The sequence below is a fragment of the Hippocampus guttulatus genome, chromosome 18 (assembly GCF_054856545.1).
Source record: "Hippocampus guttulatus isolate MCC_2025c chromosome 18, RoL_Hgut_1.0, whole genome shotgun sequence".
NCBI lineage: Eukaryota > Metazoa > Chordata > Actinopteri > Syngnathiformes > Syngnathidae > Hippocampus > Hippocampus guttulatus.
In genome coordinates this window covers 1,002,763-1,142,373 of record NC_141278.1, presented here as the reverse complement: position 1 = coordinate 1,142,373, position 139,611 = coordinate 1,002,763, and the positions used below count along the sequence as shown (strand labels likewise).

The window sequence follows — 139,611 nt, the reverse complement described above, 5'->3', positions numbered from 1 at the left end:
TCCTTGTTTTGTAAGGAAATGAGGGACTTGTTTATCACAACTGATGTCAGCTCATTTCCCTCAAAATAGAAGCTGTTTTTTTTCGATATCGACACCAGGTTAAAAGGGAATCTCCTCTCCGGGATTAATAATAGCCCAGCCATCCATTCCTCATCGATGCAGTTTATCCTCATTCGGGTTGCGGGTGAGCTCGAGACCAATCCCAGCTCTTTTTTGTACCTGTGCAGTTCTGAAGGTGCCCTTGCAGCATGTTCACAAATGAACATTATGGGCTCTCTCGATTTATTCGACTTTTACCTGACATACTTTAAAAACCCAACTTGTCCTCTGTCACTGGTTGAAAGGAAGCAACTTGCAATTTATCTACACTACTCAAAGCTCAAAGTTCAGACTCTGGGGAGCGTAAACTTGACCAGACATTTTCTGCTGCCTAACAGGGCACGCGTCAGCATGACGGGAGTCGGACTCGGCGCGTAAGATGTCCTTACGCGCCGCAGCGAATGCCCTCCAGACCCTCCTCTGGGACCAAGAACTGCTCCGAGACCAGATGGATGCTATCATCTGTGGGCTAGACTGGGGTCTTCAAAAGATAGAAGACAGAAAGGGAGGAAACAATGAGTCGGAGGGAGGTAGAGTCTTTCATCAGACGTGCAAACCGACCAGGTTTTACAAGATTGAAGAATGAACACAACTTTCGTGGGCCCACTGACCGAAGCCGATTATAAAATGCTCACGTGCATGCACAATTGACGTGGTTCTGTTGGCGAAGGGGAAATGCTCACGAACACAAATTTGCGAGAGGTCGGACTTTGTGGACGTTTGACTTCACCTCATGAAAAAAATAGGAGCTAAAATCAACACCGTAATTGCTGTGCTGAGTTGTGCGTGTGTGTGTGTGTGTGTGTGTGTGCGCGTGCGCATTCACAGGGGAGGCGGCTGACATGAAATACATCAGGACGTGTCGCTTTGGGTTAATCCTGATGTTGGGGATGTTCACACTATTCGTCAGACACGCACGCACAGTTCAGCTACACATTAACTCACATGGGCGCATACACATACACGCACGCATGCACACACACACACTCAACCAACCACCCTGTCGTATGCTTGATATGAGTTATTAATAAAAGGGAGGTTGTTGTCAATTAGTACCGCTTCACTATCTCCTTGAGTGCTGCTTCACTGTCACTGGTTCTAAGTAGAGTTCAAGTGTCATGCAATGTATTTTATTTGTTCCCCCTCTCCCATTTTGGAGCCGGCACTCTTAAACACGACTCTCTCTCTGTCTAAATGGCATTGCGTGTGTGGGGAAACAAAATAAAAACAAAACAAAAAGAAAACCTGGAATCACGCTAAAAGCACCGCAAGATAGAGAGTTCATGATTTTTCAATATCCGGGTCAAGGTGAAATGATATTCTGCCAAGCGATTTTCGGAATTAGCAAGGTACACTTAAATATGAATCCGTACCTGTCAACTTTTCGGAGAGCCAACCTGTATAAACTACCAAAAAAATCCTTATAAAGAGCAAAAAATCCTTATAACATACCAAAGCATTTTATATGTCAAAATAACGGCAGAAAAAAACCCACAAAATGTTCAATGATATTTATTGTAGATCTCCATAATACACGTGATTTACTGGAAAGTTACCGGAAATGAAAGCATTCGAGTAGATTAGCACCATTCTGGACAAAACCAAACGGAACTACCTGTTAGGGGGAAAAAAAAAACCTGGAAATTTTCAGAATCCGTTTGATTTGTGCGATACGGCCATATACGTAAGATTCACCACAAAATCCGTATGAACTATGGCTAAACCGTATGAGTTGACAGCTATGTGAATTATAAATTAGAACATCGCTGAAACTAAATGTAAGAGATTTTTTTTCTTCTGCAGAGGAAGTAAAGGTAAAGTGTGGGGGATACTTAGTTGACCAAGCAAACGTAGTGAGAACATGTCATCCTTCAAATGAATTCCTTCCACCAGCATCTTGTGTTTCTCATCAATTCCATGAAAACGCCTTTGAAAATGTGTCCGCTAACAATCCAACGATGGCCTTTCTCTCTCCGACTCTTCGGCCCGCGGCCCCTCCCCGCATGTTTCGACATTTCCCAGCTCCGCTTGATGTATATCTGGCCTTTTGAAGTTGTCACTGCTTGTCCCGAAGCCCGAGGACCAATTAAAACTAACGACCCCTGCGGTACTCCGCCACTACCCGATTACTTTGGCTTCTCTTTTGCCGCATGTTGCCTCAGCCTGGATTTTTCTCATCTTTCACACCTTCTTCCCCTTACCTATGCTGCCCCATTTTCCCTTCACTTATGCGTTATGAATATTGATTAGGGTTGTATTTTTAACCTGCACCCCGTTATGACACCTTGGAGGTAGACAAACTGACTCCTCATCCGCCTTTTCGTGGAACTCTTGTCCTTGGGGCGCCTGAACCACACCTCCTCATAGAGCACCACCCGAGAGTTCCCTTGGCTTTTTTGTTCTTTCAAGTCTGGATTACCAAAACTGAAAAAAAGAAGTAAAACCTAAATACGTTGCGAAATAGCATCTCCGGTTCTGTCCAGGGTAGGCTGACTGCAGGTTCCAAACTTATGTAAAAAGATCATCAGGTCTTATTCCATTGGGTTCGGACCTGTTCGCCGCATTTTTCCGTTCAATCATGCGTGGGAACCGGTGACCTCCGTGACTCATACTGACAGCCATACTGCTGTATCTGGAAAAATCACGTGTACCGTGTCTTGAAAGTGGAGAGAGAAGGTCAATGCGCATGCCAGCCGACATGCAAATGTGTAGATCTGTGCAGTCGATTATGTAAAGGTGTGTCAGAGATGGACGACACAGATACGTACTCAAGAGAGAATTTTGTACTTTGGGTAGCACTGATGTTTTTCGCCATGAAACATTTAGGAGAAAACCGCAAGTGATGGAATCGGAAGCGTTAGTGGAAGGAAAACAAGGAAAAGCAGAGTGTTAAAGAAGTTACTTCTCTGGAAGAAAGGTGACAGTTTGTACTTCCCAAATTGATGTTTGGACTTGAATTAGAAAAAAAAACAAAACTGCCACAAGCTTGTCGGTGTCAGAGAAGTGTAATTATATTGGGGCCTTCTCCGCCCAGGGGCCTGGATATTGCACCTGTACCAACCTCTGATATAGGAGGGTGTGTGATTTGTCTAATTTCCCAAGATGTCAAACTCAACGCTCCGCAGAGGTAGTCGAAAAGCCATGGGCAGTTCACATCGCAACCATCACTGCGCTTCTACAAAATGAGACTCTGCTACATTCAGGCAAACGCTGTAGATCACGGGTCCCCAACCGCCGCTCCGTTTGGCACCGGGCCGCACAGAGACAGACCTGCCAGCTGTGAGCAAATTTACTCCGTCAGACGTGGCGGAAATGTGCGTGACTCTCGCCAATCCGACTTCCCAAGATGAAGCTATTTTGACAAGTTCCTCTCCTAGCGGTATCTCCAGAGTGACATGGGGGAGGAGGCTGTTGTGCGTGTGATATCGTCAAAAACAAGGCCATACACCACACCTGTTGAACCTTTTCAACATCCACGTGATCAATTGGAAAGCATGAAAAAGCGAGCAGCTTGTCCACGAAAACATGAGCCGTTTAGTCGCTGATAACTAGCCGGCAGCCACCGGATGAAGGCAGCAAACAATCATGCCACCTTTTGATTCGTCACATTTGCAAGTAGCAATGATGCTAACGCTGTATGTAGGATTATTATTATTATTATTCCCGATCGGTCCATTTTTTTAGTAGTTCACCGTGATTATTTGATTCTACATTTGTTGTGCAGTAGAATAACACTGCAAGGAATAAACGTTCATAAAATGTTGACTGACTCGAAAGTTACCGTTGCCGTCGGTACCTGTGCTTCAAAACTGGCAATTTAAAAGCAATGAAAAATGTTTGCCTGCCCACAACGGCGTGCACTTGTCTCAACTTGTCCGTGACACAGAAAGGGTTGGGGACCACCGGTTATTGACCAATGCATGCCAGGGAGTGAAATAAGGCTTGTCGCAAGTTGCAAACTATGTCTGTCCAATTGATGATTAGAACGATACCAAAAATGTATTTTGGCACTGTAAGGTCGCTAACTTGACAGGGTGACGATATCAAGAAACATTTTGTATGTTAAGCATGACAGCCTTCCCATAAATGAATGCAGAATCTTCCGTGTCATCCCCCACAGTGTTGAAATCATGGAATCGCACACGCGGGCTCATTTGCACCACCTTCGTTTTTGTTCCATTACTCGTCCGTGTTGCGCAGCTTTGAAATCCTGAGGTGAGAGATGTGAAGGGGAGGGGAATCTTTTGATGCTGTTGCTAAACTTCAAAGCTTTGCATCTCATCGACCTTGAAGTAATTAGGTGGCGAAACGTTGATCCTGACATCGGTTGTTACACGACGAGGTCCTGCTGGCTAATGTGTAATTTGGAGGCATGCTTGCGCTCACGTGGATGCTAGAAGGAAAGCAAGTTGAATCAAAGGTATATATGTGTGGGCATAGACTGTTGTTGGGCACGTATAGAATCATCAAAGCGTGCCGAGAATGGTGTGGCCAAAGTGCATCTCCCATTGAAGTAACTTCAGTGTGACTAATGAACCTCGAGGCGCAACGACGGGAGCGAGCGCCAACTGCATTGTGTGGGAATCGATGCGGCTGCCGCGAGCGCGGACGAGAGGTCGTATCCCAGGCTGTGAGGATTCTGCACGTGCGGATTGGTGTGAGGTAGCGTCGCCTCGTGTGGCCGGTGGGAGCTAAAGGGGGCTGCGAGAAAGAGATAGCGCCGGCCTCTGTTGTGCTCCAGTTAATCAAGTGAACTGCGAGGCGCACGCCGAGGTCAAGGAGAGGTCTCGTCCTCTCGGGCAGCTCTGCACGACGATCGAAATCGCTCCTGAACTTGTGCCCTCCTCCTCTTCTAATTTTTCTCCCGCATAGGTTTACCAAATAGCAATTGATGAGGCAAAAGATACACGGGGGATGCCTTTCATGAGATATCGTGGATAGAAAAAGTCAACACCCCCCCCCCCCCCCCCACCCCGTTCAAATGCCATTTTTTTCCTGTGGTATTCAAAGATGAGACCGAGTCCCACTTGCAAAAGTCGCTTTCAACATGGGATTGGTCCCCTTGAGAAGTTAAAGAGTGCCGCAGCAGTAATCAGGAAGCAAACTATCGCTCAGCAAAAACTGATCCACTTTGGTCCGCAAGTGGTCCACGGTGACCCTACAAATATACCGTATGACTCACTGGTCCAAGTATAGACAAGTCCGGACAAAGGCTTCCAGCAAGACAAAATGGGCCAAAACATGACGTTCGGCCTGCACCAGACTACACGGAATGCTTTTCTTGTCTGCTAAGATAAAATGATCCCCAACAGCTGTGCGTACGTGCGGCACGCCAAGAAGCGCGGTTTTCTTAAACCGACGCGCTGAGTGTCACGACGACCGGTTATCGCTACGCTACATCGTCACCCTTGGCTCGCAGGGATTTATTTGAGTGGCATGGCGGCAGTATCTGCAATCCTTTTCCAATCTCGCCACGCAAACCCGTCATTTACATCACGTGCATATAACGCGCATCCACTTGGCACAACAGGTGTGTGCACCCTTAAGCGGCATGAGCGTGCAAACGCGCGAGCGTGGACTGACTTGCACATCAGCTTCCTAATCATGACTCACAAACAAAGATTCCTGCCGGCTCTTGTTCTATGTACTTGCGCTTTGTGCTGTTTGCTCTGTTAAGAGACGTGACACGACATACAGGAGGTGGTTGGTGATCACGATAAAGTCGGCAGTTATTAAAATAGCTCCCTCTGAATGCACCTGTGGCATTTTTTTTTTCCTTCAGAAGAATTCAAACGTTCTTCAGAAAGTTGACTTCTTCTATGAAGCACAACTTCCCTGAAACGCGTGGCACTATTTTGTTTCTTATGTTCACTTTTCTGGTTAATTCATCTGAAACCACCTCGATGGGGTTTGAGTCTGGAGAATGTTGATGGCCGCCGCTGGTTTTCAAAGATATCACCTTGTTGTTTTCTTTTTCTCGTTTTTTTTTTTTAATCTCTGTATATATGTCCCCAACAATGGCTTGCAATTGTGTCGAAATGGCTTGTGAGTCTCTGCAACATACTGGCTTGCATATCTCCTTGAGATTTATGATTCACAAGCAGAATCAAAAAAAATAAAATAAACCGCGGATATGAGAGGGGAATGAGATTGCGCTTGAGCTGTCTGAAATTTCGGGAACATTATTGACAAGAGGAAATGAACTGTTAAGTCCTATTGAGTTTTGCGAAGCCGATAAAACAAAATGTGCTGGGATGCGAATACAAACAGATAACGTTGACAATGCCTTGGAGCACTGAGCTGTTTGCATAATAATCAAAGTCAACGAATCCTGGAATAATAAAAATATGGCTGCAACTGGCCAATAATCAGAAGCCATTGGAATAAGATCCGGCAGAATGTATTGATATCATCCGTTTGTTGCCTGGAATAGCAAGTTAGCTTTCACGCACAATTCCAATTGACTTTTTATGTAACTTTCCATCCGTTTTCCTGTCAACACGATGCATCCAATAATGCTATTTTCTGCACATCCCAATCACTTCCACACACCACTGTGCATGTCTAAATTACATCGCAGCGCGGCGGTGCTCTTTTTGGTCTCATGATTAGCTATGAGTCGTTCAAGTGCTCTCAATAGCAAGGATGAAGAAAAGAGAGTTGTAGTCAAGGACACATATTGTATGAAACGTTGACACTATACAGAATACAATAGTGCAGAAAAGAGACCCGAATCCCCTCCCAGGCATATTCTGGAGGTGAAACGGAGATAAAGTCAGTCTAAAAGACCAATTTAAAAAAAAAAAGGTACATTACCGTTGTTGTTGTTATAGTTATAAGTCATAAGTTGTCGGTTACTTGGAAATTCCGGGTGCAATCTTAAGATCGATTTTTTTTCGTGTGTGTGACAAAATTTTGTTTTGTCAGTACCAAATATCTCTTAAGTTAAGAACTCACTCTGCCATTATACAAATGTCCTGTCTATTTCAATGTTTTTATTCACGCTAACGTTTTTAGCCGCACGCTTTGAAGGATATTGGCAACGTCGCTCTCTCCAGCATGTAAAGCTTCATTGTCACGGTCCTGACATTTTTTCTTTTCTCTCTCCGATTCGCCACCAACCTATACGACCCCCCTTTAATCTCCCCGATGCCGCGTGGCCTCGCTATTTTCCTCTCCTGATTTCATTGCCTCCGTCCCACGCCTTTTTTCCTTCCCCCTCATTAGTATAATGTCCGAGTTCTGTGCCACGGAGGAACATGGGGAACATTTAACCAGTGACCGGCAGCAATTATTGCTGCTGACCTGGAGCGACACACTCTGCCCTTGACCAAATTTCAGCATGCCGCGTGACACATTACAAACAAACACCAGATTGAATGTAGTGTACCGAGGTGAGTGTTTAACAGCATTTTTCTACGACTTGTTTGGAGGGCTTTAAGGACACACGCACACACACGCACACACACACACGTGCGCACGCATGTACACATTAGCAGACGTGCTCTCGATGGAAGTCGCCCAGCCACCAGCGTTGCATTAGTGAGCTGACAAAGCTCATTTAGGTCTGCTAGTGATGAAAGGACTGCAGAGCCCCATCCCACTGAGCTTCATGAAAACGTTGTGACAACGCAGAGTGATCCACTTAAGAGGTGCATAGTGCCCCTCGGGGGGTGCTCGCCCTCTTTGGTCACTCTCTCAACCATTGTGTGCGAGTGGCACACTCAACACTCGAGCCACGTCCCTCCGTGCTGCTCAAGGCTGATATGGAGGACTCCACGCAGTAAGCCAAGGTTGCAGCACGGAAAACCGAGTTCCGGAGGACGGGGGGGGGGGGGGGGCACTCTGAGAAATGTTTATTTCAGAATTCTTTTTGCTCCATCAATTGCACTTTGTGTACAGCGGTGGCTGTTTTCAAGTGTTCCGTAAATACAGTTGAGCTGAGTTGAGTCGACTTTTGACCCTTCATTAAAATGGAGTATTTTTTTCGTCAGGTGTTGACTGATGGAATTGGCAGCATCTACGAAACACCATCTTGGCTTGATTACCTTAAGGAGCGCTCTTCAGGCTGAATCACCACGGCAACTGGGTGATCCGGTCCATAATGAGGCTCGCTCGCAACGACAACCTCCTCGTGCCTCATCATGACGTCTTTGAGGAGGCAAATTATAGTTTTGCGTCTGCACTCAAACATGAGTCTCTGTTATCAATATCATACGAAGGTTGACAGACCACTGTGCCATTGCAACCGACAAAGATATTTTCAATCTTGCATTTGAAGGCAGATTACGCCATGTGAAAGCTGTCATAAATGAGTCATATACTGAATTTGGGCCATGTCATGTTTTTTTTTTTTTTTGTACGTGTGTGACCAACGGATGACATTGGAGGGCCTCTCCTCCAGCGTTGCACCTGTTGGTCATCATTTCAGTTAAAAGGACGGCCACGCCGACCGCTTGGTGTGCGATCGTTGTGTTACTGCCATGGGTTTTTGCTCGTTTGTTACTTTGGTTTCTCTGGGTTTTCAGGACCTTGTTTGTGTTTTGGATTGAGTTCTTCCGGTGTTGCCCTGTAAGTGTTTTTGTTCATGCATTTGGTTCTGTACACCCTCCTTCTCCTGCCTTCCTGCTTGTGGGTCCTCTATCATCACACCCCCATGACAGACGACAAGCTATAGGAATAAATACTTTCATCTAAATACTTGACTTGCTAGCGTGTACTGTTCCCCGCTCAAGCTACTTCACTGCTGAACAAACGGCAGCACTCCTCCCATCTTCATTAGCTGCAGCTCACGATATATTAATTGGCTTCCCAGATATAGTAGCTGAACATCTCCCGTAAAGATGATTGTTGCCTCTGCTTTTCGCTCAGCCTCCATCTACTTTGTACCACGGGCTTTCAACCCCCTCACTTTATTCTCTTCGATTCATCTCCTCGGTGCCCGTCTCTGCTCCATCTGCGTCTTTCTACATACACCCTATATGTTCAGTAGCGTACGGTTAGGCCTGCATGCATATTTCGCATTTGTGTGGGGGTGTCACACTGCAAAGCATTTGCTTTCTTGTGCTTTGAAGAGACAATAAATTATATTCCTGGAAGCCGTTGTTGGATCCCACAAAAGTCTAACGGACGTTCCCAGCCTTTTCATGCACTCCCGCCACAGCTCTGTTGCCCATGTCTTCCAAATGGGACCCTGCACAGCCAGGAACTGTCAGATGCTCAGGCAATTGTGAGAATGCCTTCTGTTATGGGGTCTCTGCACGAATTGCTCTTCGCCTCTTTTCGCTCATTCAACTAAGCAACCAGCAGGATCTCCTGAACTTTGCTCACTCCCAGTGGGAATGCCTAGTCTGTGCAAATGGAGATTTTTATATTTGATTGTTAGTTTCCTAAAGTGATAAAATGTCTGTTTGCGCATTTATAGTCTTCCCAGGGAGCCATTCACCGACTAATAGTCATCTTTTGTGCAATCTTCTCGGTATGACAGGTGAGCGGGTGCGATTTACTTTTCCTTTTCCAGTCCCATACCATACACTAATCTCGTAATCCAAAATGCAAATGTGACATCATTCATTAAAAAAAAACCCAGTGTTTTGCATGAGGCATTTTTACATTAAGAAGACAGCGATGATTTCGTGTGTTACTAATCAGGGCTTCAAGGATGCTTTCATCAAAAATCGATGATATTTTCTTTTTCTTGAAAGGGCAGCCGTGACGGATTTCAATGATTTGGCAAATTGGTTATTAGAGAGCCCATGTATGTGCCTTGTCCGAGCTATGAGCGTGTAAGCTGCCATTCAAACTCCAAACAGTCCACTTAACTTTCAGTGCATGCGGAAAATAAATTGTTTTGCAGGAGAGAAGTGCAGATTATGCAACGGTGGCAGTCCCCTTCTGCTTCAAAATGTCACCGATGAACACAATTAAATGCCAAGTTTTAAGAGGCCATTTCTAGCTGGACAGCCTGTCATACAGTACAAGGCACCTCTACAGCAACAACAAGAAATTAATCTTAAAAGGCGTGAATGGTATTCAAATTACAAATCTGTAATCTGTGGTAAAAAACAAAACAAAAAAAAAACTTATTTTAGGAAAGTTCCCGTATCTTTATGTATGATTCTGTGCCAACAGTTCCTTCAGGGGCGAACAAAAGTGAAGCCGACTGAAGTCATAACTGTAATATTCTTCATGACTACCGTATTTTCATGACCGTACGGTGCACCGTATTAAAAGGCGTAGTGTCAGTTACAGATACTATATCTGTGTTTAACGCATACGCAAGACACATTCTATTATTGAACGCAGGCATGGTGATAAGTATGCTAGATTCAAAAATCCACTAGCATGCGTACACGCTAGCGTATGATTTTAAAAGGGCAGCGGGAGCAAAACTAAGTTGGGTTGTACTTTATTGAAGTATTTAACAACGTACTCACGTTATCTTTTTTGGTCAGTCCTCATGACCAAATCCATCAAAGTCATCAAAAATGAAGCCGGGTTTTGCGAAAGCTCGAACAGAAGTGCAAGCGGACACCGTATCCAGTTTCACGTCCCTCATTTTGTCTCAATCACTTCAGTAATTAGACATTTGCTGCATGCGTCGTTAAGATAATTGACTGCTAAAACATGATTATTTGTCAACATGCACTCACAAAAATGGAGTGGAAAAATTGGCTGTGAGCTCGATGCATAAGAGTGCCTTTGCAAATCACACTAATTACAGGGCATTATGCCATTAAGCAACTCCGCTCTCAAAAGGCCTTTTTAGCCTGACTAAAATATGGCACTTTGGAGTCCCAGCTAGGATGGGGCGAGTTTGTGACAAGTATGCAGGCGTGACCCAGAATCAGCACAAAAGAAAAGAAAATCAGACGCCGACGCAATTATGTCCGCGTGTGTTAATTGAGCGTGAACTCGAGAGATCCCAGGTGATCATAAACATCATGGGCCTCAATGAAATAAAATTAGAGGTGCCGTAGCTCCGCTCCCTTTCACATTGCCGCAATGTTGCGAAGGCGCTGAGGGAGTTGATTTCATCGAAGCGCCGTCTTCTCACGAGACTTTCGTGGAAAGTCCTAGAAAAAAAAGTCAACTGTATTTTGAATGTGCAATGATGCAGCAACATGGGGTTTGGAGCATACTAAGTTAATACAATTTCATATTTTTTATGTAATGAAATGCTCTGGGCAATCGACGGACTCTTGGGAAAATCGACCTGTTGGACCCTGACATCGTGTCACATATCCTCTGTGTGCCTTTTTCACGTCTTGTCGACTTGTTAGGTGGCCTTTGCTCTTGAACTTGCTTCTAAGTGACAAACCGACTCTCTTTAACTTGAAGTTCCAATGTTTACTTTTGGTTTTGATCCCCTGTGATGCAAAAAGCAAGCGTCAAGAACTTGCAGCGACTGTCAACGGCAATGCCCTCGAGACCCAGCGATTGTGAGCTTTCTAATTTCAGTCAAATGAAGTTTAGTGCTCAACACAGCATGAGCCGAGGCCTCTTTTGGATCAATGACCTACGAGCCTTGATAATCTTTCGCGTTGATGGCCCACCTCATCGATCATTATGCCAGCATTAACTCATCAAACACAACTGCGGTAAACAAACCCAAAATAAAGACATCCCCAGACGTTTGGTCCCTCAGGAAAGAGCCAAAATGATGTGAAGAAAAATATATCCACTGAAATCCTCTTTGGAAGAGAATATCAAATCATAAGATTGCTTAATATTTCACTGGCTTGATGAAATATGCATTGTAGCCCAGAATGGAGAAGGGAGGAAAAATGCAATGATTTGAATGCATTATGTATGAGAGAGGTCCGCTGGCAAAAAAAAAATGACACTGCACTGTTGAATAATCACTATTTCACCGTCACTGCAGCACAGTGAGATGTCATTGTGGGTGCGCATCGCTCAAGGTTCAAACTGCTGTTATTTTTTTTCAATTATTGCTTTTTAAATGACCTCTGATGAATGTGGAGTGACTTCTGGTATCATTTGTGGTTTCCAAAAAAAAAAAGCGATTCACTCAACGATTGGGATTTTAAACGATTCGATTCAATAAATCGATGTCAAATTTCAGACTCGATTTTCATGATTTTTTTCAAAAAGCAAAGGTGAAGCTACCACTTTCCTCCCACAGATGGCAGCGTGGAGCCAATTTGTTGCGTCAACGGCCACATATATCAGCGCACGTTATTTAAAATTAGACGAACCCCACGGCCCGCAAAGCACAGGCGTTCTGGAACATTTATATCGTACATAAGGTTGAAACATGGACTAATACAAGAACCGCTATTAAATGCAGCCAAGCACTCAGTCCGCAAACAATGCAACGGTAAGGGTGAAAACCAACAGTTATTGAGACTATGAGCAGGGAGAAGGAATGTCACGCAATGTAGCAGGTCTTTCCTTGGGGCGAGGCCGTGTTCCAGGACGGCATTTCTTTCCAAGTACACCACTCGATGTTTTACCAGGGTGACTTTTCACCGTCTCATTTCAAGTCTGCCTCTACCGCAGACCTGGATGAATGCACTTGTCTTGTCGTTGCTTCCCGGAGGCAGGAGCCGCCCCGGCAAACCGCTCAAGGAGTGGCAAAGTGAGCTTCCCATTTCTCAGGGTGTCACCCCTCCCTGAAATCGACCTTGGGCTGAGTTTCGTTTTTTGTCGTTGAACGGCGGCATGCTAACCGTCGGACTCACGCTCACAACAGATAATGCGGCCGTTCGTTGTGTTGGATTGCAGTTCAGGATCAGTCACCGACGTCGACAACCAGGATCCATCAACACGGTGATGACTAGTAAGGGACCGCCCATTTTTAATGAGGTTTTCCGAAAAGTTGGCTCATCTGCATAATAAACGCGCAAACTTCTGCTTCTGAGCGGAATGATTTGTGGCTCGTGTTCCATGCCAGCTCTCTGACTGATATTTTTGGTGGCTACAGTGATATGTGTGACATTTGCGGGACCGACATGTGCCTCATTGACATTTATGTATGCATTTGATGTCACGCTGTCAGAAAATTTCAAGCACTTGAGGGCAAACGCAAGGAAAAATCTGTGAGAAATGAGAGGGTGTCGGATTATTGATTGATTATCCTCACCGATGCCAATTTGCTTTGTAGTGCGCTCCTGCAGCCACTCGGGCACATGTCCGTGGGAGCGATTGGCTCAATGTGTACAGTCTTGTGAGTCTATGCCTGGGGTCTGTGTTTGTGTGAGTGTGTGTGGCTACACGACACTGCTTGCTGCATCGCTGACGTTCAAATAAAAAAGAGATAACAATAATGTGAGGATTACATTTGGATGCCGTTTGGATGACGGGAAAATATTGGCCTGGCAGTGACGGGCCTTTTACGCTGTCACTTTTATAGATGGCAAAAAATAGGACTCTCTTCTTGCACTTTCTCACATCAAATTAAACACTTTTATTTTTTTTTTGTGGAACCAAAGCCCTTGAAATTTTAGAACTGTTTTTCTACATGTAAATACAACCAACCTCGGCCTTATCCTATTTGTGGCAATGATGTTCGAAATCCAGAGGCGTGTTTGACTCTACTTTTGGAAAAAGTGGACATCGTGCCAGTTTCTCCTCAGCGATCATCCAATACCACCCCCGCAAAAAAGCAAAACACCTTGAAATGAGGCCAACGTTACATTTAGCTAGCTACTGCCAACTCCGCATGTAGTTCACATCCTGCTCCGTTCAACTCGCATCCAAAATTACCCCCACCTTTCCTTTCCCTGCATTCATTTTTTTTTCTGTTTTTCAATGCATACGAACACTGTAGCCATGACAGCAACCTGTGAGGGAAAAAAAACAAAACAAAAGACCAGAAAGGGGATGGATGCGCACTGATGGTTGATCTTCCCTCTGTCAGAGCCAAGGTTCAATGCAAAATCCATCACAGTGTGAACATGCTGCGAATTGATGAGCCAGCCGTTCCGTGGCATAAAATGTGGCTCCTTTTTATCTGATGAAACTCCAGAAATGTACACAGGCTTGAGACAGTACACCAACTGAGACGGAATCAACCGTGTTTCTACTTGATGCGGGCGTCTGGAGGATTTCATTTTGTTTGTGTCAACAAAATTCATGCGTAGCCCTAGTTTAGCACCGCGCCATACTTAGAGGTGTGCTTTTTATTTTTCCTTTGTGAGGTGAGCACCGCGACCAGAAACCCAGTCGAACGACACTGCGTGTGAGAGATGTCAGCCGAAACGAGGGGCAGCAGGTCTCCGCATGAGGTGACGGAAAAGAGATTGAAAAGCGTCTAATGGTTGTCAAAAGCACCGTCCTCAAACATCTGCGGCTCTTTTTCCTTATTGTGTTCCCAAAGTGGCACCGCTGAAGCAGAATGCTCTTGTGAATGCTTGCAACACTGCCCTCGCACACGAAGCCAGATCCGGCCGGTGAAATTGGACTTTTCTGTTTGCGACGCCCAATAAATAAGAGCCTATTTGGGCTTAGAACTCCTTCTCGCTTACCATGTTGATGTTCTTCTCAGCACTCGGTTAATGAGGAAAAGTAAATATGCGTTCTGTGCTGGGATCCTGCACTTCTTTTAGTCTGCATGTCGGTTGGTCAGTTAGCCACGTTAGGCCGCTAGCGCTGGTCGACGACCATCCGCAGTCATTCACAACGCACCCGATAAGGGCGCGTTGTTGGTTATTTGCATACTGCAGAGTCACCCAGCATTGTAACGATTGTATATAACGGATTATTATTAGGAATATTATTATTACTATTATTTCTGGGCATGAATGTCCATCGCCATGAGAAATACAAGTTCAAATCAAGTCAGTGTGCAAGTCATAAAAAGCAAACACTTAGCGCTTGTTATTTTACCGGCCCCCAACAAATCGGGGGACCGTATTATCCACAAGTACAAAGAAAAGAAATGCTTTTATTGGTGGTGGTGGGTGGGGGGGGGGGGGCGTATAATATGCGGAGCATCTTATTATACTCTTTGTGCAAGTGCTTTTTTCCAAGAATTCATATTTTTATTGAAATGACATCAGGTTGCCCCGTTTACTTTTCTATCAGCAGCATGAGTCACAATTAGCACGTGAGTGTCTCGTCTGCACTTGGAGACATTATTTTCAGCAAAGAGTGGTCATGCATTTTCATTTTGGAGGACTTCTGCAAATTTCCCATCAAGAAGACATTAACATGGCCTTTTTCCTGCACCACTCTGAATCTCTTGCTCTTACTTTGCCACTTGACGTGAACCCTTAAAGTGATGCAGTTTTGACAGAACTTTGTAAAAGCCTTTTACTTTGGGGAGAAGATTAAATTCCACCGGCACAATGGAGGTGAAGATGCCTTTTTTTTTCTCATTTTGGGGAGGATGGAAAGGACTTTGGATAAGCATCAAGAGCAATGGGATTGCATATTAGGAAGCATCTTTTCTTCCGCTTCATACCTCGGATGGCAGAGAACACCCTTCGTCTTCAATCGGGGCAGAACTGAAGTTAGGAGTCAGCGGTCCCGAAACATTTGTGACTCGATTACAAGCACTGGCTTGAAATCCTGCAGCACAGGTTAAAAATAAATCAATGGGCTCGAAGCTCATTTTCATTCCGCACATTCAAATTAGAAGCATTTTTGAAATTGCTTTGAAGAACGGAGCCAGAGTCGACCTCATTCTCTTTGCAGCCAACACAGACACACTTTTATGCGCGCTATGATTGAGTATTTTCAAGTTTACAACAATCACAGAGTCAAGCAGCACGTGTTGGAGGGGGGCAGGGTTGAGGGGGGAGGGGGTTCTGGAATAAGGAAACTTTTTTTTTTCTCCACAAAAAAAACCTTTGTGATAACCGTATCATACAGCAAATAAAATAAAAATAACCTACCTGCTCCAGTGCTATGGAGCTTTGATCACACCTCCATCTTTCACTGGTTGGAAGAAGAATGTGGAAAAAAAAAAAACCAACAAGTGTGGTGCTCAGGGAATACAAAGTAGACCAAGCCTACCGAGTGGGAGGAGAAGTGAAGAATGATCGCTGATTGTGCTTGTTTTATGAGGGGAATCCATCAGGAGTGGCAGCGGGACAAATAACATTTGCGCGGCACATGTGAGACTTGCGTGGAGCATGAGGTTTTTGGATTACGCAAATCCTTGAATCCCACGCAATCATTTCGGTTCGACGCAGGCTGCACTTTGGGTGCATATTGCAAGGTAGTGGAATAAAAATCACATCCAGCGGAGGCTTGGGTCCCATCTGCACACTCACGAAAATGGAAAGTCACAGATTGGAATGGGCCGTAAAATTAATGCGGAGGTAAATGCGACTCTCGGTGAATTTATGGCCACGGGATTTGATGGAATGCCGGTTGGTCTCGCAAGTGGATAAGATCAATATCCCATCCTGGGGGCTATGTAGCGTGAGGGAGGGGGACGGGTCGCAACCCCGCCCCTGCACTTCGACCCCGTGGCCAGGGTCCACGGCAGCGCGGTGGCCGACGGTGGTGGTCCAGGGGGTCTGCAGCACCCGAGGTTGGACCGTGGGTGCGCCGGGCCCAATGTTTTATTTTGAAGGGTGGGCATTCCTAAGATCAATATACAAAGAGTCAAAAATAATAAGCAACCCAATCTGGATTATTTGATTGAAAATGAGGTGGAATGCACATTTTGGAAATAACCGCAAACTTCTCCCAAAAAAAAACAAAAAACAAAGCTTTGTGCAAGTTTGTTACTCTTTGAACAGGTAGCTTTTTGAACAGGGCTACACGACGTTAGATGCTAAATCTGGTAAGAAAACTCATTAGATGGGCTGCTTTCTAATTTCCAATGGAAGGGGAGGAAGAGATTAAATCACGGATGAGGAGGGTACAAGCGATTGAACGTTGGAGAGACCCCGAAGGTGGAGAAGAAAAGTACAAGTGAGTCATTTGCCCGAGGAACTAAAATGCGGGAATCAATGCTTCGCTTGTTTAAAAGACAAGCGGGTGTCGATGAGGTGGTCGTTTGAAGGTATTCCTTTGCAAATTGCACGGGAGGCAACCCCCGATGATTAAATCAAGAGATAAGCTCCCTCAACTGACTGCGGATTCAGATATAGAACGCTAGCAAGTGTGCAAAATCGCGGTCATATTCTCGGGAAAATCCATTTGCGAAAATTGCTTTTGCATAACACCGACGCTGCAGTATCACCCGCCGAAAAGGATCCCAACGCCAATTGTCAACCTGTCACGCCCATGGGGGGGGTTGTTGCGGTCGCGTCGTCCCTTGCTGCCATTTCAGCCAGGCCACGTCTATTACGGAGCCAAATTAGATTTGATCCAAAATGGGAGCCGCCTTGTGATAGCCAAAATCTTGAACAGTTGGCAAGTTGCTGTTGACTCAGTGGTCATTTACACATTTAAGTATGTAAACTAAAGTGTAATCACATTCGTAAATGAAGGGCTTCTGGTTTTTGAAATGTAAATTACATCATAACTTCTCAGCTGCCGGTTAACCTGGCCGATCTTTTCTATTATTTTCTTCTCTTTTCTTTCTTACTGCTATTTTTTTTTTCTTCTTCTTGCTACTGCTATTTTCATTTTTATTCTTCTTGACAGGGGTTCACTTTGGCCTGGGGAGTCAAGTTAGGCATTCGCTTCAATGATATCTGGCGTCATCCAGCGTCGTGAATGGGGATACTGTCTAGACCCCGAATATAAGACGACCCCCACTTTTTCAGTCTTATTCAATGCAAAAAACACCGTCTTATATTCGGGCCAATACGGTCATAGTTCTGCGTTTTATTTCATGAAATCGTGATAACTGAGTAGCATCCAGTATAACTGCATCCTCTAGTTAGAGTTTGACATCATTTCGGCATGTTGTTTTCATCACTCCTTAAAAAAAAAAAAAGCCGCCTCAGAATGTTAGGAAGTGTTAACGGGTGATGGCAGCATGAGTCATCGATGGAGTTCATCGCGTTTGGTCCGTGTTTGAGTGAGTAACATCAATCGCAAAGATCGACAAACACAAACATCAACATGGAGTCATTCGTCACCCGCTCGAGAGCAAACCAACTTATGTAGCCTAGCAACAGCTCGGAGGCCGGCGTTATTAGCACTGCGAAGAGAGACGAATGTCGCGAGGAAGATATTTGGCCCGTCTCTGCCACTTACTCATTTACACAAGCAGACGTCAGAAGGGAACGTCGGCTCACATGCGCAAGTCCAATTTCTGTAAACCGCCTCCGCTCACGTCCCCTTAAACGTGCTTCGCTTCTGAGAGCCTCGCATTTGTAACAGCCCATCGATCAGGCTGCTCCACCAAACAATTTGGCCACTGTCTTTTGCTTTCTGCCAAGACTGGAACTTTTTTTTTTGATTGTCAATTTGTTATTTGTCCTCTTTTTGTTTCACTCTGGGATGTTGTGGCACCAGCGCTGCCAAGTGATACGTGCCAACGGTGCAGTTTCCATGAAAGCAGCTTTGCTAAGCTCGTGCCAGCCTTTTATTTCACTCGCTTTTTCCCAAAACTTAAAGAGCAGAATATTTTGGTTATTGTCTAAAGGGGTGTCAGTGTTAAAATGCACCGTTTAGTGTAATTATATGGCAGACAAGTGTCTCCAATAGTGAGCAGAAAAAATACGGTGACAAATGATATCTTCTGCTTAATACTATCTATCGCTATCGGCATTATTTTTTTGTACAAAATGTCCCTTAATATTTTCCTGTCAACTGGTTCGTCATAAAGAAATACTTTACAATACAGGCACTCCACTATTCTCGCCCTAAAACTGTCTGCGTTGCACGCCGATATGTACCCCTTCAGTTGAATACCAATGACGGTTATAAACCACTTTAAAGTGTTGCTGGGTATGCGTTTTTGCTCTATAAGCCCGTTTCCCCAACCCCCCACCCCCTTACCCCCCTAACCCCTCCAAAAAACAACATCAACAGAAACTTGGTGTTCATTAAGCAGCGGGGCCAGTGCTGTGCTTAGTTCATATAGTTTTTTTGTTTTCGGACAGCTCGTACACAGAATAAGCAAAACATTCAATTCACTGGTTCTCCCTTCCCAAAGTTGCACATGAAACGAATAAAGGACCACTTAAATCAAAGCGATGGACTATTTCCATTCGAGGCACTCAGCTGTTCTTGAAAGAGACTCTGATTTGTGGCTTTTCAACGTCACACTCAAAGATCTAAACACGGGCTCTCGCGAATTCTGGCAATTCATCTTGCGTTTTTCTCGCAGGATGTGTGAGCGGTGCAAGAAAGTTGCAAAGTTGAATCCGGTCTTGTGGGACTGTTTATGACCACGGAGGTTGGAGGCCAGTGCACATTTCATTATCCCGCACGGCGCATTGCCGAAAACTAATCATCGCGTCCATATGCAAGGGGTGGAAATGACATTCTGTTTCACCAATGGACGTTCCAGACTATTAAACGCCAATTTCACGATTAGTGAACCAGACGTGAAGGCATCTATGCTCAACCGATTTCCATTCCCGCTGAACGGAAGATAGATCAGTCAGAAATATGACCGCGTTGATGACCAATTCTTGTTGTCGATGAAATAGAACTATTGCGGCACGAGAACATAAAAACGCTCCCCGGCGTCATGACGTGCGTGAGCTGTACCAGTTCAAATATAATGAGACGCATTTTATTTTCACTTTTACAGCCATTAATAATTTGAAACATTTTATCGCCTGCTTTGCATCGGACGAGTGATCTGTGCTCGCTTCCAAAGTCCCGATTGTGTCAAGCTATGGATGCCGTCTCTAATGACTCCATAGTTTGTTCCAGAGTGTTGGATTTTACCGCATGATCACTGATCAAACGGAGGCAGTGATGTGGTCATTATGTCACGACATTTTCGCATCCAGCCAGATTGTCGCCCAAATCCTCCTCCGAGAGGTTATATAGGCTGAGAGCTTTCGATTGCTAAGGTATGCTGCGATGTCCTCAAGTCAAGTTTCTTAATGTGTGTGTGTGTGCGTGTGTGCGTGTGTGTGTGTGTGTGTGTGTGTGTGTGTGTGTGTGTGTGTGTGTGTGTGTGTGTGTCTCCCACATTAATATTCAAAGAATGCACCATGGATTGGTTATTTAACGTTATTATACTGTCTCAGACTATTTAATGGTATTACAATGGGGAGCCCACGTGGATTGAAGGGCGGCAGAGAGAGAGAGAGAGAGAGACAGAGAGAGAGAGAGAGACAGAGAGAGAAGGTCTGCAGTGTGATTTTGGCCTCGCACATAGCCGAGGCGACGCTGTCAGACGCCACATTGACCATCCTTGGAATAATTACAAATTGCCGCTTTAGTATTTATTCCTATTTTCCCCCCTGCGCACATCGAGATCCCGTCATTTCTGCGCACAGATGCTGGGCCGAGAACTTTCCGCAAGGGCTTTGATTCTGCCGTTGCCGGATCCCGAGCCTCCATCGGTGTCCGCTCATTTGTATGTGAACCGAGTTGAAGGTGGATTATCACGCCTGCAAATGCCGACTGTCTGGACCGAGATTTAGGAGCTGCGCGACCAGCCGGAGAAGGAACGCTCTGCTTTTGACGCGTTTCGTGCCTGTACGAGGAGCGGACGAGATTCTTTTTTTTTTTTTTTTCGCGTGTGGAGTCGACCAGCTTCCACTTGAAGCGTATCGTTTGGTTTGGAGATCCCCCGCTTCCCCTTGCCCCCTCCCTCGCACTCTCTTTTCCCCAGGTGTGAAATATATATATATATATCTACCCCGTTGAAAGAGACTGAGCAAGACATGGTCCAATCCGGCTGCGAGATCCGAGCCTCCTCCATGCATTGGGATTTTTCTCAGCGCCGTCACCGAGTGAATCGCCCTTTTCTGACCATCTGAGAACTATCACGATTGTGTCGCGCCCGAGAGAAAGCTTTGTCATGGACACCGCTTCGAGCCAGGACGGGACCACGGGACCCGCCAAGGGACCGGACTGCGCCCGCCAAAGAGGCGACCGGATTGGGATTTTCGCTGTCATGAGAGGGGGAGCGCGTCGGTGGAGCCGGCTGATGCTTGTGCTCTACATGGGGCTTGTGAGCGCGTCGGTGAAGGGTGAGTTGCCGGAGAAGGGCTGAAGTCATGTCAAATGCGGCAGGCTACCCCCCCCCCCCCAGCGCGCCCCCCCCCCACCCCCACATCCCACCAATACCACCACCCCACAACCACAGAGTGAATGCAGATTAGCACCGCGCACACTCATTAAAACGCATCAGGCTGCGCCTCGTGTTGCTGCAACCAACACGAAGGTTGTCAGGTGGCTGCTGCACTCAGGGGGTCCAACTATTGGGGTGATTTGGGGAAATGCGAAGCAGCAAAGCTTGAAAAATGCGTCGCGTTCACGGAACGGGGGTGGCTGCTGCTGGGTATCGTTAACTGTTGAATTGCAACAAGAGGTTCCCGGTGGAGTTGAATGGCTGTTTTCAGATAAGTGCATTTAAAAAGGAGTTGTGTTCAAATGTAAAGGTTGTTTGGAAAAACACACACGCGGCGGGTAGCTGTATTTGAAGCAAAAAAAAAAAAAAAAGAGTGCAAGCAGGCGTTCAGCACCCGTGTGTGCAGAGAGAGAGAGAGCGAGCAGAGGGGGTCCTTCTTTTCAACCCCCCTTCGCCTTCAGACGTCAGAAGATCCCCCCACTTTTTCTTTTTTTTTTCCTTTTAGTGAATGCATTCGTTCAACGGCCCTTTTTTAAAATCTTCCCCCATTTCTTTTCTCATCGTCTTGGCTCTTTCCATCATGATCTGACATGGTATTTATACTCCGCAAAATCCATGCATTGATGAGGCCCCAGCGGAATCGGTAGCGATACGCCATTGCGCTCGCCCACTCGACCAAAACTTTTTGCACATCCTCCTCAAGTGAGTTGCGTATGAGGGAATGTGTATGAGCCTCGGCGATTTCCCCGATTGAAATTCTTCCACCCACCGGGTGACCAATCTTGAGCAACCCCTTCGTTATTTGCTTTCTTTATTTTTTATTTTTTATTAAGTCTCGCGTCCTCACCAGATTTCACTGGAGAAAAGCAGACTGCCTCGCCTCTATTAACACTTGGAGGTCAGCGGATGCTGCACACCGGCATCCCTGCATGGTCGCCACCGGCAGTTGCCCCATCCCCCCGTCGAGGGGCACCAGAGCCCCACACTATGCCGAGAGGCGGCGTGACGAAAAGAGCCCCCGAGCCTCTCGTGTGCTGTCCCGTCTTGGACTCAAGCGCACACTGATCCGAACAACCGCGTGTTCGTCTGCGGGCTGTTTGACAAGCAACAGTCGAGTCGCCTCGGGTGCATCAAAGGTATGCGTTCGTCAAACGGTGTCTGACTTGAAAACAACACCGCGGAGCCTCTCCGTGTGTCTCCCGAGAGGGTTCGAGACGTGTCAAAGGGAGCTCTGGGCGATCAAAAAACAACCTTCCCGGAAGACCTGTCGCTCAATAAGCGGTAATCGAGCTCAAACCCACGAGGGGGGGAGAAGGTGAGGGCGGTGCGGGACTGAGCGGGGTTGAGTGAGGATGACGTCTGCAGACCGGAGAGAGAGAGAGAGAGGCGTTTGCTTACGCTTCATCTTGCTCTCCGTGCTTTTTTTCCACGCTGATGTGCTATGATGATGATGATGATGATGATGATGACGATGCTGATGATGCAACCGGCAGTAATGTTGGCTGTATGATTTTTTTCTTTATTTTTCGACGTCATCGCGTCGGCTCGAGTTTGCAGACCCCCCCCCCGCCCCGCAATTACAACTTGTAGCGAAAGTTGATTTTTGGTCAGTTATTCGTTCAAGGTCGCAAATGTTCACCAGGGGCTTCGCTGATAGTTTTAATGGGCCCAAAAGTTATTTTCCTTGCATGTTCAATATGGCTAAGACAAGAGAAGACAAACCGTTTGCAACCATTAAATCTGTTGGTGAACGTCCGGGCAGCGTATTTGGGATTGTTGCTGCCTTGAACGAAAAATCCCCCAAAAATTGTTTTTTGTTCCGCTCTATCTGGGCTCAGTCATTGAGCAATATGGCAATTCGGTTTTTGACCATTTTTTTCCCTCACCAAATGTTGGTCCATTTTACTTTCATCCGCTCAGTTTTCATACAGTTCACAGTTGTCTGTATTTCTATATCGTAAACTGCAGTTATCATTCATACCTCTGGGTGTCTCTAACCGATTATTTGGGTTGACATGACTTCCCGTGCGATGTATTGCTTCGGTGTTTGTACACTCGCGCTTCAGTCAGACGTTTTGGAACGGATGAATCGGCAAAAGCCAGGTCGTCGGTGGAATTTTCAGGACCACGGACAGCGCTCACAGCCAACAGGCCCAGCAAGCAGCTGCCGCTCGCGGGATCACAAGCTGGCTCTTGAAATTGGGATTTCTCCAATGTTTTCGTGGCTCTGCACCCCCAATTAGACACAGTCACACTTTAGAAGCCTATCTGACAAGATCTGATCAGATTTCTGCGTCTAATTTCATACTAAATTAGGCAAATGCGAGTCATTTAAATGAGGAAAACGCGCGAGCGGAAGTGAGCCGAAGGCAATTCTCGGTCAGACTCGGTGACATGCCATCCTTTTTACTATTATTAGCGCCTACTGTTACTCTTACTTTCATTAATCTCGTTGCTGTATCGGATCCATCAGCGGAAATCACGTTAACGTGACACTGACTGATTATGTTATTGCCGTCGGCGCGCCGTTTAAAAGCGATAACATCAACCCCAAAATTAAAAAAAAAAGTGACTCTTACTCATCATGGGAGCACACCGTTGCTAAGTCGCTATTGGTGGCAGCCTTGTGACGACATGCGACCCGCCGACTGAGATGGCCCGGAGTCCGATCATTGTCTCTAAGGCGATATTACGTTGAAAACAGAAACTTGTTGACCAGTGTAATCAGTACGCCTGTACATTTTTTTTTCTCGAAATGAAATCAACCGGAGGCCATTCAAAATAAGTAAATAAATTAAGATGAGTTTGGGGCCTATCGGTTCAAGCTGCGACAATAAACCAATTTTGTTTCCTTTTTTAATCGTGGGAGCAGCTTCAATTCCTTGCAAATTTTTGCTCTTTGTGGGATTTAGGGACCAAGCCCCAATGCATTTTTTTTTCTATTTTACCAAACGACAGCTTTAGAGATGATCATATTTTCACATTTCAGCGGTAAAATCAGAATCCAAAGTCCTTCAAATAACCTAACATCATCATGCGCCTCAAAGGATGTACTTTGACCTCCCGGAAGACATCCTGTCCGAAACTTTCTTCAACACCTCCCATATGTCCGATGCGTTTAATGGCGCCATTGCTTCAGCTCACCTCTCTCCCACCTGTCCTCCTGCTCCATTCAATCTCCAATCTGCTGCATGCTCCCCATCGCCCATCTGCTCTCCACATTCACCGCTGAGCAATAAATGCGGGGAAGGGATCTGGGAATCGGTTAACCTATCGCATTTATTCCAAAGTACGGAGTGTCCGAAATAGAGAACATATGTGCGCATGTGAGAGAGGGAGTGGGAAAGTGATGGCCGAGGCTCACGATGAAGATTTTTTTTTCCGGGAAAACACAATGCAGCCATGGGGAAACAACGATCAAGAGGAACTTTGGCTTTGCCTGCCTTTGGAGTGTTGCGTGATGATCAATTTGAAGCGCTCCTTTTTCTCTTTAGTCATAAGCAGTGTCCAATTTGGACTAACAGCAGAGTGTGTGTGTGTGTGTGTGTGTGTGTGTGTGTGTGAGAGAGCTGTCACCTTACTTGACTCTCAGATGATTAAAATGTTGACAAGCATCAGTTAGTGGGAAAGAAAAAAAAAAAAAGAGCCCATGAGCGTTTCCTCGAGTCGTACCGTTTTGTCATTCGTAATCCCACCTGCCGATGGTCATCCCTCCCCCTCTCCCGTAGCTGTCGTCTCCCTCCGCTACCGCACCCCCCCCCCCCCCCCCCCCCCCCCCCCGCTCTCGCGCTGTCATCCCTTTCCAGATGGTCCAAGCTCTGTGGCCACGCTTTGTCGCACTAATCTCCGCCACAACGGTGACTCACACACTCACAGTCGCTTACTAATTCATGCACGCTGGCAGACTCTCCCCAAAATATTCATAAGTGCATTCGTGCAGCCATTTGCTAGTATGCACAGGCCCATTGACTTTTTTACACACACGCACAGTTCAAGATTGCGAATTTAAAAGTCTGATGCCCTTTTGCAATTGACAGATTAAAGTGACACGCAGTGCCTTTAACACCACAAATAGGAACAGCACAAACAAATGTTCCTTCAGCCGGCTCCCCCATTAAGCACTAAACAATGCTATTTGACTTTAATGGATTTGCCGTCAAATCTAGATATTTCATGGGGTGAAATGTTCCGCACAACGCACTCAAAGCGGACACTTTTGTTTGTTTTTGTCTCGGAGCAAGTAAGAAGTTTCAGTGATGGGAAAGAAATGGAATCAAAGCTTTTTCTAGAAACCTTGCTTGAAGTAAGGCATCAATTATTATACATCACCCATAAGGAAATGACACTTGACCAGCACCAAACCCGAATAATCGTACTGTGGAAAACATAAAGAATTGAAACCATTCTCTGCTGCATTGTTTTTTTTTCTTCTTTTATTCAATGGATATTGTGCTGCTCCTTTTGGTGTGTAAAATGTTACACAGAGACGCAAATATACAGTACATGGCGATGTCGCAAATAAGACCAGTAAGCCACAGTCGTGTCAGTAGTTCTTCACAGAGGATAAAGAATATAATCCCGGGAGAGCAGTATTTTTATGATCTCCGTCTATATTTATTGTTTGTTTTCAAATAATAATAATAATAATAATAATACATTTTATTTATAAGCGCCTTTCAAGACACCCAAGGACACTTTACAATAACAAAAAACACAAAACAATACGGGTTGAGCAGCGGCAGCCAAAACGCGCCAGCGTTCACTCAACCCGGAAGTCAGAAAAAAAAAATAAAAAATAACCAACGCTGAGAGCGTTATAACACTGGGAAAGTTTGTTTCAGTCGTTTGTTAGCATTGGTGTTTCTCATTTGTTGTTAGCATTACATATATACTGTATATATACAGTATATATATAGTGTATATATACAGTATATATATATATATATATATATATATCAGCCTCATGGCTGCTCATATTTAAACCCGGTCGCAATTTTTGTTCAATCCTGCTCTTTAGCAACCGGAGCAAAAGATTCCTCTACGCTATTGTATGACATGATTTATTTGACCTTTGTGTTCTGCTGTGCATTCGTACCGGAATACTCGTGTTCACCTTTCCCACCACAATCTTCTCCCAGCGGACATGTTTGGTTGCTGCAGGCAGCTGGCTGATGCCGACATGTGCGACCGTTGCAATCCTCCTGTCAGAATATTTAATCTTTAGCTTTTAGCTTAGGGTAAAAATGAATCAATATGTACCTTACACTCCCCGATACATGGAAGAAAGCACTCTCAAAGACGTTGAGGTTTGGGGGGCGGGGGGGGGGGGTTGCTCCTGTTTCTGTCAGACAAGGCAATTTTTGCTAAATCCTCCCATGGAGTGGGACCGATGTAGATGCCCTGCTTGTCTTGTAAAGATGCAGAGCTGAGGAAAATGGCTTTCGTTGGCTTCCTGACTTTGGCTGCTCTTATCTGACCGCAATGATCCGGGAGATAGCAGATTAGATCCAGGGCAGGTTACTTGTCCTTGTCTTTGTCTTGTTACTTTCCTGTGCTGTTTCTCTTGACATCCAAGCACGACGCAATCGCTCTGAGGTCTTTTTTGTTGTTGTTGTTGGAATGGTGCAGCGCATTTGCGTGGAGTTCATTTGCGGCATTTGTCGTCCAGTTGCGGTACCTTCAATGTGCTCTCAAGAGAGAGTGTGATCAAACAGCAGTAGCTTTAAAAAAAAAAAAGAGCTATATCTTTAAACCCCGTGCGCTATAAAGCACATCCAAATAAAGAAGTTCACTCTCGCTGGAAATAGATCTTGTCATGATAGCAAAATCTAACTCAAAAGAAGAGCTTGTGTGGGCTCATGCCGCTGAATTGGCTTTGTTTTGTACTGCTCCCTCCCACAGCCAGAGAGCCACACGCAAAAGCCTTCTCGGAGACACTTGGTTCTGAATCGAAAGGTTAACGCGATCCACGCTAAGTTGAATGCGCTGATTGATCATGTACTTCCCAGACATCTCTCGGTGATGGATGGAATCGTCCTGATGGGGCACTGGTGACCTGGCCTTTAGAACTCGTCTCCCTCTTGTGTTTAATATCTAACAGTTACGAGAATGACCCCACTTTCCTTCTCTTGGCGCTTTTCTATGCGGACACTAACATGCTCCAAGACCGTGTTGCTCTTAAGCACTCTGTGCCTTTATATTAGGAGGCGTTTTGCTGTATTCCTGACGGTTTGACATCTACTTTCTTTCCCCATCGAATGGAGGTGGCTCCCCTCATGGCCTTTAAGACAATTCAAGGACAGCTATTATTTGTACTGTACGTCGAGGTGAGCTTCAAAGCGGCATTCTTTCGGTGCGGTCTGATTGTGGGGAAGTCTATGGAGGACGTGACCACACAGCTCAATTGATTTGTTGGTGCAGTAAACATTTTCCTATCAGCGTTTATGGTCTCAGTCATGACTATCAAGTCTTCGTTTGGCACGTCATTAAATTTGGGTTTGAGAATTACGGCTCCATTTACAAGGGGATCGTTCGGCATGAAGCTGGAAATGCTTGAGGCGCTATCAAGCGATGGCCCTTTGTAGAGCCAATCGGGCGAGACTCGCACATATGCTACAAAAATTCAGACTTTCTATGTATTGCCTCTTCCTTTTTTTTAAAGGGGAATCACTGTGATTGCACGATAAAGGGGGTCACCAAGTTCCCACCCCGCGACGGCCAACTTTACATCCTGCGCAAGTGGAGATCTTGCATGGCTTTTTAACTGTACTTTGCGCGCGGCGATCTTTCGCCGTAGGCAACCGCCAGTGCCGTCGACATCCGGGAGACTCCCGTTCAAACGTGAGAGACGATTTCAGCCTTCACAGACGGACAGAGAGAGGGATTTGCTTCCGTTTACCGGGCGATGTGCTCAGGATCGCGCCGTGCCTCCGTGAGTTACGGCTGGAGGAACAACAATCGACCGAGTCGAACAGTAGCGTTGCTAAGCAACGGAGGGGAGTCCCACGTCGTACAGTGCGTTCGTAGGCAAGGTGGCGGCGGCAGTTCGCTTCCCACCCTTCGTCGTAACGGAGGCCTTTCGGCTATTTTGTGGGAAAAATCAGGTTGTTCTAATGACGTGTACGTTCTAAAGGTGTTCGTTGTAATCAAAATCGGCGAATAGATAATGAATGATGTGAAATCGGGACTTGAGGTAAAAATGTCAATGAGGTACGTCGAAACGAGGTTCGACTGTACCACGGAGGCCATGCGACTCTCTGCACTGAGTTTAAGTGCACGTAGCCTTCACTTTACGAATAGCATTTTTTTCCCCCTTTGCCATCATCACCACAGTGATGATGCTAAATGTGAGGAGAGGGAAAATCAGCTGCTAATTGACTTCCACTCTTGACTTCGGTGTCACACGAGTAGGGAGGGTTTATGCATTTGGTTGTGCAAAATGTGTCTGTGTGTGCGCACGTGCGAGTGAGTGAGTGAGTGTGCGCGCGCCACATGAAGTGTTAAGGCGGACTGCGGCACTAATAAATAATTGAAAGAAGGGATTTGTCTTCATATGTGTGTTCTGCGGAGGTTTTATTTTTTTTGGCTCGTCGCCATGGCAACAACATGCATCTTGAATGAAGGGAGCCATTAATGAGGCGTCTTGAACTGCTCCGTGCATTAAGCTTGTGCGCGTGTCTTTTCAAGAGGATTTACAATTTGTTATAGTGATAAAAAAAAAAAAAAACACTCCCACAGAAACAGGGGTCTTTGTGAAAGTGTGTGGGGGGGGGGGGATCATCAAGTCTAACATGCCTTTGACTCTGAAAGGCCTGTTTTTCTGTTCATCATCTTTAAGCTTTGTGCGTGGGCTGCCAAGGAGCGCTGGTTGTCATTGCAGCGCACACGAAAACAAAACAAAAAGAAAAAAAAAACAAACACGATGCTGCTCAAGTGGCATAATGAGGAGAAATAATACTACGACTGACTCTCTTTCTCTAGGACGCTTCCGTAAATTGGGAGGCGGGCTTCTTGGCTGGTACTGCTAGTTAAAGATGACCCAGCTGGAAGGGAAAAAAAAAAAAGAAAAAAAAAGAAAAAAAGCTTCCACACCAGATTTAGCCATGGCATTTAAATGTGAAATTCCCGCTACTGCTCGCTTGATATCCAAATGTACAGCTCTGCAATTTTCAAGAGTATTTTAGATACTGTGTTCTGGTGTGACACATGTTTGCATCTTGCGATATTTCTTCCGTCAAAATAAAGCCACAAGTCAGCTGTGTCTTGAAATGTGTTTTGAAAATGCAGCAGTTTGCTCCTTATCCGGCATAAACGGTGTGCAACCGGATCATAATTGCTTTGCAAACACGGTGCCAAGTATTGAATTCACGCCATGGCTGGACTCCGGAGCAGCGGAGAGGGCGTTCAACCGAGTGACAAATTACGCATCTTTATTTGGCAGTCGAAAGGACAAGTCTGGGCTTGGCCAGGAGAACGTTACCTGCCTGGCATTGTGCCTGTTAAAGTTTAGTGGTGAGAAAAATGGCCCTTTTTGTGGGCTTCTCCATTTGAGCCAGTGAATGGAACTCTTACTAAGGCATTTTGTCAAAGATGCTGCTTTTTTTTTTTTTTCTGGAAAACACGTCCTCTGGTGTGATACGGCTCCAGTTCACAAAGCAAGGCTCATAAAACGCATGATTGGATGAGTTTGGTGTGCGGAGAGAGCTCAACCTGTGTCAAAACCGGTTGCCTCAGACCTCACAAGAGTTTTTTTTTTTTCTGAATGAATGGACAAACAGTCCCAAAGACTCACCTCTCGACTCAAGTCATATCGCGCTTTCCCAACTGCCGCAGTTGTCCCAAAATACAAATTAATAATAAGACAATCCACAAATGGCAAACCACACACACACATCGGCGCTTTGTATTGAACTCAACTCTCCAGTCTTCACATTTAGCAGCGTAATGAAAACACCTTCCAAAAAAGAAACTCGATTGCCGCCGGCCGTCAAACTAAACATAAAACGGGGAGATTTACACTTTGCGGATTTCAAACAAAGGCATCATTTTGAATGTCCACGAGCTTGATGCTGACTCACATTGCAAAACACCATGGAAACGCTAATGAATAGCATCTTTTATGGTGATGTTGTCATGCGATCAGCGACATCCAGTATATTTGAATACAACAATCAACGTGATGTCATCAACGCGCATGTCCTGTAGGTGCGAATGCTGTCCGATGGTGTTGTCCACATCATATCATGACACAGTCGTCTGAGCCTCACATCACATCATCTGCCGGTACCTTGACTCGATCTGCTAAGATTCGATGACAAACTGCCGTCTCGCCGCAAATATCACCGCTGGTCACGTGTGCCCTCAGCTGTGAAGGACAACACGATGCTGAAAATACCTTTTGTTGACGTTCATCTTGCCGACATTGTTCTCCCCCCCACGTTGACCTTCACACCAAGCGCCGCCGTCGTTCATTTTCATTTCTTCCAATCTGCCACTTTTCAATTGCCTTCCCATTTGTCTCTTCATACAAGCTCCAGGATTCCCGTCCTGTAAATTCCACCGTTTGACAACTTCCTTCCGCCTTTAAACCCTCGTTCTCCTCCGCTCCTTCTCTCCTTCACCGCACCCTGACGTTGCGCAGCGCAGCGCGGCGGCTGTAAATTCGTCAAAAGTGTCGCAGCACACAGCGAACACCACGGCGCTCTCATGGCGCACACAATCAACATACAAGCAAAGGCCCGGAGTGCTTCTCAGGCAAGGTCACACCTTTCCCCGAGCATCCATTTGGCAGCGTGCACACGCCGGAGATGTTTTGGCGCCAGCCGCAGAGTAGCCCGCGGCGCAGAGACCAACCCCGTGAATGATGAAAGCGACTATCTGTTGAAAGTAGCCATTCACGGCGCAGCGCTAACACCCGAACGCAAACGCGGTGAGCGCATTTTTTTTTCCCTCTGTTTGTGCAACGTGAGAAGCTCTGGCATTCAACTTTGCAACACAGCCACACTTGACTTAAATGGCATCTTATGAGGGCTGACTGCTGGCCAGGCGCGTCCCTTTAAATCTGCATTGAGGGCCTTCGCTGTAGGTCAGCAGCCCCCAGCAGCTAATTTCATAATGCACCTCAGGTGAAGTTTCAATTATTCATCCCATGCCCTGAGTGCTGGTTGTTTTAATCAAAGGCTCTCGGCTTTCAAAGCAAGACAGAGTAGCATCGCAAGGCCTCGCTATATATTTGGACACACGGGAAAGGACATTTTGTAAAACATTAGAATATATATATATATATTTATGTTCTCTGTTATATAGCGACCAAACAAGAAAACTCGCACGAATGGCAACGTCGTTCCCCTTGGTGTTATTTATAAAGTATATGAATCCTGTTGAGAGTCAGAGGTGACTTTGGGCAAAGGGAACAAGACAAAGCAGTCCTACACGCAAGCATGAGGAGAGCACGCAAACCCTCCAGAGAAAAGATCCAAATCCAGAACTTCTGGACTTCAATCCAAGTCATCTGTGTTGCGTATCATTTCAAGACCAAAGGACCTTATTTTATTTTTATTTTTTTTTCACGGTTTGTGGCCGTTCATGAAGTGTTGGGTTTCCCGGCAGAGAATAAAGTTCCCGCCGTCAGATAAGCGAGTAAGCGAGCACTTTAAAACCATTTACTTACTCTTTAAGCCAACATTGTGTGTCAGTATTGATTCTAAAGCTGGCCACCCGGCGCATACGATTAAGCTTTGAAATATCGTATTTATTTAAGTTTTCCTGAGCCTGCAAGAACACGTGCTTCTTAATCCCATTTTGCGAGCGCAAATAATGTCCCTCTCTGGATTTCTGTTCCATTTCTTCTCTCTGGAATTTTGCGGTAGGGTAAAATTCATCACTCGTGATAATAAAAAGATGAAAAAATGCCTTGTCATTCGTGCCCAAATCTACTATTGACTATTTACAAGGGGTTCGCCGCCTAGTCTGACCTCATTCGACCCTCCGTCAGGCTGCTTGTTTGAGCAATTGATTGGTCTGATGGAGGCTCGTAATCAAGGGAGCTTACTGAACTAACTGGGTGAATGAAAATAAGTTAGAGGTGGATGTGGAGGTTTTATGTGGATATTAGTATTGACCTGATGTTAATGGGAGGGTAGCTACTGACTTGCTGGGACTATTTCAAGGCTTTCATGAAAATAAATAAATGAATAAAACACGGTGATTGATTGCTTTGGTCTTTTTTTTTTTTTTTTAGGTGGTTCAGTGAAGAGGAATCTGAGTTCCCTCAAGCAATAACCAAACCAAAATTGGGCATTGTTAATTGTGTTTTATAATGATAAATGGACAAAGATTTTGGGAAAATGCAAAGACTGTGGGCTATATTTTCGTCGCCACCGTACGTGTGCCCGGCATAAAAACAGGGCACCACTTGGCTTTCGTGACCAGGCAAGTCTAGCTTACCGTGTACGGTGGACTGTGGGCGCCCACCCCCCTCGCCCGGGTGCACCTGAGAATTTTATGACAGAATGTAGACGAGATATAACAGCGGACAAAAGCAGGTCTAAGTTGTGGTGCAGGTGTTCAAACGCGATTTTGCTGGATTTGATCAAGGCAATGGCGGGTTTGTGTGGCAGATGTCGTCGTATTCCGTTCATGAATATCGCAGCGTGTATCGTTAATCATCAATGAAATCGATTCAGAATTTGTATTTATTTATTTTTTAATGTGTGAGGACCATTTTCTTCACATAACCGGAATCATGGAATTTGACGCATATTGCAGCCATTTCATGTCCATCTCCGTTCTTGAATTGAAAGTAGTGACTTTGATGTGTTGTCTGCACTTGTCGATTCAGCATACCCAATTAAAAACCTGGTTTTCTTTTGTTTTCCCTTTCCAGCTCAGAACTGTAGCGACACGCTGCACAGCCCCAATGGGACGATCGAGAGCCCTGGCTACCCTCACGGCTATCCCAACTACGCCAACTGCACCTGGGTGATTGTGGCAGCCGAGCACAACCGGATACAGCTGGTCTTTCAAGGCTTTGCCCTGGAAGAAGACTTTGACATCTTGTCCATTTATGACGGGCCGTCCAGTCCCGGGAACCTGCGGACAAGGTAGCTTTGTTGAACTTTTTAATCTTTTTAAATTCCTTTTAAAGATGCACCCACGGTCCTGCTATTCACTGGCACGCTAATGCTGTTTGGGATGTTATTGCCTGCAGATGTGGCAGTAGTTTATGTGTCATGCATTATGTGTGTGAATGAGAGTCCGGTTCCTTTCTTGATTTGTAGAAGCTATATGACTGTTTTATTGAATGCCCCTCCATTTTTTTCTTTGTCCGTTTGGTACATGATAAGACTGAACATGGTAACCAATCCATTCTTTTCTTGTGCGCCACTTACGGATGACGTCATTTACAAGTTGCCGCGGATGCGTTCATGATCCGTCCTCTTTGTTTTGCATTCAACTTGCTACACACTGAATTTGGTCGGAAAAGAGGGAGAAATGCGAGAGGGTGCATGAAGACGCAAACAATCGATCTCGGATTGCTCAATCACAAACTGTGACGAGATCCCAGATGGACGCCGTCACTGCTGTGATAGGCACAGGAAAATTAGAATTACAAAATGATCATTTTAGCTTTCTTCACATTTCAAACGTTTGGTTTTTTTCCCATATTACTAAAGTATTGGTCTTTTTGTTTTCTCAGCAATACTGTCCTCGGTATTATTAAACTTTTAGTATTATCAGCTTTGCTTCTAGAATTGACCGACTTATTTTTGAACTTGTGAAACACTCATCTATGAGCCCTTGGTTCGTGGAAGTCGACGCTGGGCTTACTTATTTACCATGCGAATATTCGATGAGTATTTTTGAAATCCCAGCATTCGTGCGGTTGTGAATCCTTTCACCTCTCCTGCGTCATCTCTCCCACGCCGACCCGACGCGTTCCCTGTTCTTAAAGCCCTCAAGAAAACCCGCGTGGAAAAATTGATCTTCGCAGTTTGAACGATGTTTCTGATTCACAGCCAAGCTCATGGTTACCGTTTCCCCGCTCGCTTTCGTTTTCCTCCTCTCCCTCTGTGTCGCCGTTGCCCTTGTTGGCTGGAATTTGAGATGAAATACGTTTATGGATTTGTGTCGTGCTGTTGTCCTTCTCACCTCTTCAGTGTTAGAGCACTTCGGTTTGTTGTGAATGGATACTCCAGTGGGACAAAAGTGTCCAGCAGTCTCGTTCCAAATGGCTTTGAAAGGTCTGCAGATTGAGGCCACGGAGGCCTCGATTTTGTCTGGATTTATCGCCCTTTTTGTAGCCGTTGATAGTCAGTTGTCTGCCCGCCGCTTTTCCTCCTCCTGCAATCATGTTAAGAAGATAGCTGCTGGTTTGCTCTCCCGTGTTTGGTTTGCGATACATGGAGAGTCTCGCGTACGTAGCCTGGAAGTAAATGGTGGAAGGTTTTGCCGAGAGTCAATTTGCATGCTCAACTAGTGAGCCGGGAAGCGCACGACATGTTTAGGTCTGTGTGAATGGGGTCGTGAAATGAGTTTCAAAAGGAGAAGAAAAAACATGGCGATTGCTCAGTGGGCAGCGTGAGGGCGTTTTCTTTTCTCAAGTGTCACGGTGTGGTGAATAAATAGTGGCGGTTGTGTCAGGGGCTTTGCATTATCCCAGTGAAGTGGCGTTTCGGCCGCATGATTCATTTCTCCCTCGCACCTTGCCGTTCCGCTTCCAAGACGGGCCCAATGTTGAAGTTGGATCATTTCGCTGCTCTTTGTGCGCTCTCATTTGCTGTGGGTGCCACGTGTCATTTTCTTTCCATCTCTCTCGAGTCTTTTTCTGTGAATTGTCTGTCACACTCTCACTCCTCTCCCCGTCCAATCCTTTTAAAAGCTCTTTTAAAGCCTGTTCCGAGGCTGTTGATTTGGATTCAGCTTCCACACCGTGACGTTGTATTTACATCGCAAGGAGTTGTCCGAAAATAGTGTTAAAGTTATGGAAAGTTTCATTTCAATCGACGTCCCCCGTAAATGTCAAACGAGGACATTACCGACTTGACTGAATGTTGATTCAAAGCCAACAGAACCATTTGGGAATGCGTCTTAATTTTAAGCATCGCCCGCGTCCGACAGCTTCATGTCGACAAAGCCATCTGACTTGGAAAAACGCAATCCAGGAAAGTATTGGAGTGCACAGCAGAGTAGGCCAGTGATAAAGCTGGAGGGACACAAGCCGTCGCGACAAAGACAAGAAGGTCCCTGACACCTTTTATCCGTCACTCTGACTACAAACATCGGAGGTCTTGCCCCCCCCCGCCCCCCCGGCGACTTCCCACCCAGACGGACTTTGACGACTGCGACCCCGACGTCTCGACAGTGACTCACGTTTGACATTTGTCCCCAGAAGTGCTCATGACCCCCACCGCCCTGGTCACTGACTAAAGCGGTCAAACCGCCGCTGTTTTGCCTTGTTAAGGAACGGAGATATGATGGTCCCCGCTCCTGCTTGTGCTCACACACGCACTCTGACGAGTCTGTGCGCTGCAGAAAGACTTTATCCAACAGCTGCTTCCAACAGACAGCATGCTCGCAGAGCGTGGTTTCAAGTTGAACAATACGAAAACTGTGGAATGCAGAGTTAATTCTTAAGTCCGAGCTGGTGAACGATGTGTTGGCGTCCGTTTGATGCGGCAAGTGGCAAAGGGGAGGCGGAGGCGGCGGCATCGGGGCTGACATAGTTTTAGCCCGCAGACTGGATTGGATGTAAATAAGGATCACTGGCGCATGGTGCTGGGAGCGGCATTGACACTGCAGTCAGCCTTGGAGCTTTGTGAGTGCACCCTGTCAAAATACGAGCTCGCTGGACCACGTGGGAGAAATCGAGACTTGATGTGCGTGTCATGGGGACGCAAGCAGGGTTAGGGAAGGAGTGCGTGGAGCAACGTCTTGTGTGTGCCTGGTGCGCGCCGACGTCACCGCCGCTACCCCTTTTCCACACAAAACAAACTTGGTGCTTGTTCGGCGCTTGGGCGAACTCTGTGTTTCGTTGGTGCCTAACAGGTTATTACAAAGATATATTATGGCATCACTGCGAGGCGGCCCCTCGCGTTTCCCCGTAAGTACTCGGCTAACATGGCCACTCACCCAAAAGTATTTGTCATGCTGGTGAGGTAGAATCAGAGCATTTTCAAAGGATCACTCTCATCTCTCAACGTTTCCAGACGCCTAAGCGCAAATCAACACTCCCGCACAACAAACTGTTGGATTTATGGTTCCTTTGAGCCACCCGCTGAAAACAGAGGGGGGCGTGGAAAGACTGATCGTTTGTTTTGCGTCATCTCGGAGGAGTGACGAAAAGTCGAATGAAGCCGAGATTTGCGGCTGTTGGCTCAATCGTGAGGCAGAATTTTTGTTCTCAGATTGTAGAAATGATCAAACCGATGGCCGTGAATTTAGACGCCACATCGCACATGCTATTCAATTGCGCATATTTGCTATTGACGCGCCCCCCTGCCCCCCGGGGAACTATCAAGCGTTTTCATGGAATGCACTTCACCTGCAGAAAAAGAAATGAAATGTTTTCCAGCAGAGGTTCAAGAAAACAGCAAGCACGGATGCGCCGTGACCTGCGACTTTAGGGGTCGTTCTCATGAGTGGAAGGAACATGCTCCTTTATTCCCCTGAAACGCTCAACTCTGAAAATGTAAAGACGATGGTTTCCAAGTAATTTTAGTTGGCCTTCTAACCCTTTTAACCTTGTTTCAAAATGCATGAGGGATTCACGCAATTGTCGAAGCAAGACACAAACAAAAGTTTCAGCACATGTACTGTATATGATTTCACCGCTTGTGTGGTTTGGTGTTCAAGATGCATCTGGAAAAGAAATAGATGGATTTTAAATGGCATACATGCATGCTGTCTTGGCATGCAATCCAGACGGTCATCGGCCCATTGCTTTGCCTAGTGATTGCATTTCTTGGACGTCACGTGTTGACCAAGGAATCTGCGATGTATTCTTTTTTTTCCTGATCTGGCCTCTTTTGCCGCCAACATTGTCTTGAACAATATAGTACTACCCGGTGGAGTTGTCACATTAGCGGATTTTGCCCCGAGCCGATAGCACGGTGGTTCTGGTTGCGACCAAGTGGAGCGCTCCGTTTTGCCGAAGTTGCTTCAAAGCACAATTCATCAAAAGTCGGTTCCGCACAATTCAGCGCTCACTTGAAATAACGAGCACGGCCTGCCTAGATATTATACAGCGTAACTACATCGAAAAATAAAACACATTTTAACTTGTGCATCTCAAAAAGCTTTCGCCTGAGAAATGAATGGAAAGCCCTTCACATTTTTCAGCATCTCCCTCTTTCACACTGTAGCCATCATACCCCCCCCCCCCCACCCCCCACACTTTTGATTTCACCCTTTTGCCTTTCTGGGCTCTCTGAGTCATCAATCCACATCCCTCCAACTAGGGATCCAAACGGCTTGTGAAATGTGATCATCTTTCAAGTACAATAGCTCTGCAAATCCACCCAGCACCCTAACTGTGGCCAAAGGATACGACTGCCATGTAATGAGGACGCTTGCGGCGCCACCAAGGTCAAGATCAACACACCAGATTCTGTTGTCAACATCACTGGGATTTCAAAGAACTCGAGAACAAATCATTCCAAAAGCTCAAAAGACATTCCTAGCCTTGGCTCCTATAGCGATTGATGACGACAATAGATCCGATTATTTTGGCCCAGCCCCAAAAGTTGCATTCGAACGCCATTGGGAGGTTTAGAGCTCTGAAAGGAGAGACTTGTTAGGTGCACTGTGATTTACGTTTGCGACAGTCGTTGGTTTGAGCCTGCACCGAATTCAAGATCAGCACTGACCGTTTTCTAGCTTCATGCATGCAGAGCCATGTCTCCCCCCCACCCACCACATTTCATCCTTGTCATTATCTTCTCACATTTCCTTTGCCGTCTCCTTTTCTTTTCTTGCTGCTGTTTGATCAGCTATGCCCCATGGAAAGCAAAGAAGTGCGCTGCTCCGAAAGTAAATTACACCGCTAGGAACTCCATCGGTCACTGTGTCCCTGTTGTCCCTGCAGGATAATCGGATCTTATAGCCACCCTTGTTTGGAGTCTATTATTGGTGTCCCCCTATGAAAGGAAACTGAACATCACAGCGTGCGCGATAATAATGGTGGCATGCCAAATTCATAGCTCCGTGCTGAGTTAGAGACATTGAAGACCTTCACCAGCACGTTTGCAACCATGCTTCATTCAGCGGCAGTAAATTTGTTGGCTTGGAGAAAAAAAAAATACAGGTTTCTCACCAACAAGCGGAGAACACAAACCGTAATGCCAATGGACGAAGGCATGAATGCCTGCATGTCAACCTGCTCTTGAGAAAGGAGAGTGCTTGGCTTTAGCCAGCTGCCCAAAATGAAAGAATTTGGATTGAACAACGGCACCAATATGCCAGTCCAATTTAGAAAATACTGTCCAGTTGAACACCCAAGTTTGAGATTGTTGGCTCAAGATAAGGAGCCAGGAGCCAGGGGGCCCAAGTCTGCAGGACGGGATGTACAGGGGCCACATGGACCAAACACCATGATTTCTGTCTTCATTGAACTTCAAGAAATGTAGTGCCATCCAGGTCTTGATTTCCTCCAGAAAGGATGAAAGTGGCGTCTTTTTTGCTCAGTGGGAAATAGATCTGTCAGTCATCTGCATCGCAGTGGAAGGAAATACCAGGGAGCAGATACAGTTAGAACAGCAGAGGCCCCAGAATTGAGCCCCGTGGAGCACCACACGACAGTGGGGCAGCTCGTGACTCAGAGCGACCAAGGCTAACACAAAAGGTTCTGTCCACTAAATAGGACCTAAACCACTCAAGGGCGCGACCGCCAATGCCCACAATGTGCTGCAAATGAGCCAACACAATACTGTGACCCACTGTATCAAACGCTGCAGTTAAATCCAATAAAACCAGACACCCACAGGCTCCAGTAGCTTTTGGCATGACACGCTAGTTGCAGAACCAACACGTCTTCCCTGTTGCCTCGCTTTTAATCAGGTCTCTTTCGTCTCAATTTTCGCACCTTGTTCATTTGATGAATCATAATGCATCACTATTGCTCTCCACTGACGCACTGACAGACACCCGGTTAATGCTGAACAAACAGATGGCATGTCTCTCGGCAGATCACCATCAAAAGCTGTGCCGCTCACCTGCTCAGATGAGTCACGCGACTTTCAATCAATGTTATTCCCCCCCCGTAATTGTTTTCTCCCCAAGGATTATTGCAAGTTGATTGGGGTGGAACAAGAGACATGCAAACGCCATCTCATTTTATTTGCCAGCCTTTATTTGTTTACCGCATGATTAATTGATATGTCTGAACAAGGACGGACACAATCCAATGCGATTGTTTGTGCGTAGCCTCACTCGGAGAAAAAGAAACCGCATATTTATCGGTTCTGTCCGGATGTTTGATTAATGCATTGCTCGAGCGCTCCATCACGATAAATTGTTGGAATTTCTGCACTCAAATCTGTTGATGGTGACCACCCATCCGAGGTCGAACGCCTTCAATCCTGGCAAATAGTGGATATCCTGGAAGTATAAACGATTCATTCCAGGGATGGGGACCTGCACCATTCAGTATGTCTCATTTACTAGCCTCCTTCAACTGACTGCATATGCTCGGCGTATTGCCTTCAAGGCAAGTAGACTGCTGACCAAATGCATCTGGCACCACGGCATTGCGACATACTGTTGATGAAATGCAGACACCCAGAGAGGAAACCACACACGACTCACTCACTGACCAGCTGATGCTCCGCATTGGGCATGCGCGTGTGTGTGTGTTTGTGCCTGCGTTACTCCTTGATATAAATCTTTAACTCTGAGGATTAATACTTGCTCAAAAGGATCACTGGATTGATGGATGGATAGATTGACAGTATAATAAATGGATGTAGGAAAATGTAAGGATGGATGGATGGATTTGGAATGATGGATAGATAGAAAGATGGAAAAAGTGACGGGTGGATCGATACACCGAGAAATCAGTGGATGGAACAATGGATGGATGAAGGAATGGATCGAACAATAGATGAATATACGGACGGATGGGTGGATGGATACACTGATAAATCAATGGCTGGGTGGATTGGTTCTGAGAAAACATTGATGGATGGTTGGGATGGATGGATATTAGCATACACGAAAAGAGGAATCATGAAGTGCTGTATGGATGGATGGACGAATAGATGGTTTGAAGAAAAGTTGGATGGATGTGTTGAACAATGGATGGATGGTAGGGCAGTGCATGAATGATTGATGGATTGTTGGCTAGATTGATAGAGCAACGGATTGATGGTAGGACAGATGAAAATATGGATGTAAGGGTTGCATAATGGTTGCATGGATGGATGAAGAATTGGATGGATGGGTCAACAACCCGTCTATAAATGAAGGGGAGTGTCGCAATGACAAAAACAGTCCACAATTCCAATTTGGATGATGAGACAAAGGCAGACATCTCATTGTAAAGTCCATGGAGAACTTATCGCTTGTGAAGCTGTGCAATCCTCTGGAACCCCTCATTCACACTCTCTTCACATGCATGCGTGAGCCCATTAATTCAGCCGTTGATGACTTTTGCAATTTTGCTAAGCAAATGACAAAATACTCAGGAGTGCGTCGCCGCCAATGAGTCAGACTTTTCCCAAGCCGCGTACAATTCACCGGTTGGGGAACTGCACTTGCTCTAATTCCACACCGTGCTCTCCGTTACGTTTCCCTTCACTCTGCTTTTTTTTTTTTATCGCCGCGGCCCCCAACTCCGCCAAACACCCCCTTCCTCACCCCCCACCCGTCCCTGTGGAGAAACCGGTTCGTTAATGACTCGGCTGCAATTCGTCTCTCAGTGGGCGCCCACTGCGGTTGATTATCTCGCCATCGGCACTCCGCACCAGTGACGTCGGGGGAGACTCGCCCGCCGCTCAGCCGCCGCGCACAAACAACTAGCGATGTCACGCAATTATGAATATTGACGAGCCGCTGCATGCGACGGTCGGCCGCTCTTGATGGAGGAAGAAAGGAATCCTTTTTCTGAAAAGTTCTTTGAAACATTGATGAGTTGTGCAACGGGCAGGGAGCCGCGCCTGAGTTTTACAAATTCTTCTCGCCTGCAGCTACAATCAAATTCACCTTTTACTGCGTGAAGCCGCATGCCCTGCGGCCCTTCGGAGCGTGATGATGAGTGGTGCCAAATTAAAAAGAAATAAACATTTCAAATACAGAAACGGGGTTAAAAACCCCGCAGGACCACAAATGAGTAGTCTTAAAATATTTGCCTAACTTAAGGATTCACCAGAAAGAATTCTCGCTTGAACCTCATCAGTTACATCAAAGCTAAGATGCCGGCCTTGGGCAAAGTGACTTTTTACATTACAGTTGCCCTGACGTGGAAAGATAAGAGGGGCCTAAAGAAAGCCGGACTAATTGGTTGTGAATTTCATTTTATAAGCTGTAGGAATTAAGTAGCGTGAATTAAGTTGTACCTCCAACAGCTAAAGTCAAGTGTGGAGCTTGTGATGAGTCACACAAACGCACTCCAACTGAACTGCAGCTTCCTTTTTCTTTTGGTCATACCTTTAAAAATAACCAAGGATGCATGTAAATATGGATTATTTTTATCTTCTACGGCAGGAATGGTCTTGTGCATGTGAAGATCAGCCCTAAAAAAAATGATATCAGTTATCATTTTGCCAACCTGCTGTTCCCACGCATTCATCAGGCACCCAGGGAAGAAAGCTTCACACAGGTGCTTGGAGAAACCGCACGAGACTCCCTTGAAGCGAGGCGAGCAGGTTACCAAATACGCTACAACGGAACCTCGTACCTTGAGGGACAGAACGAATCTGTACGTTATAACGGTAGTTCGTTGTAACCGTTTCCAATAAAATGGCCGCCAACGACGATGTAAAACGCGGTATGAACATTTAGAGATGTAAAAACATGAACACGTAATACAGTGTAAACATGCCGTGTGGTATGGCGGGAAGTACAACAACGTACCGAGTCGATCAGTAGCATTGCCAAGCAACAGAAGGGAATCCCGCGCTGTCCATGTTGTTCATAAGCAAGGTCGCCTCAGCAGTTAGCTTCCCCCGGACCGGCGTCACCAAGGCCTTCTCGCTATTTTGTGAGAAAAATCTGGTCGTGATCATGAAGTTTATTTGTAAAGGTGGAAGCAAAAATCGGCAAATGGACTTTGAAATGTGTTAGCGGTGAAAACGTATAAACGGGGTACGTTGAAACGAGGTTGGGCTGAATTTCGTTTTCCCACGGGAAGAATCACGTTTCTATCTCGCTCTCGTTATTGGTCATATAAAGCTCAATGGCTTAGTGTTTTGTAAACAGAACAATGGACTATTCTTTCCCAGAGCACCAAAAATCCATCGCTGCACACAAGCCCACCCCCCCAGAAAATACACCCTCTATGTCCCTATGTCTCATCTCATTTCTTGGCTAATACCTCCCTTCCACTTGGCCATCAAAATCCTGCTGCTCGGTCTATTTTTCAATTGAGTTTTTTCTCCTCGCTCTCCTTGCCGGGAAATCAGCTGTTTCAGCACTCTGTTCCCCTTCCATCCTGAGAGCACGCGCTCGTGCTCTGGCGCGCACGCGCACGGACAGGGAGGCACACGCGCAGGCCGAGCGATGGGCGACGCCAAAGGATGAATGCCCTCCTACGGCCGTTGTCCGTTCCCAGCCGTTAACGTGCGGATATTTCCAAGGTAGATCGCAAACGTGCTCAAACGGAGACGAGCCGGCCGGTGCGTGCGCGCGAAGGTGTGCGAGCGTGAATCCAAATAGCGACGCCGCTTAATGAAGCAGATGATGATTCATCTCCTCGCGGCTGGAGCGTCTCCATTCCTGTCCTCCCAACTAGCGGCAAGCCCTCATTATTACCATCTCGCCGGTGTTTCTTCCTCCGCCGTTATCATCCGGTGTCTTCCCGGTCCGTCTGTCTTCCCTCCATCCCGTGGTTAGTGAAGGGATAATTGGAAGCAGAGGCTCCTCATTGAGATGATGCTGAAGCCAGTCAGGTGGAAAGTTTCCCTACATCGACTCTCCCCGCACGCACGCACGCACGCACGCACGCACGCACGAGTATATTTGAGTCACATGTTGCTGAATGCGCATACAATTGTATGAAGGCGTGCATACCAAGGAAGGATTAGTGGAGCCTCCAATTCAAGAGAATTGTAAAAGGCTTACAGTAAGCAGGCAAGTTATATTATTCTGTATACTAGAAAATACAATTTTTGGTGACAGGCAAAATAAAGAGAGGGGGAAAAAAAATTCTCCTGGTGTCAAGGGGTCTCTGGTTGTGCCTGGTCCACTTCAGTACTCCACAAAAGGAGTATTCAGAAAAAAGTAAAACGAATTCAATTTCAGTTCAGAGTCATAACGGTTCTTCGGAAAATGAGAAAATTTGGCGACCCAGTCCTTTAAACGCCTTGGCATGTCTCGTTGAGAAGTGACATCTGATTTCTTGAGCACATTGAAGACATGTCATGGTGTCCAACCCAAAAAACGTTCTCTCTCCTGATTTTCTAGAAAGTGGGGTCTGCTCGTGGCCAAATATTCTCCTATGGGAGGCTTTGAAAAAAGAAAAAAAAACACCCCACTGGGTCTGAGTGACAGGATAGCTTTTCTTTCCACTTGGTGTCACTTGTGAATTTCAGTTGACTGAAATCTGTCATGAGCCTCAACTACAGTAGCCTTTCAGCGAGTTTGATAAAAAGAGATTTTAAAGGGGACAGGCAAGGCGTGGCTAGAGAAAAAAAAATTGCTCATTTAAAGTGAAACCCCAGAAGCAGTGGAGATCTAAAACGAAGATCAAGCATCATTGGATTTTGCTACATATATATTTGTGTGTACAGTGGACGTAGGCGGGTACGTGTGTATACACGCGATGCTAAACAGTGCATGCGTCTCCGTGTGTGTGCCGACGACGGGTCGACCTGTCATACAAAGGTGAGAGGTTTATGGCGCAAGATCAACCCCTGCTGTTATTTATGACACCAGAGCTGGATGACTGTGTTAGAAAATGAGATCTGCCTTCCTGTGGAGAGCTTTGGGATGGATTGCCCACGATGGACCCCGGTTTGTTTCGGCAATGAGCTCCTGCCCCTCCCTCAAAAAAAAAAAAAAAAAAGGGTCCACGTTTGGACCCGGTGAATTATTTCCTGAATGCAGCTGGCATCACTCGCCCGGCGTAGTCACGATAACAATGCGAAGTATCATTCGATGTCAGTGTAGCGCTGCATGCGTATGAGCTTGTTCTTACCACTGTGCTTTGAAGTAGCGTCTCGCGTTAAACAATTAGAGCCATCTCATCATCATATGCAGTCTAACTTAAGCAGCGCAGGATCTGCTCTCTAAGTTGCTATAAAGGGAAGAGGCACAGTGAAAACACACCCGTTGCCTTGTCCGGGGCAGTGCACACTAATTAAAAGCAATTATTGAAATATAATATTCAATTTCTGCTTCCTTAAATGACACACAGTGGACCTTTAGCACAACAAAGCAAGGCGCAATTCAGTAAAAGCACAAGAAGTCATAAAGGACACATAAATGGTGTATATTTATTCTAGGCGCTCAAACAAAAGAAACATAGGACATATTACGCATCTACGTTTAGTTTGACTTTATCCACTTGAGATACCATAACACTTACAGTAATCTCCTTCTGCTTCTCTCGTTTTGCACTGGCTCCAAGTCAGCTGTTGGGTAGATATTAATATAAATCACGGAATACATTCAGGAAATGCTGATTGAATACAAGCCTAGTCGGGCTCCGAGGTCTGCAGACTTGGGCCGATTCGGTAAGTCCAAAGTTCGAAGCAAACACGGTGAAGCGGCAATGAGCTGCTATGCCGCACGCAAATGCAAAAGTGAAGTCAGCCCCGAGTAAAAAAAGAAAAAAATTGGTCAAAGAACAAATATGTGTCCTTTACCTATGTCGGAATTAGTGTCGTTTGTCAACGTTCCCCCTGCTCAGCTCGATATTCAAAGCGCGTGGCTGGTCTCGCACTGCAATCGAGCGGGAAGGCCCCCTTTGTCACATGCATATTTTATTTCCCAATCATGTTGCGGTTGGAGAAGTGCCAGAACTGGCCGACGGACTTACAGTTACAGTGCGTGTACTCCGCTTCTCTCCCGAAATAGCAAACCTATTTTCTGTTCCAGCTTACTCCCACATCGAAAGCCTTCCGCGTGGTTATTAGAGATGTTTGTTGACTCGGGGCCCGACAGTTTTATGTTTGCCTACTCAACTGTTTGCTCATTCTTACACGGTGTCTGATTCGCCGCATGATTGCAGTCCCTCAGTCTGCGCTGAGGGAGAAGAATCTATCGAGCTTCGCCGCCTTGAGGAGTTGTCATTTCAAATTGCCTCTGGATGATTCACGACCTCATTAAACACAGACACGCGGGGAAAAGAAAAAAAAGTTAGCCCCCAATGTGTCACGAAGCAGCTGGCTAAATTTGTGACCTTGCGGCCAAGTCTGTTGTGGATTCAAAGCGTCTGATTGTTATTGTCCCCCCTGTTTGTTTGTTTGTTTTCAGGTTAACCGGGTTCCAGCTGCCATCGCCCATCGTTAGCACAGGCTCCAGGCTCACATTGTGGCTGCTATCCGACTACGCGGTGAGCGGCCAGGGATTTAAAGCATCCTATGAAGGTAACATTCCTTCATTGTTTCCCATTAGAAGAGAAAACGACGCTATCTATCATCCCAGCGAGCGCTTTAAAGAGATGTTACTAAAAGGCAGAAAAGAACGCTCCCCAAGGGCGAGGAAAAGACTCGCGTTATCTGCAGATGGCTTGTTCGGGAAAACATCACGGTGAGATGTCCTTCATTCGAGCGTCTTTGGACGAAGCTTCAGCCATGATTGATTAGCACGAGCTCGCGTGGCTTCGTTGAAAACCGCCGCATCCGGCCAGGTTATTATCGCTTTCCTCTCGGCGCAGACATCGGATTCTTTAGGAGCCGTGCTTTAATGATATTAATGACCGCACTCCTCGGTCCTCCTGCGCGGGAGGTGCGGTCAACCCGGGCAGGGGAGGGAAAGATGAGTCGCTCGACTAATGAGGCTAATTACCTGACAGAGGGACTGTCAGTCGTTTCAAGCTCCCGCGACTATCAATGGAGTAGCGTCAAGTCCCGGGGGAGGCTTGAAGACCGCCGCGTGCGGCGAAGTGAAACGGAGGAGCGAAAGAAAATGTTGACCCCGTCCACAGGGGTGCAACGTATTTCTTGTTTTGCTGAAAGGCAAACGGAATAGCCATCACGATACTCGAACCTCCTGCATATCGTTGCTGTAGGAAGACTCAGCCCAGGCTAAGCTGACAGCGTTTGACTTCCACGTTGTTGTCGTCGTCGACGTCAAATTTGATTTGGTGCGCATGACGGGGATGCTTCATGAGACAGAGGCGTAACGTTGGACATTCCGCTTATTGCACCGGATTTGGTTTGCACGTAGCATGAGAGAATGGGAAGAGGTCGACTTTTTGGAAAAAGAAGAGGCAGCGAGCAAAAGTCAAGTCTTGATTGAGTCAGATGATCACATTATATTACAAATGAGTTTCGGTGTCATTTTTCTTTCGCGGATAATCAATCACTCATCCATCTATATCATAAAATCCTTTCATTTCGTAGATGACAAGCAAGAATATATCATGGATTTGGTTATATGAAACAGCCCGTCAGATTTCTTCTTTGATTGCGTGCATTTTTTTGGGGGGCATTTGTATTCACCGATGGATTTGGACACCGAAATAAAATATCCTCATGATAATATTTAGTCCCAACGCAATTTAAGAGAATGAATCGATTAAGCACAAAGCGGTGTGGCCCATTTAAGGTGATTGAAGTCAAACAAAATGAGTGGATGACTTTACATTTGTCGTCCATGCCCTGCACTTCTTAATGACTTGTGTACAAATGCAGATTTAAAATTAAAAAAAAATAAAAAAAAGAAGATCCCGCAGGTATTGTTGGCCACTTTGAATAAATCATTGTTTGCTAAATAGTCATCATGAACAACGTTTGGAATTGAACTCCAAAGTCTTCCTGCCGGTTCCTAATGGGGGTTGCACAGAGTCGGCACTCGGCAAAGTTCTTTTTTCCCTCCTACACTCCCGCTGGAGCTCGAGCCAACTGCTGCACATACGGCATGAATGTAACATTTACTTGAGGGAGATGTGATATTTGCATAATTATAAAGTATAGCATGGCTGATTAGTGTATCCATAATTCAGTTCAGTTACTTTTCTCCAAGCGAGTTTATCATCAGTACAGGCTGCACAACGGCAGTTTATTGACCTTATTTGAGCATTCGTGCCACCGGCTCATTATGTTTGCAAGCACTCTATTGGTCTGAGATCATCTCTTTGACGTTACTTTCAGCCCACACATCAAATAAGACAAACTGCTACCTGGTAAACTGCCCCCCACCCCCCCCCCCCCCACCCCACCCCACCCACCTTCAAAACAAAACGTTGATCATGGACCAGTGGAGATTCTCCCGTTACCATGACAACCTTCAGACTCCCCTTCCTTGTCGTCTCCCACCCATTTCCAATCTATTCACTCACGTTTACTCAGTAGCTCAAGAGAAACCGGAGAACGGACAGACTTTTTTTGCATTGCACTCTCTTAGTTCCCCTCTCACCGACCGTACCGGATTACTCTTTCCTGAACAGCTCTCCCCGAAGTAACGGGATGATGATCCAGTTGTGCGGCGCAGACTTTGTCTTTCGTCAGCTGCGCAGACAACCCGTCTCCCAACTGGGTCAGCCAAAGAGGAAATTGCATGAATAAACAAACCTCGCTGCCCGACGGAGGCACTCTACTGTATAATGAAGTCATTTCATGTTTTTACATGTTTTGTTTTGTTTTCTTCTGACTTATGGACCAGGAACATTGAAGCATCGCATGGTGCGAACGAGGCATGATTTGAAGAACGATGTTTCATAGTGATATTCAGAGTTTCATCGCAAAAGGTTCAGTCATGGCCCAGCGGCCGTTTGCCCTTTTATTCTCTGTAACAAATGCGCGCGCGTGTTTGTTCCGAACGGTTGTTGTCATTCCAAGCAATACTTCCTGTGGAGGAGAGATAGTCTCAATTTATCCTGGCGGCTATTAACGCTCACTCGAATTTGTCACTTGCAGGCATTTGTGCGAACGAACATTCTGGGTCCGCGTGGTGGTTGAAGCCAAAACTGAGTCCAAGAGACGCGTATGTTTTGAAGCCGACCGCTTCGTCCTCTGACACGCTTGTAATCAAGCGATGATGTGGCTTCAAACTAAAATGGCGTGGTGGAAAAAGATGCTTCAATATTTGAAGAGGATGTTTTCTTATTGTCTTGATTTTTATTTCATTTTTTTTTTAAACTCTTTTTACGCTTCCTTCTGGGCTTTTAGTTTGTTTTCTGGGTGCGCGGACAGGAAGCTGGAGACGAATTGCTGCGTTCAAATAAAGTGACTGCTTGGTGTCTTGGGTCGGAAACACAAAAGCGCGAGACTGCACTTTGAGAGCGCCGAGCCTGCGTGCAGGTCGCGGTAGTGGCTGGGCCTCAGCTGGTGCGCAGAAAGCGGAATGGGAAGGAAGGGCGAATCGTAGCTCAAATAACGGAGGTGTGAAAGGCTTACCCAAAGGTAGACGAGGGTGACTCACAGTTGCGAGCAAGAGCGAAGAGCAGGTTTGAAGCCCAGCGGCACAGTTCACGCATCATTATTCCTGCACAGTGCTCACCGTCCTCCGCAGCCAGCCGTGCATTTTTTTTTTTACCCACAATTGCTCAAAATGATCTCGTTACCTCACATAGCTGTTTCTTACCTCTGTTTTTGGGCGAGAATCCCAAAAAAACAGAATGAATATGTATGTATAGAGAGAGAGAGATTTTAACGTACTCGATCTTGACACTTCCAAAAGTTTGCGCGTGCATTTATTTATCAGTTGTTTTCTTTGGCACCACCGCACAGTCCAAAATCCGCAACTTTACCTGAGTGTGTAATTAGAAATCCCGCTTGACTTCTTGTAAATGTCAGCTTCCCAACCCTCAGGATTGTAGGCTTTGATGTAATTACAGCACCCCCCGCAGCCCTCCCCCCACCTCCATTCCCCCATCCATTCAACATCCTGCCATCGGCCACAACGATTTGAGAAACCGCTTCCTCTTTGGAATTGTTGTTTTGATGACTTATACAGTAGTTTGAAGGCTGACTTGGGTCTTTGCAGTACGATGAAAAATGAGCAATGGGCTGAGTGGGATAGCATGATGAAGTAGGCTCACTTTCCGATGGTTCAAACTTTTATGATGACCAAGGGTTACGTAAAATTCACGTTAAAAAAAAAAAAATATATATATATATATATATACTGTATATATTGGATACCGAAACTACAAAGAAAACAAACAAAAAAATCCTTCAAAGCGCAGTGCTCCAAATACAAAATGAATGAATTGCAACATGTTTTAAAAGTCACACTTTTCTTTTTCATCCAGTCTCTTGACATGCAGTTTTATAATCCTTATTGTCAGGCAATGTGGTGCTCATTTTCTTGTAAATAAATATCCTGTCCGTCCCGAAACCATTTCTTTGACTCTTTATGCTCATTCACGATGCCACTTTTTGTGTCCTCCTAAAAGTAATTTCATTCTTTCTCCTTCGCCCCCCCCAACCGATTTAGCTGCCTTTGCTCGTGAGTATACTGTCCCTTTTCTCCCACGTGTTTCTCTCTGCACAATCCCTGTTTTGTGTGGATTAGAGGCTGTATTGTCTCCAGATTAGATTGTCATTGTTTCAGGCTGGGATGAGGCGGGAATATCTCACCGAATAGACATTCACCCACCAGTTAGTTGGGTTTATATTAGAAATGCCTCGGAGTCAGGGAGGAATTATAAAGCACTGCAAACCAAAGCCATTGTTGAATGAATACCTCACTGACAGTGTCAATCAACTGTCATGGTGAACTGGCGGGTGTCTGCAAAACCCAGATTGACGATTTGGGTGATGAACCGGTGTGTCTTTGTCGTGCTCCAAAGCAATTATGCTCTCTTCGTTAAGAAAATGCGGATACGTCCTATTCTTCGGTTTCCATCAAGCAAACGTTGTTTTGTGTGCGTCCCAAATAGCACGGACTGAAACACGGCGGCAGAACGAATGATGACCTGCAACTGTATAGGTTTTTCTTCGACACGGTTTTATTTCTTGATTGAAATGTTGCTTTTTCATCCATGTGATCTCTTCCGACAACGAGCCAAGATCCATCTGACCGTCACGTTCGGTTTGGTCCCCGATAGTCGTCACTTCCTCACTTAGACCGATTGGAATGCAGACCCGGAAAGCATATCCAGAGACGGCAACGTCGGCGACTTTGGTAAACCCCTGTTTATAATTAAGCGGCTGCACAATAAATCCAATTAGGATTCCAGCCGTGTTATCTTTTGTGATTAAATACCCAGATGGTTATGAACAGGAACGGGTGCATTTTCACTCCAGCTATAATTGATATCAACCACCCCGAGCTCCTACTTGGCTGCGGTCTTTAATCATTTATCCCGCATACGAGCTCTTCTGTAATGTGTAGTCGTTCATCAGCAAAGAGTTATCGATCAAGCATCGCTCCGGTCCCTTCAAGACCTTATTGACTCCAGACTTGTTAGCCAGTTAAATATCAGAGGTCAGTCATAAGGTCAAGGGAATTTTCTTTGGGGCTTTTCACAACAGTTACAGGACACATATTCTGCCGATTGAAGTCAATATGCGTGGCGTGCACCTTAAAGAGATCTAAGTGAGCCCAAGTGCAGAACGTGGACGCTGTGTATTCAAGTAGATGTGCACCGATGACTCTCCAAGGCTGTGTCGTAGAGCTGGCGTCACATTTCCGAGGAAGAAAAAAAAAAATGTAATGCCAGCAAATTACCCCTCTCGACAGCCGCAGCTTTATTTTTGGGACAGATTAAAATCATTACATGGTGCGCATTAAGGAAAGCCAGAGCTGGTCAGATGCCATCGCTAAAAGGGAGGAAAGGCAATTGTACCCCGACGGTAATGCACTCGAAATGGAGAAAGCTCGAATACCACAAAGCACGAGCCATGTGTGGCTTGCTTCACTCTCTCCTTTTAACTCCAATATAATCATTGCGCATCATGCGTGACCGTTGAACATACTGCAAATGAATTAAAGGTGATTGGTAATAAGGTGGTTGCTATTGCCAGCTGCAGGACGGTCGAAACCGAACACCGTGGTCCTATTTCTAATACGTCGTCAGCCAATTGCTCGTCTTATGAGCAAGTTATGAAATATGACTCATTCAGAACCAGCGGGGCTGAAGAATTGTGGATGAAAGGACCGTGCTCATCAGGAATGAGGAAAAAAAATCTCGCAGTTTAAATGGTTTCCCCATGTCGTCACTCTTGTATCTGACACCACACCCTAAATATGTGAACTCGGTGCATACACGAGCCGACTCGGTATTCTTTCAGCAAACCCTCGCACATAATACAAATGTGAAATCTCTTGACGGCTCATAAAGGATAAGACATTGCAGTGGTTATTACCGATTCAAGATCCAATATAAATGTAGCACAGCCGCGGTTTCAAAACCTCCATCATTTGCCGTAACGCCCCCCCCCCCGCCCCCACTCCCCTCCCCATAAGAACAAATGCCAGCACAAATCAACAAGATTTAAGCACACGGACCCGACGCAGAATTTCACTCTCCTAAGCTCCACTGGGGAGGGAAGCAAGAAGGTGTAGATTTTAGTGGAGTGGGCAAGGTTGAGTGAAGGCATTGATGAGTCGTTCCGGCGTGCCTCTTCGACCTCGAGCCAGTGCTGCTTTTAACTTAATTAAGTAGACAGTTCATAAGATGTCCATTGACACTCCTGTTTTTGTCAATGTGACAAAGACAATCGGATTTTTCTGTATAACCGGAAGGGAGATGGCTTGCATTGCGTTGTTTCATTGTAGCCGAGAGAGCTGAAACTTAAGAACGCTTTGAATCACGATTGCATTGGCGGAGTGCATTCCAACGTGTCCCGTGTCCGAGAGGTTCCAGGTTGACGGCATCCCTCCCGAGCAAAGCGCTGCATCTATCTTCATTTGCCTCGGCACGTTCACGGTCTGGCACTTCCTGTTCGCATATTCCTCTCTGGTGTGCCGCGACTGTTTCCAAGGCAACCTGGCCAGCCGGGGAGAGAAGCCTGGCGGAGGGAGGGGCAAAGCGGGGCAAAATAAGGAAAACAAAGACAGACGTCATGCGGATTTCTTTTCAACACGTTCATTATCATCCGTCAGTGTTTGCCTGCCTGCTTTATTTGAGTGCAGGTATAATGAATCGGACTGTCTAAGAATGTGACGTGGTGTATTTCTAGGTCGCTACTTCTGAGTATTTTTGACGCTCTAATCTGCAAAATCTTTTTTTTTTTCTAATCTTTCTGCACAGCACAGATGAAGTCAATTTATATTGTTGAACAGCCGGCAAATGAGATGAGGTCTCCGTTTTTTTCCTAATACCTGAATCCATGCTACACAGATGGCGTGATGATTGTGGATTTCCTCGAGGCTCCCCTTGCTTCACTATTAGCCGTAGCATATTGCATTGGACATCATTTCCTTGTACAAATATCATCTCTGCATAATCTTTACATCTCACCCGACACTGCGGGCCGCCGTTTTATTGGGTTTGGTGTTAGTACACGCAACCAGGATTCATACATAAAGCACACTCGATCGCCTTTGCACAGCCGCTTGGTGCTCTGTGGACAGCGATGCGTTGATGGACGGCGGGCATCCTTTGCCGTCTCAGCAAGAGGAAGCGCGTCGAGCGTCTTGACCCCCCGCGACGAGCCGCGTAACGGCTCTCCCATCCTGGTGAATTATTGTGCCGCCGCGATAGCCCAACCCTAAAGGGGGGGGGGGAGTTTTGGGACGGGGCTTTTTACGAAAGTTGACAGTTTCAAACTGTACGATGCTGGATCTTTTTGGATATCTTCAAGCAAGATACTGCAAAGTGAGGCTGCTGATGTTGCTTGTAGTATGAAATAACGTACAAAGTCCATCATTGAACAGTGGCCTCGGGTGTCTCGGTCTATCTCCTGTCTTTTGTTGAATGCACAAGTGGCGCATTTCTTCATCGGGGCAATTCCAGTGCCTGTGTGAGTTCCGGGCAATATTTGTGCAATGTCTCTGACTGATTTCCCATTTTCTTTCAACTACACATCCGCTCGCTTTCCGTAAGGAGCTCTTCGGTTTTTGTGTCATGTGCGTCAGGATACAACTGAATGCATTTGAAATGGAAGTGAAGCGAATATGGTGATGGAGAGACGCCAGTGAACAGTGTAGCGGCATGAAAGCCATTCTGTCCTCCACAGAGTCCCCGCGGAGACACTGAGTTGCATCCAAAGTCCAGGACATGCTCTGGCCAGCTCGCTGACTTTGCATGGAACAGCACAGGACTTATAGCGGAAAGTCGCAATGCATGCTTATGCGCGCAGTGATTTATCCACACACCCCAACGGCCTATTGTTCCTTTTGTTCAAGACTCGGCAAGCTAAGGCATTATCTTCCCCGTGAGAATAGCCCGTTTACCGTAGGCATAGCCATTTTGCTGTTATTTACCCACAGAATGGTGCTTAGAAAGCTGCAGCCTGTTGTTATTATTATTATTATTTTTTTTTAATTCATCATCTGAAGCCAAAACAAGTCCAGGAAGTAAAACTTTCTACAACTGAATTTGTTTGAAAGCGCATACGGTCAAAAATGAGACGACTTGAGACGAATGAGAATGGAGGCAATTTGGCATTCATGAATGATGCAATTAGATTGATTTGCGATTTATGGTTTTGTTTTTTAGATCAGGTATCTCACCTTGGTTTCATATGACCCCCTCCCGATGTTTTCGGGGCTTCACTCAATCGGCTCTTCTGTCTCTCCCAGCTTTGCCCAGCTACACTTGCGGTAATCCCGGGCTGCTTCTCAACGGTCACCAGCAAGGGACCACGTTCAACATCGGAGACAAAATCCGCTACAGCTGCAACCCGGGTCATGTGTTGGAGGGCCACACAACCTTGTCTTGTCTTGCCACTTCAGCGGGGACCGCCGCATGGGATTTCCCCCTGCCCTACTGCAGAGGTACGTCACACGGCAGTCTCATACCGTATTTGACTAGAATTGCAGTATTGTCATTCATGAAAAACAGACATACAGGATTCTGATATGCCTGGGTTACAGTAAAAAAAAGTAAAATAAAACAAAAGTACCTGCTCTAATGAACACGCTAGTACTTATTGCGGTTCTATTCTCCTCTTGACAAAACATCCACCGGTTAGCTTCCAGCTTAGCTGCTGTGCATATACCGATATCTTATTCAGCATGACAGGACCTCATATGTTAGCTACCAGCCAGGCGAACATGCCAGTTGCCCCCACCCCCACCGCCGCAGTCAGACGGTACCCCTGCAGCAAGCACCTGCCAGTTTGGACTGTCTGAGCCAAGCTGACAGTCATCCGTTTTCTTTTTTGACATCACTACAGGTGATTATACCATACTTCGTGTGTAAGGCTGACATGCGGCACGTGTGCACATTTCCATGTATGTGCATTTGGCACGCACATTTGCTGCACCTCAATATGTGGCTCGTGTCGCCTTGAGATGAGAACGTGAGCCATCTGCATCCAAGCCAGGAGTCAGGAAGTCCACACATGAGCGAGCACACATGGCTCACACACATGCCAATACGTGCAGCTACATGCCTGGATACCGACAAATTAGCATGCATGCGTTTTAATGACCATTCGTCGTCAGGAATTTAATTTACTTGTGTGTGTGTGAGTGTGTGTGTTCTCTTTATTATTCACCACCAGCTTGCCGTTTAGAACCCAAATCTGCGATTTCATTTTCCTCAACAATGCTCACAGAGACTCCTCGGGCACTCAAGGATGTGATTCTGTCAGCTACTCAGCCAAAATTACATGCAAGTTGTTGAGTCTGGCAATTTCCCTGGTGATTAATTCCAGTTTCCCAGTAGCACATGAAATTCGACATGTACGCCTGCGGGCGTCTTCACAAACGCGGAAGAGAATTTTTAATGACACTCCAGTTACATGAAGTGGCTGCCCACTTATGTTGGTGCAGAACTCGCAATCTGCTCTTTGTGGCGGCAGCCAAATGCTTCTTGCCCAATTCGGACAGCTGACCTGTAATTGAGGGTAAGCTATTGGTGGCATTCAATGACTCGCGTTTCGTAGCTTTGACATGGTGTCCGTTTGTCACATAACACTCGCCGCAGACTTTACGAGAGGTGGCTGTTCAATTTAAATTAAGATGTTCAATGAGAAAAGTGTTAAAAATGCATTTACATTGGTTGAGTTCGGTCTGGCAGCTGTTTCTAAGACATTTTCGAATGCAGATTCCAAAACTGAGTTGTTGTTTGGTTTTTGTTTTTTTTTTCACCTCGGGTTTTGTAGCTATTGGATCCCCATTTTCTTAAAAAAAAAAAAAAAGTTCAACAAATGCATATGTATGTACATAAAAAAAACTAAAATTGAACAGTAACAAGCTTTGTAGAAAAAAAAACTGCATAAAATGATTTAGTCAAGTTACAACAGGATGGCCATGGTTACTGTTGGGGGCAAAGTGGCCTGCTTTCACCCGCGTGTTCGTTGAATTTCGGATGAGGAGGATGTTGGTTATCCAAATACAGGCTCGAGTCGATGAACAGTACCTTCGAAGGGTTTATTTTGCGGAATATTCCGGGCACCCGCGGTTTACAGACAATGGCTGCAGTGGTCACGAGTGCAAAGAAGTAGGGAGTGTTCCAATTTTAAGTGCTGATTGCTTCAAGGACGCCAATTTACGCTGCAGGCATGAGAATGTTATACAGCGTGACTAAATATGGGCAGAATACACACTTCATTAACAGGTTAAGAGAAAAGTCAGCACTGCTCTTCTTAATTCCGAGCAGGTAAGCTTTCTGTTTGCAGATATGGATAGGACAGTCGAGCCTCGTACGAACCTGTACGTTATAACGGTAGTCCGTTGTCACCGTTTCCACGAAAATGGCCGCCAACTAGGATGTTTACTACACTCCGAACCAGTGAAATCACTGCAGTGTAATGCCTCCACATCCTCGTGAGAAACCGTGAAATCTGACTGCTTCAGAATACGTAACCATATTCTGGCCTAGATAGTCGATCTTGGACTGTACAACGGTATCGTGAGGCTCACCGTGTCTCTTTTAGTATCTCCACATTCCGCATGCGCTCGTGGCAGAACGAAGCAAAGAATACAGAGGTGAATTTTGGAGCCCCATACTGCCCTTCAAGTGTGGAGAAGCTAGCTTGTGCGGAATTTCAATGCACACTCTCTCTCTCTCTCTCTCTCTCTCTCATCCCATCCACTGTCACTCCCACCGCAACGAGCAGCCATCACCCTTCCCGCCATATCCGCCGTTCTTCAACTCCCAAGCCTTCACTTCTCTCTCCGTCACCCGTCTTCTCCTTCTCGGTGCCCTTCTACCTTGATTTCCCTCCTATTTTAAGTTCACACCTCACAGGTTTCCGCTTGTCTGTAGACTCTCTTGCCCTCCCTCGAGGGAGTTGCCGTTGTGACAAGTAGGATGGATGACAGACAGACCGAGTTGGCCACCCAGGGACGAGTCCCACACTAGACTGTGAGAAAGGCACACACGATAAATCAGTGGGGGAGGATCATATTCGCAAGTACTACATTTTGTACCGTGCGCACCGTGTATCATTATTCTCACACGGGAATCGTTAAGTTCCGTGTTGCAGGAAGCGATGAACATATCAATAGCTAACCAGGAGACTAATCCGTGCATTCTTTAGTATCCGATAGTCTCTAGTACCGTACTCTCACCGTGGCGAGAGCGACTTTGATGAACATAAATATGAATTAATCAGGGTGTAATTATGCCTCCCTGTGTTGCATCATGTTGCACCAAGCACTCAAGCCCCACTTGCACATTTTCAAATCAATTTACTCTTCTCTGGCCTACATCATTGAGGTTGAAGGAGCAACATGCGCACTGTGCGTCTTTGTCCTCCATTCGGATCCTTTCCCGGCAGGATGGAATATCAAGGCAGATCTTGAACTGCAATGCTGAGCTCGTCTCATCTAAAATTGTGTGTAAGATTCCTGACCTGAGAAGTATTTTCTCTTTTTTTTAAAGATGCCAAACAAAAAAAAAAAGATCACAACGATCATGGAGACATTTTACTTCTAAAGACCAATTGCTTTTAAGGCCACTTTTTTTTTCTGTGTTCAATGTATGCAACAGTCAGTTTATTTATATTTACCAATTCCAGCTTATTTCGGAAACAATTGTTCCTCCCCTGCCCCCTGCAGCGGACGACGGGTGTGGCGGAACACTTCGAGGCCAGAGCGGAGTCATCACCACTCCCAATTACCCTGCTGAGTACAACAATAATGCTGACTGCACGTGGACCGTCCTGGCCGAGCCAGGAGACACCATCGCCCTGGTCTTCTCCGACTTTCATCTGGAGGATGACTACGACGTGCTGGAGGTCAGCGGCACCGAAGGCTCGTCGCAGTGGTGAGTCGTCAGCGTTTTGTGTAAAGCGCCTGAGCCGCGGGATGCCTTGCGATTTTCTGAAATGCTGTCCATTGAGTGGAATGGAGCCATTTGTTGCCAATAATCCATGACGTGGGCGATGCTGTAAATGATCAGCAAAAAAAGAAAAAAGAAACATCGCAGATGGCATTCACAGCTTTGCTTCCTGAGCGTGTTACATGTGACTTCATATTTTAAAATCGATGTCTCACTCACACGCGCGGTTATCCTTTCAATTAGTCAGTCTCCAACTCACATGCTCAGCTCTCACGACGAAGGACATCATGATGTCAGCGTCGTCCTCTCGCCATCTGTGGCAGCTCCCACTTGCGATGACAACTCTGTCAGCGCAGGAAGTCCCGAGTGAGCCCGACACACAAACATAAGCATGCGGACCGGAGAGTTTTGTATAGATGCAACCAGAAATCCACGCACGACGTACAGTGTATTCTCACGGCACTCGGCACGATCCAACAAAAGGGAACCGCTCAATTTGAAAGACGTCGCCCTGTAAATAGCAAATAAAGGGCTCGTTTCTGAAGTCAAGACCCCAAAACGTCTTACAAAACGACGTGGCCGGCGCGATTTCTCGTGATGGTGCGATTAGAACAACGTGTGCGCGGCTGAGGTCGGAAATGCTTAAAAGCGAGGTTCAGCTACAGAAGAGAAAATGAGTACGTGGCACAAAGGTGCTTTGCGCAAGAATATCATTCAACTCTGTCAAATGCGATCAAACACTCAACGCAGCGCCGCGTTGATCTGACACACTGTACAGCGTTTGATGTCTTCAAATCTCCTTCTGCCGCTCACAACAATAGAACAAGGGGATTCGTTACAGCCCATTAGGGCAGTCTTGTTTGACATTTCACATTCACAATCATCCTTATGTAGAACACACAGGGAATTTGTCTCCGGTAGTATAGGCTTCACTAGTATTACGATAACAAGCAACTACGATCAACAATGTCGTGACATCCAAGTCTCGAAAGAGGTTCCGATATGTCAGGGTACCATTGTGGATTAGTAGCACCCCGTGCGACAATGTGCAGAGTCACCGAGCGGAGATCAAGTGATCAGCCGTGCGATGCAACATGATGGCGGTTGTGCAGTTGGTGCGGATAATCGTCGCACCATTTTTTTGTAAGTGACCAGCAGCAGTAATTGGAGTACCACTTTGGGTGTGCAATTAGAAAGAAAGTCCTTGAATGCGTTTCAAGAAGTATTGGCGCAGCAGAGGGCGACTACTTTGTCGACAGATGTAACGAAACGGAGGCTTCTCTGTGGTCGTGATTTGGGCTGCGCGCTCTCCGGGTTATCGTTTGTTACGCTGTGACCTGTTTCTCATAACGCCGACTGGCAGGATTGGGAGCACTTTGCTTCAGAGCTTTGCCGGTAATTCACTGCGGCGTCACAAGTCCAGTCACGTCTTCTCGGGCTCGACCGTGGCATTACGCCCGCTCCTGCGACCCCCCCCCCCCCCCCCCGCGCTACGTGCGAGTTGTAAAACATTTGAGCGCATCGTTTTGTCTGATTGTCTAATGAACGTCTACACGCTTTCATGACATAGTCTGTGGTCATTTACGCTAAGTGACGCTCTCATAAACGCAAACAAATCATTCAAGAAAGGGAACGAATAGTGAGAATGTTTTGCAGACTGCATTCATTTTTCTATTTCTCGCCATCATGGGTGTGATATGCTGCTCTTTGAACATGTATTTTTTTTTCCATCAAAAAATGAAATCTATTTTATGTACCAAATCATCCAAGGTGTCAGCTTCCCCGGCTGTATGCTTCCAACCGCATTTCCTTCAACAGGGAAACGCGACATAAAGATGTTTTTAAAAGGGTAAAAAGTTGATCTGCGATTGGCAACCGGTTCAGGGTGCCCCCCCCCCCCCACCGCCCCAAGACAGCTGGGATCGGCTCCAGTACGCCTGCGACCCTCGTGAGGATAAGCCGATTCGAAAAATGAATGGATGGATAAAAAGTTGATGTGACAGATAATGTCACGGAATGTCAAGGATCGTTGCGTCAAACCACCTCCAGATTGTGCCGCGTTCGAGCCACGCGCAACCTGTCAAAGATCTCATCTCGCCGCATCCGAATCCCTTTCTGTTCCACGTTATCATACACTTATCTTTTTCCTCGTCTACCTCAACTGACTCACGTACTCGCTGAATAGATAGCTGAATGACTTTAGACCTTGCGGAGGTGTTTGAAAGTCAAATGTTTCATCCAATAGCCTTCAAAGTAGACCGATACGGTTGAGCTTCGATTTAATTGGTCTAATATTCATCGTGAGTACAAAACCTTGCTTTCACTTTTTTGGGAAAGATTTTGCTGCTGTTGGAGTTAAGCCTATTGGTCTGCCTTGAAGCCACGGATCGATAGCTGCCGTCACCGGTCTGCCAACCAATGGCCCTCCGAGCTTTTGTGTCTGAGTAAAGATTTATAAGCAGCGGCTCTTGCTTGAAGACTCAATCTGCAACGTGTCATCAATCAACAATGTTATCTCCAAAACCTTGTGCCTTGTTGCAGATTGGCTCATCTTAGACCTCCAACACTTTAATCCATCCTCCCTGTGCCTCATTGCTCATACTAAAACCTGCAAGGTGATGTACCGAAGCGAAGCGTTGGCTCGAGATCAAGGTTAGCAACATGAGTCAAAGGCCTCCTGTGCATTCCATCAACTTTACAAAGTTGCTTCGCCTTGTTTCTCGAGGCGAGGCCGCTTAGGCCGCAGCGGATGGTTCGGCGTTGAATTCCCGATTAGCATCTCTCATTAATTATCGTTGATCATTTGTGTTTTGTTAAGAAACAGCAGCAGCGGCAGTTTACTCGACCGTGTTTAGTCTAACGGCCAAACGACCTCCCCGGAGGGATGCCGCTTGGATCGCGATGTGCCTGTGTAAGCATGTCGAGCCATGTGTTACCGCTCACCTTATTCCAGCGAGAGCAACAGAACGCGCAGAGGTTAAAGGCAATGGGCCACATCGCTGCACCCTGACTGGGTGTCTCTTTAGTTGTGTTTACACGGCACCACTGGGATCTGATCTGTCATGTTTAGCAGTCCCTTGGATGCACTACGATCTTACGAGCTGTCCTCTCAAACATATTTGCAGTAAACACATAATGATGCCTCGGAAAGGACCGGTTTGGAAATTTTCCTTGGATTTGTGTGCACAAATTTATGATAATCTCATGAATGGCATTAGGAAATGAAATGGGATGTTACCGGTGGTGTCCCACAGGGGTCAACGCAGGGGTCTCTAACCTTTCCTGTTCTACATAAATATGGCACGGAAATTCATGGTTTATGCGGATGACACAAATATCTTGTGTACTTTGTATGCAGCGGTGGTAGTTTTAAAGTGCTCTCAAAATACAGTTGAGTTGACAGTTAACGAATATGTGTTGAAATAAATGTTACCGTGGTTTGGTGTCACCATGCTGCAGGAACAACAGAACATCATCTTGCCACTTGCCACCCACGAGAGAGCACAAAGATGTGACTGTCTGATCCGGGTCACTGCTCGGCCACAACAAAATATACCGAAATGTTTTAGCCGCCTCTTTTCACGGTACAATTCAAAAACACACACGGTCACTCTCAGCACAAAGCCATGTACAACACATCTAGAGACGATATAGTTTTCTTCTCAGTTAAACTTTACCAGTAAAGGAGAATAAGCCGATCAATCTTGGACTGGTTTAACCTTATTGATGACACACTCTTGAGTGGAGACAGAAAATGAGTCATGTCTTTTGCATCAAAATGACTCACACTGAATGAATCCTCCTACACAACCGCACTCCTGTTATGATTTATTCAATAACATCAAAGGATGCCCTTCACTGCTTACTTTAAAAAAATAAAAATAAAATTCCATGTGAATATTTTTCGGAACCACAAAACCGGATGCTAGTGGTCTGTCCTCAGCGAAGTCTTCCCACTCATCACTTTTTTCTCATTTGAGGTGACATTCAGGGCAACCTGAATATATTTACAGAGGAACCTTTATGAACTCGGGTGAACGTGCCTTGACCAGCAATTACCGGGTCTGCACGGCAGCGTGCCTTCCATAAAAAAAAAAAAAACTCTTTTCAACTGCATCAATAAAATGCGGGAAGCCCAAGGGTGACAGCCAGCCCTCAATGCAAAAGCTCGCACTCTTGGGCTTCAAGATGATTTAAAATCAGTCTTGTTTGGACAGTGGGGAAACGTTCTCGTCGATCAATGTGGCAGATATATGCACTCAGCATAAAGCAGGTAAAAATGGTGACGTTAGAGGGAAACACGGTTGGAATACGGCATAGCTTGGGCCGAAGTCCAAATCTCCGCCTGATCAAATGTTTCAATCATTATTACTGTGGCGTCTACATTCACATACTGTATGAACCCAAATGTGCTTCATGTTTAGTTTTACATTGCACCATTCCACACTTGTCCACCCTGAGCCTCTGCACCTTGGCAAAATAAGAATAAGAATACATTTTATTTGTAAGCGCCTTTCGCAACACTCAAGGACACTTTACAACCAAGAGCAAATAATAAAACCACAGATAAAATTATAAACAAAAGAAGAGAAAGATTCAAGGTGGATATGCAAGTCTGAATAGGTGGGTTTTGAGCTGGGTTTTCAATGTGGGAAGAGAGTCAATATTACGAATATTGGGTGGAAGTGAGTTACAGAGTTTGGGGGCAGAGCGGCTGAAGGCTCTGCACCCCATCGTACTGAGACGGGCAGAGGGTAGAGAGAGGTGGAGGGAGGATGTGGTTGTGGTGATGGGGAAAAAAAGGGATGAGTTCCTGTATGTCTGGGACACATACACGGGCAGAATTATTGCTGGCTCGCTCTTATCTTTTTTTTTTGTACATCGGTGTTGCTAATGTCATGGCATTATTAGGTTGACTATCCCGCTTCCAGACTGTGATAGCGGCGGATTATGGAAGGTTGCTGCGCCCAGTCAACTGGGGAAAAGCTGTGTGATTTGTCACGGCGTGGTTAATTAGCGCACTGTTTGCACGGACGATACGGATCCAGCTTTTGTCACAAGGCCAGTGCCGGATGTGACCCTTGAACGTGAAAGCGCTACGGGTATTTTTGACTTTTATACAGAGGGCCAACATTTCTACCCACTTAGCTTCAAGAAGTATTTGTAGGCTGGCTAGGAATCCGAAAGCAGCTCCGGAGAATATTGGCGCTTCAACGGGAGTTTTGTGTATGCGATTTAGAATACGAGCAAAGGTTGTGCGGCGTTTCCCATATAAATCGCCAAATTATGCCGTATGACTTTCGAGAATGAAAATGTTCAATTACAAGCATTTTCGGGCGATAAAAGTGTCCGGAATTGATGACGGCTTCACTTATTTTCACACAGCCTGCAGATTGCGGCCAGCTGTCGTGGTGGGGGGTGGGCAGGGGGTGGGGGGCAGCATCTTGTTGAGTTGATGAAACGCACGGGATGAGTAATAGCGCTCGAAAAGAAATGTTGATACTTTTTCAGAACACTCACACCTGAGGTTAATTCGCTTTCTTCATGCATTATTTTGACCTTTTATATATATCGTTCTACCCGCTGATGCGCTGGCTTCCTTGTCAGGGGCTTATTCTTTAAAAGGGAAAGTTCTGACTCGGCACTATTTGTCCATTATAAAAAGTGCACATGAGCAGATTGCATGGCAACAGTTTTATATGCCATTTAGTTTTATGAATGTCAGTAAGTTACTGTTGCTAATGGGATGTTGTTAAATCAGGGACACGTTTAATGATCACAGGAACCTCCAAAAATGATTTTTAAAAGATCCTCGTATATTTCTAGCCCTTGCAGAACTCTGCACCAGCCGCTCTCAACAACAGGCACGCATTTTGTAATAGTAGCCCATTATCGCTGTATTAATACTTCATTTTTTCACGGTTGACAAGTTTGAGAGGAACCAAACTCCTCATTTGATTTGTTACCCCGGGAAAGATTTTTATTGTCTGGCTTACTTCATTGAAAGTTTGTTTGTCAATACGGCAACATGGGTGGGACGATGCACCTACCTCCCGACTCGATTCAAATCACAATAGTTGTGTGGCGATTAGATTTATATTACGATGATTGATTATACTGCCATTCGCTAGTATTGGTATTTTTCTCAAACGATACGTTGTTTTCTTGTCTCATGTTAAAACAAAATAAACCATCAACAACACATGAGTTGAATCGTGCACTTCAATCAATGCAGCCAGATGAAAATCAATCACTCTTTCTGACCTTTATTTCAGATGACATGATGCCGAATGCTTAAGACCGCTCTTTCGGCACAACAAATTTGCTCCGCGCTGCCACCTGTTGGTGTAAAAAGTCATGAAAATGGATGATGAACTTTGATTTATTGAATCTTGGCATATAAAAACCAGATAGTTGAGCGAATCGTTTTTTTTTTTTTTGTTTGTTTGTTTTTTTGCACACCCCGCTGCAGCGAGTTATTTATTTTCTAAATAGTGGTTCCATTTAGAGTTAAACTGATAGCAGGGCGGGTATTAAAGAGGTGATTCCGTTCGAATAGGGATAGACGAATAGCAAATCTGATGTCCTTCCTTTTGTTATACTAAAAGCAAAAACGGCCATAATGGAATACGTTGACATTTACGGACACATCCGAGATGACATCAAACCGTTCCTGTCATTTTACAGCAAACAACCAAATGTCCCATCGACTTTTGTTGACACGCTTTCATCTGATTAAAACGGTGAAATTCTCCCTGCCGACTCTCCACGCAATCGGTGTGCATCAAATAAAACGTGTCAGGTGATGAAAGCTTTATCTACAGACTTTAAAACGCAGCATTAACCTTGAACCAATCGAATAGTCACTTTGATCCCCGCAATGTGCGCTTTGTTTGCGTCGCTTCGTGTTTTCACCGCGTGCCACTTTGTCGCTCACCGTTTATGTGTTTGTTCTTGATAAGCCGTCAGTTAAATACGAGGATGAGGGCGCAGCAATCAGTCCTTGAAAATGACATTTGTTCAAAGTTATGTTTGGTCTCGTACAGTACAATCTGGCCGAAAACGATGCTTGGGTCAATGAAATCGGGCGGCTTGGATGAAGACTGGCCGATATGCCCCCAAAGTGTATCGCCTCAGTCAATATGTTGAATGTTATTATTGATTTTTAATCTTTCTTTAAAAAATAATATTTATTTTAAAATGTAAATTTGATGTTAAAATGTCATATTTAACCGAAAATAAGAGGTTAAAACAACCATGAGAATTTTAAAGATTAAAAAAAAAATTGATAAAACCAATCAACAAAAAAAGAAACTCTTTTTTTTTTTTAAACGTAATGTGCTTAGGATGTTGTAATAGTGATCTTTTTTCTTTTTTTTTTTTCATGGGGTACACGAAGAGGTGTATGATTGTATGCATTCCTCCAGCTCGAGTTGGCTTTTAATGCCCACTGTGCTCGATGTACTTAACTTTAAACGCATGCGACATGTTTTGAGCGGACAGAAAGAAAGAAAGGGAGATGATGGTTGACGTGTTGTTCTTCGCGGAAGGATTTTTTTTTTTTTCAATCAGCGTCCTAATGACATGTTCAGTGACAGCGGAAAATTAGTCCACAAGAGGGATACATGAACCCCTCCGAAGACAAGAAGACACCCTGCCGGGACCAGAAAACTGCCTTTAAATTAGACTGGAGCTGCTAAAATAGAAGGCGGCATATGCTGTTTGTTTGGGGCCAGGGAGCATGTCAGCCCGATGACGTTACAAACTCCCTTCTGTGACACTTTACCGCCCTCAAGGCCAAAACTTTGACCGGTTGATGGTTTTTCTTTTGTTCCAAGAACTCATTGAAAAGTATGAGCGGTTGAGTTGTTTGGAGCGGCTTTACAGCGTTAAAGCCCCTGGTGCTTGGAGTTGGTGTTTTTTTGTTTTTTTTTGTTTTTGGATACATCTGAAGGTCAAAGCCAACATTCTCCTACTGCCACGCCAGACTTTCACACTGATTACTTTCCCTGAAGGGATTTTGCCTGTCTGTCAGGCGTACGGCCATTTCAGTGTTTCTGCCTCTGTTCTGTATACTTTATCGGGATTAGCCTGTCTTGTGCTGTCATGCTAATCATGAAAATGCCAAAAGTTGAGCTTGGTGCTTTAAAGTCACCGTGACCCCCCCCGCCTCCCCGACTCTGCTACGCAGACTTGCATACAGAGCAGACTTGGCCTTGATCTCCTAAAGCAGCTGCGACGACAAGCGACGTCTATTTGCTGGCGGAACGATCCCTGGGCCTAACTAAGCATGGAAATGCCCACGTGTGAACATGAGCTGTGTTCATTAGGGTGCAGTCATGCCCTAAAAACTGTTTGAACACCTTTGATCCTGCTGCGGAGCCGCTTCAATCCGAACGCCTCGACTCCACCCGTTGCTTCGGATGCATACCGCGGTGAGTGCCGAGAATACAGAACGGATGACAAAAAAAAAAATCATGCCGTGCAGAAAATAATAAATCAAATAAAAAGGACATTTGACAAAGGTTGTGCGGACGAAAGGCATTCACGGTGTTTCACAAAAACAGTCCCTCTTCGGTACGGGGGACCGTTTGGACTGCAGGAAAAGGAACCAAAGCTATTATCAAACCAATCAACTCTTAAAGCAGAGAAGGTGTAAGCTTGTCGTTTAGAAAGCACCCTTAACCCATCATGGAGTCCAGCCCATGTCCGCCTTCCATCAAAAACATCCTCCTCTTTCACCTTGCCTTGGCCAAAAGCCATTTAATTGGACTCGAACTCATTAAAGAAGTCTCTCAGTCAGTGGAGCACCGGGCCCGAGGAAAAGAAAACGGATTTAGCGCCGTGGTCTCAAGACAATCGTAAACGAATACAGGAAGGTGCAATGGAGCCATAGAAAGCACAGAGAGCCACAACATCCTTCAGAAGACCTCCAACAGGCTGCTCCGCACTCACTGCACCGCTCCCTGAAGTCCCCTTCATTTTCAGACTTATACGTTATGTGGAGGAAAGGGGGGGGGGGGGGGGGTCGACTTTAGGAGCAGCCACACCGACGACGTAATCACCACGATAAATGAGGTTTCACTGTACTTGAATTTGTCGCGCACTTATGAGAGCCCTTTGGTTAATTTGATTCCCCATTGTAACAATTCATGTTGTGAGGGTGAACTATTGTTACATTTTAATTTTTTTTTTTCTTTATCCCAAAATGTATATATTCTCCGATAGTTTTGTAAATAGTGCAGCTAGTGTTTTTGGAGTCATTCGCAGGATTGCAACAAAATCTTAGACGGGCAGCTCGTGATGATGCATGTCAACACACAAACGACATCACACCTTTTCAAAGTTATTTGGCAGCCGAGGCTGCCTTGAGTCGTCAGGGCGTCGTATGATCAAAGCGCATGCCCCCGAGTGACTTTGTCCTGAACGAACAGCACAAGTGCCTGCTCAGCAAGAGCCCTCGTTACTACACAGATCAGGAGACACATTAAGTGTTTGTGAAGTATGGTTTGCAATTCCTTTTCCCAAAGCCTGGAAATAAACTACCTTGTTCCTGCATTGTCATTGATGGTCCAATTTCTTTTTCCTTTTATTTTTTAAATTTTTTATTGGCCGACAATTTGGTGAAGTGTTGCTCACATTAACTTCCCACTTGAACACTCTTTCTTGTATATCTAGAATGCAGACTGACTATAATAGCGGTGTCTTTGTTCAGCGGGGGGGGGGGGGGGGGGCGAACAAACACTTAGCTAAGGGAATAAGATGTTCAAGTGGTCGAAGAGGTTGTATTTCGTGAGGGAAAATAAAGAAATAAAAAGCTTGGAAAAAAGTCTCCAAAAGTTCGGCGAGCACTTTAGCGCTTGTGATTTTTCTTGAAGTGCATTCGGGTACACAAGATGCGCTGACGTGCGCGTCCGCTGTGTACAATCTGTTCACATCCGCACGCTGAAAGGCTCCCAACCTCATCATGGGAGATACTTAGGTCCTCTCTGTCTTGCTTCCAGGTTCACTGGCCCCAACCTTCCCTCCCCCATTATCAGCAGCAAGAACTGGCTTCGTCTGCATTTTACATCCGACGGCAACCACAAGCTGAAAGGTTTCAGTGCTCACTACCAAGGTAGGACGATATGCATCTCACCAAATGTCTCTCTGTGTCCATTTTCATGGACATTGATTTCATTGCCATGCCTCTGAAGAAACACATTCCTATTTGATGACCCGGCGTTCGTCAAGGTTCCAAATCATGCGCAAAATATTCACTTATGGAGGAGTTTAAATGGAGGTTAAATTTCATTGCAGATTGCGCTGCAATTTACAACGGTTACCCTCCGGCCGGAGGACATAATCGTCCCATTTTCGGACACTCGCTGGCTACTCGCTTTGTGTGCGGCGGCCCGATTGCCAAATCTCAACCTGCGGACTTGCGTCAAAAGATAATTCATAATATAGGAGGGCGACGAATCTACCCAGCGCACTCATGTCACTGGGGAAATAAAATGTTAATGACCTTACTGTTCATTTTGTTCCACTCTCAAGACGACGCCAAACAGAGAAGATGATGTCAAGCCCAGTGGAGGAAAAGCTGATAGCTTGAATGACAAGATTTCCGTTTTCTTTTTTTCATTTATACGGACAACATACTTGTCACACACACACACACACATACACACACACACACACACACACACACACACACACACACACACACATATAGTTATAATTGAGAACATGAAAGGATTTTATGCGCGCCTTATAGTCTGAAAAATACGGTAATTGTGTTGAAAATGTTTTGTTAATCCCCCCCCCCTCCAAAAAAAAAGTTGATTGTTTTTCTCTCTCCAGTAAAGAAGATGACTGAGCTGAAATCTCGAGGTGTAAAGATGTTGCCGAGCAAAGACAACTACCACAAGATATCCGTGTGTAAGTCATTAATATTAATGTCAAGTCATTTTCCGGCTTAATAATAACGGACAATAAAAATACGCTAAATAGATGCTAATAATTTGTCGCGTGCTCTGAGTTTCTTATTCAAGAAATTGCCACTTGTCATTGGCAAGTCGAAAGGGTGAGCTGTTTGATGTTGCATGTGTTGAAATGCGTTTGCAGTGTCATGCAGTTTAACAGAAGTCAACTCTTTCTTTTTCTTCCACTGTGTGTGGTTTGAATGCAGTGTCTCAAATGGGTGTGGCACAAGGACACAACATGTGTCCGGACCCTGGCATCCCAGATCGGGGCAAAAGAAAAGGCTCAGACTTTCGGTAAAAAAAACAAACTAAGAATGCTCCCCAATATTGAGAAGGGAACTTCAACAAGATGTCTTTGAATGTATGTCAACCCGACCACAGGCGAGGAGCCACAGTGCATTTCTCCTGCGACGAGGGTTATGAGCTGCAAGGCTCCAAGAGCATCAGCTGTCTGCGAGTGACTGACAGCTACGTGGGCTGGAGTGACGAGAGGCCCATCTGCAGAGGCAAGTGTTGACACCGTGACCGAGCGTGTTGGCGTTCGAGAAATGGAAGTCACCGCAATATGCTCGGCGTTCGACGTCGTCTCGGTTACGAAGGTTGCATGACTAGACCGCGGTGGTGTGAGTCTGTCATTAAATATATCTCAGATAGATATGGCCAAGGACAATAATGTGCATGCCCAATAATATCGGCAACGTTGCCCTTTAGTATTCATTTCCATATTCCTACGTCACCCTTTGGTCCAGCGCCTCGTTCCGATTCACATAGCTAATGATGATTAAACACACACATATTAAATCAGACGGGAATAATTGAAGACCTGTATCCTGAATTAGCATTAGTCACCATTAAAATAAAGACATGCAGTTGGGAGGCTCCAAATCTATTCTCTTTTCAAGAGCATTAGCTTTCAATTATTTCACGTGGTCTTTTTTTTTTTTTTTGCCACATACTGTGGCCCTTCCTCCGTACTGTATTATCTTTATAGGGGTCATCTTTAAGGTCAGAGCAACTCATATTAATTGCTTCGCCGCAGCTTTTCTAAGACTTTTGCTTGTAAATAATTTCAGCCACTCAAGGTGCTCGCACGCACACACACACACACACACACACACACACACACACACACCTGCACACACACACTTCCCTCCATGCACTCATTGAAATTCTGCTTTAATTTGAAAGGATGTTCACCAGCTCGACCATGCAGATCGCCGCAGGCCTTTGATAACAAAAGTCACATTGTCCTTTGAAGGATGGGCGGCGTCAAAGTTTGCACTCCCTCTGCATTGAGGACCGATTGTTGTCCAAACTGATTGCCTTGTTGTCTACATTACTTTGCGCTTCTTATGATTGTGTCTCTCACTGATGTTCCATATCGAGAAATAAATGTCCAAAGTCCCCGATGTGCCTTCATTTCAAAGCGGGAGATTTGCAAGTCGATCCGATCTGCTCAACGAATAGTTTTCTCTGCATAACACAGTTTTCATGCTGTCTTCTTAGAAGTAAGCTAATGCTCTTCACGGTTCTTTATATACGACCGTTATATACTTTGTGCAAAGTACCTGAAACAACTTTTTTTTCCCTTAAAGGAATGATTGAATGGTGTGGAGTAATCTGCCGCTCGCATTGTATTTCGACTGGTGCAAAACCTTGAAGGTCCATTTCGAAGCCTCTCTGTGAAGGGGAACGTCTTACTTCTGTCTGACGTTATATATGGGAGTCTCGTAGCTTTCATAAAGTTTTATTTCTCAAAGTTATGATTGTTATCATAAATCACAACGGACTCTTTGGCATGGCTTCATGGATTTTCACAGACCAGGGACCGATTAAAAAAAGACACTGAATTTCCTCCTCTATATATATATATATATATATATATATATATATACTGTATATCGTATGTTGAAGAATTAAACCCAGAGGGAGTCCATTTGGAGCTGATTCAACATAACCCAGAGAACCAGATAATGATGTCCTAATACGATTGGAAGGAATCCAATCCTCCGAGGACGAACCACCAACGAAGGAAGTGAAGGGTTTTACGATTAACCTGATCGACGGCCGCACTCAGGTCAAGAAGTATCAGGAGTACTCAGAATGTTGGTCACCCAAAGTATTCCCCCCCCCCCCCCAACCCCTTCTCTCTGTTTTAGCTCCGATGTGCGGAGGTCAATTACGAGGACCCAGTGGTGTCATGACGTCTCCAAACTACCCGGTCCAATACGACAACAATGCTAACTGCACTTGGGTCATCACTGCGACAGACACGTCGAAGGTAGGACTCAATGAAAGTATAAATGATGGCATCACTGTGGAGTTTTGAAACTGGACAGTGATTTGAAGTCAGATTGGCAAATTGGTGCCGTTGTCCAATCCAGCTTCTTTCATCTCAGGCAGCTGGCTAAAGTCAAAGTCTCAACAGCACTTTGAAACAGTCATTCGTGCCTTCCTGACATTTCGGCTGTATTAATGTAATGCACTTTACTTTGGACTCAGCTAACCCTCCGTTAAGCGTCTGCAGTTGGTCCAGAATACTGCTGCTTGCTTTTTGACTGGTACTCGTAAGAGGGAGCATATAACTCTGGCATCCCTTCACTGGCTCCCTATACATTGTAGAGTTCTTTTTAAGATCCTATTTGTTTTCACATCTTGAAACGGCCTCGCCCCACCTTACCTCCCTGAGCTCCTCCGCCCATGCGCATCTGCCTGATGCCTCAGGTTTGCGGACGAGACACCATTAGAGGTAGCGAGAAGTAAGCGGAAACTCATAGGGGATCGGGCCTTTTCCGTTGCTGATCCGTCTCTTGGAGTGTTACGCAAGCCCCCTCGCTGCCCATCTTTAAAGCTCGTCTTAAAACTCCTTTTTATTCATTGCCGTTTGACTCGGCATGAGACGTGATTTTTAGTTTTTACTATTTTTGTGCTTTCTGTAAGTTTAACATTTGGAGGCTTTCTCAACTCACCGCATGCCATCGCTTCTTATGTAGAACAATATTAGCGATAAGGAAAATGAAAAAGGAGACTCCACTGGAAACAGGCCAATTAGAGACAAATTGACTTGTTTGAACCAACTCTTGTGAGGAGAGAAGGTGAAAAACAAAGATGTAAATAGGATAGTGTTCAGAGTATCCGCTGTTCCAACCGCCTTGAAGGCCTCTACTCCAATCTGCGCTGATTGTTGTTTGTACACTGAACAAAAGATGTTTTGATTAAGGATTTGTGGAATCATGTTAAAGGGCAAATGGTTGAAGGAAACGCTGCGAGAGACTGATAAAGGCCAAATGGAGATAATGGAAAGATGGCGAGGGGAGAGGGTTGGGGTGGGGGGGGGGGGGGGGTGGTGACCGACGCAAAGCCATCTGTCAGATATGTTTGATCCAGCATCTGTTATTTCAATTGCTCTCATCACATCGCCCGATGTTGTCTTAGGTGATCAAGCTGACGTTTGAGGATTTTGACCTGGAGCGCGGCTATGACACGCTGACAGTGGGGGATGGCGACGTGGTGGGGGACCAGAAGACCATCTTTCATGTGTGAGTGACGTCTCTGACCCACTTTTCTGACCTCTCTGCATATGTCCTTCAACACATGTTGCGTTTTCTTCAGCATCCAATGCTATTGTTGCCCCTTTGCCTCTGTCAGGCTGAGTTTCTTTTGTGTTCTGGTTTTTGGCAAAGCTAATTCCCTCCATCTCTCTGTTGTCCTTCCCAACCCTTGATGCAATGGCGCATGTGAAGTGGCCATCGAACCATCGCGTGTGTTCAGGAAGATCAGAGCCGCTTCATTGAACGATGATAATGACCACTGGAAGTTGCTAAATTGCTGGAGAGACCGTCATCAGACACCACCTGCTTCGTATTCCAACCACCTCCCAATTGCCGTCTTTACAATTGGCACCCCTAATCACTTACTCTCTGTGTTGGAATTCCGACCTAATTAGAATTGAGTGAAATTACGATTCAGAGTGGGCCGAATGACTTCGGAGCCACTGACTGATCTTGACTCCATTTCACACGAACTTGGCCCCAGCTCTTGGCTTTTTTTTTCTTTTTTTCCGCCTTCTTCTTTTTGCTTGCATCAAAGACAGGTTTTACCTTCTGGACTGTGTGTTTTGATTTAATATGTAATGTCAGATGACGAAGAGCAGAACTCGGGATGACGAAATGTGTTTATTAGCCTGTCAGGTACCAGCACTCCGGACCTTGTGGTCAGTACCAGTCACCAGATGTGGCTCAATTTCAAAACCGATGATACCAGTGGCTCTCTGGGCTTCAAGGTGTCATACGAAGGTAAGGACTGCTTGAAAGGTTCCCATCTGTGTCTGCCTTGTCAAGTGGTTATTGTCGCAGGTAAATAATAAGATAAGATAAGATATCTTTTATTTGTCCCACACTGGGGAAATTTACAGTCTACACTACAGCAACAAGATTGTGGGTAGAAAGAAGAAAGAAAGACAAAGTGTTTGCATTCACAAAATGAATTTTACAGTTTCAATGCACACCCTTCAATTAAGTGCAATATAAATATAGATATAGATAAGGTGGCTGTGCTATTTGCAATTGTTTTTCACATAATTTTATTTTTTATTCCGTAGCCTGACAGCATAGCTCAATCTCTCATCAGCCAAGGGCGATCAAGGTCGAGAAGTGCTTTCAAGAGTCTGTCGCTTTATGAATCGGTTTTACCTTTGGCTGCCTTGCGAGTCGTCTCCCTGGCCCACAGATGCTTGTTTTTCACTATTAAAAATAACCCGGAAAGTGGAACAGCGTGCAGAAAGCAAATGTAATTAAAACGATGAGTTCTGCTTAATGAAGGGGAAGATATGCTTTGAATTCTTTCAACTCTGAAGCCTAATTTGCATCCTTACTTGTTTCTAAACCTAATCAATACTATTTACTGATAAAGTCATATTAACAACTTACCAATCTAATGCATCAAAAACTGAATGCCATCTTCAGTTATGATTGCAAAGTTGACCTAGTTGGTGCGCTGTACCCATGAAGGCGTTTTTTTTGTCCTTCTCTGCCTTATGTTGTTGACGGTCATGTAAGTTTGAGAGCCCATTGGAACGCTTGGATACTTCTGCCAAGTCAAACGGACAAGTTAACATCACGGCCTCTTTCTTATTCATACGAAGCAAATACCGTTTCGACTTTAGACAATGTACGCAGAGGAACACGGGAATATACGTAATTATAGACAAGCACGAGGGCAGAGGGGATATCTGTATTTCGGTTTGCTTTGGTTACGCAAGATTTTTGCGTCGAATTCGACTGACTACGTCATGTTTCAGTTAGTTTGGCTGGCGATCAAATTCAACACAGCATCATCTCAAAAATGTTGTTTCGCTCGTAATCTGCCATGTGCGTTTTCCCGACAGAAATTGACCAAGGGAGCTGCGGTGACCCCGGCATCCCCGCTTACGGTAAACGAGAGGGAACAGGTTTCCGTCATGGGGACAGGCTGTACTTTGAGTGTTTGCCCGCTTTTGAGCTGGTGGGAAAGAAGAACATCACCTGCCAGAAAAACAACCAGTGGTCCGCCAAGAAACCCAGCTGCGTTTGTAAGTTCCGCCCTTGCGCATGGATTCGCATGAACGCAATGAATTTGCGCACTTTAATACGCAAGCCCGGCGCAGACCAGCGCAGGGTTGTTGTACCTCCGCAGTTTGCGGAGGACCAATGTGAGGTTTGAAACAACGCGCTCGTTTATTTTCCGGTTATCACAAAGAGCGGGCCGTGCAAATGATTCCGTTGTTTTGTACTTGATAACGCGTTAGCCTGCGCGGTCATCTGTGTTATCGAGATAAACATTTATAACTTTTGTCAACAAACACACGGTTCAGTTCGGCATCAAGATACGTTTTTGTGATTGACACACAGCGGTGGCAATGTGAAAAAAGATTCGCTTCACAAAATCTCGTCTACTGACCCGTACTTTGTGAAGTGGACGCAGCAAGGGCGTTGTTTTTGAAATTACACAAATTAATGCTGACGGATCCTCGTGTTCAACCAGCGCTGTTGCTATTTTAGGCACCCAACTGTTGGCATTTGTGCCACGGCGCATCGTGCAAATGCTCCTTCCGAGGCAACATCACTTGACTTTTCCCACGCAAAAATAAATTGTCCCGAAGACATCGCTCTTGATAAGCTGAAGCTGCGCAAAACAAGAGCTCGTCAGCGCTCAAATGTGTCTCGAATGTCCGCGTGGCGAAATGCTAATTGAACGGTTGGAAAAATGACGTGAAATAACACCCTATTTAAGCAAACGACCTTCATTGCATTCATTGAATGAAGATCAGTGGTTTCCAGCTCATTGGGCTCCCTAATTCTTCTTCTTTTATTCCTGTGCCGTTACCTCCTTAATGCTGCCATGACTATGGACTGAATAGAATATATATCTCCCTAATATAATTAAGTTTTACAGCTTTCCCATTTATTTTATTTGATCCTTTTTCTTCACCTGGCTTTCTTTTCTGCATATTTTGTCGGACTTCTGCGCAGTTTCCTGTTTCTTCAACTTCACCACACCCTCCGGGGTGCTGTTGTCCCCAAACTACCCGCAAGAATACGGCAACAACATGCACTGCGTTTGGCTGATCATCACCAACCCAGAAAGCCGAATCAATTTGGCTTTCAACGACCTGAGCATGGAGAAACAATTTGACTTCCTCTCCATTAAGGATGGGGGAAAGGTACTTTCAGCTCCTGAATTCTCAACATTTCACCGTTTCATTCTGACGGTCTTTCGGGTTTTCTTTTATTTATTTTACTTTTTGCCAGGCCGAGTCTCCTATTCTGGGCACCTTCTCCGGAGACGTTCTCCCGCCTCCCATAACAACGAGCGCCCATGTCGCCCGCTTGGAGTTCTTGACTGACCACACGTACACAAACCGAGGTTTTAACATCACTTTTACGAGTAAGTATCAGAGGTGATAAACCCTATTCGAGGTTTACCGGAAAGCCTGACATCACGTTTTCTGTTCGAGATGGTGTCCTTGCCAATGCGTATGCAAATGAAACTCATAAATCAAGTGCTCTAACGATGAGCCACCTATCTCCCACCAACTCCTCTACCTCTGAGTCTTTGCACACTCACACTGCAAGTGACTCAGAGAAAATGATAAACACCCCGTCTTTTGTTTTTTTTTTGTCGATACAGAGGCTTGACATCTAAATAAATCTAGAATCAAGAGGAACGCATCCTTAGCCGACAAACACATTGCAGCAGCGCTCATTATATTCTATTCTGGGTCGTCGCTGACTTCTGAGGAAATATCCAGATGGGTTTGGTGCACGTCGGTAAACCTGTTTCACGGGCTTTTACTGTTCTTTCGTGTTTTTTCTTTTTTTTTTTCCCTGCAGGGTTGTTGAAGTCCTTGCAGATGCAAAATTTGTCCATGGTAAATTCTTGAAAGGGAGACAGATGTGAGCTGATTTGTAATGTCGGATAAGGGTTTATGGTTTGGGTTAGGGTCCCTTTTCCGAACACTTTGAACTGGTTGGCAAATAAACCACTGGGTTGGCGGATGTCCATCAAACGATTCCAAGTCGGATTCCTCAGAGCATTTTGACATTTTTCTGATTCAGAAGGTGACACGAAGCACCCTGCTCAGAAAGGGACTCCCCAGTGAAGCCGCATTGTGAAAAGCACATGGCAGCTCATGCATTCTAATGAGAAAGTTGTAAAGGGGGAATATATAACGAATATAGCCCGGCGACAGGAGCTGTCAATTGAAGGTGCGCGCGTCATTCCGGAGGACAATATCACCTGACTGCAAGCCCCCCCCCCCCCCCCCCATCATTCACGTTAATTAAGGAAACGCCAAACTGCATTGAGCCCATTTTGGCTGTGTTAATAAATAACAGCATGATGGATGATGTGTGGCTCACGCTCGGTTTGGGTTCAATGGATCCATGTGGGGGATCCATCAACACCTACTTGTCACCTTGCTGCAAGTATGGCTAAGAGTTAGTGTGAAAGTAGCGCAGGTGATGTATTGGTGGATTTTTCTTCCAGGGTTTTGACTCCAGTGACTGTTTGTGTGTCTCTACTGGATTCTGTTTTGATTTATTTCAAAACATCACGGCAAGCAGATCTTTGTTTGGAGATGAGACCCATTCTAGTGCTTCATTCAAACATGCAGCGTGGATGTCTTTTGCATTTTACCCTCTTCTCCTCTGTACTTCTTGTAGCGTTTCGCCACAATGAGTGCCCCGACCCAGGAGTCCCGGTTAATGGGAAGCGATTTGGTGAAAGCCTTCAGCTCGGAAGTTCCATCTCATTCCTTTGTGAGGAGGGATTTGTTAAGACCCATGGCTCGCAAACCATATCCTGCATCCTCAAGGACGGCAACGTGGTGTGGGACAATGCTGTTCCGCGATGCGAAGGTGAGGAAATCTATTATCGAAATGCTTGCATTGACCAAACGTAGGGCTGTTCCAATCATTTTTGTTTTCAAGGCGCATGCGTCAGAATCAGACTAGCTTTCATGTCACTGTACCACAGCGAACGGTGAAATTGAACATACGCAACCTGTCCAGGAAATAGAAAAACAATGGCCGACAGAATGGGAGTCTGCCAGATCACATTTTACAGCATCCTGTTTTCACACATGAAAAGAAAGCCATCCCAGAGTAAGCTCCTGGAAAGGGAGCACAGTACGGATGTGAAGAAAGACAAAACTCCCTGAACAGGCATTCATTAATACGTGACAGAGGTGGGGTGGGGAATGTGACAGCTCTCCTGAAGAGGGCACGCTTCATAGCCATCAAGGCGCCACCAAGTCCCATTCTGCAGGTGCGCCATAATAGTGGAAGGTTTTCATTTGAGTCAAGGTATTTGTGCTCTGGCTCACGATGGGTGCTCAGAAGCAACCGAGCAGTGTCTTATTACATGATGTTCCCTTTTCTGGTGAAAAATATTCACAGGCACGTTTATGAAGGGGACGTGTGTCGTGCATGCTCCTGGGCGATAGGCACACATGCAATAAGGTCATCGTCCTTGGGGAAGTCATTGACCTTGAAGTCACCGGTTGACATTTGCAGGAAAAGAATTGGAATGAGCCGGGACTCGATGCAAGGGCTCGTTTATGTAGCCTGTCAGATGTCATCTGGCATAGACGTGCCTAATTCCATCTCGATCTGCTCTGTCTTGTCCTTCTTTCTTGTAGCCCCCTGTGGAGGAGAGCTGAAAGCTCCCAGTGGGATCATCCTCTCTCCTGGCTGGCCAGAACTTTATAAGGAGGCTCTTAACTGTGAATGGATCATTGAAGCGCCTCCAGGCTACCCCATCAAGATCATCTTCGACAAGTGAGTCACCCACCTCGCACACATGGTATTCATTGCATTTTTGGGCTGTTGGTTTTGATTGGTCTCGTATTCTTGTTTTGATGTTCGCCCTTTCTAGGGGCAACGCAGTCAATGCAATGCACATTAACATATGACCCCCCCCCCACACCCCCAACTAAGATGACACGTTTTATCGAATAAGCCCTCATAAGTATTTGATCCCTTTTATATGATACTCAATCCCGGAAGAGATTGCTGCATCTTTTCGCTAACAGGAACCAACCCGCACACAAAGAAACTCGTCAAGATATGCGAGTAGTTGTGCATGCATTTTCTATGCGAGTGTCTGTCAGGGGACAGTGGAAAGATGGGAGAATGTAATCTGCTGCGATGGTTGTGTGCTCGAGTGAGAGACAGTGACAGGGTGTCACTGGGGGGGGGGGGATAAAACGCAACATTAGCGTTTCACCACGGCTCATCCTCATGTCCTCATCCCTTGCCTTGATAGCACGCCATGAAAAATGAATCCAACATAAATGTTTGTTCGTCTATCATTTTTATGTAGCATCAATAAAATATCACAAAACACTTCATTTAGATAACACAGCTCGGAGTCGCAGCAATTTATTCGGGTCTTTTGAAGATGAAGTGCCTCGACTTGCAAAAGGCAGAGGCAAGCTCAGAACGTGCACATTGCAGAGTGTCGCGCAAGCACACTCGGGGAAAGATGCCAAATTCCTTCAAATAAATCTGTAAATTGTGAATAATTCAGCTTGTCATGCATGTGTCTGCCGTGGAAAAATACAATCTCCATTTTCACTTGAAATTCCTCTCAAAAATAAAATTCACTTTATTATTCATTCATTCATTTATTTATTTATGTCTTTCTTTTTTGCTAACTCCGCTCCTCTCCACACCTTGCTCGCGACCCGATCCAAAGTGTGCAAGTGATACAACAACTGAAACATAGCTCCCGCAACCACTTAAAAAGCCATTTCCTCACCCTCAGGTTCCGCACTGAGGTCAACTACGACGTCCTGGAGGTCCGGGATGGCCGTTTTCCCTCTTCACCGCTGATTGGAAGTTACCAGGGCACTCAAGTTCCTCAGTTCCTCATCAGTACCTCCAGCTTTTTGTATCTCCTCTTCTCTACCGACAAGAGCCACTCTGACATCGGCTTCCGGATACGCTACGAAAGTAAGAGCTTGGATTATTGAACTTGCAGATGTCGCGCCGATGCCCCCTGCTAGGTTGTCATTAGGCAGACCCAAATTAGGTGCAATTGTCAGACGTTCTAGTTGGAACATCGAGAATTAGGAAAGGACATGAACTGATAAATCAGTCAAATATACTGTTCCCAGACTTACACACCGGATTCTCTTCATTTCCTCTGGTTAGGCTCGCAGCAATATCCCTTTTGCAGTTCCTCTGTAGGTAAATCTTTGCAAAGCATGAATAATTTACTTTGAGCCCCACTCATGCAAAAACATTGCGGAGTGGAAAAGAGGACTAAAACTTCTCATTGGTTTGTCGAAAAAGGATGCTCCAGTAAATAATTAATCAGAGCCGCTGCACCCCCACCCCCACCCCCTCCCTCAAAAAGTGCTGCATTTAAATATTCTTTGTCCCCCGATTGACCTAATGCAATTCAGGGAATTCTCTTGGCACATGTCTCTTCATATTTTTTTGCTCGTTTGCACCTTTTTTCCGCAGCTTTGCAGCTGCAGTCAGATCACTGCGTGGACCCGGGCATTCCCGTCAACGGACTGCGCCACGGAAACGATTTCTATGTGGGCGCTCTGGTGACATTTAGCTGTGATGCGGGGTACACGCTCAGTGATCCGGAGCCTCTGGAGTGTGAACCCAATTTTCAGTGGAGCCGCCCACTGCCGAGCTGCGACGGTAAGCTCCACAACGGTGACCTCACAATCAAGAGTTGCATGCCAGATTCCCTAACCCGTCATGAAGCTCGGTTCGCTCTTGGGTTGATTGGGCTGAAAGATTTTAAAAGGTTCCAGCGCATTTTGTCATACATGTTTGATTCAGGTAGCAAGCAGCTTCCTGTTTGATGTTTTCTTCAACTGTAAATTCTTGATTTTTTTGCACACAATATTGATAATAGCAGGCTTTTTTTTTTATTTGCTCATAAATGCACCACGGTTATCATTTTTAATTTTGTTTTAATTCATTTTCAGAGCTGGTTAGTTGGTCTGAAACGAAGCAAGCTTGCTTATTTTATTTTGTTGATGAAAATGTTTTTTTTATTTTTGGTAACTTCACTATCCATCCATTTTCCGAACCGCTTGATCCTCACTAGGGTCGCGGGGGGTGCTGGAGCCTATCCCAGCCGTCTCCGGGCAGTAGGCGGGGGACACCCTGAATCAGTTGCCAGCCAATCGCAGGGCACACAGAGACGAACAACCATCCACGCTCACATTCACACCTAGGGACAATTTAGAGTGTCCAATCAGCCTGCCATGCATGTTTTTGGAATGTGGGAGGAAACCGGAGCACCCGGAGAAAACCCACGCAGGCCCGGGGAGAACATGCAAACTCCACACAGGGAGGCCGGAGCTGGAATCGAACCCGGTACCTCTGCACTGTGAAGCCGACGTGCTAACCACTGGACTACCGGGCCGCCCGTAACTTCACTAATTTAAGTTAACTATAATGAGAATTGGGCGGCCCGGTGATCCAGTGGTTAGCGCGTTGACCTCGCAGTGCAGAGGTCGTGGGTTTGATCCCGGCTCCGGCCTCCCTGTGTGGAGTTTGCATGTTTTCTCCGGGCCTGCGTGGGTTTTCTCTGGGTACTCCAGTTTTCCTCCACATTCCAAAAACATGCATGGCAGGCTGATTGAACACTGAATTGTCCTTAAGCGTGAGTGTGAGCGCGGATTGTTGTTTTTCTCCCCGCCTACTGCCCAAAGACGGCTGGGAATAGGCTCCAGCACCCCCCCCCCCCCCCCGCGACCCTTGTGAGGATGAAGCGGATCGGAAAATGAATGAATGAATATTGAGGACTCGTAACAATTTTTCCATGTCCATCTACTCTAGTTTGTCCTTTTGAACAACTGACCTGTCTGTTCTCATTTCTCTTCCTGGCTGCACGCGCTCCGTTCCCATCGTCTTTTCGGCACCAGCCCTGTGCGGGGGTTACATCCAGGGCAACTATGGCACCATCCTGTCTCCCGGCTTCCCAGACTTTTACCCTCACAACCTCAACTGCACTTGGATCATCGAGACCTCCCACGGCAAAGGTGAGCAGACGAATTCTGTGCCGACATGTTCCAGCCGTCAGAATCCATTCACCTTACAATGTCATCAACCTTCCATCTTAAGTGGCCTTTATGCATCGCCGAACAAGCCGTCATTATGTGCGAGAGCAGCACTGATAGGCCGGCCTGGGGCTACTTTGCCGCGGGAAGGCTCACCAGTCATGTCACTGTTGGAACGGGGCGAGCGGCAAATTGACACAGACATTTTTTTTTCCGTCTCATGCTCGCGGCTTTTATGTGTTGATCTTCTTTTTTTTTTTTTTTTTTTTTTAAATACCGTGTAGAATCTCCTCCTGACATGTTCGGCTCGTGAAAATAGTACAACACAAAATTACTGAACTACCATACAACTGAGAGTATCCCAACTGAAGAATTATGTGTGAAAAAAAAACAAGTAATAAAAAAAATAATAATAATAATAAATTAAAAATTAAAAAAGACATTTTTAACACTGAGCCTTGATCCCCCATGAATTTTCAGGTGTGCAGTTCAACTTCCACACTTTCCATCTGGAGAGCCCCCACGACCACTTGTTGGTGACGGAGAACGGCAGCTTCTCGCAGCCCCTGTGGAGATTGACGGGCTCCACGTTGCCTCCACATCTGAGCGCCGGGCTCTTTGGAAACTACACGGCTCAGATTCGCTTCCTCTCGGACTTCTCCGTTTCGTACGAGGGCTTCAACATCACCTTCTCTGGTGAGCTTGGGTTCCATGATTTGGCCCTTTTTCAACAGGCTATTGACACAAACGGATGGAATGGAATTGTGAATTTCATGTCTTCATTTCGCATTTTATCTTGCGATCTTGTTCACGAGGGAGCGGGAGATCGACAGGCCGATCGGTGCGGCGTCTGCTGTGATGCGGACTTTGTATCGGTCTGTCGTGGTGAAGAAGGAGTTGACCCAAAAGAGGAAGCTGTCATTTTACCGATCGATGTCCATTCCTACTCTCACCTATGGTCACGAGCTGTGTGTCGTGACCGAAAAAACGAGATTCCGCATACGAGCTGCCGAAATGAGTTTCCTCCGCAGGGTGTCCGGGCTCTCCCTTAGAGATAAGGTGAGAAGCTCGGTCATCCGGAGGAGGGGGCTCAGAGTCGAGCCACTTCTCCTTCACGTCGAGAGGAGCCAGATGAGGTGGCTCGGGCATGTGATTAGGATTGCTCCTGGACACCTCCCTGGTGAGGTGTTTCGGGCATGTCCCACCGGCAGAAGGTAGCCCCCGGGGATGACCCAGGACATGCCGGAGAGACGATGTCTTCCGGCTGGCCTGGGAATGCCTCGGCATCCCCTGGGACAAGCTGGAAGAAGTGGCTGGGGAGGGGGGAAGTCTGGGCTTCCCTTTAAAGCTGTTGCGCCTGCAATCCGACCCCAGATAAGTGGTAGAGAATGGATGGATGGATTTTTTTTGGTTTGTTTTGTCCCCCCCAGAATATGATCTGGAACCATGCGAAGATCCGGGAATCCCACCCTACAGTACCAGAAAGGGCCTCCAGTACGGCGTGGGAGATGCCCTCATCTTTTCCTGCTTCCCCGGTTACAGACTAGAGGGTCCTGCAAGAGTGGTGTGCTTAGGGGGTCGGAGGCGGGTCTGGAGCTCCCCTCTGCCAAGGTGTGTTGGTAGGTGGTCACATACTTTATTTTAGCTTTGGTCACCCCCGTACGCCATGACATCGTCATGCTACCACAAAAGGCTATTCACATGCACCAAATTACCTTATTCATTTAATTTGCAAAAAACAACAAAAAAAAAACCCAATAAACATTTTTGAGCGAAAATGAGTGTTAATCATCGTCAGATTTCACTGGAATGATGTTGATGCACCGCTCAACTTTCCTTTGCGGGCTCTGACCGCGTCGCTTCCACCTCCACTCATTTCCCCATGCATGAGAGAAGAAATAGATATTGCGTGCGCTGAGTCACAATCATATAGCGATTGACATGTCGTCTGCTCTCTCCAAAATCCTCCCCCCATCGCCCTTTCCGCCGTCCCGTCGCTCTCCCCGTCCCCTCTCTTTCTCTCTAGCCGAATGTGGCTCCTCCGTGACTGGCATGCAAGGGGTGCTTCTCTCCCCCAATTACCCCGGTTACTACGACAACAACCACGAGTGCATCTACTCCATCCAGACGCAGCCGGGCAAAGGCATCCAACTGCGAGCGCGAGACTTCCGTCTGGAGGAAGACGACAAACTCAAAGTGAGCGATGGGAAGGAGTTTCCCTCCCCGGGCGTTTGCAGCCACGCGAGCGTGCTTGTAGGCTCACCACTGATCATCTTAATAAAGATCCACCGCACCCCTCCCCTGTCGCGTCACTTTTCAGGTGTTTGATGGCAGCAGTAATTCGGCTCGTCTGCTCGGAGTGTTTACAGGCAACGAAATGCTGGACGCAACCCTGAACTCCACCTCGAGCTCCATGTGGCTGGAGTTTATCACCAACGCAGACAATACCAGTAAAGGCTTTGAGCTACACTTCACCAGTGAGTCACAATTTCACCGCTAACGCAAATGTATGTATGTGAGGTTTTTCCTTCAAGTTTAACTCACGAGAGCCGCCGCCAGCCATTTTTCATCATTTCTACAGAGAATTGAGTTCTGTAGCTATTTAAGCATGGAACCGACCAAAAGAAAGTATTTACATTTCTACCTTTGGCCACTTTTTAGTAAACGGCAGTTGAAGTAAGAAGTGTCATTTCTTTCGAAAGATTCAGTGGCACATTTCCTACCTGACCTCCATGTCTGACCTTTTCGCTCCCGCCAAGGCTTCGAGCTGGTGAAATGTGAAGATCCCGGCTTCCCCCAATACGGCCACAAGCGAGAAGACAAGGGTCATTTTGCAGGGAGCGCCGTGTCATATAGCTGTGATCCCGGCTACACCCTGAAAGGCCCTGAGGTGCTCACTTGCCTGAGGGGGGAGAGGAGGGCCTGGGACAGCCCTCTGCCACTTTGTGCCGGTGAGTCAGGTCATTAATTGGTCCTGCTCGGAAATCTTCGGCTTTATTTACCAATATGTGCAGCTGGTGATCCTCGGGCAAAGGTCTGCGCCATCACTCCATGGTCAGGGTTATAAAATGCTTTCTGGCTCGGGAATGAACTGCCAAAGCAGAGTGAGCGCACAACGTCTATTTTCATTCATTTAGCTTCATGGACAGATCACATTTTACATTCATTGATGGTGGCTTATATTATTATTATTATTATTATAAATATATGTCTCTCTCCGCTGGTCCTTTACCTTTATTACTGGCTTCAATATGATATTATTTTGGCTTCGATGTTCAGCGGCTGCCGTATTTTTGCGCAATTGTCCTGTTCTGATGCCATAATTGTTATCATTCTGCAGTCTCCAATTGCGTATGAAGGATCTATCATGCTCTCAGACAAACAGCACTTATATTCTTCTTGTCAGATGAGCTGGCATGTGAAATGTGGACAAACGGCTTGCGATATTTCCTTCTCTTTTTAGCGGAATGCGGGGGCACCATCAAGGATGAGCCCACAGGTCGCATCCTGTCTCCAGGGTACCCAGCCCCGTATGAACACAACCTGCACTGCGTGTGGACTATCGAGGCCACGCCAGGAAGCACAATTAGGTTGGAAATATGCTCTTTGTTTTCCCTTGGTGGACGCGCGACGAGTTTGATGACCTTCTTGGCTTTTGTTCAATGTCCTTCCATTTGCGCTGCGGTACGCGTCACTCATCCAGGCTGTCATTAATCGTCTGCGAGCTGATATAGGCCTGTGGCCTGTCAATTACAGTCAACGAAAGTCGTGGTGAAGGAAATTGATCCGATAGCAAACATTCGTCTATATAGCCCTCATGTGGCCAATTTTCTACCAAATATCATCATTCATTTTCTCCAGACGTGTATTCATGTGTGGCTGCTGCGCTTTGTTTTGAACACGGTGAATTGGTTTTGTTTGCCTGCCCTGGGAATTCTGGAGCTCCCTCTTCAAAGTCCCTCTTGAAGGTTGTTGTTTGAACAAGCACCCGATTTGGGCTCGCAATGAAAAATCTGGGATTCATCTGAATGCGCATTCTTAACAAGCCGGTGTCCATACACCTGAAATGTCGCCTTAACCTTATTCTCCATTCGGAAGAACAGCCTGCAGGCGTGTCCAGACCATTGTCGGTTTTCTTAGCACGCGCAGCATTGAAATGTGAGCCGCTTAAAAGACGGACTCGAGACGCAAGCGATATCGTATCGTAATACAAAGTAGGATAGAGAGTGAAATGACTGCACGCAAGTGCACTTGTAAAGTGACAGTGATTAGGCGCTGTGCATATTTACAGGGCTTAACGACTTACCCTATTTTCATTTGAACTCACTGTATGACTCACACATTTGCGGATGGCGCTTTAGCTTGCATACAAATGCCTTTTGTGCAAGGTGTGCGCCACGACGCGTTCTCGGGACTACGGCGGACCGACGAGAACAACAGCCCGGCCTGTTTTCTTTCCTTCTACAATGCGCGTTTCTATCCAGCGTTGGCTTAGCATTGCATCTGCATCATCAACTTATTTTGCGCATCTGCCATCGTCGCATCCCTCTTCCTTCTTCATCAAAGTGAATGTGTCGCCTCGAATTCCCTGGCATTCCGCTGTCATCCGTAGTCCTTCTTCACGTACCGAAGGTGCCTTTGATCCCGCCCGCGGGATTCGTTATGAACTCATTCAGTACCAGCCAATTCTGGACCAAATCCGAAAAGACGTTTAAAAACGTCTTTGGGAGTGAATGAGTTAAGAAGAATATGCAATGCATTTTGTCATGGGGTTCCTCGTGGAGCAAATGGCATGGCTGAAGGTGGCACAAGTATTTTCCAGCTTCCCGACTTGACATAGAGGAGAGTACTGGTGGCACGCACACTGCCAAGATTGAGTGCGACGAAATAAACAGTAATTGGAGCAAGTGACCTTGGGTGATCTATTTTCACGATGACTGTCATGAAGGAAGAGAGTGGCATTAAGTGGCATGCCCTCTGATGAGAGAAATGCTCTCCGGTGGTTGGAATCGTTGGCTCACAGCGGGGAGGTTCTGAGATCCTGAACAGCGTTTTCACATGCTCACGTGTCAGTTTTGTTCTCTCTGTGCAGTCGGGCTTCCTTCCTACGGTGGAAAATACAAATAGTTGCATTTGTGACTGTTTTCGAGTTGAGTTGCACTGTGAGGTCAACGCGCTAACCACTGGACCCCCGGACCGCCCTCATATGCTTTAATGGAGGCTATATCATGTTGCACTCAATGTTTTCCTATTTTCGTGGTTTGCATTATCGAACGCAATCTCGCTCAATCTGTTCAGCGCTTTCAAAGCATGCGCAGTTCTCCAGATAAAAAGTTTCACATCAAGTACAAAGTCAAGTATGTCAATAAAATAATACATAAAAGGCACAGCCGTCAGTCCAAAAAGAAGAAATAATATTGACAGGGAGGGGGTGGGGGTGAATAGGAAAAATTCATCGGCCAAAATTCATCTGCATTTTTAAAAAGCGAGTGTGTGATGTCGGGCAGAGATTTGCTTTTGGCTTCCTGACTATCGAACAACGACACCAGGAGCCACTTCACATTTGGGAAGGCGCCTGCGGCGTGTTGACCTTTATTCATGTCTAACATCTCTGGTCATGTCATTTCACCGTGGCTAAGCCGCCTTCCCGATGCGTCCCCGCATGTAGCTCTCTATGTCTTAACATCTCTTCATTTTCCATCCGCATGCACACACGCGTGTATATTGTCCTTGTATATTGTCCTGCATTGAATCATCGGCACACACACCTCGCCAGGCTCCCCACAGAATTTACGACTGCAGCTTGACTGTTTTGTATTCAGAGCGCTCTCCAATTCTCTCTCTGTTTCTTTCATCTGAATACAAAACAGTTCAAGCCGAATCCAAAAGCACTAATAAATTGCATCCTCGCCTATCTCGTCTCCTTCGTGTGACACTTGATTGACCTGTTCTATCGCATTTAGAAGTGGACACGAGTAGAAGAATAAAACCCCGCCCTATAAAGCTTTATGACCCAACATTCTATTATTCTGTGATTTGCACACGGGACGACAAAACCTTTTTCTTTGAGAACTATGTTGCGTTTCTCCACAACACAACCAATGATGTGTGTCCCGAGCAAGCACTTCCATAAAATTGGAGTCGAACGCATCCCACCCAGGCTTGTAAAAATATGACGCCAAAGACCCAGCACACTTTTGCTCGCCTTACATGTCTGTTTTAAGAGCATCTACATCACACATCCAGAACTGAAGGTTATGTTTGATTGGAATCCAGCACATCTCATTAGTGCGGATCCTTCGCCCGCCATGAGCCAACACACACACACACCCTCATGTGTGGCATTGAACAGATAAATCTCAAAATAGAACATGATGCCGTTCGATGTTTGCAGGGGCTGAAGGTTGTCTTGGAACAAAAGTCCAATACACATGCAACAATCTGCACATCAAAACACCTTTCATTGATGTAGGTCGGCTCACGTACAGGGGGATGCGAAAGTGGGCGTGGTATCAAATTTCATGATCATTGCACAGGGCACGAGTACAGAGTGACATAATTTAGTGAAAGGTTACGATCCAAGAGGAAAAAAAAAAAAAAAAAAAGAACTGATCAACAGCAAGAAGCCCGACTGGTTCGCCGGACACTGCCCTGATTATTTCCTCTTCTTTTTTCTTTTTTTTTTTTTTACGGAGTCTGTGGGAACGCACCATCCTCGATTAGCTCATAAATATATTTGGTAAGCTTATCGTGTCCTGCTTGAGGTGTCGGTGAGCGCAATCACGTTTATAGCTTTGCAGGGCAAGCAAAGAAGTACCATTTTATTTGCTGATTCTCTTTCTGGTCTGAGCGAGCCTCCCAAGATGATTTTTGATATCACATCCAATCTTACTTTTTTTTTTTGAGTGCCATTCCTCTGCTCCTAATTTTCTACTCGTCTTTTTAAGATACACATTGGTCGTATTTTGGAGATTTAATGTGGCTGTGTTTTCTGTGCATTCCCTTGAAATGATTCCCATCCGTTTTGTGTGTGTGTGTGTGGGTGCGTGTGAATGTGCAATTTCCGGCTCATTCGCGTTTTTTTTAATTAATATTTTTTTTTTTTTTGCACACGCATTTTGTTCACAATCATGGCAACTTGACAAATCAGCTCGGTGGTGGTGTATTGGCCTTCACAGAACATTGCCGAGTAGCCTGTGGCTGCCGCCCGTGCCTGACACGTTGTGGGAAATCCGATTCTGACACCAATTATGCTAACGCGGCTGGAAGTTGTTTCTCAACATCAACACGGCAGCGGGATGCTGTTTTTCCACGGCATCATTTGAGGCCCAAACACTCGGCGTTGCTTGTGTGTGCGTGCGTGCGTGCGTGTGTGTTTGTGGTTGATTTTATAAGGCCGCTTTTTGCTGTATTTTACCGTTTGCTAGACGAGTCGTCCAACTTTCAAGCTGAAGTCGGCATACCCGCATACACTGTACTACAAGTGTTTTTTTTAGTGTATCCTTCAGGAAAATGACTCCACACTTTGTCATCAGTACGAATCCAATGTCCATGTTATGTGGTAACACGGAACGCCGATCGTATTCTCGTCCTGTGCTTCTACAAAAGCCTGAACATGAACACGGCTGGCCTGCCGATTCAATCGTAGTGCTTCATCTTTGAGATTAGTGACACGTTTGCGACATCCACATAAGATTTTGAATGACCCCGGTGGAGCGGTTGAGAAAACGTCGTGTCACTTTGACTGGCGCTTCATTTACATCTTCCATCCAAGCTCCACATCATTTGCCTGCGCCTTCTCATCTCATCCCAGCACAGCTCGTTTTTTTTATTTTTTATTTTTTGAGTTCATCGATTTATTTTTAAAGGAATGAGTCAGCACGGCGGTGCAGTGATTGTTATCGAGACTGACATGCTCTATATATTGTGTGTACAAAAAATAAAAACCAAGCTGAAGCTTAAGTAGGCGTGAACGGTAAATATTGACAGCCAGTCGGTGTAAAACATCTCCTTGTACACGTTCAAGACCGGAAGCAATTGAAAAGGGCCGTTCGGAATCGGCCGCGCTCAAGATTGGCCTACTTTTTGCACGCTCAAACATGCGCATTCACATCTCGCCGGCTTGGAACATCCAGCTGGATGATAGCTGTCTTTGGTGAAAGTAAAGAGTACATATTTTGACAGTGACATCTTTCTGATGTCGAGGCTGAAAACGAAGTGCTGTGGCTGACGGTAGCCGCTTGACTGACACTGCAAAACGGCCATTGAATACGCCGCATCTGCTGCCTGTGATTATATTTCAAAATGCCGTTTGTCCCTCTGCTTGATTCCTTCCCTTCTTCTTTGAGCAGCCTTTGCTCTGCTGTTATTTTAAAACACATGACCTCCGTCGGTGCACCGATTCATCGTCGCGCATTGCCGTTTCATATCATCCGTTTATTTCCTCACACTCGACTGTACTCGAGGGCTTGTGTCTTTGCGCTGGTTTGTTTTCGTGACATGATGATGACAAATACACAGAAGGTAGTTTTGTCGAGTCCTCCTTCACAGCGGTAACAAGGGTCTCGTTTGGGCTTTGATTAGTTGTGTGGTGCGTGAGGGTGGTTTGGTTTTCGGAGGTCTCAAACTGCGCTGCGTTCTACTGAGGGGTGTTTTCAACGTGTCTTTTCCCCCACTAGTTTGCATTTCCTGGTTTTCCACACCGAGGAGATCCATGACGTGCTTCGCATCTGGGATGGCCCCCAGGATGGGGGGGTGCCACTGAGGGAGCTGAGCGGCTCGGCGTTGCCGCCGGACGCTCACAGCACCTTCAACACCATCAGTCTGCAATTCACCACCGACTTCTTCACCAGCAAGCAAGGCTTTGCCGTGCAGTTCTCCGGTGAGGCTGAGGGTCATGACGCTCGCGGTTACGATGAAAGAGACGGATTTGGATCTTTTTCCTCAAAATAATCCTCACAGCAAATGACAGCGAACAGAACTTGCATCTGAGCGAGGTTTCTTTTTTCCTTCCGCCGCTTCTTCAGTCTCTACGGCCACCTCATGCAATGACCCGGGCATGCCGACTAATGGGACCCGCAGCGGTGACAGCAGGGAGCCCGGGGACCTTGTGGTATTCCGGTGTGACCCCGGCTACATCCTGCAGGGTGCCAACAAAATCACCTGCACGGAAATCAGTGGTCGCTACTTCTGGCAGCCAGACCCTCCTACTTGCACAGGTACAGAAACCTTTTCAAGCACAGCATGCGAAGAGACCTGCGGCTCATATCAGCATATGGCGTGCGATGAGCAAGTTCGGGACTTAATAACGTTCCATCAGATCGAACAAAGTGTTTTGTTTTTTTTTTTACCGGCAACTGCCAGATAACCCCTGTGGCTCGTCTGACTTCTTAAAAGGCTAGACGAAACGGTTCCCCGATAGACTAACTGAATGACAAATTCGATGACATGGTGTCCCAGCCAGTCGCCGCGACAGACACGTCTGATGAGAATGCCTCTCCACAAACAACACAGCCTGCCTGGCTTGACATTGGCTATACATTTCTTAGCGTTGGTGCTCTGCAAAGAAAGTAAATAAATACCTCAATAAGAATCGAATGTTGCTTCAGTGTAGGCAGATTCCCAATTGACCTAATTGTTTGAATTGCTGCCCGCGCAAAGCTCCATGTGGAGGAAATCTGAGCGGTCCAAGCGGGCTCATCCTTTCTCCGGATTATCCGGAACCGTACCCTCATGGGAGAGAGTGCGACTGGACCGTTACTGTCACGGAGGACTATGTCATCGCCCTCAGCTTCAACCAGTAAGATGAAGTGACTCTCCTCCTCTCTCATCCGTTGCAATCCTCCCACAAGTATGTTTGTATGCAGAAAACCGCATCCTCAACAAATGTTCTGTTCTCTCGTTCAACTAGATTCAGCTTGGAGCCCAGTTATGACTTCTTACATATCTATGATGGGCCAGACTCCCTGAGCCCTTTGCTGGGAAGCTTTTATGGAACGGATGTTCCCGATCGGATCGAGAGCAGCTCCAACACACTCTTCCTGGCCTTCCGCAGCGATGCCTCCCTCAGCAGCAATGGATTTGTGCTTCAGTACACAGGTTTGCACTTTGTGTACATTGTTTCTTCTCGCTTCCTTTTCTGCACTCGTCCGGGGTGAGTGAGATTCCTCGGAAGGGAGTATCGATCAATGCCTACCTTGGAGGCTGACGGAATCGATGACTTGAAAAGACAAAAAGGGGCCTGCGGTCGTTTTGCCCGTTTCAGAGCTCGGCTGGCCTACCTTTGCACGTAGACAAATGTGTTTACCGAACCGTCCGGACGTCGATGTACTGCAAATGTACTGTTGAGCGAACAGCGTGGCGAAAAAAAAACCTCATCAAGCTACGGGTCGGGCTATTGTATTTGTTGAGCAGGGGCAAGTTAACAAGCGTTCGGTCAGGCTGCCTGAGGTGCTATCGGTCTCTTTAGCGAGCACTCTTTTGGTTTCCAGGTCTCAGACAGTGTCTGATGAGGCTCGCTGGGGAAAGATGTCGCCAAAAAAAAAAACGTTTCATGGCCGGATTAACATTTAATATATAATAATAACGCATGGCGACAACAACGCAAGGATCCTTAACTCTTGCCGTCTTTCTCATCCAATGCTTTCATTCACCCTTGGGCTTATTTTCACTTGAGCTCACATCACATCTCTTTGGTCTTTTTTGTTTGTTTGTTGGTCTCACATCCATTTTCTTCTGTGTCAAAGAAGAATGGTTGTTCTCCAGTAGCTCTTTTGCAACTCCAACTGTTGCCACAACAAAGCTGTTGCTGGTTGTTGGTCTTTCCAGGTGTCCAAAGAAGGAAGTTCGACCTGTTGATAGCATTTGCTTTGGGGACATCCTGTAAAATTAGATCCATTAGTCCGATTTATGAGAATGACTTCAATGCACGGTGAAAGTGATTTAGGCACCGATGTACTGAATCAAATTAACTTCATAGTACACAACGAGCTGAACTGCAGGCGTCGGAACAGGAGCAAATTGTAACAGAAGCCCTGCTAAGGTGCACAGTACCCATGCCAGGGCCCTCAGGCATGATTTTGCTTTGACGCACATGGGGGAGGGTGTTAGTCAGATATGGAATAAGACTGAGATCAGGGGATGTGAATCATACCGGTGGCCTCTCGCGCGGGTCTTTGTCACCTGAGAACTATGTGACCGATTTCGTAATCAATCTGTCTTACACTCTTATAAGTGGTTGCTAGTGTGTGTTTGTGTTTAGTTTTTGCACCCACTTTTGAGTGCGTTTGCGCGCACGCGGATGTGCATTGTCCTCTCCACTCGAATGCCCGACCAAATTCCGAGAGGAGCAGTTACAGGCGCTCGGCGGACCTCGGCCCTGATGGGTGCCACTCTCGATCAGCTGCCCGTCTATCTCCCAAGAGATACACGTAGCTTCCGCAGCAGTAGATGAGACGGCGCTCTCGAGGGCCAGAGAGAAAAGACAGCCGCTGCGATAGGGTTGCAAAAATAGAAAAGCACAGAAGTGAACGCGTCGGAGCCAACGAAAGAGCAGTGGGATTCGTCCTTTCCATTTCCTCGATGACAACATGTGTTGAACATGGCTAATCTACCCCCCCCCCCCCCACACCCCCACCGCGTGACCTCTTTCCACACAGAGAACCCGAGGGAGTCGTGCTTCGAGCCGGGTCTGGTGCGCAACGGGTCGCGGGCGGGAAGCGAACTGAAGCTGGGCTCCGTCATCAGCTACCACTGCGACAGTGGCTACACGCTGGAGGGAGAACAAACCCTCACTTGCATCATGGGAGCAGATGGCAAGCCAAGCTGGAACAAAGCCAAACCCATCTGCACTGGTAAACACTGACATCTGGAGCTAGTCCCTTGCACACACACATTCCATACCAACGCTTCTAGATTTATCTCGGGTCAACAAACATTCTTCATTTTAAATCATCTCCACCACTTTTTCGTGTGACACCCTGCGGCCATTCAATCAATCGCAAGATGCCTGTAGCGGTCGCATTTCCAAGGGTCCGCCGTGTTTTTAAGAGCTTAGTCATTGTTGTGTGAGCTCACCCAAGACCATCGTCCGTTTTCTTTTCACTTTCCACACCTAATGATCTAACACGCTTTTCTCCGCCTATCCCCACTAAACAAACAAACAAAAAAAAAGTATTTGTAGTTGACGGCAGTTGATGGCATTTGATGAGTTAAGATGGCGGTTTGTGCGGTTTACCGATTTAATTACACGCCTGTATTTTGTATTCTGTATGTATTCTAAAATTCCTCTGGCTGTCTTTTTCTTTTTCTTTTTTTTTTCAGCACTCTGTGGCGGGCAGTATTCTGGTTTGGAAGGAGTGGTCCTGTCTCCTGGTTACCCTGGCAACTACAGCAGCGCCAGGATCTGTCTTTACTCTGTGGTTGTTCCCCAAGATTATGGTAAGATCGTTTCTCTTATACGTTGCTGGTATAAGCCGAGACAAGTCCACCTTTGATCATTTTCTCCCGTGAACCCGCTAGCTGATGGTCATTGACGGTTTTCTGACGTTTCCCTGTCATTTGGAGTGGTATCTGATGTTCGTCAAAGTGACTGGCGTGAAACGTCCTTTTCGGCAATTTTCTTTTGGGGATTCGTATTGTCACCTTCCTACCATTTAATTGCCCTCTGATTTTCACTTGACGTAATTATTTCTCCGTTCCAAAGAGACTGAGAACCCTGCGGTGATAGCGATGCTGCCTGTAAAAATAAACCCACCTGAAAGCCGCCCAACTGCATGTTACTGTCACTGGAGCAATTTAAATTGGTGTTTTACACATCCAGCGGGGGAAATACCTAACCCCTAATTGGGATCTGGAAGATCAAGCTTTTTTGAGCCTTTTGACATTTCCATCGTGAGAAAAAAAAACCCGTCCTGATGCGAAAATGCGATCAAACGATTCACACTCATGCCATTTCAGAAGGGAAGAGACATGTTGGTTGCGTGGTTCTCGCAGGCAACGATCATGTCCTATCATTGTTGAGCCACTCGCTTTGTTGTGCCCGTTTGTGGTAAATGCTGAAGTTGCAATGGCCATTAGAAGACGGGCGACGCTTGAAATAAATTGGCCGACGTTGCCTCCCGTTCGAGTCCCCACGAGGGACCGTGACGGAATTGGCAGTACGCAACAGACCACGCTTGCGTCTTACGAGGGCCAAAAATAAATATTACTGCCATTCATTGGGGCCTTTCTTTCTGCAATGTGGGCAGAGACGATGCGTCCATGGCGCCATCCATTGATGATCAGTTAATGGGCGCCGCGGAGGCCCGATGATTACTTTGCGGTTTCACGTCTGATGAAACGCGCTGACCTCTGGCGCGCCCTCACTCCCCTCCGCTTTCCGATGATCCTCTTTGTTCCTCGACTTGTAAAGGCGACGCAGATTAGCTGCGAAAGGTTAAATATGCTCCGGCGGTAGCGTTTGAGAGGATTGGTTTCAAGGATCAAGGTGACAGCGCTGAGCTCGACTGGCTGCCATTGCGAGACAACCTTTCATCCGTTGACAAACCATCAAGTCAAGACCGTGGTATTAATATTCCCTTTTGTCACGTCGGCCGCGACTCGTGCTTTGGAACGGTTGGTATTTTCTCGCACCCGTGGTCCACATGTGGATCGAAAGCATATTTCACAACGCGGTTTCTCATTCCTCCGCCTTGATATCTTTTTTCTAGTGGTCTTCAGCCAATTTGCATTCTTCCGGACAGCTCTGAATGATGTCGTGGAGGTTTTCGATGGGCCGACACAGACCTCCCGTGTTCTTAGCTCTTTGTCTGGAGCGCACACAGGTAATACGTGCCCATATACTTGCATATGCATGCAAAGACATATGGAGAACCTCTACCGGCGTACGTGCGAGCTGGGTTCGGAGAGTGACAAACTACATGGATGCGTAGGGGGGTTATGGAATGTCACACGTGACTTGTACAGCTTTACCTTCGTATCGTTGCATCGACTTGCTTCGTCGCAGGGTTAACAAAGCGTGAGAGATGCTCAAGATTGCATGCAACGCCAAATACAAGCACGCGTATGTGCAAGCTTTCACAATTTTGGATCTCTCATACAATAGATGGACAGATTTGATCATTTCAAAAAAAAGATGGTAAACAACTCGCTTGAATGAGATAAACATACAAACGAAAAGTTTCAAAAAGTGGGAAGGGAGCTCAATCAGATCATCGCGTCAGTATCTCGGTCAGTCTGCGACTTGACAAAAAAGCAAATTATGATTCCTTTGGTTTGTGTCCAGGGCAGGCTGGGGATTTAAAAAAAAAATCTCGTTTATCGCACAATAAACAAGACGTTGTATTAACAGGGGACTCCTGTCGGCCAACTCGCAGAACTCACCAAGTAGGCAGAGCAAAGCAGAGCTCCCGCATTCTGGCAAAGGAAGACAGACTTAAGGTCTGCAAAGGTGCGCTATCGGTTCGACGCCATCCCCTTGCACGAAACATGTTTACCGCTCAACAGCTGGAGCTTTACTCTCAGTCATAATTGCTGAATCGAAATCAACTCCTTTTGGAGGCCGGCTCCACCCCAAACGTCCTGATGGCTTTGCCTCAAATGAGTGCCGAGAAGCTGGAAACGCGTGACCCGCTTTGCAGCTGGAAGCTGACCGGCGGCTCGATGCTGGCACGCGTTTGATCCGTTCAGGTGAACGCATCCCCTGCGCGGCGAATTAGGAATCGGTCACCATGACGGCATTCTGCTGGGGGGGCTTCCTGCGATGAACTGCCCAGCGTGCCCCGGGGGCCTCCGCTGCGGCGCCCGAGCGGTCATGGCCGTGACACTTGTGGAAACCAGCGGTCGCAGTCCTCCGATGGTGCAACATGTTACAGGAACAGATACATTCAACATATGCGCAGAGTAAAACGACCGTAGAGGTTGGCGAGATATACAGACATACACACATAGTGTGATGTTTCCTTTGGGTGGTTGGGGAGGGGGGATGACGCAAGGGGGGGAGGGGGGGTAAGGATGTCTGCCTCCCCACTACAGTGTGACAGCATGCAGACACGGTGTAATGAGATCCTCCGCCGAGGGGCAGTCAGCAGCTCGAGCACCAAAGACTGAGAGGCAGAGATGCTCAAGCATGATATCGTGCTCTGCGCCTCCCATCTCCGCAGGAACATCACAAGGCTTTAATTAAGATGGTGTGTGCCGTTTGAGATCATCATCAAAAAGGAAAAAAAAAAAAACAGGAAAAATCTTTTTCTTGTTTTTGTTTTCGCTTTAAAGTCAAAAGGGATATTCAAATATCTGCACATGTAATTATAGTCTTGTGTGGTTCAATTCGCCGTGCGTACAAACTGTCACAGCGCGGCTGGACCGGTGGCTTGCTAGTGAGCCATGGCTCAGCTGACATTCAAACCGCTTCTCAATGTGGAGAACGTCCTTTCAACGTCTCCGCGGCCCAAAGCCGAGCATGGTATCGGTGACGAAGCCCGAGCGTGAATAGCGGTCTGTATTTCACACTCACCCGAGTGAAACCAGGAGAGAGGAGAGTGTGCAGCGCCCACGCATAGACGGCATGCCCTGAAGGCACTTAGTTTGTAACACTGCAAATTGTTTCGTTTTTTTTCTTTTTTCACTCTCTATCTCAGGCGAGTCATTGCCATTGGCGACGACCAACCAAATCGTGATACGCTTCACCTCGAAAGGCCAATCCAGCTCGAGGGGATTCCATCTGGTCTACCAGGGTGAGTGTCGATGACGCCGCTGGCGCCGCACGTATTAGCTCTTCAACATCTAAGGACTATCCATCCGTTATCCGAGCCACTTCTCTTCACGGGGGCGTGCCGCAGCCTATCCCGGCTGTTTTCGGGCGGTCGGCGGGGTACACACCGAACGGGTTGCCAGCCAATTGCGGGGCACAAGTAGACAACCATACGCACTCACAATCACGGCGAGGGACAATTTAGAGTCTTCCATGAGATGACCATGCATGTTTTTGGAATGTGGGAGGAAAGCAGCGTACTTGAAGAAAACCCACGCAGGCACAGGGAGGACATGCAAAGGCAGCACGGGAAGGCCGGAACTGGAATCGAACCCTGTACCTCTGCACTGTGAGGCGGATGTGCTAACCAGTCGACCACCGTGCCACCATTTAATATTAAATCACTTTTGTATACATGGGCATGCCAGTCAACATTCTGAATCTTTCTGACGAGTGTATTCAGTGGGGAAAAGTGTCATGCGTATATTTTTTAGCGATCCACATTGAATCGTTAATGTGCCTCCTTTTGCTCTCCAAAGCGGTGCCACGGACCAGCGCAACCCAGTGCAGCTCTGTCCCCGAGCCCCGCAATGGCCGACGAATGGGCAACAATTTTGCCGTTGGCGCCGTGATTCGCTTTGAGTGCAGCCCAGGTTATGTGCTCGAGGGATCGTCCGCCATCGAATGTTTGACAGTGCCCAACGCGCTGGCGCAGTGGAACAGCTCCATCCCCAGCTGCATAGGTAGGACAGGGCTCTTGTAACAAAAACAAGCGCACGCACTCTGGCTTCCTTCCCCCCTTTCTCTCCCCTTCAAACAAGTTGCCTTGCGTGTGAGCCTTGTGCTAACCTGACAGAGATTTGTACCGGAAGCCATTGCCCGTAGAGACAGTCTGCAGCCATGCGGCACGCAGGTGGCAGGCGCTTCATAAGTAAACCCAGAAAAGCGTTGACAAGTCCACATGTTCAAAAACGGAGCACCGCACGCACACGCACAAACACACACACGGGCAGCTGTACCAGATGTGTTTACCAGATGTTTGTTTGAAGACTTTTTCTTTTCTCTGCGCTATGAGACTTGATGATTCTGCAATTAAATGAAATGTTGAATGTGCGCGCGCGTGCACACACACGCACACACACGCGCATATATGTATATATATATATATACATATACATATATGCGCAGCTATTTCTGAAAGTGTGAGATGGTTAATATGCTGCTCTCTTCCGTAGTTCCATGTGGAGCTAATCTCACCCATCGTACCGGGACCATTTTATCACCTGGGTTTCCAGAGCCTTACCTCAACAGCCTCAACTGTGTCTGGAAGATTACGGTTCCGGAGGGATCAGGAATCCAGGTTAGAATTGGATTTAAACTGGGAGCAGAGGGTCATCAACCGTTTCCTGCAAAAACATTTTTTCTTGACCTTCAGGAAAAAAGACCTGGATAAGGAAACAGTCATTCAAGGCACCGTATGGTTAAATTTGCAAACGTTATACAGTATTTTCCAACATTTACGTTAACCGTTGTGTACTTAGCATCGGCCTGGCCCACGTGGTCGTGTCTAATTAGCCGACCGGGCACTAATTGACAGCTCATGAGCAGGAGGAATGTTGAAAAACACATTTCTTCATCAAATTGGATGACATTGTAGCCGTGATGAGTGTGCGTTCCCGTTTCTCCCGAGTTAGTCGTCTTTGCAAGAGTTTGTCACTGAGTCCTTTGGGTTTTGGCCAGATGGAAAGTTTCTTGTCGTACAGTTTAGCTGCTCTGGCTAATGACCTCAGTGCTGTCCCTTAGCTATTAGCCCCCCGCCTTCCCGGCTGAATGTCTGCCGGTCAGAAATATGACACAACACCCTTAATATCAATGTAGCACACACATCGGTCGTGTGTGTGCGGCGTTGCGCTTCCCATCCACAGGCTACATTTCCCTCCATCGACACGGTGCTTTGAAAAGACGACGCGGCACTTTAGGATGTTTGCTCTTCTGTCTTCATTCTCGGTCATGTAATCCTCTCCTCTGGGTCATTGTCCCAGTTGTCATTGTCCTCGCGGCGTTTTTCATGCCTTACGGAGAAACACAAAAAGGCTCGTTTTCATAACACACACCTCGCAATATGGCAGGACCCTTGCTTGGAATCAAACAATTATATTGCATCTGTCTGTTTGCCACTGCGCTTCAAATTAACTTTGTCAAACAAAGGACGAAAGAGAATTAATCGGGGTGGATTATCCAGATTTTTTATTTTTTTTTTGTCATTGTTTTACATTTTCAAAATTTATGAGCTGCTGCGCCGGAAGCAACGACGCGTTCCCAAGTAGCTTCAGTTTCCACTGCTGCATTGCCGTTTACATTTGTGGACAAAGAGATTGGGGTGTCACCAGCTGGAAAAGTCACAGCAGTTAACTGCCCTTTTTCCACAGCCATTTTAAGTGGTCTCCTCATAAAAGATCAATGTGTGATCTCCGTCCTCATCTCTTGAAGATGTGCCACAGCTACAACCCCGCCCCCCACCCCCATTAATTGTCCCGTAAACAATCTATAACCATCAGTTGAAGAACACCCAGTTTATAAGGATGACAAAATGAGAGGTGACATTGACCTTCTTTGCTAAATGTGTAAATCGAACCGTACCACCTAAACGCACTACGCCAATGTCAAGAGCAGGACTATTTAATGATGTCTATTACATTGTCCTAACGCTTCTCATAACTAGCATTCAAAGTGAGAAGTTGCTTCATAATGGATTTCGCGTTCATGCGTTACATGCTGTAAATAAATATCACAGATACGCTAATCTATGAATATATTTTAAAAGTACAATCAGAAGTCATGCATTTGATATGAATGCATTTTATCTAAAAAAAAAAAAAAAATGGGGCTAGTTACACAAAGGCTTCAAGCGGAAGCTTATGATACTCAACAACCGAAACATCCGCAAAATTGATATTTTTGTGAACGCCGAGTCCCAGGCGAGCCATCCAGACTTTCCTTGACTTTGTACTCGCACTTGCTCTCGGACTTTGCTCTTTTCATCAGTTGCTGGTACTCGCGGGCTTTCCGCCACACGGCTGGTGTGATCGTCTTTCGAGAGACTGGCTCTGGCTAGCATACGTCGAGCCCTAGAGTTTCTCAAACTTGTATCCAGCTTGCAGTTGTCGCCAGAAAAAAAAATCTGCTGCCGCCGCTGCTGCAATGTCAGTGGGCAAGCCAAAGACGAGAGGACGGCACGCTTACAAAAAGTCCTAAACTGTCAAATGCCGATGGACTCGTCTCTGTCCGAATGATACCCGAAACGAAAGAGAGAAAGAGATGATGGTATCGTGACCTTCGGGACGGTTAGCTCCTCCATTGCAGATATTCTCTCGCGACTTAACTGTTCTGACCCTGCCGTATGCTCTGCTTCTCTCAGATCCAGGTCATCAGCTTTGTCACAGAACAGAACTGGGACTCGCTGGAGGTGTTTGACGGAGGCGACAACACCGACACCTTGCTTGGGAGTTTCTCAGGTATTCCTCGTGTTGACTTGTACCCCTCCGTTGTTGTTTTTGTCGGTCACTCTGGTGATTTCTCAAGAAAAAGATCAATTGTGTGGCGATCAATCTCGATCCGATTATTATCCTCGTGCCTTTTTGTCTGGGGCGTTAACTTTACTGTATTAATCTCTCTATTATGGCAAGAGGTAATTGTCTCTCCTTCCCCGAGGGGGGAAAAAAAATGCAAATGTTTGAGTTATATGCGTTCACCTGAACAGCAGCAGTTAGTCATGGGCAGCCTAAGCCAGAGATAGGATCGCTAAATAGCGGCCATTTATTTTCTCCCCAAGGCACCACCGTTCCGGCTCTCCTCAACAGCACTTCCAACCAACTCTACCTCCACTTTTTCTCCGATATCAGCGTGTCTGCCGCCGGATTCAGGCTGGAATACAAAAGTACGTAAACTATGAAATCCGTTACCGCCGTTATTATAACTGGCTTGCTGTTCAGTCTGGACAAAGGGTCACACAGCGTTGAATTGAACTTGGACTGAGGTCATTTGAATGCTGAATTCTTGTTCATCTTTCATCCCTTCAGCTGTGTCACTGACCAGCTGTCCGGAGCCAGTCGTTCCCATGAATGCCGTTAAGATCGGGGAGCGCCTTCAGATGAATAATGTGGTGTCTTTTCAGTGCGAACCTGGATACACGCTACAGGTAAAATCGCAAGACCCGCTGATTGGTGTGCTCGGTCGTGTGCGTGTGGATTCCCAGCTGCAGTAACCTTTTGGAGAAGGCCAATACACACCTCCTTCCAATCCTTATTTTAATACTCCTCCAGCATTGATCGATGTCACTTCTGCTAGACTTCAGAATTTAGTCTCTGCACAAAGTCATTTGGAGACAACAGGCAGCTTGCTCCAAATAATTAGAGCACCTGATGTGAATGAGTGCCAATTAATTCACGGACGGTTTGTTGCATTTTCCCTCTTGTCTCCGCACATGCCGTACCTTCAAGGGGAATTCGCATATCACTTGTATGCCTGGAACTGTCCGAAGGTGGAACTACCCTCCGCCTCTGTGCATCGGTAAGAATAAGCCTTTCTTATTTTCTTCCACGTTCTTCTGCCGTCCTTCTGGCCTTCTTCGATGGTCTGACAACTTTTCCTCAGGGATCATTCTCTCCCTTGGTTCCCCTGATGATTATTTAAAGTGCTACAAGGCCAAGACTTGACTTTTCAGGCTTGTGATCATGGCACTGCGGGCATGTGCAGCTTTACATTGTCACTTCAAATTCAAGGGGAGCTCGTATGCTTATCCCTCGGGGTAGTGCAAATCAATCGCTTGATGCTCTTTTTACCCCAAAAAGATATGCCGACAGACTGAATTTGGGCATTTGAGGTTATGTAAGCAAGTGTTGGTCACTTTTCATTGGACCAAGGTAACCACTTTACTGAAGAAAATAAGTAAATAAATAAATAAAAGAAACCCACCGCTTATTGAAAAGCAGGGCAGTGACTCTAATATTTCTTTATTTATTGACGCATTGATGCAACAGAGATTCCGAGCGAGACCCTCGTCCGGCCTGGCCGCTCCAAAATGTACCTCATGAACATATATATGTATATATACATACATACATGTCAGGGAAGTGAATGGGTTCACTGAACAAACACAAAAGTGATTGAATTAATTTGCAAGAAGCAATAATGTACGTTGTGTGAATCGCAACAGGCGGATGCGCAGATTTATTGTACCTTGGACGTCACTGTCATGGATATCAATGATGAATCAATAGAAATCTCTGGATGAATTCAATGAAATGGGATGATTTCCAGCAGCACGTGTACCACGGAAGAACCTCACTCATTAATCCAATCAATTATGTGATGATTTGACAACTGAGCCATTGTTTATTCCTAAGGGGAAAAAAAATGGGATATCATCCATCTTTTTTTCCTGTGGGGTGACTCCCTCCTTTGTCTTAAGTAGGCTGTTCTCTTTCCCCCCCCCCCCTTCCTGCTCCCCCACCCCCCACACACACACGCACACACACACTTCCAGGACTACTCATTCTTTTCTGCTTTAGTCAGCTGACGCTTTTAACATCAGTTTAACGTGCTTTCATCTTTTTTGTGTCTTATTTCAGGGCTTGTCTCTTTTCATCTTTCTTGATAACATCATCAGTTTTATTTTCAACTATTTTGAGTCCTCGTCCTGGATTTCAGTCAGGGAAATTGTATCCACCGGTGGTTTAAGATGAAAGGAACACTGACAAAATAGCAAGATATGCGTGATGTGCCACTATGACGTCCTGATGATAAAAAAAAAGTTTAAAAAATGCAACGCGTGCAACATACGGTGCTTCACAAATTCTGTAGACCACCCAGTGTGAATTTTATATGATTGTTAATTAACGTTATTGCTACTAAGCAAATAAGCAAACATTTGTTTCTGTAACAGGCAATAAACCAGTATGTAAAAGTCCTGGAACGAAACTTATATATTTTTTTTCTGTCATCCGTTTATTTTCATCTGAGAATTGAAGATGACAGCTCATTGTTTTTTTTTACGTGCATTTCTGGACATAAAAAAATATATTGAGCAACATATATCAAATCTGGATCTTGAAAAAGGTGAATTCAGTTTGGAATTGCAAATTGTTTCATAAAGATGTCACGGGCAATGAAAGAGTCAGCATAAAAAAAAAATGACAGCGCTAAATGACACACATAGCTGAAGGCAATCTTTTCATTGAAGTTACTGTATTGCACAGCATTCATTTTTTACCCCTCTTAAACAAACAAACAAAAAAACAAAACATAATTGCGATGTCCATGTACTCACCAATACATTCCAACTCTATATTATGTACCGAATGTTTTTTTTGTATTTGTTGAAGATATCCTATCCATGCTAATATACGGCTCTCACTGGCTCCCACTAGCCCAATGTGGAGGGATTCGCGAGGAGATGGAGGGCATGATACTCAGCCCTGGTTTCCCTGGAAACTATCCTAGCAACAGTGACTGCACATGGAGAATCTACCTGCCTGTTGGATACGGTAAGTGGATACGGTTGTCTCGGCATGCTTTTCAAGGCCTGTGACGTTAGCCCTTTTTCTTTGAATTACTTTTCTCTTTTCTTCTCCACTCGGAACGGTGAGTGGAGAAGAGTTCATGAGTCCGCTTTGTGAATTCATGAAAACAGAAGACGACGGGCGTCATTCAACACGCCATTATTGTAATATGCACATTCATTTTCCTAATTGCCCCGAGACAATGATGATGAGCAGAAGCAGTCATTGGCTTATTTCTTTATTTTAATGGGTCTGACTGCAAATGGCTGAGGTCCAGCCGATGCATTTCAATTTGTGTGTGATTCGATAGTTATCCGAGTATTCATTTTGTAACAGCGCGGTTGGTTTTGGTGAATGAAATAATGTTTTCATCTTTTGGGTTCTCTTCTTGCCAGGAGCCCACCTACAGTTTCTCAATTTCTCCACTGAAGCCAACCACGATTTCCTGGAAATACGCAACGGACCCCTGGACACGAGCGCTGTCATTGGGCGATTCAGCGGCCAGGATGTTCCTTCCTCGCTCCTGACCACCTCTCACGAGACGACCGTCTATTTCCATAGCGACCATTCGCAGAACAAACCAGGGTTCAGGTTCGAGCACCACGGTAAGTCACCCCGATGTTGAAAAACGCCGATGTCACGCCAGAGCGCAGTTGTCAAATTATTTTCGGATTGCCTGGTTTAATATGCAGTTCACATAATAATTGATATAATCAGGAGGATGAATTTTTGCTAATTGTGGGAGTGACTCGGCCTCACTATTCAGAGTTAATTTCTGCCGCAGAGCTTGATATAACCCGTAATCACTTCAGTGTCGTTGAGCCAATTTAATATATTGAGCTATTTGGCTGGAAAAAAATGATAAAAGTGTCATTAAAATGAAGTCACAACAATGAATAATGACATGCTAAGACAAAATTCTCTGACCTCATTCCATCAAGTTCAGTAATTATCAGTGTCACATGAGGTGTGCATCCTAGATTTGTAATCACTTTATCCCAAACCGTCGCTCCCTTATTGGAAAATGTATCTTTGTATATTATGTATTAGCATGGCTACAACTCCTACATTTCCGAGCGTTTTCTCCCACGAGAGGGAACCTGTGATCCATAGAAATCAATTTCTTCTGTCATATTTATATCTTGGCTCTTTGAGGCTCACGCGCTGCTCGATATCTGGATCCAAAGGGGGAAAAGAGCGCTGTCTCCTCACACTATTTCAAATGGCTCAAGCCCAACACATGCCTGTTGCCCTGTGAGAAGGAGATATATAAAAAAAAATCCTCGTCTCACCCCACCCCCCCCCGGGTGGTGTCCGTCCCTCATTCAGCTCGGGTCCTCTACCAGAGGCCAGGAAGCTTGAGGGTTCTGCGCAGTATCCTTGCTGTTCCCAGCACTGCACATTTCTGGACTGAGATGTCCGATGTTGTTCCCGGGATCTGTTGCAACCACTCATCTAGTTTGGGGGTCACTGCCCCGAGTGCTCCGACCACCACAGGCACGACTGTCACCTTTACCTTCCAGGCTCTCTCCAGCTCCTCTCTGAGCCCTTGGTATTTCTCGAGTTTCTCGTGTTCCTTCTTTCTGATGTTTCCATCACTTGGGACCGCTACATCCACTACAACGGCTTTCCTCTGCCCTTTATCTATCTATATATATATATATATATATATATATATATACACACACACACACACACACACACACACACACACACCTGTAGTTCCGTTTGCATCATTCATGGTTCCGTCATCCACTTGCCTTGCCCGCAGCTTATGAACTCCAAGAGTGCCCGGATCCAGAGCCTTTCCGCTATGGGGTGGTAGTGGGTGCCGGCTACAACGTGGGGCAGTCCATATCTTTCGAGTGTCTGCCTGGATACCAGCTGGTGGGACATTCCATCCTCACCTGCGAACACGGCACAACCCGCAATTGGGATAATCCTTTCCCCCGCTGCGAAGGTAGGTTCAAAAGAACGTCAACTTTGTCTGTCGTCGTTGCAGTATCCTGGAATATGATGTGACTTTTTAGGATTGTCCTAACCAAAAATACATGAATAAAAGACTCGAAGGTCACCCATGTTTTTAAACTTGTATTTTCACGCCATTTTGTGTGTTGGCGTTTCAAGTTAACGCACTCTTTCGGACTGTCGGTCGCACGCTGGTTGGTTACAAGCCTCTGTGAAGAGCAATTCTATGACTTGTCCAGCGTGTTTTAATCGATAACTCATCTGACAGATGAGACGCTAGCTCTGAGGGGTCTCCGCTGTTGCACATCAGGTGGCTGAATAATCTGAACGCACACAGACACGGGACCCCTTTGTGCCTCTGAGAAAACAGAAGAAAAGCAATTTTAGCTTTGGGAGCGATTGTATACACATCGGCGTCTGAGGGTGTGTCATTAATCTCAACTGCTTGTCTCGGCTGCTTGAGACGTCTAAACGACTGTGATTACTTTAAGAGGTCTTCCGTCATGGTCGCAGCGCTGCTAAGTAGGAGGTTTGGGTGTCAGTGAAAATGTTAGGTTCGCTTTTAAATCTGAATGGATGCAGATTTAGCAAAATTGGACACTCGTTTGAATGGTGAATCACGTTTTCCCGCCCATAAGATGTGTTCGGTATCAATTTTCAGTTCGCCCATGGTAGGTCTGTCTTTTCACCACTCGCAGGCTTTCCTTCTGCATCATAGGCTGCAACCTGTTTTGCTACAGACCGCGTTGTAACAATGAATTCCCGGCCATTTTAAAGCCGTTCCTAATTCTCCGATGTCACAGTGCCGTGTGGTGGAAACATCACTTCGGACAACGGGACCATCTTCTCTCCACGCTACCCGGAAGAATACCTCAACTCAGCTGACTGCTCCTGGTTGATCACTGTGGCTCCTGGCTTTGGAATCAAGCTCAACTTTACCTTACTTCATGTTCACGGCCCACACGACTTCATCACTGTTTGGTATGGAACCTGTCATGTATGGCTGACATTTTCACATGTGGGACCAAAGCTTCCCAGTCCTTTTTCATTCACCCTTTCCGGAGAACTCTCTTTTCGTTTTGATTGCCAACCAATCTGGCAATGGGATGACTGCATGTCTATCCCATTGGATTCAGGTCAATTTTCCACCCACAATCTGATTTAACTGCTTCTCAAGGGTTATACTGTGCAGATTTTACCTCGATTGGTCTTGTTTAGTTTTGGGGGGTTTTTTGGGCGGGGGGGTCGCCAAGTTGTCTGGCAAAAAGGAGTGGAAAACAATGGTTCTACCGTGTATTTGCTTTTTTTTTTGCCCTTCTGGATGGGTGTTTCTCAGTAAGCTCCCATTGAGCCAAGATGTGGACTATCACGTTCCCCAGTTTCGACTTGCCACCTCTGTGTCTCTACCCACTGAACTACTGAGCCAAGGAAATGGGCCCCGTAATGGTAACTTGGCCGGCGTGCAGTCAGGCAGCAGTCCCCAGCCAGCCATTTGCAGAGCTGCTTGTAATCTCCCATGCCCACTCTGACAGCCAAAGACAGATGGTTTTTAAACTGAACGGTTGTGGTATAATTCCGGAAGCTGGCTTGATCGGCCATTGCTGCGTCGAGGGGCCGCTCCGATTGGCCAACTCTTACCAAAGACGTTCCCGTCGGATGCGAGTTAGTATCCACGGTCCCGTCCAGATCACTCATTCCATGCTCAGATGCAGCGTTCCTGTCGTGCGTCGTAATATTTTGTCGTCTCTGAGAAGGCTTTGTTGTCTCTAGGGATGGCCCACAAGAAACAGCAAGGAAACTGGGTGTGTTCACTGATGGAGAGCCCAACGATCCTCCTCGGAGCACATCGAATCAGGTCCTGATCCGTTTTCGGAGTAATACGGAGAAAGGTGGATTGTTTCACATCGACTATCAAGGTAGCTCCTTCTTTTTGCAACTCACAGTAGATCCTGTATCATGTCATAGGGGGTTTGTTGAACTCATATTCTTATGTTGTTTTTCTTGTCACTGAAGCTTACAGGCTGCAGTTCTGTCTCCCTCCCACCATCGTTCCCAATGCAGAGATCCTGATGGCAAGCAAAGAGTTTAAAATAGGTAACAGTCCGAAATATGTGTATGACATTGATTGCCTGTACCAGATTTTGACTAGACTGTAAATCACACTTTTTTTGTCGTTTGGCTGGTCTTATGACTTACATTCAGATGCGACATGTTTATATTAAAAATTAGACCTCGATCTGGCATCCAAAATCCCCTCCTTAATCATGTTGACGGGAGCGAACGAGTCTCAGTTGGAATCCGAAACTTTTGCTTCTAAGGTGAAGTTCTTCTTTTTAGTTTAAAATGGCTTACTTTAACGAGATTCCTGTCGCATTGTGGCCAAAGATAGAATCCTGGTCAGTGATAAGTAAATCCTTGGGGCGGGTGCCACATGCTAAACACATTAGTTGCAAAGACTATGACTTCTTCATTTCTTTACTTTTGTTTGCCAGTTGGTAAATAATTTTGGAGCGTTCCTGCCACCTTCTTTAGCATCCGCGACAAAGATTTACTATTTACAGTACCAAAAGGAGCAATCACCGTCGAGGATTCGACTTTTGGCCACTATGACACATGGGATTATATTGAGGGTAACCCATTTTAAGATAAAAAGAAAGACTTTTCCTTGGCCACCTGTGGGTTTTTCAAATCCGAATGGAATTCGTTTGCTGCCTTCGACACCAATAAGGTAACAGGGATTTTGGGTGCGAGTCTGACCTGCACAGTTCTTGGTCTCGGTTTTTGCGAAAATAAATTCCCACCCACCCCCTTCCCCCATCTGTGTCTGTCCAGGTGACATTGTGCGCTACAGGTGCATCCCAGGCTACCAGCTAAGCGGCAATGACATTCTCACTTGTCGCTTAAGGGCACACTTAGAGTTTGAGGGGCCTCCGCCATCATGTGATGGTGAGTGAGCCAAATACAGAATCTGAGTTTGTCATCCAAAGTACTTTGCATAAAATGGTGTACAACCTGTTGATTTTCTTCCTTGTGAAAGGATGGTGTGCATACATTGTGGCTGTCTTTGAGAAACATGTTTAATTTATATATGCAATCTGAGTTCATAGGAATCTTAATTTTGCAATCTAAACTGTAATTAACGGAATTTATAAATAAGTCACAGACCCTAATCCAGAATATTAATTTAATCACATAATTTAATCAAATAACTATTTTTAAAAAAAGTTGTAATTTTATTCAGTTATATGAATGGAGCTAAAAAAGATTAATCCTTGAAAAAGATTATTTGGATGAATATAATTATCATAGCACAGCGCGGTTGTTCTCGTACATATTTTTCCTCAAATGGATTCATGCACTTCCAGCTGGGCCAAATTTCCGACTCCCATGGGTTGTGCACAAGCCTGCAGTCAGAGTGCCAAAGCTTCATATCAGTTTGGTGGTACCTTTCATTTCCACGGATGATGCTTGGTTCCCGCGAGACTGAGAATGGCGGTCGTGTCGCTCTCTTCGTGCTGAGAATGATCCTCCCTAAGGACCTCATAGTTGCACTAGTTACCAACAGGCTGCACCCTTATCACGCCGAATGTTGTGCTCAACACTTTTCCTCAGGGTCAGGGGAAACTGGTGCAGAGAGAAGTCCCTCATTTTCACTCGACTTTAAAATATTATGAGCACGTATTTTTACACACTTTTTTTTTAATACTCTTGTTGCATTCTACGTTGCCACCATGTCATATTGTTTCTCACACAGTGGATTTTCTAGTGGGTTAGCATAATGTGAGGCGTGTGGCAAATTTGCAGCACTAAATAAGGGAAAATATGTAAATTATGTCTGCATCGGCGAAGCATAGAGGAGGGGCGGGGGGCGGACAACAGTGCAGGTAAAGAACAAAGCGCATGGGGAGCATCGAGGTTCAGTTTGAAGAAAGAATAACAGAAAACTTGTGGCTCTGTCGGGATTTGGGCGAAATACAGCATGAAGTCAGAAGTTTGCATGGCTTGAGCAGCGCAGCAGGATGATTGCAAACAGGACAGGATTTTACCGGCAGGGCAAGCAAGGAGAGGACAAGGAGAGACTGAGGTTGGAATGCACAGCTCATTGAAATGCACGGGACATGCCGGCTGCAGCTGCACCTATCAAATCATCGCTTCTGGCTCTCATGAGCACAACCCTCCGCACGCAGCATTTTGCACGTGAACCCACGCATATGCCGAACACTGGGCTGTCCTTGCGTCCGGCTTCCAAAGTAGCGGTGGATATGACGACGGTGGTCTTCCATCCTGTTCTGCAGTGCTGTTTGTCCCTCAGTACGGTCTCTCATCCTCTGCATTGCCTCTGACTGCCACCCCCCCCCCACCACCACCACACACACATACACAGACACACATACTCCACTCCTCCCCCACGCAGTTCCTGCCTATTCACCAGCGTCACACTTTCTGACTCTTCTTGCGTAACGCATCTGTTAATCTGCGGGGCACTCAACCTTCATCTGCGCTCTTTAAATCACAGTATTTTGACGTCTATCAGCATGCTCGTGTCCCGCCTGATCTCTTTTTAAATCCTACAACCACAGAGACACACATTCATTTCTCTTCTTTGTATTCCATCCAGAGGACCGTACTCTGCTTAGTTCTCGGTACCTCGAATGGTGTCTGGTCCGCAGACCTGAGGTATCGGGCAGTTGCATAGGGGCCGGGGAGCTCAGAGAGGTAAAGTGGGGCCAAGCCATTTAAAGATTGGAAAACAATTGAGAGAGCTCTAAAATGTAGAGGCAGCCAGTGAAGGGAGTTATGCGCTCTCTCTTACGAGTACCAGTCAAAAGGCGAGCAGCAGCATTTTGGACCAACTGGAGACGCTTCATGGAGGGTTGACAGACACGAGTGGTTTTTGATGCCACTTTAGCAAACACTTTGGACATTATTCAATCCGTCCTGTGTTTGGTCTGGCTGGAGTGTTTGACTCACGGTACCCTCATGAGACCACAAGGTCGTCTTGCACATACAAACAGTGGCATCAGAAATTGACCACAAAATAGCTGCCATATCAAAACGTCTGTATGAGAGGGTTTTGTTTTTCCTGGGAACGGGGCTTTTCCTTCACATCGCCTTCCTATCAGGCTCCTTTTTAGTCTATAGATTACTCTTTTTCAACGACGGCCCCTTTCCTTAACGTCCTTCCACGTGAAAGGATTACAGCTGCCCCTTATTCAGGCCATCATTGTCACCCCTGACTTCTCGCAGTTCATGTTATTATGCGTGTAGTGGTCCATTCCCTTCAACCAGCTCCTTATCACCTTTCTGCAGATGATAATTCAATTCTAGAAACGCAGACAAGAATGTCGCAGCGGTAAAAGGCTTCATATATCCGTGATTTGTGGCCGCGTGAGCGCTTGAATGGGGGAGCTATAAATACACAAACTGCAGTGTTTGCTTGCATGCGGAACTGAGCAGACAGGGGAATCCTTTCATTTTAGCGATCGCCGCGCACACTCTTCCACCCCATGTGTGAACGGAAGATGAATGAATTTTGCGCAGACCGCATGCTCCATTCCAGACAGGTTGTCTCACGTGTTGAAATACCCCAATGACTCGTCCGCTTGCCTTATTAAAAAGAGCAATTTGGAGCTCTGTAAGCTTTGATGGTGCATTGATTGGCCGAGGCCTCGATGCTTCATTCCAAAGTGCCACCTTCAGAAATAGTTGTCTCTGGACAAGAGCCCCAATCCCCGCCATGACAAGACGAAGGCAGTTTTGACGACTTTTTGAAAGTTTTTTTTTTTACCTAAATGTCATTAATGGAGTTCTGAACACTGATGACAAAATGAGTGAAATGGTAAATGTTAGCGTCTGTGTTTTGTGCGCCAAAGAATGAGGGCTCTTGATCGTTGCTGCTTTGCAGTCACTATTCCAGCAACATGTTGAATCGACACAGATGAATTTCTGCAGCAAAATTGCGTGGACATGGTAGCAAGTAGGAATATGTTGTTGGTTGATCAATGTTTGAATAGCATAGAGAGGAAAAGTCTTGTTGTAGTTTATGAATGTATTTTTATGCACGTTTATTTATTTGTATTTTATTTTTTTCTTTGCTCGGATCCCACCGCCTCACTGCTTCAGTGCCATTCTTTACCAAAATTCCGATTACCTTGCTTGGATTGGAATGGAACATCCAAATCGGCTCGCAGGGTTAACTTTCGAATCAGTAAACGTGCACCAGGGACCTTTGCTCACAGCTTTTGAGACAGGCAGACGGACACGGAGGATGTGAAGTGGAACGTGTCGACTGTGTTTTGTATTGTATCCATGTGGATTTCTATCATGTTTTATACATGTCGCTAGGTGCACGCTTGCCAAAAGTCCATTTCAGGTCAATTTGCATAATTTATGATAATCTTCATGTCGGTCTCTGGTTTGAGATTTTCAGCTATTGAGTGTTCGCCGTAAAGCAGCATTTCACTGAAAGTCGTTTGCAATTCAGTGAACGACACACTTGACATTGTAAGATTTCCTCATGCAATAAATCCCACTTAGTTTGCGCGCCAAGAATGATAAGAGCCAACATTTTTAATCATTTGTCAACACCCCATAACCGAGGCAGTCCGCCATTTATTCTACCCATTTGCCTTTTTAATCTTTTGGTGTATTTGAAAGCGACCACCAGGGTAAACATGCTCCAAACACAAGAAGCGCGTTCCATGAGCAAATTGTTGTGTCCCGTCTCAACCGAGACATTCAGCGATGTTTCGAAATGCGGACACACGATTCATGTAAAAAAAAAAAAAAGAAAAAAAATGTGAATGAAAAAATGGACAGGGTTTTTTTTCGCAGGACTTTAACCAAATATGGCTTGTCGGCACCTTTGAGTTGACACCCGTGGCACATGAATAAATAAAAGAGGGCAAACAGAAGAGATGAGCTTTGCGCTCTCGGCTATCCGTTAATACCAGAGTTTAACGGCTATTCGTGGACTCACCTTGCAGACAAATTAGTATTTGTAATAGTTATCGAATTATAATAGCACTCGAAGCTGCCGTGATTTCCCCTCCGACGATATTATGGATCCACCCGATGTAAGAGCTTCAGAGTTGATTCCGTTGAACGACTAATGAATGCACAACATCCATTGGGCGCACAAATGTTCACGAAATTAACAATTATGTTGCTATACAGTACATTCATATTTTTTTTTCTTTCCTTGTCTTGACTCATCAGTGACCTGTCCCATGAATGAGGTCTTGACAGCATCCACGGGAGTCATCATGAGCCAGTCGCCAGGTAGCGGCTTCCCGCATTTCGAGTCGTGCTCCTGGGTCGTCAAAGTGGAGCCCGGGTACAACGTCACGTTTACCGTCGAGCATTTCCAGACCAGCCGTCAATTTGATGAACTTGAAATCTTTGACGGTGAGATACTGCCTTTTTCTTTGCCAATCAACAGATGTGCGTGCAATGTTTCCCAAAAGCAATTAGCGGCATGTGCGATTAAAGCTTAAAATGAGTCAAAGAGCCACACACAGGCACATGGTCTTTGCTCCTCTTCTGCTTTGTGCATTTGCGCGTAATTACGGGGGCAGTCGGCAAGCCTGGCAGGCTTCTCGTAGTAAATGGCACTCGTATACGCGTGACTTGCCGATTAGCGCATTTTATTCTTTCGTTCTTTATTTTGCAAAGCAAAAATGAACAGACATTGGCTAACCTTGGGGCTGCCAAACCAATTACCGAACGCGCATTCGGTTTTTCGCCTCTTCACTTAGGAGCAGAGTACATTTTGATTTTGTGACGAGTGAAACTAAAAGCAGACGACCATGCACTGGGTTCAAGCGTGGGAACGCTGAGCCTGTTCTCATGAAAATGTCGTTCAACGCGTAATTCTGAGTAACCGTGCGCAGCAGGGCTATTTGACAAAGCTGCGTTTCATTCTGAATGTTATGAAAATGAAGTACGACCTTTGAGAATAAATTGGCGCAATATAGAAAGCGGATAATGCTGAACTTTGATAAGCTACGGTGTTTTTTGGGGGGGGGGGGGGGTGCGTGTTGAGGACCCATTTGTTGATATGTCTCTGAAATCAGGTCCTTCAAGGCAGAGTCCTCTTCTGATCACACTTAGTGGGAACTACTCCAGCCCGCTCAGCATCACCAGCTCCAGTAACAAAGTCTACCTGCACTGGTCCTTCGACCACACGACCAGCCACAAAGGTTTCCGTCTACGCTACTCAGGTAAGAAGTGCTCTTTATTCCGACGAGAACATCTGCAGCGCGTGACTGGGAATCAGTTCAATCTGAGAAGTGCCGTTTCCAATTCTTCGTCAGTTCCATTAACGGATCTATTGTTGTCCTTCATGACACCTGCAAAGCCGCTAATGAATAATCACTGTTTAAATATTTAAAAGACTCCCCCAGCTCTTGAGCAACACGATTCTGCCAGATTGACTAATCATTCTTTGCAGTGCTCGGTGATTTCTCCGGCTCCCCGGGCAGGTGTTGGCGCTGTCATTCCTCTACTTATTTATTTTTTTTGTTCTTTCCTTTGCCTCATCTTTCAATTTCTCCTCACCGGTGATTGAGTTTGCCATAGCAGGTTCCATGACAGATGGATAGATTGATTGCCGAGAACCTGCAATTTGCAATGGTCAACACCAAAGTATCGTGGCGGTGAGGGAGAAACAGATAGCGCCAGCCCATTTGGCGCCCTGTGTACTTTAGCCATCCATCAGTTCTTGCATGAGCAACAGGCAAACATCCCCTCGAGCGCTTTCCCATCACGTCCTCCATTCTTAACGTGCCACCTTTCAGTGTGTGGCAGCCGCGCCTCATAATGCGCCTCTGACTATCTTCCCTCTTATCTCTTTTGTGCTTCATATCCCACCCTTTGTGGGCTCCCGCCTCCTTTATTACCCATTCCTCTCCTCTCACCTGCCCGTGTCGATCGGAGTCCTTTGAGCTGCCGGGCTGATTGAAATGAGACAAGACGTGTTCTCGGAGACAAACGGGAGGGGAGGAGGAGTCAGGATAACAGAAAGGCAGGCAAATGAGATTGACTCTGATTGAAGTGAAGAATTTCAATAAGCTCCCGAGATGCCACTCGTCGGCTGAGTGACAGGAGAAGGCCATCCGATGTAGCGCGCGGTTAGCCAGTCAATGTCTTTAATATCGCCGGTGGTAAACACTGGATTTGTCTGGAGTTAGAGTGATGATGGAACGAGCTCTTTTCCCCTTACACCGAGTGAGGATTTTTGTTGTTGTTTTTTTCTGACCTGTTGCTGGATTTATTTGGAATGATGTACGATTGTTGGAGCCACCACGAAGGCAAGCAAACAAAAGCAGATACAGAAGTGCGCTCCATTTATTAAGTGTTCATTTTTTTTGTAATCTTTCTTTGCATGCCTCGACACAAAGCAAATTGATTGTCTGCCTTAGCCGCACATCCTACGCAATTTCATCTCCATATATATCCTGATTGACCTCGCTATCCAGACATGACCGATGCAAAAGTAGTCCTGGGCGCTTTGCGATGGAAGGCGCCTTAAAATCAACGCCCCCTCAGCAACCACTTGCATCGTTTCACATTGTTATGGGGATTATACGACTATCCCTGTCAGTATGCAGATTTAAATGATGTGGCCTCTTGCTTGACTTTATGTATTGCTTTTTTTTTTTTTTTTTAATTCTACGCAGCGGCCTACTGCAGCCCGCCCAACTACCCTGTAAATGGCACCGTGCACAGTCTGACAGGCACCAAGTTGGGAAGCACTCTGCGTTTCAGCTGCGACCAAGGCTTCCGGCTCATTGGCCAGAGCAGCGCCACCTGCACCCGCACCGCCCAGGGGATCTATCAGTGGAATGCACCCGTACCACTCTGCCAAGGTAGGGATCCAACCAGCGAATAAAGTACATTTGGAAAATGCACAGAATGATGCAAAATGGATTGGGACTCAAATACCTTTTTGGATTATTGAGTTGAATCTAACGGTGGTGCAAAATGTGTGCCATTCTCGTCTGCAAGTATGGTGTACCTTGAAAAAACACTTGGCTAGCGAAGTACTTTTTTAAAGGCTGGCAGGACCCCCCGAAGTGCACAAAAAATGGCATCTGAAAATATATTTGGTCGCTGGTGCCCTGGAATTGATGACCTACTCTCTTCCTCCCATGCCAGTTACATCCTGTGGAATGCCAGTGCTTCCTGTCAACGGAAGCATCGTGGGTCAGGACTTTTCTTTAGGAGCCAGGGCTACTTACCGGTGCAATCCTGGATTCCGACTTGCAGGGCCTGTCACCACCACAATGGTCTGTCAGGACTCCGGAAGGTGGAGTCCCATCGAGGCCCCTCCCAGATGTGTCCGTAAGTGTATCACGAATATTTGTTGCCGTGTCGTAGGAAAGTGAGAAATGAGGAAAACTGTCAATGATTTCCTCCGATACAGCGGTCAGCTGCCCTGATATCGGCCACACCGCGGTTGAGCATGGGCGATGGAGATTAATCTATGGAACCCAGAACCAATACGATGCTATCATGATGCTCATATGTGACCCGGGGTATTACTACAGGGGTCAAAGGGTCATTCAGTGTCAAGCCAACAGCACTTGGAACTACCCGGATCCGCGGCCCGTCTGCGATAGTGAGTGTGAAGCCGGTCCCACCGTTCACGTCTTACTTCTGTTTCCTTTGGGAATCCAAAGGGCGCTTTGGCTTCGATCCTAAAACCATCAATCTGCTTTCAGTTATTTCCTGCGGCGACCTTGGGACCCCACCGAATGGTAACAAGATAGGAACGCTGACGGTGCACGGAGCCACTGCAATTTTTTCCTGCAATACAGGTTACACTTTAGTCGGCTCCCGCGTTCGAGAGTGCATGTCCAACGGACTTTGGAGCGGAACACAAGTCCAGTGTCTGGGTAAGTCCGCTGACAAAGTGCCGCGATGCAAAGCTAACGTCTTAGGCGGGAGACTGTGAACGTGGGCCTTCATGCCATGCAAATGCATTCTTCCCCATAGCTGGCCACTGTGGCAGCCCTGAGCCGATTGTGAATGGCCAAATCAACGGGGAGAATTACAATTACAGAGGTAGTGTTGTGTACCAGTGCAACCCGGGATTTCGTCTCATCGGCGTGTCTGTGCGGATCTGTGAACAGGATCATCGTTGGTCTGGACAGACCCCGGTCTGTGTTCGTAAGTACCTGCACTTTCAAGTGATTGATCCTTGCTGCAGGCAAAATGTGTTCGAATGTACTGACAATGAGCTTCATCACCTCGGGTAGACGGTGAACACAACCAAATGACCTTGACCGGCTTAACTAAGGTCGCTTTTTTTCTTTGGTTTTTCCAGCTATCACATGTGGGCATCCCGGTAACCCCACCTTTGGTATGACACAGGGAACCCAGTTTAGCTTGAACGACGCCGTCCGCTTTGTCTGCAATACCGGATATGTTCTTCAGGGAGCGGTTAAGTCATCCTGCCAGGCCAACGGGCAGTGGAGTAATCCTCTTCCGCGGTGCAAAAGTGAGTCAATTCTTTAATTCTTTATCTTTCTCCTCTTACCACTTTTTGTTGGTTTTGTGATTTGAATCAACTGCGGCGCAATTCAAGGTCGTGGTAGCTTTCTCGAACCACTGATCAACACAGCACTTGAAGCAGAGTCGGGATGCACTGATACCCGCAAGGAGAAAGCATTATGGGGAATTCTACCGAGACAGCAAAGAAAAGAAGAAATTGTCTTTAACAAAACAAAAAAAAAAAGCAAATGGTCATTCTTTACAATTCATAATGTTCACTGCTAGCTTGCTCACTTCAATTGCGAGACACAAAGACGGCTTCATTTTGAAAACTGCGACCATTATCAAATATTTCAATGACGTTTAATTAGATTGTCTTATGCATTAAAGACTGTGACTGAATAAACAAAGGTCAGACTTTGATGGATGCATTCGTTTTGCTCAGGATTAAAAACGTTTTGAGATATTCATGAAAGCATGCGGGAGGTTAAATGTTTGTGCTTTGCTTCTTTATTGCGGGCTAAAGAGGACTGTGCAAGGGACATCACGCAGAGCAGGGAGGGGCTGTTAGTTGCCTGCGCCACCCGCCGACCTTCCGCATAGGTGGAGGCCACGTGAATCCGGTTCACCTTGAAATGATTCAAATCTCGCATAGCGGCAGATCTCTAAACCGGGCGAACAAGGAGGCTTCAGAAGGGAGTTTTCCACCATGCGATGCAACGCGCGCATGGCTCTGCGTTGATACGGACACGTGCGTGGCCCTTTCGATCATCAAAGTTGCCCGCTCTGTCTTGATCTTCTCTATTCGATGAGTGTTTTTATTGCCGGGCGCTCTCAAGTGTACAGATGTAGAATTTGAAATGAGTGAAACTTTGCAGAGGAGGACACCGGGTTGATGTGCCGTTATCCTCGCCGTCTGTGCGGCTCCGCGTAGATTAGAGGTATCTCCGTAAATTAGATTTATCACATCAATTAGAACACTGCGGGCATATTGTGTTGGTACACCGCCTGGTACGCGCCTTCCGCGCTCTCGCTCCGAGACGAGAGAGGAAAAGCGGAGTGATGATTCATTTCTTCTCGGCTTTACATCGTGAACCCTGATCTTTTCTACTCCAGGAGGTGGAGTGTGAGTCAGTTTGACAAAAGATAATGATTTGAGTCTGCGGGCTGATCCGTAACACACTGAGCTCTCGGTAATCGCGAGCAATGTGAATCGCGACAGCAAAGGCACAACACCGCCTGCTTTGAGGCTACTCGTATTTAGTTGTCGTTCGTTCAGAAAAGGTGAGCAAGAGAAAAAAATTGGTCAGTTACGAGACCATGACTTGCCGCCCGTCCAAGTCTAGGTCAAGCTGGTTTGGTCTGTGCTTTAGAGCACGGGTCCCCAACCGCCGGTCCACGGACCGGTACCGGTCCGCAGGGCATTTGGCACCGGGCCGCGCAGAAATAACTTGCCTTAATTCCGTTTCATTTATTTCGCAACACAAAAGTTGTTTTATTTTGAAAAATTACCGGATTCTCCGTTACATCCGTCTATGTCACGCTTGACTAACGTCAAGCCACGCTTCTCCGTCACGCGACCAATTTCGCTAATAACGAAACGCTTTGGGACCCCTTCTTTAGAGTGAAACAATGACTACAATTAGTACACTCAAGTTCTAGTTTGGAACTTCTTTTCTTTTTTTTTAATTTGGATTGAACGCCAGTTATTGTGATTTTTATGTTGGGTTATAAATAATGCACTCTTGGTCAGCATTTTTTTTCAGCTGTGCCGCACGCTGGCAACGTAAAAATGAGCAAAGTTATTAGCATACAATGAGCTCAATTCCGAGTCTGGCAAATAAATAGGGCAGTGTGGGGCATAGCGGCGCCTCTGGAGGTTGTCGACAGAAAGCCATTTGGAGAGCTGGCATCGTTGTGTATTTCATTCAAATTTGCATTGTAAACTCCACAGCAAATGTTAGTCACTGAACTGTTGACAGTGTTGAAACAATATGAAATCCTGCTTGCGTGAGACAGATCGGCGCAGGCACAAGTAATAGCCTGACATCCAGTAAATTTTAATATATTTGACAAGATCAGCCTCTTCATCCCGAGCTGCACCACCGCACTCGGTCCCACCCTCTCCAATGCTCTCCATCTGAAGCTTTTAACTCTTATGGTGCCGCTTCCTTCTGCCATATTTTCCATCCATCAACATCTTTGCATGGCAGTAGGCTGATTCTCATGAGGCAAATGTTTATTCCCGGAGTCTGTCTGGCTACTTTGACGGTATTGGGTCGGCTAGATACTGGGATCGTGAAAGCAGAATTGAGGCCGGAGATATTTGCCGAATATAATCAAGATGACCAATGATGGCTGAAGGCTACATGTCCCCTAATGAGAACTGCCTTGCCAAACAAGTTTTTTGTCTGAATTCACACTGTACGTTCAACCTGTGCTATCCCCCTGCCCCCCGCCCCTTTCTCCTGTCTGGTCATTGTCCCCCTAGCTGTGAATTGCACAGAGCCAGGTCATGTGGAGAGCAGCGTTCGGCAAGTCGTACCCAGTGGGCCACATCGCTACAGCTTCCAGACCACCGTGTCGTACCGCTGCAACGCCGGTTACTACCTGCTCGGGACAAGCTCCGTTGCCTGTCAAGGCGACGGTACCTGGGACCGCTCCCTGCCCAAGTGCCTTTGTGAGTACCCGCGGTGGCGAGTGCAATTTAAGTGGCTCGGTAGCTCTACTCTCAGCCATTTGGCAAAGTGGTCGGTAACTCATTTGGTGGGCAAAAGGTGGCTTTATAGTTCGTGACTCTTTAATGTCTAATCAATGGATATATTTTTTTTACCCATCTGCATTTAGCATTTCCAAGCTAACTGGTCCTTTACTTTCTCCGCGAAATCCATTTGAACAGTGGTGCTATGTGACCGCCCCAGCATACCTCCCTACGCCCAGATCTCAGGCGATCGACGAACCGTGGGCTCAGTCATCCGCTACAGCTGCATCGGCCAGCGTACCGTCATCGGCAACACAACGCGCATGTGCCAGCTGGATGCGCAATGGAGCGGCTCACCACCACATTGCTCTGGTACCGACGACTCTGCTGGAGCAACTTTGGAACCAAGTGTCCAAACTTAAAGTTGTAGCTTGAATGCCAAGAAATAACAACATTCCACGGATGTTTTTTTAGACCGATACGAGTATGAGAATTTGCCCTTGGGTACTCACAGATACAGTACCAAGCACCGATACCACTATTCCTTATGGAGCATATCATTTCAATTCACCCATTGACAGATAATTTTGAACAAAGACGTTTCTGTGTTTCTGAGGCATGTGATGTGTGAAACGGCCGTAGTGTAGCGCAACCTACTGGCGACTTGCTGTCAGATGATCATTTTTTTGCTTTTAAGTATCGGAGGCAGATATCGGCAATACCCGATATCTTGACATAAGGTTCTATTGGCCCGATACTGATGCCATATGAGTATTCGCTCACCCCTACATATTTCATTTCAGTACTTGGCCGCCAAATATGGAATTTTAGGAGTAGGCCTCAAGGGCAAAAAGAGCGGCCCTCATAAAACCGCTTTATTCCACTCATATTAGTCGGAGCAAGCAGGAAGGCTAGATCTCGCCCTGTTTATGAAGCGCCATCAAGATGTTAGCTCCTGCACTTTCCTTGATGTCATTTACTTGTAAACTCTCACATTGAAGAACAATTTGATCAATTTGAAATCCACAAATGTCAACACGCCAACATAGATGAAACCATGAAGTCCAGTCAAGATGACTTCTACTACACGGGTACAGAGCGGTATTTATTTTGCATGCTGACGCCACAAAGAACCCACACGAGCAACCTTATGCTTTCTCTTTTTCCCGAAGCAAGCAATGAATGCAACAGTGCTATGAAGATTTGTGTAATTCAGACATTACAATTACAATTACATTCAGACAGCACAAACCTGAGCGTTGTGAAGTCAGGATGCGGGAGCAATAGGCCCTGTTACTAAATCGATAGTAATTTTTAAAGTACATGAATGGGACCCAAAGTTGTTGAAGCCAAATTCATTTCGGAAGCATGGCTAATGGAGGCAGCAGAGATGTCCACTTTTGGTTTGATGGATCATTTACAAGGAGGGCTTGTGGCTTTGATCCAGCGCTCGCTTTATGTTATTCTTGACTAGCAAAATATCCATCATAACAAACAATTCTTCAGAGGTTTTTCACTTTTTCATCCTTGCTTCAGGTTTGTTTTATGTTCTGTTTTCTGCTTTCCTAGGTGAATCGGCAGGTCTCTGTGGGGATCCGGGTGTTCCTGTGCATGGCATCCGCTTGGGGGAAGAATTCACTGCGGGCAGCGCGGTGCGCTTCAGCTGTGAGCCGGGTTACACGCTGAAAGGTTCTCCAGAGCGTACTTGCCTGACTAACGGCACTTGGCTGGGAACCCAACCTGAGTGCCATGGTATGAAATACAGATTTTCAATTGACTGTGTCTTCAATGGCAATCCGAAAGACTCATTGGTTGTTTGTCAAAGCCAGGTCTGGAGTTAGCGTTAGGATTGCAGTTCATTACAGGCGACATATCTGACCGGTTGGTGACGTGGGGGGGCCTGAGTGCTGAACCTAAAAGTTCATTTGGAATGCTAATATCACCGAAAAGCAAAAAAAAAGTGTGACTGTGAGCATGGAGCAAAACTTGCTTTTTGCACCCAAAGCAGACGCTGGAGGTCGATAACCAATCTGCTCTGGATGCATTCCTGCATGCGCTGCCAAGATATTCCGGACACATATCTGACTTGAGATCAAGGGGGCAGACCCAAAAGGCGATCGAGGGATTACACAGCCCAACCGGCCAGGAAATGCTTTAGGATTTGAAATGAATAGCTGGAGGACACTGATGGGAGGGGGGGGGGGGGGGGGAGTGCTTGAATTGCAGCCACTGCACTACAGACATTGACAAGTGGCGTCAAATTAAACAAATGTGTCAGATGGAGAAGTAGTCATTTATGAGCACAGCATCTGACAGTTTGGATTATCCAAGTTGAAAATTAGATTCACTGAATTCCGTATGCAACATAAGTATGCAAAATAGAAGAAGAATTTCCTCTCCGATTACGTTGCATGATCATGAAAATGTTGAACTCGAGTTTAGAAAACGGGTCAGTGGTAAGAAGCAATTTGTTGGTTTCAAAGAATGGTTTAAAACTCGGGTTATGAAGCAGGGCTTCAAACTAGGCTTAGGGCTCTATTCCTTGACATGCACTATTTTCTCTTTCGACAACAAACACATCCCACCTTCTGCCACCACCGCTCTACCGTGTCTCCCGCTGGCTCGGTCCCTTTTCGGTGTGCACATGTGAGCCGGGCGTCACTCACCTGTCATTACATGGCACCAACTTCAAAGGCCAGACCACATCTGGTCATTATGGAGGACCCGGACCCTCGGGGCCCTGGCTGTCTGACGCAAGCTGGTGACTGTGATGCCAAGAACCTCCGTTCGTGTCTGATAGTCAAAGTTCAGGACGCACGTCCCATTTTCTAATAAAGACCACTTACAATTCACATTTGTGGATTAAATTTTGAATAATGTCAGATATGGTAGTCGACTGATTTCAACATAGCTGTGTAATTATCTTCGATAAGGACCGGAAACTAACTCAACGAATGTTTCCCATCTTTTCTGCTCTTAGTCATATCCTGTGGAAATCCTGGAACCCCACGAAACGGCCAGATCCTGATCCACGATGGCCTGACCTTTTCCAGATCAATCACTTACGCCTGCAGGGACGGCTTCTACTCGACTGGCTTGCTCACTCGACATTGTACCATCAATGGCACTTGGACCGGCAACATGCCCGAGTGCTCCGGTAATTAAGTGCCCTTATACCATGAGTAAATCTATAATTTTGTGCTTTGGCATGTATGTAATTGTTTCTTGATGGAAGACGTTTTTTTTTTTTTTTTGTATCCGTACAGTCATCAACTGTGGTGACCCTGGAGTTCCAGCGAATGGAGTGAGGTTGGGGAATGATTTTACCTACAATCATAGCGTTAGTTTCCAGTGTTCTCCCGGTTTCACCATGGATGCTCACCGCGCCTCCACCCTCATCTGCACCAAGGCTCGCACCTGGAACGGCACCAAGCCTCTGTGCAAAGGTACGGTCGCCTCACCCAATGTTGACGTCGTCAATGGGAACGAGTAGGGAGTCTATGATATATAAAACATCAGTTCATCGAATCCGTTTCCTCCACTTGCAGCAATTGTCTGCGGTCCTCCGCCAATCATTCCTAACGGCCAGGTCGTTGGTACGGACTTTAACTGGGGCTCCAGCATCAGCTACTCCTGTAACCAAGGTTACCAGCTGTCATTGCCCACCGTGTTAACTTGCCAGGGCAGTGGCAACTGGAGTGGGGAGAAACCGCAGTGCTTCCGTAAGTGGCACGATGCACTCCTTTGGGGAAAATATATTCATTTAAATCCCAAGACGCTTTGGTGTCTCATTCGGTCTTTTGGTTGTTTTTGCAGCTGTGTTCTGTGGAGACCCAGGCTTGCCTGCCCAAGGGAGGAGGGACGACCGAGGTTTTACCTACCTTTCCTCAGTCTCCTTTTCATGCTTCCCCCCTCTTATCCTGGTGGGCTCCACCAGGAGGTATTGCCAATATGATGGCACCTGGAGTGGAACGCAGCCCTCTTGTATAGGTAGGTTAACAGTTTAGCCTTGACCGCAGGTGTCGAGCTCCAGTCCTTGAAATTCCCGATCCTGCGTGTTTTAGATGTATTCCCTCCTCCCAACGCACTGACGGATTCTAACGATCGGCTCATCAGCAAGCTCTGCAGGAGCCTGATAACAATCCTTCCACCAAGATAAACTTTATGTTTGTTACAGATCCCACTCACACCACCTGCACGGAGCCAGGTACCCCCCTCTTCGGGAATCAGAACAACAGTCAAGGCTACCAGGTATCATATACATAAGACACGGACATAGTGTCTGTACAAAGTGTACAGGGAGGAAGCGCGGCGATCGTCTACATTAGCCAAGCAGGATTCAGAACACAATGCAATGTAAAAAAGAAACCAAATAAAACTGCACGAAAAAAAAAGTGTGAAACAGCCAAGCCGTGAAAGATGAAGCGTATTATAGCGAGGGATGACTGTCGATGGTGTTTTCACATCCTTGCGCGTGGCTTCCAGATCAGCAGCACGGTGTTCTTCAGCTGCAGAAAAGGTTACCTACTGCAGGGATCCATTTCTCGCACATGTCTGCCCAACCTCACTTGGAGTGGATTTCAGCCGGAGTGCATCGGTAAGCACATTTGAAAAATCATCCGTTCATTTCCACTTCTGAGGACCTCACTCGCTTCTTCCTCGCTGCCTCCAATGCCTTATCTCCGTCGTTCGCCCAACCCCGTCCCCGTTTTATGTCTGCAGCTCACCACTGTAGCCAGCCAGAGCTGCCAGCCCAATCGGACGTGCGGGCCATTGAACTGCCATCCCTTGGCTACACACTGATCTATACGTGCCAGCCCGGATTTTACTTGGCCGGAGGATCAGAGCACAGGACCTGCAAGTCTGATGGGAGCTGGACTGGGAAGCCGCCTCTCTGTGCAGGTAGAAATAATCTGATCATTAGGGAACATTTCTCATTTCTATTTCAATGTGTAACGCTTTCAACACCTGCGCTCTTAACCTGCAACCAAAGTGATAGAAACACACCGCACGACCCATCGCAGATACGATACCGCACGTCGAACCGTATACGACTGAGGCAGTGTTCGAGGGGGAAACAGCAGATTCGCCTAATGTTGATAAATACCTCAGTTAACAGCCGCTTAAAGTCAGACGCATGCCACGGGTGGAAGGTCCATCCATCACACAATTAAATTCTGCACACACGCGCACATAAAGCAAGCTTAGTAACATTAACGAGAGGACATAACCTGATAAGTACAATGTTTTCCATTGATTTGCCTAGCAGGAGTATCTTTTATACATAAGTAGCAAGGCAGTGTTAACAAGTTCTCACGGACAAATTGACTGTCTAAGTGTTTGCCTAAATGCATTCGAGTAAAAATAAGAGCCATTGACACTTGGCTGTAATAATCCTGTCTGGATGATTGCTACTTCCAATTAAAGGCCCTGTGACGTGAAATTAGAGAGTTGTTCTTAAACGCGTTATACCAAACGTGCAACGACTACGGAGGACTGATTTTTTTGAGATAGAGCATTAAACTCCAATTCACCTTTTCCATTTTCAGTATTATTATTATTATTTTTTGTTGTTTCCGCCATTTTCGTGTGATCACGTCGCGCAGGTCAGTTTTGCACTCCTCTCAGAAAAATGTGTCCTGCCTAGTTAAAAATGTTGAGATGTGATTTGATGATTTTCATGCAGTATTTCAATTTGGGGATAATTCATCTTTGACTGCCCCAAAAGTGCTGAAAGCTAGTTGGCACATTTATATGAAAGGAGGACTGAAGCCTGTTAGCTCACAAGCTAGCTGGCAGCTCGTGCCTCTCACGCGGCTTTCCACGCTACGGCTAGATTTTTGTAATTCGACAAAATTGTTTTGTTGTCCGGACAAAGTTGCATCCATTTTTCAGCAGGGCATAGCACATTCAGCGGACACGGCTACTGCATTTGAGAACGGAGGAAATGGCTTTACAATTTTGAAACCCTCGTTTTAGATACTTGGCAATTTTTCTTTTCATCGTCGACGTTTTAACAGATCTCTGTGGTGTGTCGAATTTAGAATTTTGACGTTACATGAACTTGAATTTCCGAAACAATCAAGGTTTTGCCATTTAAAATGAATGTGGGATCGAACGCGACCTTTGGGTGCAGTGATGGACTGGCAGAACAAATACTGGCATCTAATAAAGAATGGCCTGGCTTACTCACTCACAGTGTTATTGCTCATAAACTGCTGTCGCTGTACCTGTCTTAGTATGTTTTCACGCCCTCCCTGTTTGACAGTGCGGGGGCGTGTGTTGACTTTTTTATTGAAGTGTCTCTCAGAGCCGCAAAACGACGTGACTAAAGGTGCCGTAAGTCGACAGGGCCTCTACTTGGAGGCTTTAGTCGGGTCCAGTCGCAAGTTTTGGTTGCTCACTGAATGCGCCGCTGGGGTTCGTGAATGGGGGGGGTCTCTTCTTTGAGTTTACGCGTTCAAAGTCGGATTATCCTGGCACGCGCGCAACATGCCCTGCTTACAGAAACATCTTATTCACTTGATATTATGTTGTTCCGCTCCCCAGCTGATAACCGTCCGAGTGGTAAGAGCCCCGTCGGAACGGTGCAGGAGCCTCCTTCCAAATTACCTGGTAAGACGTGTTCTGGCTTTTAAGATAAGTCTTTTTCTTTTGGGGGGGTTTTCTGGAGCATACACATTATTTTCTCCCTCCATCTAACTGTGTGTAAAGTCACAACCTGATCATATCTTTGAATAGCTGGACATCCCATCCCATCCCGGGACATGAAAAATATTAATAACTGTTCCAATTCTCCCCCCCTCCCCCCCCCCCCCCCCCGTCCATGTTTCAGTACCTGCTGGCGTATTTGCAAAGAATTCACTCTGGAGGGGATCCTATGAGTATTTGGGGAAGAAGCAGCCAGCTATGCTCAGCATCACTGCCTTTGAGTCTTTTAGCAACCGGGTGAATGGAACACTACTTGACCACAGCGGCGTGGAGCTCAAACTCGCTGGTTGGTACTCCAGAAATCAACTTGGCTTTCGCGTTGAATTAGAACTCGGTGACTCCACTCGCAGGAATGTATCTGAACAGACGGATCGGATAATTTCACATGAAGACAAAGAGAGAGAAATCATTGCAGCCCCCCCCCCCCCCCCGTGATCTAGATTATCGCTGCAGTCGTGGAACAGAAACCATTTTACATTTTCTCCGTGGCATACTTACTATGCAGCTGTGAACGTTAAAATGCAAATTTTGCATGAGCAAAAAGCAAGGTCTCATCACGTCTCGCGACCTGATATTGTCACAACACACAAAATCATGCATTTGAAATTGGTGCCGTTATTGAAGAGCTCAAGTATTGCTGGAAAATATTGGCAGGGTGCTGTTAATGCTGACTGTGCAATATTTAGCAAGCATTATCTGCTCATTAATGTCCAATCTGCGGTATGGAATTCTGCCCTGTATTATTTTTTTTTTCCTTCGTTTAACTGTCCTCGGCGAATGCTTGGTGCTGTGAAATGTGCATTTCCCATCTCTGCATCTCGATTCTTCTGCAATCCATTTCCGTCTCTGATATCCTTCCAGGTACATATAGAAGAGATGAAGCCCAGCTGCTGCTTCAGGTTCACCAGATCCGAGGCCCCGTGGAGATATTTGTCAACAAGTTCAAAATCGACAACTGGGCTCTTGATGGACACGTAAGCGCACATTCGGGGTCAAGTTTGTTTTATGTTGAGAGGGAAGAAATTTCATCTGTGCTGTACATACAGCACATTTGACAATAAAGTTGTATCCAATCCAAAATCCAATCCAAGTTCAGTGAACCCAACACACACGCTCGGGGCGGATGGAGTTTTTTCTTCAATTGAAATGTCTGTTGAATCAGGATCAAGCATGAAGTATCTGATGCCGTGTTTCATGATTCGCAAAGTTCCTCTTATCACGCAATGAATTGAATCAAGGCCGAGTGTGTCTATACAACTTTCTGTGACATACCACCCCCACTTTTCGACATGTTTTATCTTCCGCCTGCACCGGCAGCTGACACTTTGACGGTGCACATTTTTTTTTTTGCGGCACTTGGATGTGATTGGATGTTTCTGTCTTCCTTTGCCATCTCCCTCGGTAGGTGTCCTACATCTCTTCAGCCAACTCCTTTGTGTACCAAGGATTTGTCCGTGGTAAAGGCTTTGGGCAGTTTGGTCTGCAGAGATTGGGTAAGTGAGCTTTCAACTTCGAATAAAATCAAACAAACAAATAATCCGTGTACTTTGTGCCTTCACATCTTGCACTCTCAAGTTTTTGGATTCAAACATACAAGCGCATTGACAATAACGTGGTCGCGCAACATATCGGCACAAAATTACTCCACAGTGGAGCGTGTGTTGTTTGTAGTTGTGTCTCTTTGCTCCGTCACGTAAATCCTGCAGTTGACACTGTAAATATGGCACTGGGGTTCAAGGTGAAGACTTGCTTTATCCCCTAAATCGTTTATTCTGTTTCATGTCTGCGACCTAAAATACTCCAAGACGTGTTTTTTTTCGCCCCTGCAACAAATCCTTCCAGCACCACTCCATTAATCTGGAAGCCTGCAGCGGTCGTGCAATGTGTACACAACGCGAGAGAGATTTATTTCGTCCCTCCCATCCCTTAGTCACGTTAACGGGATGAAGAAAGTTCATCATACTATATATATGCATATATAGCAGTGATAATTTTACAGTTTGAGCCCTGCAGGTCCCGGGGACTCGCTGATCAGAAAAGTATGAGTCCCATTATGCATTTAGAGAGTCCCAAATTTTGAATTCACAAACAACAACAATATACATTGATAATATGTTCATTCCTTATAAACAAATGCTGCAGAAATTTTAATAATTCAGGCATACAAGATTTGCTGAGAAATAGGTTCTTAGTCCATCCCATGATTCAGTCCTTGAGTTCATAAATTCTCCTCTCTTTACTCTGCTTCCAATGTTGCAAGGCTTTCTCAAAGTCAACTTATTATCGCAAAAAACCATCCAACTTTAGCTGCATCCTCAGCGATATCTCCGCAATAAACTTTCGCAACACTTGTTTTAACGTTCCACAACTTGGCAATCGTCTGCTTCCCACGAGGTGAAGCCCGATTTCGCCAATCTCGTCTCGCGAGAACAGAAATCTCGTCACGCGAGATCAAAACAACAATGGATCGTGGTCCAAGCTTGTCATCGATTGGGCCACCGCTTGCGCTGAGTCCGTTTGTGACGGTGCCGCGGATGACGGGAGTTGATATTTCAAAGGAGAAACAAGAATGAAGCGGCACGTTTGCTAGCTTTAGGGCAAGAAAACAAATCAGTAATTTGTTTGTGGTGCTGACACAGAGTGCGTGTCCACTCTGATTGTGGCTGTGAAAACCGCTGACGGGTTGGACGGCAGGCGCCGTCTTGCTCTCTCCATCGGCCACCGCAGCAAACAACTTGCTATTCATACCACCGAAGAGCGGTCATCCGCTCGTACGCTTGAGTGTTTGCATTCAAGATGACGTGATTGCACGTCTCGGTTCAAAGCCGCACAGTTTGTTGGAAATCAGCGGCGGACAAATGACACGCCTCCCACGCGTGCGCGCGTCCACACTTGCGCGGCAAAAGGGATGATGCACACATGCACGCACACGCCTTTCTAAATTAGAAAAGGCCTTCCGAGTGGGGCACGCCTGTAACTAAGAGTGGTTTTTACAACAATGGATTTTGACGTTCCCGCGAGGGGGGCGAAATTAAAGTAAAGCAGCGGGCTAAACTTTGAAAGGTCACTTGTCTGCTCAACCTGTTATGAAAATGAGACGTTGCTGGCAGCACCCCTGCGACCATAACAATCGCCGTATTCCTTTGGCTGATGGTCCGGGAATTTTTGACTGTAGTTATTGGCCACCTTTTGGGAGGAGAATCTCCCTTGCGCGTTTGGGTTTCTGGAAAACGGCAGCCGGTTGAATGGGAGTCAATGAGACGACGTTCTGGCTTTCTTGCAGAGAGTTTGGATCCCAGCAGAGACAACACAGCCTACAACTTTGCCTCCAACAGTAGTTCAGTGGCAGCAGCCATCCTAGTGCCTTTTATAGCCATGATCATCGCCGGCTTCGCCCTGTACCTCTACAAACACAGGTACGCTTTTGCGCTTTACTTCTTCTACGCCGGGAGAGACGTCTTTCATTTCGCTGGAAATGAAGATGTAGTTGAAAGGACGTGAATATCTTTCAAGTCCAATTTGAAAGTGTGTTTTGGAAACGTTTTGTCCCGGTCGCTAATTTGATTGTTCCCCCGGCATCGTCGTCTCCCAGAAGAAGACCCAACGTCCCTTTCAATGGCTCTTATTTGTCCCCCAACCAAATGTTCTGGAGACAGTTCAAAGGTTTCTTCCCCATATCTGCAAAACCAGAGGATGGATTTCAAATGCGGTGACGGTCCTGTTGGAGATGAACTTTGGGCTCCTATGGGGTTTTTTTGATCGTTAATGTCTCTTGCGTTGAATTCACCATGCTGGGCAGCGGTGTCCAGCGGAGGGCTTTGAGGGTACAAAGGGTTGCAGGGGTGGGGAGGGGAAAGCACTTCGTGATCCAAGGCGCCGCGTGGATTTTGTGTCGGTGTCTGCAACCTGACCCCCCCGACTCTTTCAAGTCCAATTTGAAAGTGTGTTTTGGAAACGTTTTGTCCCGGTCGCTAATTGGATTGTTCCCCCCGGCATCGTCGTCTCCCAGAAGAAGACCCAACGTCCCTTTCAATGGCTACGTGGGCCACGAGAACACCAACGGGCGGGCCACCTTCGAGAACCCCATGTATGATCGCAACATTCAGCCGACCGACATCATGGCCAACGAGAGCGAGTTCACAGTCAGCACGGTGTGCACCGCCGTATAGCGACAACTTCACCTCAAGGTAAGAAACCCCGCGCTGCCGTTCGGTGCGACGTGGAACCGCAAAATAAATAAATAATAATAATAATAATAATACCGTATTTTCCCGACTATAAGTCTGTTCAAAAAAATAAAATAGAAAACAACACGCTGAATAAGTGTACAATATTCTAACGTTACATGACGAACTGAGAACGTGCCTGTTATGTCCAAGTAACATATTAAGAGTTATTCAGATAACTATAGCATAAATAACATGATAACAAGTTCACCAAACCATCAATGTCACTCCAAATCACTAAATCCAATGGAATCTTCATCCTCTGTGTCAATTTAAAGCAACTTCACCAACTCCGGAGGTAGAAGATGCAGCGCTTCCTCTTCTACGTCGCTTATATCAGACTCATCGTGGTTTTATCAACACAGGTCTAGAGCGGCCTCTTGCGGTTTAATGTGAAAATAACATGTGAAATGATATAATAATGTGTTAATAATTTCACCCATAAATCGCACTCACAGCCAAACTACAAAGAAACTGCGATTTATAATCCGGAAAATACGGTAATAAAGAAAGGGCAAAAAGCACCACTACCGGCACCAACCTCAGGCCGATTCTCCGATGTGTAATCTTTCGGATGTACCGTTTGAGAAAATAACCTCTAATGCTTCCTCTTTTCTTTTCTTTCTTGTGTTCATGTCCTTGCATCATTTCTTCAACTCCTCACCCTGGTTCCTTTCTTTCCATGCGCCACACCACCTCTATTTTCGTTTGCCCATTACATACTTTCCACACCTCTTCTGCATCAATCTTCCAGTCAAGGGAGGAAAGGTGTGCCCCATCTTCGAGGACACCCCCCCGCTCCCTTTACTTCCTTGAGCAAGAAGGCAAGACAAAATTAATTGTATCCACTGAAAAGCAGTCAGGAAACAACCCCAGTCGGAAAATACGCTCCTATAAAAGAAACAACGCAGCAACCTTCAACAACAAAATGCTTCTTTGGTTTTTTGTTTTGTTTTTGTGACCGGCTAACTTCTTACCACATCTTGAGGAAATGTTTTGCGCCGGGAAAAGTGCATTCCAAGAGAAAGTAACGCAGGAAGCGAAGCAGTGACCTCTCTCCTCGCCGCCAAAACCCCAGAGGGAATTTTGTGCTCAAGACTTGAACTCGCCGCGACCGGAGCTAACAAGCAAGTCAACCTTACGGCACACAAGACATTAATCATGATTTGCTGTGCTTTCCATGAGTTTGTTTGTGTTTGCGTCCACCCTTTACGGCGCTTGCGTTCTGTGGTGCGGAACTCTTATTCGTCCCCCAACCAAATGTTCTGGAGACAGTTCAAAGGTTTCTTCCCCAAATCTGCAAAACCAGAGGATGGATTTCAAATGCGGTGACGGTCCTGTTGGAGATGAACTTTGGGCTCCTATGGGGTTTTTTTTTATCGTTAATGTCTCTTGCGTTGAATTCACCATGCTGGGCAGCGGTGTCCAGCGGAGGGCTTTGAGGGTACAAAGGGTTGCAGGGGTGGGGAGGGGAAAGCACTTCGTGATCCAAGGCGCCGCGTGGATTTTGTGTCGGTGTCTGCAACCTGACCCCCCCCCCCCCCCCGGCTTAATTTCATCACCATTCCGTACCTTTTATTTCGGGCGGACTTTTTTTCGATGTCATTTGAAAACGGGATGAGATCATCTCTTTGAATGTTCTGAACTCCTCTTTCAAATTCAGTGTTGTACTGAGAGGAAGGAGGCTATGCTGATGTCACGCTGTTCTTTTTCAGCCAAATCCATTCTGCCTCAATTCCTTCAAGTGGCGATGAAACAACAATCGATTCCGCACAATTGATTGGGTGACTGAAAATTCCTGGAAAAAAGAAAATGGCACCCTCTGCGTTGTCATTTTTCCGACCTGTAGGCGCGGTCACAGCCAAAGGCATTTGAGTGTGCTGTCGGAACGACTCGTGGTGACAGTGTCTCTCTCCCGTCCGCTAACTTCTGGCAGCTCCGTTCCCGTCAACTTGATTTGTTTTGTCCTGACTTACTTTGAATCGGTTCCAGAAGGCTTTGGAAAACAGGCAATTTGCTGATTCGTCTCTTGCTAATCATCCAAACAAAACGTGCTCTACAGTTGTCCTTTCTCCTCCAATTAACAAAAGACCAACATCTGTGAATGAAAAAAAGGTTTGGGAAGTCAAGAAGTGTCAGGCGGCCGCTTGTCTGGGGAAGGTCATGCCTTCTGGGAAGGTGCAACGGATGTTTCTCCGTTTCACTGTGTCTCTGTTGTCACCCTGCTCCCGCAGGGAACCTTTCCGCAACCTTATCATGCATGTGTGGATTCCGTGGAAGGGTTGACCACTGCAAATGGAGATATTCCACGCGCTTTTAGTTTTGCCTTGCAACGCTGACATGTTCGACATATATGACATAAAGAATCCGCACCCACACAAACAAGCATCGAAGAAAGTGTTCCCTAATCACCTGCGTGCATCCTTTACCTCCCAAATCTGGGCCTTTGAAGCCAATCGCTGTCATGTTCCTTGAATCGGAGTGGCTGTGGGCTGGTAATTGCTTTTCCTATGTTATTGCTTTATAGCGCCCTCACTTATCGCAACGCCACAGATAGAATATTGGACCTTGCCAGCTCTGCTCATGAATGGATGGAAAAGGAAACAATTGAATTACCTTGGAGACTTCGCAGGGAGTGGAGAACCCTCATTATCTATCCCGACGTTGCTGTTCACTGTCCCAAAGTTGCCTCGGGGTTCGTTTATCTGTTGTATTAATTTGTCATATTGTTGTGAAGAGTTCTTCTTGCGGCGTGGCTGTTTTCCTTCATGCAAGTAGTCTCCATCCGTCCCTTTTAACTCATTCAGTACCAGCCAATTCTGGACCAAGTCTGAAAAGACGTTTAAAAACGTCTTTGGGAGTGAATGAGTTAAGTGAGTGTTCCCCAACATTTCTTCTGTTATGCATTTAACAGATAAAAATGCCCTTTTATGAGCCAAATTGAGTTTTGTCCGCAAAACTACCGTGAGTTTCCCCATGACCGGAATTGAATCAATTGTGATAAGAAGAATATCATCCGCTGATTGTTTGTGTGTCAACGCAAGGGCTTCGTCGAAAAGATCAGACTCGAACCTTTGTCCCGCGTATTTTTCTAACCTCTCCTCTTTACAAAAAGCACTTTATGTTCATCATAGTGCCTTGTCATGACCTCATTCTAGTGGATTGGTGGTTCCAGTTGGCTGAATTCCAAATTTCAAAGATCGGGGGTCTCGATTACTACTCTGAACGTAAAATGCACGGATAGCGGTTACATGCCTACATGCCGAGTTCTGCAAAGAGCTTTCTTGGAATGCATGATGTATTTTTATCATTTGTTTGTATTCTTTTTTTGCCCTAGTTGTTCATTTGAAGGCTTTTTCGCTGGATTGGTCATAGCATGTTTTGGGGAAATGATCAAGAATCAACCAAAGAACATGATCATGTTTAGCTTTTTGTTCTCAGTGACGCTTCACTTCTACAAGTGATGCGAGTTTCAAACAGGGGCCAAGACTTCAGCCGCTATCAACACTGCTCATTTTTGCAGAAATGGAAGTTTGTGCATATGTCGGATTATTCTGGGGCAGGGGTGTCCAACCTTTTTTGACCAAGATCTACTTTGGTCCACCTGTTAACTGTGTTACCGTATGCGTTGAAAAAGAAGTCGGTGGCTACCTTCGTTAGGGACCCGACGCAGAGGCATACGGGGCGCACTTTTGCAGCGGGTTAAGTGCAGAAACTATCGTACATACGAGTACCGTTTTAAAATGCTTCTCCTGGCGCTCCAGATTCCCATTGGTTGCCAGTGTCAACGGTGGATTGTCCATGAAACAAACTTTGAATGAGAATATTCATAAGGAAAAAAAAAAAAAAAGACATATCACAACAGCTGTGATCGCAACCTGCAATTGCAGACTGCTGACCGCTCACAACTTCCGGTGACGCTGATGGTGCGCCGCCATAGGTTAAAGGTGACTTGCTTTTTAAAATTTTTGTGGACGTGAAACTGAACCTGAATGGATGCTCAGTGGGCACTAACACAAAAATATACCATATTAATAACACGCACACAGACACACCATTTTTTTTTTCGCCATTTCCCCCTACACCACTCGCGATCGACTTGGGAGCAGTCTGCTGGCTACCGGTCGATCGCGAACGACGTATCGGGCACCCCCGTTCTGGGTTACTCTCAAAGTTTTCTCAAAACAAGTGCATTGAAGTTCTATGAGGAAGTTGAAGTTTGGATTTAAGTACTATCTGGCCCCATCCTGGTTCTCTTTGCATATTTAAAGACAGAGACTTGGTCCATCCTTGACACATTTTTTTGTTATCACCAAGGCACAGCTCTCTTCAGCTCACCATCTCATCTATAATGGAACAGAGCCTCCGTTCTACTTCCGTTGAGTTCACTAAATTTCCTGTCGGTCGGGGGTGCGATTAAGAGCTGTCTTTTTTTTTTTTTTTTTGCTGGCGCTTTCTGATGCAAAAGTTTGTACCGTATGTATCAAATAATCCGTCAGTCATGCATTTGGGGCCTTTGTTGCCGCTGGTATTTCATTGTGTTGTCGGCACCCGTGCCGAAGCCACTTCATAGTTTATACCCTCCAGCTTTCAGAAAAAAAGCCCAAAGTGTTCAGTAACTCCAGCTGAGAGGGGTATTAATTGGGCGCCGGGTTCTCTTTTGAGAAAAATGAGTTGTTGAACGACCGGTTATTTGTTCGTTTCACTCTGTTTCCGAATTTGTTGATGACTAAGATTTCAAAATCCGCTCTTTGCCAGTATTGTCAAAAGAAATTCTTTTTCGCGCAAACTTATTTTCTGTGTGCTCTCCTTTGTAACCAGCCCCCAAAAAAGTTGTTTTTTCCCTCCTTTTTACGAAAGCGAACATAATATATGAAGTGGCCACCAAATGAGAGGAAGAGAACGATGTCGCTTCGCTAAAAAAAAAGAGAATATTAGCAAATTAAAAACAAAAAATAACAATTTTGTACAGAGATATATTTTTGTGAAAATACATTTGTAATATAAAAAGGAAAAAAAAACCCTGAAATTGCCGTAATTTTCCCATTATTGTAGTACAAATGCTTGTGGGGAGTCTATGAAAATTCTACACATAAATCTATATAAATATATACAAAGAAAATTTAAAGAAAAACAAGGTGTTTTGTACATGTAAAAAGAGTGTACATAAAAGTTTACAGTATTGTACATATGGAAGACCCACCATGGCTCGTCTGCAATATATCAAATGTATTTTATCCGTCTGTATATGATGCTTTGCATTGTGTCTAAGCTTATTCTACTTTCTTGAACTTGAAACTTATTTTGAAGCTTTTTGGAATAAAACACTTAAAAAAAACCCTTCTGTTCATCCAAGTATTGATTCCTGTTGGCGCATCGGACACACACGTCTCAGCCCGTTCAGTCAATTTGATGGCATTGAACATTTGAAGGCACATCAATAATCTCTTGCTTATTTTGAAGCTTGAATGTGCCCCTTAGGTTTCCTTGTTCACTTCAACGAGCGGTGTCGCGATTGACAAGCGGTTCTTAACATCAGCTGACGAAATAAATGTCAGTGAGTTGTACAAATGAATACAGTTGATGGATGGATTAACTCACGATATTTTGCTCGATTGAAAAAGCCATCATTATGCTTATGCTTGTTTTCTTCATCGACGTCCGAATAGTGATGCAGTAAATTATAATAAAGGGCCATATCGCCTCTCTTATAGCCTCGATGCCATGGTCCAGTATAGTGAGCCATCCACCCTGGACTTTGCCATAAAATCAGGATGCATGGGGAAACTGGACTTCCCGCACACCTAAGGTGACATCACCGGCGCAAGCTTATAGATTGCGGAGCAGAACAAGGAGGAGCCTGTTGCTGGAGCCGTTAACAATTAATGCGCAGACCGTAAAATAAGAGAGAGAAGCCCTCCTCTGCGTTCTCGCTCCTTAAGTGCTCATGAAAGCTGTTCGGGGGGCCAACGTCGGGATCTCCCCATGGCACAAGGAAATGTCCACCATTGCATTTGGCAAGGTGCATTTTCGGATTTGGTCGCAGATGGACCAAACGGAGAGTATTTTGAAAACATATTTGCATGCCTTTGCCACTATCCTTCGGTGCAGGAGGATTCCGTGAACGGCTGCACTACTTTTTCGACCAACTTGATGATGCGGAGCAAAAAAGAACTTATTGATTCCATTTCCGGGCAGATAAATTAAACACACGCTGCTATCTCAGAAACACAAGACTCTCTCTTTAATTGCCTCTACATCAGATTAGAATCTGATTTTGCCTAAATGCACTTTCTAATCGTTTTGACTCGGCGCCGGTCATTTGTGAGCTCACCGCGAAGGTGCGTTTGTGTGTTGTATGTTTGAGATTGCTAGTGTGTGTGCGTGTGTGCGTGTGCGTGTGCATATGTGTATACATATATACTGTATATAAATAAATAAATAAATAAATATATGCAGAATATATGTATATATGTGTGTGTGTCTATGTGTATATGCATCATGGTGAGTGCAAATATTAAACACATTTTGCGAGATGGATGAACAACATCGCGATACTGGTATTATTGTTTTGTGCCATTTAATATTTTAACAATAGTGCAATGAACAATAACATTTTTATTTTAATGCAATTTTTTTTTCGCGCAGCCAAATAAATAGGCTCAAGATATTCTGAACTCACTGTAATGGCATATATATATATATATATATATATATATATATACTGTATCTATAGATATACTGTATATATTTTTTAACTTATTTAGTGTTAGAAATACAGCAAAATGCCATTTACCCATCGGAGGGTGATGCGCCTTCAATACTTCATCTGACTGTTCAAAGCATATCATTTCATATAAAACTGATAGCACGTTTTTGTAATCTGGAGCAGGATGGGACATTATTTTTTATTTTTCCAATATAGTGCCTCTCTAATTTCTAGTGTCAATCAAAATTGAGAATCTCACTTTTTAATGTAATCAATCAAAAGTGCCGTAGTAATTTGTGACCTTAATAACGATGCAAATGTTCCTAATTAATCAATTTGACACCCCTTTTTCATCTTCGGTGAAAAGGGAACGAAAGCGGGGGAGGATAGCTCGATCCACCATCTGAAAGGCCTCTGCTTACCGTGGAGTGCAGATAGCGCCCTATTAGATGTTGTACTTTTTATTTTTTTGGCGCAGATGGAAATTGGAGACTCGCTGTTGACTCTTATCGTAGGTCTGCATTGTTCTTTGAACTCATTCATCCGCTAAAATAATTAAGTCTACATCTCAAATTTAGCAAGCTCATTATCCGTCATGAACGGTTATTTCCCTGATCTGTATTCCGCCACGTTATTTCAAAGGGTTTCGAAGCAGTGATGTTTCGCTAGTTTGAGAGACTGACGAGGGGAAGCGATTTGAAATGGGAATGATTGGCAAGGATTTGCGCTACGTCCACTCCATGACAACAACAAATAACAGACGCGGCAGTGCGGTCCCAATAAATAAAAGCCTGGTCTTGGGCTCGCTACAATTTATTTGTAATCGTAGCGAGCTGGGTCTCCAATGGTGCTGCAGTAAGCAAGCCAGATCCCGGCTGACAAATTCAACTGACACCGCAAATATATACTTAGTCTCATCAGGCAATCCCTTCATCCACGGTCCAGAGTCTCCTGGGAAACCGGTGTGGATTTTGCCTGATATTAGCCAGGGCCGAGGCGAGCCTGCTGGAGGGGATTTGGGAGCGTAAACCTCCCCCGCTTTCATCTCTACTTCCATGTTGGAGAACGTCACAGTAAAATAAGGGATCGAAGCGAAACAAAAGAGAAATTTGAACATCGAGGGATGCGGTTCGTGACTTTGACGAGGACGACAACGCCGTGGAAATAATCACAGCGCAGCAAGCCGCCATTCAACCAAAATCACTCGCTGCTGTTGTCACGACTCAACATGTTCAATGTTGTGTCATTACATTTCCAAAGCTTTCTTATTTCAACTTTGGCTTGAACGGGCCGACTCGAAACATCCCTCAAAAAAATGTTAAAAAAGAAATAAAATATGTTGGATGCTTGTCAGTAAATGAGAGTTGTTCCACTGAAAGAAGAATCCCCACAAAAATGCCATTCAAGTTGGAAACAACCTTGAAAAGCACTTAGTGGCTGTGTCTTTTCAGAGAAGAGTTTTCATTCACGCGGCATCCTCCGCCTTCTCTTCCAGTCAGTCATACTCTGCAGGTTAGTAATGTCTGAGATATCTATTTATCTCTCTATCTCTCCCTCTCTCTCTCAAGAGAGAGATAGGTCGATATAAGATAAGACGAGAAAGATAAGAAAACATTTATTTGTCTCACATTGGAGAAATTCCCAATTTACAGCAGCAAAATTATGAAAGCGAGAAAGTAGAAGACAAAAGGTATATCAATTATATATACTGTATATGATATCTCTTTAGCAACCTCAGCAGGCACTCTCCCCGCCTGTACTACACGCGGGACCGTTGAATAGTTTGAGCGCTGTGACGGTGTTGCTCCGAAGCAAGAGGCCTTGCTCTCCGTGACACGGCGAGTGTTAGTTCATTCAGACACAGGTAGTGAGCACTCGACGGGGAGTCGCCGGCAGAAACGGCTACGCCCCACTTCACCCGCAGCGCCACAGCCGAGAGAATTGGAGGAGCCACGTTGCCATGGTAACATATGCCGTTGCATCTACCCGCCCCCCCCCAACCTTATTCAAATACGGTTGTAGCGATCTCACACGCAGGTATTGATGCAGACAGCCTTGAAT

The 139,611-nt window shown here is 45.9% G+C and overlaps 1 protein-coding gene across 1 annotated transcript; it reads left to right on the top strand.

Annotated features, from left to right (window-relative positions):
• The first annotated feature begins 20,339 nt into the window (after positions 1-20,339).
• Positions 20,340-136,172, top strand: csmd2 (CUB and Sushi multiple domains 2). The gene is made up of 72 exons (XM_086136422.1): positions 20,340-21,131; positions 33,117-33,333; positions 45,860-45,972; positions 54,242-54,436; positions 57,671-57,878; positions 67,898-68,010; positions 68,736-68,813; positions 69,064-69,151; positions 69,239-69,363; positions 71,017-71,138; positions 72,293-72,396; positions 73,040-73,152; positions 74,244-74,426; positions 75,367-75,557; positions 75,646-75,781; positions 77,059-77,253; positions 78,036-78,174; positions 79,163-79,350; positions 79,867-80,055; positions 81,294-81,410; positions 81,909-82,124; positions 82,859-83,047; positions 83,455-83,624; positions 83,749-83,905; positions 84,188-84,379; positions 84,892-85,018; positions 90,107-90,309; positions 90,455-90,646; positions 91,089-91,227; positions 91,339-91,526; positions 93,086-93,280; positions 93,750-93,866; positions 95,138-95,251; positions 97,067-97,162; positions 97,719-97,922; positions 98,415-98,539; positions 100,598-100,694; positions 101,012-101,116; positions 101,259-101,377; positions 101,679-101,748; positions 103,608-103,724; positions 104,135-104,344; positions 105,511-105,699; positions 106,511-106,688; positions 107,478-107,623; positions 107,721-107,801; positions 108,540-108,653; positions 112,926-113,114; positions 113,783-113,929; positions 115,388-115,576; positions 115,866-116,051; positions 116,134-116,328; positions 116,432-116,605; positions 116,706-116,879; positions 117,037-117,210; positions 119,695-119,883; positions 120,103-120,276; positions 121,474-121,656; positions 122,885-123,061; positions 123,171-123,350; positions 123,453-123,626; positions 123,721-123,894; positions 124,082-124,155; positions 124,390-124,501; positions 124,627-124,806; positions 126,454-126,519; positions 126,740-126,901; positions 127,477-127,589; positions 128,021-128,108; positions 129,899-130,031; positions 130,625-130,802; positions 131,596-136,172. Exons 1-71 carry the CDS (start codon positions 20,960-20,962, stop codon positions 130,782-130,784), a joined length of 10,803 nt encoding a protein of 3,600 aa, XP_085992548.1. The 5' UTR covers positions 20,340-20,959; the 3' UTR covers positions 130,785-130,802; positions 131,596-136,172.
• The last annotated feature ends 3,439 nt before the right edge of the window (positions 136,173-139,611 follow it).

Bases quoted from the DNA above. Each gene is read 5' to 3' on its own strand.
- csmd2 (XM_086136422.1), top strand. From the start codon at position 20,960: ATGGACACCGCTTCGAGCCAGGACGGGACCACGGGACCCGCCAAGGGA. The intron at 83,048-83,454 runs GTAGGTGGTCAC...CTTTCTCTCTAG, and splicing joins CCCTCTGCCAAGGTGTGTTG to CCGAATGTGGCTCCTCCGTG. The intron at 120,277-121,473 runs GTACCGACGACT...CTGCTTTCCTAG, and splicing joins CTCACCACCACATTGCTCTG to GTGAATCGGCAGGTCTCTGT.